This window comes from Vidua macroura, chromosome 8 (genome assembly GCF_024509145.1).
Source record: "Vidua macroura isolate BioBank_ID:100142 chromosome 8, ASM2450914v1, whole genome shotgun sequence".
Classification (NCBI taxonomy): domain Eukaryota; kingdom Metazoa; phylum Chordata; class Aves; order Passeriformes; family Viduidae; genus Vidua; species Vidua macroura.
The window spans coordinates 29,737,769-29,864,236 of NC_071578.1; the positions used below are offsets into that span (position 1 = coordinate 29,737,769).

Consider the following 126,468-nt stretch of genomic DNA (forward strand, 5'->3'; position numbering starts at 1 on the left):
TCTTCGCGGGGTGCGCAGCCACCTGTCCGCCGCCCCGCGCCCCTCTGCGCCCGCGGAGCCATCGCCCCGGGCCCCGCGGCGGCAGCACCGGCACGTGCCGCTGCGCGCCCGTGTCCGCGGGCGCAGAGAGAGCGCGCCCATCGCCGCCGCCGCGCTCCCCCTCCCCCTGCGCTGTCTGTTCCGGCCGAGCCGCGTCCCTCCGCGCAGCGCCATGAATATTGATGTGTTTATATAATCGATAACCCACTTTCCATCCCTTCCCGGGGAACAGCGATAAATAAATTAGGGACGCGCCGCCCGCCCTCCGCGGCCGCCGGGGGGGTGGGGGGGGGCGGCAGGGGGGCGCAGCCCCCGCCGTGCGCTCCGCGGCTGCCGGGGGTGGGAGCGGGATCGGGCGGTGGGAGCGGGCGGTCCCGCCGGGCGCGCGCGGACGAGCAGCGCCCCTCGCGCCGCAGGAAATGGTCTTTATATTAGACATATACGGGCAGGTCCTGTCAGATCCGCAGCGCGCCCGCCCGCCCTTTCGGCCCCCCAAAAATCGCCGAGCGCGGATAGCGGCCCCGCCGCCGCCCCTCCGCCTCCGCGCCTCCCCCCCGAGGCCCGCCGCCGCCCCGCGGCATTTTTGCCGGGCCCGGGCGGGCGTCGGGGGCCCGGCCGACGTCGGGTGGCGCCGGCGGCGGGACGCGGCGGGGCGGCGGCGGGGCGGTGGAGCGGGGGGCGGGCGGCGGGGGGGGGGCGTCGCCGCGCGCGGCGGGGCGGGAGGCGGCGGCGGCGGCGGGGCGGCGCGGGGGCGGCGGCGGCGGGGGGCGGCGGGCGGCGGGGCCGGCTTCGCCCTGCCAGGACCTGCCGGGCTCCATTCACGCCAACAAGTTTGGGAGAATGTTGAGTTCAATCGCGCCGGAGCCGCGATGGAGCGCAGCGCACTGCAGGTACCGCGCCGCCCCGCGCCCCCGCCCCGCCCCGCGCCCCCCGCCGCCGCGGAGCCCCCTCCCTCCCTCCCGCGCTCCCCTCCCGCCGCCCTCTTCCTCCTCCTGCCCCTGCGCGGCGCGGCGCGGCGCGGAGCCGGCGCTGATGCCGCTGCCGTGTTGTTGTTCCCCGCAGTGGGTCGGCGCCCCGTGCGGCTCGCACGGCCCCTACGTCTTCTACAGGGCGTTCCGCTTCCAGCGCCGCGGCGGCGGCCGGGCGCGGGTCCTCTCCCTCGGCGACTTCTTCTTCGTGCGGTGCCGCGCGGAGGAGCCCGCCTGCATCGCGGAGCTGCAGCTGCTCTGGGAGGAGCGCACCAGCCGGCAACTTCTCTCCAGCGCCAAACTTTATTTTCTCCCCGAGGACACCCCCCAGGGCAGGACCAGTGACCATGGCGAGGTGGTAAACGCGGCGCCGGCCCCCCTTCCCCCGCGCCCGTCCCCACCTGCATGCCCGGGCTCGGCTCCCCCCTCTCCTGGCTCCCCCCACCCGCGTCCCCCTCCCCGCCGTGCGTGGCGGGGCAACGCGGAGGGGCCGCGCCGTCGGGGCGCACCGGTGCGCGCTGACCGGGAACTTGTGCGGGCGGGGGGAAGGAGGGAGGGGGTCGGGGTGCGGGGCGGCCCCGGCCCGGCGGGCAGCGGAGTGTGTGCGGGGCTCGCCCTGTCCTTCTGCTTCCTTAACAAAAAAAAAAAAAAAAAAAAAAGAAAAAAAAAAAAAGAAAAAAAAAAAAAAAACACCAAAAGCAAAACACACGGAAAAGCGAAAAAAAAAAAAAAAAAAACCAACAACCACGCTGGGGGGATTTCTATATTGTTCGGGGCTTTTTTTTAAGTATTCGATATGTTTAAGAGGGCGGAAATTACGAAATGGAGGCAGAGGGAGATCAAACGCTCTCTTGCTGGCAGGGACGTGTTGAATAAAGTGATAAATGACAGGTACGGGAATAATACATTCAAATAACTTGCAGATATGCCTGGGCGTATTTCGGAGCCGCCGCGCTCCCGGCGCAAACGCGCTGCGCGCCGGCACCCTCCGCCGGCGGCCGCGCAGCCCGGGATGGGGCCGCGCAGCCCCGCACCGCCCCGCCCCAGCCCCGAGCCCTCCCGTTATCTGTTTTTCAAATTCATTGCTTTCAGTCTGTGGTCTGGGGCGGGGGACGGGTGAGGTACCCAGGCAGGGGACTGTGGGGAATGGCGAGGGTCCCCGAGAGGGGCTGGAGACCAGGCGGGAGAGGGACGAGATGTTTTGGGGGAACTTCTGTTGGAGATGCCGGGGGGGTGGGTCCAAGGGGGGGCTGTCCGCAGGGGCTGTTTTCGGAGGCACGCGTGGCTGTAGGTGCCGGCGTAGCCGTGTACCCGCACACACGCGTACGCAGCCGAAACGCGTCTCAGAGCCACCTTCGCCCGCTGCCACCTCTTCACTTTAATTTTCTGTGCGTGCCGCTGAGATAAGGGAGCCTTTTCCTAAGAATCAGGGAGATGACAGTGAGCAATGGATGCTCTGAAATTGCCCGTGGTGACTATTTAAAACTGTGCCTCTGCGTGTCTCGTGTGTGTGTAAAATGAAAGATATTTGGAAGGGAGGGGGGTGGGGAAAGGGACACAAATCATTTTAATACGCCTTAATGATCAGTTCATGTTACTGTGGTAGGAACATCAGAGAAAATTAATCCTACCATTACAAGTAAAACACTGCTCCGGTACGAGAGTTCTCAGCTGCATGTACCTTCTTAATAATACGCACGATTTTATTTATTTTTACATGCAAACACCGCTAGTAATTAGCCGTGTGATTATACTTGTGCATTTCATTGCGGCTTTAACTGATGTCATTCTGCATTATTCAACCATATGAAAACAATTTTCAATTAAGATAATGGCACGCCTTGAAATTATGCAAATGCCGGCCGTATTGTGTGGAATAATTATGACAAATGTAAAGCAGGTAAAAAGTTTCCTAATGCAGTTGTGTTTTACACCCCGGTGATGTCATTTCCCCTCTGGCCTAAGTTAGTCATTCATTAGCAGAGTAGCAGCAGCAGCAACAGCAACAGCTCTGAGTGATACTTCTCTGGCAGGGAGCCTACAGAAACCGGCGCTGAGAGCCAGGGCCTAGAGAGGGCAACATAACACTCCCATTAAGAAATGTACTTTGTTTTCACTTACTCCATTAACTTGTTTATAGACATAGGAATGATTTTTTATGATCGATTTTTAATAGTTTGGAACAATCCAAACAGTGCTTGGGGATGTGCAGGCAGCAGAGAGACAAAAGGCTGGGTGCTGGCTGGCTTGGGGTAACTGCTCTCATTGGGGGGGCAGGGGCAGCTGTTTCCCCTTGGCACCCCAAGGTCTCAATCCCTTCGGTAAATGACACTCATCTTGATCCCCAAAGGGGCAGCAAGGCCGCCTCTGGGGTCATGGGACTTCCTAACTCCTAGCTCCTTCTGCAGGAGGAGATGTGGCTCTCGAGTCAGATGCAGCTTATAGCCATCAGAGGGGACCTTATTTGTGGTGTGGGATTCTGATGGGATGAAATACCTCGTTGTGCATTCAGGGAGTAGGGGTGGAGTGAGCCAGTGCTTAAGCATGTACTGCAAACCTGCGGTGTCCGAGGCAAAGGGTGATGGGGCGCTCGCTGTCACTGAAATTGTTGGGGAGAGGAGCAAGTGGCTGAATTGCAGGCTTGTGATCGAGCCCACCAGAGATTTAGGCACGGTCTCCAGCAGCTACCTGCGCTAGCGGCATGATTAATAGAAGCAGCTGGCTGCCTGTTTTCTGTAATAGCAGCACTGACACTGTGACAATATTCAGCTAGTGGCTGTAAGGAGGGAGGAGAAGCAAGGAGGGATGTAATGCTTCTGTTACTCAGAAATTTCTGATGGCGTATTTTATCTGATTGCCAAATGTTTGAGCTAATCAGCAATAAGTGTAAATATAAGTCTTTTTATAGCTAGCTGAATTCATCATCCAGATTTAAATATAACCCCAACTGCTGCTAAAACCGGATGTTTCCATGCACTGCCCAGATCCAGGGAAGGTTCAAGCCCAGGTGTGCTTCTGCTTCAGTACCCTTTTTTCCACCTAAGGTTCAGCATCCCCATCACCACAGTGGAAAAACTCCCTTTCAATGCCAGAAGCTGACAGAGATTGTTTCCCAGGGAGTCTCAGTGGATGATGAATGTAGGATGGGGCTGCTCACATGCAGCAGGTATGGGTGCTTCTGACCCTGATGCTCATTGCATCCCAAGGAGATGTGCATGGAAAGACTGAGACCAGCTCTGGCATCACACTTAGACCAGGGGTCTTGCTGCTCAGGGACAGTAGAGACACTTTTGTAAGAGCAACAAGGCCTGTGAGGCCACTGCTAGGTGAACTAGAAGAGTTTTGTGCTACTTCACTGAAAACTTTGTTGCTGCTTTAAAAACACTGTGGCCTGGGCACGCTGCTTCCCACCTCACCATCAAGCCCAGACACTGCAGCAGGTGCAGCACTGGCCAGAGGGCAAGACCAGCCTTCTCTCTTTTCCCTCCAGCAGGGAAGAAGTGATTCTCCTCCATCCCTACAGGGCCATTGCCAAAAAAGTGTCTTTTGGTAGAGGAAGTCACCACCTTGCCTTGATTTTCTCATTCACTCTGGTCTGGTGCGGTTCCGTGTCACCTTCCGCATGGGCTGGGAAGATCTCCTTGATGGCAGGTGCCTCACGCAGGGGTCAGAACAGGATGCTTGGAGGCACATAGAGATCCAGAGGGAGCGCCTTTAAGGGCACCCCATTGTGTTTGAAACAGATTCATGGGGTACATGTGGAAAGCAGGCCCCCAGCTTTGCTGGCACCCGAGTGTGAGAAGCTGTGTGCTGTCAGAAAGCATCTGCCCAGTCCCCTCGTGCAGTGCTCTGGTCCGGTGGCATTCAGGTGGCACGAGGTGGGCTCACCCTCCAGCTCACAGGGTCTTGGCCAAGCCTTCCTCCAGCTCATTTACTGCTCTCTGCATTTACTGCTCCAAGGGGTGGTGTGGGGTTGTGAAATGACTGACCTTTGCAAAAGCAGTTGTAGAGCAAAATGCTTGTTAGTGCCTTGTGCTATCATGTTTTTAAAGGTGTTGGCATTAGTTAGACTAGGCTTAAAAATATATTTCAAAGTTGATACTCATTTAGTCCAGGGATGGTATTTGATGTGATGCATAGAATTCCTAAAAAACCCTAAACAAGCAACTAATTCATTTTGCATGGTATGATATTCCCTGCATTGCCCTGCATGGTGGTGAATGCTGCTTCCATTGAGACTGGACTGTCACTGGGGATCTGCCTTTGGTTCATTCATCAGCAGCAAAGTTTACTACGAACTCATGTTGATTTCATCTCTTCTCCCAAACTGGGGATCTGATGCAATGCTTTTCGCCTTGCAAATAATCCTTACTCATGCAAGTAATTTACATGAGTAAGCGTTGCTCATACAGAGGAGAGGAGAGAGCTAGTTTCCTGTAATTATTTCCCTAGAAGTATTTTGCATTTTCAGAATAATTGGGGTAAAGGAAAAAAAAAAAAGTCACTCCATAAATGTGTGTCATTTATAATTGCAGAAGAGATTCTTCCAGAAAGTTAAGGGAGTCGGTGGTTTTGTTCTCTGTTCATTTTGGGATAGATGCTGACAGCATCCCTCAAAAGCCTGGTTCATTTTGTAGGGTCTCTCCATTGCGGGGGTCCTACTCCAATGCCTAAAGGTAACATAGGCTGGCCCAGGCATGGTGTCTTATATCAACACTGCTTTATTGCCACCCCCTAGAAAAATGTGCTATTCCCTTTGCACAGTAATAGATTCTGTTTTTTTTTACAGATGTAGGAATCTGTGCACTCTTATTTGAAATGAGAATAGCCTTGTTTTAGTCTCCACGGTGTGTGCCTTTATGCTCGTATCTGTCAACACTGGTAATGGCAACACGTTTCAAACATGCAGATTATGATTATTAAAGGGTGCTTTAAAAATCATGCTAATAGCATCAATCTCCAATGTACACTTGCTCAAATTAATTCAGCTTTGGAAATCAGGCACACTGTAATAGCAGCGTTAGAGAAATGGCATTTGTCATAAAATATCGTGGGTTTGGTAATTGCATATCCACTCTGTATATTTTTATCTCTCTCGCCACCAGTAGCATATTGCTGGCAAAGGAAGGAGAGGGCAGTGATATTATTCAGAGAAGCCACATGTTGCTAGCCAGCAGTCTGGAATATCTGGTCATTTAAGGTAGATTCCTTAAAAAAAAAAAAAAAAACCCAACTTTTTATTTTATTTCCTTTCTTCTTTCCCTCCCCTTCCCTGTGCATTCAGACTGTAAAATACACCCACTGCTTTCCAGAGTTGCTGTTCCCAGTCTGATCAGTGGCACTAAACATTAAACTCTTGTCTTTGGAGAATAATAGGCCTCACATGGTACACCCTCAAGCATGTTGAGATACTGTGCAGGCTGGAAAATAAAAATGTTCTAATTGTGTCTTTTAAATAAGCATAGGAGTGAATTAATTAGACTATATTTTGTCTTTAGTTGCTTAGTTACACAATAGTATTCCTAAGCGCAAGTAAGATAAATTGGCTCTTTTTGTGCTGCTTGTCCCTTAATCATAATTACTGTATTGCTCAGGAGAGTAACGCATACATAGATTTTGCATTTTTAATAATATTCAAACAATATGCGAATGATATAGAAAGTATGTTCTGATTCAAGCTCTCGTATGCTTTTATTCGGAAAGAAGTTCTACTGCTATGGGAGCAATATTTGCATTAGTTGCTCAGAGATGTAGTTCTGGGAAATACATAATTGAAATATTCTTGCAATGCTTGTTCTGGCCCTTTCATTCGCATTCAAAATAACAATGCCTTAAGTCTCTGAACAGTCATCCATTCTTGATTTAAGAGCTTTTTTTCTTTGTGTGCGTGTGTGTGTTTGTGCGTGTGCAGTGTGGGTTCACACCCAGCGTTAACCCTGCACAGCCTAGACACTCGTGTGATTCATAGTGTTGTATCAAGTTGAGCTTTTTATTTGTAGCTAAAATGCAGTCAGAAGGTCAGATGAACATCAGCATTTTATGGCATTAATCCAATGACCTTAATGCTTGGCAAGCGTCCATGTTTCTATGCGAAGGTGCCAGGGTTATAGATAATAAAAGAGTTTGTTTTCATTTTCTGGATATTTTAATCTTTCTTTGCAAAGCATAGCCTCGGATTTGGGGAGCTTGGGGCTACACCCGGGGGCCAAAACTTTAATGTCTTACTGGGTTGTTGAACGTTAGCTGCTAATGATGGGCAGATTGATACAGATACTGAACAATGGAAGGTTCTGGCAAGAAACCCCCTAGACATGCTCAGTGGATGTATGTGAAAATTGGCTCCATTGTTCTGCTGTATGAAAAGCAAGTAAATTATTTACAGATATTTGCTAATTAAAGCACATATTGTTTTACCAGCACAATAGAACACAATATAACAAAAGACAAAAGAATAAGCTTGCATAATTTAAACCTGCTAATGCCATGTACTCCTTTTTAAGAAAAAATATAATTATGTAATCTATGAGGAAAGCTTCTCGTACTGTAACTGTAGTAGGCAAAATTAGGAATGAATTGCTTGTCAACTTGCCTAAACTAAAACAGCTCTTTGAGATCTGTGAGCTATCTGACGGCAAAACATTTTGACTGAAGCCTATTTTCTGTTTGGTCAGAACTTCTATCTGCAATGACAGATATAAATTCAATTTGAACCTCTGGCTGGGAGTGGGAGGAGGGAGAAAAAACCACCCCAGTCACAAAGGAGGAGGCTCACAGTAGAAATGTCATGTTGAACTGCTCACAGCCGTCCCTCTGTGCACCCCATCTCTACCCCACTTCTGGACACCGATGTACCAGGACCCCAAAAAGTATCCTGCAGAGGCATGGTGGTGTTCTGCCCCAGGTGGTTTTGCGTGTCTCGCTTTGGAATTACTGACTCATGTAGAAAATGCTGCTTGCTAATACAAGGGAAAGCAAAAGCTATAGGACTTCACATGCTTCAGCCATGTCCTTTAACTTGGTCTTTTCTCTTGGTTTTGGACCCTGGAAGAAGTGATGAACACATCAGTGTGACTTTCAGACAGCTCTGTGCAGCTGTGCTTAGGCTGGGGAAATACCTGTCACCTGAATTTAACAAGATCATTATAGCCCTTTAAAGTAATTAGGAAAGGATTAACAGATGAAAGGTTCTGCCTTAGCCTCTTTAAAATTCTCTAGTGTGCCAGGTAAATTCCTGATCTATACATTTCCCTTCTCAAGGCTCTCCCCATGGGTTCATGTGGAAAGCAGTGGTCTCTGTAGGTCCCTGTATGTAGGCACCTCCAGGGAGCAGGTCCAGACCCCAGCAGTCAGTTGTGCTCCACAAATCCTTTGGGACACCTCCGTCTGCCCTGGGCATGAGGAGATGGCACCAAATGAAGCACTCCAAGCAGGGTCAGGGGAAAGGAAGCTGCCCCTGCCAAGCTCTGGAGCCTCTTCTGAGGCTTCCCTGCCATTCAGTGGTCCCACCTGTGGAACAAGAGGAGCAATTCCCGCCTGGCAGAGCTGTGCCCTGGTCCCCAGGTCTGCAGCATGCTTACAAGGGCTCTGCTGGAAGAATAGGGGGGTGTATGGCAGGAGAGTCCTTCATGTGCCCTGTAAGGGAGGCTGAACAGGGCACATCTCAGAGGCAGGCCTTTTCCACAACACAGCCAGTTTTTTAGACAGTTTGTTGTCCTGCAGTCTTAAAAACTTTTGTGTATATTCCCAGCCCACCGCTGGCAGTAAGGAGACAGGACCTTTTTGCTCTAGAGAAGTCTCTGAGAGCAAATCAGCCCTGTACAAATGCTCTCTGCCTCTTCAGAGCTGGGTATGGTCCCTGAAAGAAGTGCTGCTTTTTGGTGATGCTTCTGGAGACCTGGGTTCAGGTTCTTGAGGGACTTTGAGTGAGTGAGTTGGGACTGAACTGAGATGACCTGGTTTGTGCTGCTATCCCAGAGCCCTAATAGTATCTGTATGGCAGAGAAGAGCTCTGGACTAAAGACTGTGATCAGGACCTTTTTGTTTTGACTGTGCTGTCAAATAAAGCTGATGGTACTTCCCTCAAACATCCAGGTAAATGCCTTCCTACAGGAGAGGTTCTAATTGGCAATAAGCCCCCTCCTTCCCTTCTGCATGTCTGCAGCGTGACCTCCTGCTCCTCAAAGGGGTCTAGAGCAAGGAACGGGATTCCTGAGTTGAGAACTGCTGTGTTAGATACACATGGTACAGGAAGGTCCTTTTCACTTAAATTGCAAAAACCCTAAAATACAGTGGTGGGTAAAACCAGACCAGAATAAGGGAGGCTTTTATGCCCAAATGAAATAACAGTTCAGTTATCCCTGGTGAATGCAGTCCGTAAGAGTCAGACTGTATTTTTTGCTCCTGTGGATGAATGTGTTTTCATCAGCAGTGTACTGGGCTGTAAAATATACATTCCCAGCTATCTACTTTGCTAAAGATTTCATGGAAAAGGCTTGAAGATGTTTTCTTATTCAAATCATACTGATCACATAAATGACATGCAGTGTCTCCTGTAATTATCAGCAAGAGTTTTTACAGTACATCTCCTGTTTCTCTCTAGGCCACATATTTGATGTTAGGAGACAGCCAAGCAGGTGTTTGACTCGCTCATGCCCTCCAGAATTCCTTAAATGACCTCTGGAAGTACTGGAGTGAAAACAGTCTCAGCATGTCAAAATTTTGAGATATCTCAGTTGCTGTAATTCTTTTAAGGCTGCCTCAATGTCTCTAAAATATAAATCTTTCCTAGTTATTGGTGATGAGTGAGGAGTTGTGACGTACTGTATGTGGGTGTGCAATCAAGATGTATGACCTCCCTGTGCTGCCCCGTGACTCCCTGCCTTGTAAGAGTTAATATTTCTTCTAAAAAATAATTATCTGCTTTAAGGTATTATAACTACCTGACCTGTTTCCCTGAATATAAGTATTTCAGCCATCTGCTGAGTCAGGCAATATAGCATTCTGTGCTTTCACAAGGCTGTGATGGTTGCTTAGACAACAGTGACATAATATTTAAACATAATGGCTCTCGAGAAGATGCTGTCCTCTTCTCCCTGGATGACTTCTCTGGAAATGCAAGTCCAGTATGCTCTTAAAAAAACAATAGATGGATGAGAAGGGTTTGTGTCACCATCTTTCTTAACCATCTCCCTGTTTTCCACTTGATAGGTGAAAGAATTGTACTCTGCTCAGAAGTCTTATAAGACATCCTAAAATTACAGGTTGACTAGATAACCATTTTTACAGAAGCAGCTAAAAAAGTGCCTCTTTCTATAGTCAGTACTTATTTAGAGATTTAGACAACATTGTGGCTGAGACCATTGGTTCATTGTACCACTGACCAATTGGTCAGGTCCACCAGATAAATCTCATTCCTGAGCAGAGTTGAAATCTCTGCCGGTTGTTTTCTCTTCTTGCTGTAGCAGGAAAAAATGGTAATTAAAGACTTAACTGTGCAGTGGAGACCTCATAAACATATCACTTCACAGCATAGCTAATACATGATGAGTTGATTTTGTATAGATATATATATGCACTGTTTGCAACATGCGTGGTTTTTCATGCTTACACAGAGATATAATTATGAATGACATGAAGGTTATACAGCAGATTTCTTTAATCTTCTAAAGATTTGTTAGTCATGTGTCACTGCATACCTGGTTTTTATTTTTTCAACATCTGTATTCCTTTGTCATCTAGTTGAAGGGGTTTCTCTAGAAGGGCTGTGGCAGTAGGTAATGGTTCATACCAAAGGGGTGCAGGAGCTCCTGTGGCTGACAGGTCCCAGAGCAACTTTTGTTGTGACACAGGGCTTTATCAAAAAGGAGAAGGACCCTTTTGTCACCTGCTACTCAAAAATAAAAAACCCAAACACCACAGCAGTTTGGGGCTGAGCGCTTGGAAAGGTTGCTGAAGAATGTGTGAAAGCGTGGCATGGCACACTGAAATTCCAGAGCTGGTGAGATAGTTGGGTGACCTCTGTTTGGGTGGTGTGGAAGAAGGGCAGATGACCTCTTGTGTCAGCAAACTGCCAAGATGTGGGCAAGACAGCCCCGCTGGAGCTGCCCGTGGCTCGGGCTCCTCCGAAAGCAGAGACTGGAGCCGCCTGTCATGCGCTGCTGGGGGACAGTGTTTGCAGGATGGGGCACCGGGCTAGAAGTGCCCATGGAGATGTAGTCCCACACTGGTGAGATCCGCACTGGCAGAGGAGGCCTGCAGTCTGATCTGCATATTTGAGGAGTATTTGAGGAGTTGGGAAGAATGTGGACAATTCTGTGTGAGCTGGGCCAAAAGTGAGTGGTGAGGGAGGGGAGCAGGTCTGTCCAGTCCTGCTGTGTGACAGGCAGGGTGACCCAAGGCCGGCTCTGAAGCTATTCAGGTCGTTTTTCCATTTCCTGCCTACAAATGAGCTAGGCCGCGTTTCCCCGATGCCGCTGTGGGGATCGCTGGCAGTACAAGGGGAGGACGGGGATTTGGGGGCCAGCCTGGCGCCCTTAGGGACAGGGATTTGGGGGCCAGCTGGCACTTTTAGGGACATAGCTGCTGCAGGGGTGACCAGCTGTCCTTGGGGACAAAGCTGGTGTGGAGGTGACTGGGTGGCCTTGACAAGGGGCCAGCAGCTCTGGAGGGAAGTTTAGCCCAGAGCCCTTGTCACAGCACAGGGACAGCGTGGACTCCTGTATTTTGTATTTGTGCTGGGCTGCTCCCTGGTGCCATCCTGGGCACCTCTTTGCAGTTTGTGGCTGTATTTGGTGGCTTGGTGGCACTTTGCAGAGGGCTGAGGGGTGGCAGAGAGTGGTGTTTTTGCTGTGTCTTTGTTTTCCTGGCCCCTCACATCAGTGTGGGGATGCTGAACACCCCAAATTCCCATGGCTGGATGTGCTGCTGCCACAGGAAACTCATGGCTGAGCTGTGCTTTCCCCAGCTCCCCAAAAGGCCCCCTGCTCCTGCCTCTGCAGTTCCCCCTCCGTGGCAGCCTGGACAGAGTGCACCAGTATCACTTCACCCTTGGTACAGTAGGGCTCTTTTTGGGGTTGTGTGCTTTTTTTTTTTGTTTGGTTTGGGTTTTTGTTGTTGGTTGTTTGTTTGTTGTTTTTTTTTTAATTTGTTTTTTTTTTCCTCCTATGTACACATCATGTGCATGTGTGCAAAGGTTGTATTCTCAAAAACAAGTTTATTCATTGATGATGTAATAGTGATTGTACTTTTCTTTTGGTTAATAAATTGTCTGCTGGGCTTACTTTGTATGCCAGCCAAAATTAGTCATACCAGTTCTTGGAAAGGATATGAAGAAACTAGTAATTGAAATCATAATCATTTGATCATGAGAGCTATTTGGAAAATAATATTTTAACCAGAAGCATGTCTGATCTCCATGTCAGGTTTTTTGTTAGTTTTTTGGGTTTGTTTGTTTGTTTTTTTTAACTGCTGCTAAGTAGATTTCTTCGGTATGGAATATTAGAAATTGTGTAGTAGCTGGTGAAGTTATTCAACATCCTAAGAGAGGACTTCATCCAGAAATTGCTGAGACTGTCAGAAGGCAGGCTGGTATTTATATATATGCATTATTTTTTTCCATTCTGACATTTAATAATCACCATGTAATAGCTATAAAATGCATAGCAACTACAGCTTTTTTATTTCAAATGAATGGTGTAATGAAATTGGGTGAAACCATCCATTGAAATTGTACTTTCTAGTACCCAGTGCTTGTTTACAAAGTATTGACGTTTGTCATAAACAGAGATTTAAAGCATCACTGTTATTGTTTGTTGTTTGGTGGAGGCTCTTATGCTGTGCAGCGATAAAGGAAAAGATTTTATTACAAGCTTGCTTAGCATATAAACATGCTGTTCACTTCTGACCAAATATTTGTTATTGCACTAAATGTAATGAAGGTGCCTGCTTATAAAACAGTTTTGTATTATATAAGGAAGAGTGGAATATCAGATCTGTTTTTTTACTAGAATGACTTCAGGTTTTGTATTGTATGCAACTTGTCACAATAAAGCTCTTTTTTTTTTTTTTTCCATTGAGCAGTATTTTATTTCCTGAGGAATGTGTTCAGTGGACAAAAAAAAAACACAGAGAGAATCAATCGTGCTTTTCCCTTTGTTTAATAACTCAAAGAATTTCTCTCCCTTTGCAAATACTTATGTTTATTTGAGAGAAAAATTGGATTCTGGTTTATTTATTTCAAGAACTGTAACCTTATTTAGTGTTAGAAATGTGTGGTGGGCAAGGTGTGGTGTACAGCCAGCTCTCATTACAACATAAATTATTTCTGCTGTTTTAACAAAAAAATCTGGAGTGTATCTTGCTGGATATGTATGTTTGTTTGTTTATTTTTTGAGGCTTTCTTGATCCCTTGCTCACTGGACTCAGCTGTAAAATATTCTGCTTATTCATCATGACTGAGAGGAGTTGATTGTTTCCTGGAAGGTTAAAATCCACCAATTAGGACTGTTTAATTTGAGTGTATGTTCTGGAGGCTAAACTAAGTTTAAGTGCTCTTCTTAGAATGTATGTTTTAGAAGGGGGAAAAAAAAATTGCACTTCTGATCTTGAAAAAGGTTTTAAGAAACATGAGAATGTGCAAGTTTCTTTTGGTGGGAAGCACATTTATGTAGTATTTCTTTTGGGATTACATCACAGTTTTATTTAATTTTAAGGACAAAAGTTAAATTCAATATTTGTGTATAAGCCAAGGGAAAATGTACCATAAACATAGGAATTTTCTGGTGAGTCAGAGTTCCAAGAATCTGAGATTTACTTAGTCCATTTATTTCAGGACTAACTATAACCATTAGTCATCCAGCCATGAATTTTTACATTTGCAGCTAATTGCACCTAAAAAGCAACTTTCCCTCAAGGCTTTGGGTTATGCAGAATGTGATTTGGCAACCTGTATTTCAAATGCCTTTTAGGATCATTGCCCTGGTCCTAGAAATTGTCTTTAGATGGTGTATATTTGCTTCAAGTAAACAACTAATATTTCCACTTAGGTGGCAAGAGGAATAAATTAAGCGCTAGCTATTCTGTGATACAGAAAAATGACTCAGCCTGCAGCAAGATAGGCTTTTGCAGGAGTCAGTGCAGGATGATATTACTGGTTTCTCAGTCATCAGGGAGCCTAGAGTGACATGTATTCTCATCTGATCACTTCTTGCAGGATGAAGTTATTGCTGTTTCAGAAAAAGTTACTGTGAAGCTTGAGGACTTGGCAAAATGGGCGCAGTCCGATTTCTCCAAATGGAAGTGTGGTTTCCGGGCTGAGCCAGTCCAGCCCATGGATGTGGGGAAGAATGGGCAGAAAGAGGCCTTGACAAGATACAGACAATCCACACTGAACAGTGGCTTGAACTTCAAAGATATTCTAAAGGAAAAGGCTGACCTTGGTGAGTATCCCTTACTTTCTCTTGTGGGAAGGGGCCTCTGGGAGAGTCTTTTGAAAACAGATGAGCCTGATCCTGCCATGCCATTGCAGATTCCCAAGGTATGTCTGAGCCTGGGGCAGAGGTGTGGCGATGAGGTACCTGTGTGGGATGAGTGGTGGTAGTGAGCTCATCTCAAGCTCCTTGCAAACTGGTGTGGGGTAACACTGTGATACCTGTCTGTATGGCCCCGAGCACTACGGCTCAAACCCTGCAGATGTGCATACAAATAATTGTCACAGGCTCTCCCTGGGGCTCTGCGGGCTGGGGGATCAGGTCAGAGCTGTACATGTGGGAGAGGAGGCTGACATGTCTTCCTGAGGCCTCCTGTGACAGGCAGGGATGAGCAGAGGCCTTTCACTTCTCATGTCCCATCTTCCAAAAGCTCAGTGGTGCTGCTGGTGCTTGCCCTAACTCTGTATGGTTGGCTCTGTGTCTCGTTCAGTAGGGATGTGTTCCTTCCATGGTGTTTCCTTGTCAGCTTTATGTTGCTACAGGGCTCTGCGAGCACCCCACTGTTGTCTCCACACACAGACCTGTGCTTTCTTCCCCTGTTTGTTTTCAGAAAGGGAGTTGGTAGCTCTGCTACTTTGGATGGTTGCAGACAGGCTTGCAGCTGTAGGACTGCTTTGTTGTACAGGCACTCACACCTATAATACCTGTGGTGGGTTCCCAGGTCCAAGGGAGATCAGTCTCCTGTTGGTAGACGTGCCTGTTTGTGGTATTAGGACCTTGGATGTGTAACAGCTGTCAGAGATGGCACTTTGAAGTGCATACCAAGGACATTTCCCTCTTCTGCTAAGTTTTTAATAAATGTTCCATGTTTGAAGAGCATCAAGTTTAGGCCATAATGTGTTAAAAGGTAAGAAATTAAAAGCTAAGCCTAATGCATTTGAAGACATGCTTCTGTATCTATGTGAACAGGAGTGCAGGGCCTAGTTCAGTTTTATAGTGTTGTGACTAGGTTGGCATCGAAGCCAAGTTACATGAAGCTGAAGATCTGTCTTGGAAGATTTATCTTCTGCATCTCATTTTTCTGATCTTATCAAATGGTGAAGTGATTTTTTCAGTCTCACATTTTACAATTAACTATGTAGGTTGGAAGATTAAATTACAATTGGAAGCTGATCTTGTTTTTCATTGCATGTCCAGGGAAAAAATAAGCCATGCAATTCTTTCTCTCTTTGCTTTTCTCTGTGGTTTCTTCTAGTTCATAATTACATGCAGTAATTTTCTCTGTTATTGCCCTGGTATCTTTACGCACTACATTTATTTGCATTTGTTTGTTGTGTCAGAAGAATCTTAATGTTTTTCAGACAGAACTTTTGTGTGCTAATGTTTTCTTGTTTTTGTTTTCAACAAACAAAAAACTCCTTGTGGTAAGTTATGAAATTGCTATTATCTACCCTAGGAGCCAGAGAAAATTATCTTTAAGCCCAAGGCTTATAGTTGCATGTTAAGCCTTTCAAAGTAGGGGTTATACTGAAAACGCTCATGGAATGCCAACTATATGGTATAATTTTGATACCCCCACATTCTGATGTTGCTCATTTTCAGTTGGTGGCTCTGGCTTTATTGTTGTGTTGGGGTTTTTTTTTTTTTCAGTAGAAAAGAGAATTTTGGCTGATGTTTGGTTATGACTGCCTTTATCTTCATAATGACTGGTTGACAGGAGTGAAACCAAAGGTTCACAAAGACCTATAGCTGACTGGATACACTGATATAGACAATTGATCCAGCCTATTAAGGGCATCAAAGAAATTTCTTAAATCTGGTATTGAGATTTTTTTTTTTACCATTTGAAAGAGCCAAGAATTTAATCCTATTTTGCTTCCTGGATCTGACACAAAAACTCAGAAGAGTGGTGATCTTTGAAGCTGGTGCAGCAGCCCTAGCTGGTGTCCTGTAGGCAGTCCATGAGCTCTGGTGTTTGTCTCATCTATGGCGTTCAGCGCCCACGAGACGAAGAGGATTTACTTCTCTCGTTCTGAGTGGTTGGTTGGGGTTGACATTGCTCTGGGAGTTGTCTTTTCCCTAGCTGGAGGCAAGGGCAGGAGCATGATGTGGGGTGTCTGAGTCTGTTGAGCTGCTGGTGTTGTCTCTTCTTGGCTGTCAAAGGGCATCTTTGCTGCCTGTTAGGACATGTGCCCACAGACCTTTTCCAATACTCAGTGTCTTGCTGACAGAGCAGTGCTCAGCTGCAGTGATCTAAAGATTTATTAGCAATAACTTCTGCAGCAGGTCTCCAGCACAATGGGATGGGGTTGTCTTTTCTCTTAAAATAAAGTTGTATAGTTTAAAAGGAGCATGGTGCACTGTCAGGCAAAGGTCCCTCACGTGATGCTGGTGTTTAACCCTGGCTGTAGATGAGGAAGTTGCTGAACCAGATGTTGAGAAGGCCTAGATAAACAACGTGATCCCCTGGACCCCTTTTTTCCTATGAAATGGCATGTTTCCATTACAGAAAAATCCCATAAAAGTGAGTAGATTCTGCAGCTTTTCCTACTAGATGTTTTTGAATTAAGCTCTGAAAGGTAATAAGAAATTATATCCCTACCAAAGAGCTCAAAAAAGCTTTACAGAAGAAACAAAATCAGTTTTCACACATTATCCAGGAGTGATGAGGAGTGAAATAACCCGGATGAAATGAAAACATGGCTGATACAGAACCAGAGATGTGTTGCTGTACAAACATACTTAATTAAACACGTTGCTACTGGGAGCAGGGCAGCTTCAAACACCAACCAGGCAAAGTAAGGCCTCGTGTGAGCAGTGTGCACCCTGTGCCATGTGTTCAGTGGCACTTGCTTAGCCAAAACTAAGGCAGCACCTGGTTAATACACAACCTATAAAACCCATGAACCTATAACTGAAAGTCAACCCTAATTCAAACAAGATAGTTCTGTCTCCTTTCTTGTTCTCTCTTTCTTCTCTTTTGTTGTCCTTCCCCTCTTTCCCCCTTTTCTCTTTTTTTTTTTTTCTTCTTTCTTTTCTCTTTGCCTTTCTTTTCTACAGAAACTGTTGGGTTGAGGTTTTGTTTTGTTTTGTTTTGTTTTTTTCTGTAAAATACTGTTGTTTTTATCACTAGCGAATTATGCAGAATTTTTCCTTAGGACTGTATTAAATAAAAGATTGTGCAATAGCATTTTTTTGTGTGAGCTTCAAGATTTCAGCCTGAAAAATGATTTTTAAGAATTACTTCTTTCTGCCTGTTGAGTTATTTATGTTATACATTCTGTCCCTTTCTACAAATATGTCAATACTGAATGCTAGCAGTTTATGTCTTAAGACTATTTATAGCTTTCTGAATATTTCTTTCAAATGTTGAGGAAAAATAAAGAGCAACAACAATGCAGCATATAAAAATAGAGTTGCTCAGGAATGTATTATTCATAATGAACATAAGAACCTGTTTTTCCAGAAGAATTGGTCTGATAAAATCATTCACTTCTGAGGTCGCTGGTTATTTATTTTTGTCTTTAGAGTTATTTAGGGAATTTTTCTTTGTAATAAATGGACTTGTATACCCATATTTGGTAAACCAGTGGGAAGTCACCAAATGAGGAATTATTTCATTTTACAAAATGTTTAACAACTAAGCAATGTAAACACTATCGGTTAAATATGGCAAAGTTGCATATTTGTATTCCTTGGGCTATAGTTCAAAAAAAATTCAAATTATTTTATATAACATTGCTTCTTACAGACTTCCTTTAAGTGAAGTATGAAAGCTGCAGTGTAAGCTTTATTGGCCTATAAATATGTCATTATAGTTGGACTACATTTATATGCTTTGGATTGTTGTTTAAGCCAAGAAAATATGTCTCTACAGGTTGACTTTTTATTGAAACCCTTTGAGGCATACAACAGAATGTATTTTAGGCCAAGGTTATTAAAACAGCATTTTCATTTTTGCAGCAGACTCATTGTCAATTATGCTGCCACAAACTGTCTGTGGATAGGCAGTTATGAATGGTTTCATCTCTAAATGTGTCTTTAGAAAAAGAAATAAAAGATAGAGGAGTCAGAGCTGAAATTGAGAGAAGAGACTGAGGGAAAAATGACTGAATTTAGTGCTCGCCAGCTCTGCTGGTTTGGGTTAGGCTGGGCTGCAAAGCTGCCTGGGCTTAGCCATGGAACAAATGGCCACTGTGCCTATGCCGGGCCAGGAAGGTGGGAGCTGCTGCCACAGCCAGGCAGTTTGCAACCCTCTGGTTCTGGCATGACAGAGGTCTGGGTTTGGTCCCCAAGCTGGCATTGCCAGTCTTTTTGTCCATCTTCTGTGAGTATCACGCCAAAATGGGCGGTTAAGGTTCCTGCACTGGCAGTGTTAGTAATGGGATGAGCAAGTTCTGGTGAACTGAAGGGGTTTTGCTGCGCTTACTTCTTGTTTGTTCAGGTCCAGCAAGGGGAAGCCCAAAGAAAATTTAGCAATCAGTCCTGTCCTGTCTTTCATTCCCCACAGTCAAGCATTTGAGGGTATAAGATCTGGATCTTTGTTCCCTGTGAAACCCAGAGAAATCAACTACTGCTCCTAGCTGTGGTGTATATTCTAGCAGTCACGCTTTTCTCGTGTGTAGGTGGTTTTCCAGGAGTTGTTTCCTACTTGTCATGAAGTAGCTTCTTTGAACTCTCCAGAGGAGCTTGCTGGGCAGAGCTGGGTGCTGCAGGATGGGGTCACCCTCTTGTTTTCTTGTCTTTACCAGTCTCATAATTTGCATATCTTCACTTGGAAGACTGCAGTTCCTTGCTGGACCTTGTGTTGCCACACAAATTGGTTGATCCTCAGCAGATTGCAGTGATTTTGGATAGGCAGATAGGGATGGATAGGCAGAGCAGGGATGAGCTGTCTTTCCAGAAGGTGCCAACTGCACAGTTACCAGCCCCAGTGGGCACTGGGCTGTTGTATGGCCCTTCCAATTTCTCTTGCCAGTGGCCTTCCAGCATGTGTAACTTCACCAGATGAAGATTATCAAATTATAATGTAGTCAAACGGTGGCATGATCAAAACTGATAATCTGCAGCTGTAGCATGTTCAGACACTTGTGGTGACTTCTGATCTGACGCTGATCTCCTATTTCATTGTTTGTCGTGTGCTGCTCAGTTCAGGCTCACCTGGCTTAATTTGGTGCAATAATTTTCTGACCAACTAATCGTTAGCTATTTAGAGTACAGCCACTTTGCATACTTTGTGCCTAAATCATGCCTCTCTTCCCCTCCCATTCTTCTCTGTCTGCACTCTTTGCCTCTTCTTGTGCCTTCCTGTCCCCATTGCCCTAGTTGAATGCCATTCTGATCTTGATAAAGCTCCTGTAAGTGTCCCATTATCCCATTTTCCCCTCTCTACCCTTGTGCATCGTATGTTGTTTTTTGTCTTGTGGGTCAGAGTGACCTCTCTAACTCATTTTACCCAGCCCAATTGATACAGTTCTTTTGCCATAGATGAGGCTATTACATGACTCGTCTGTTGTGTTTCATGGAGCCTGAATAGAGAAAGACAGCTCCCTTGGGAAAAAAGAGGCTGTGGCCTGCCTTTTTTTTCTGTGTTTGTGCAGCTTATAGCACATGCCAGCACTACTGCAGCAGGACAGGAGCACCAACAGGCTGTGGAGCAGGAAGCTCTGTTGGGATGACTGTTCAGAGAGGGTGTGAAGCAGGAAGGCTTCAGTTGCTTCAACACCTCCTTTTGGTTTAATTACTACTTACCTTTGGTGTTAACATGTTTGGGATCAGAGATAACCTGAGGTGCTGAGCAGACAGACAGAGATATATATTTGTTTTATTACTAGTCAACCAGTTAGTTTAACAAATACTTGTTGGCTTCAGTTGTTGACTGCCTTTTAAGTGCTGAAAGGTGATGCAGTTGTTAAGTCCAGTGTACTTCCAATAATTCAGTCCTGGAGATGACCATATCTTCAGTAGCATTTTGAGGCTCTCCGTCCTCAGTTCCCCCTCTCTCTTGAGCCACTGCTGCTCTCCTCTGCACCTTCCCCCACCTACCTGGAAGGAGGTTGTTGGGGTTGTTCCAAGGTTGTCTGTCCTTCTTTTGGCCACCTGTTTGCCTGAGTAGTGCTGGGATGTTTTAAGTGCTGTTACTGTTTTTGTTACCCTGCGGAGAGCCTACTTCATTGCAAAGGAAGCGTGTGAGGGTGAGGTTGAAAACATTTTAATCTGCAGGACTGGCTATGGAAGCCTTTCACTCACCACTGGATTGTGTTGAGCCTCATCTACTTGTGATTCTTGAAAGGAGTTTTAACACTGGGCACCTCAAACTTCAACCATGCCTTATCAAAGAGTTTTGGATTTCTTATCAAGCTTTGACCTACCTTTCAGCTTTTATAGAAAGGGGGTGAGAGCATCACCCCTGGAAACTGAGGATGCAAATATTTTGTTCTTTGAAATGTGGAAGGTATGCCAAGAAATGTAAACAAAATCCCAGGTAACTTCCCTCTTGGTAGCCCCTAACTCATAGTGGTTGTTCACTACCCACCCTGTTCCTGCAGCAGGAGCAAGCTAACATGATTATCAGAATTGTGCTGATAGTAGTTGTCACTGTGTCAGCATTTTCAATTATAGATTGGTATGACAGGGCACTTTGCCGTTCATGTAGAGCACGGCCATTTGCAATTGCAGTTCTGGTCTGTTCAGAAACATCAGAGAAGGAATCACTGCTGCAAACCAAGAGGAGGAAGAGTTAAATTTTACTTTCTAGCCTGTGGAGCTAGAGAACTGCCCTGAATTCTCTTAGAGTCAAAGTTTCAGCAGTTTGCACCATCAGTAAGAGTTTTGTTGCAGCCTCTAGCTGGAACAGGATAGCCTACATAATTACAAAATAAGTAGATAAAAAAAAATAAAGACCATTCACAGACAGTGTCAAAGCAGCCAGTGTGGGACAGTGTCCCTTTAAAAATGTTTGATGGCTTTTTTTATTTTTGTCTAGTTTTAGCACCGGGATTGACCTTGCCAGGCTGTGTAATAACCCACATGTGTCTGCTCTCCAGGATTTTTTCCCTTCTAGTCACTGTTGGATCTTGCATTTAATTCTTACTGACCATGGGTTTTTGTTCCAGTAACTGAAAACGTCTGTGTCCTGGTGCAGTGCTGCTGTGCTGTGAATCTGACTTTATGTCAGTGTATGCTTTTTTTTTTCCTTTTTTTTTTTTTTTTTTTTTTTTTTTATCATTGGTTTAGAGAGTGCTATTTTGCTCCCCAGCCTTCCCTCTATCTTCCACTCCTGCTCATATTGTGTCTGGGTCCCGCAGGGACGCAGTTTGGGACATCTGTTGTTTTGTATTGCTGCGCTTCCCTTGCCCAGCACCATGGAGGGAGGTGATCAGTGGTCTCTTCTGCGTGCCATGGTTGCTGGTTAGATGTGGTGATCCCTCATAGATCACTGATGTTTTTTTCCTGCATTATACCCTTTCCACACAGTCAGCCAAAAATTTGCTGAGTACTGAGATCTGTAAACCCAACACCTATGTAATGTTGTGGTGTAGTTGGGTGGGCCCCAAGGACATCCTCTTTTTCCTGCCTGGCTGCTATCCTGTGCTGTAATTCTGTGCTGCTGGAGCCCAGGATTAGAGTCCTGCAGACATCTTTGACTCCAAGTGCTCCGTTAATCAAGTCAGAGCTGTCTTCATACCAGCCCATGAGTCAGGCTGGCTTGTGACCTGTATGGCTGTGCTGAGATGCTTAGGCTCTTCTGTGGGTGCTGTTGACACCATGGGCAGATCTAGGTGTCATTTCCCATATAGGGATAAGGAGAAAAGCCAGAACAAATTTATTCACCATGCCTTCTTTATTCTTCCATGCCTTCTTGAGTTGCTCTTTGTGGCTCCCTTGCCCAGAAAGGCAACTGGCCCTTTGTTTATAGGCAGAGTATGATGTGTCTGGCTTCTCATTATCTAAGTATCCTAGTCTGGTTCTGACTGTTGTTGTAGAAAGGCCAATACTTTTTTCTCTGAGATACAATATTCATCTTCTTATAGATGAGAGGTTGTCAGAGAGAACATCCTTTGTGTCATATGAATTTGAAGGTGGAGATTTGCTCTCTATTCCTTTTCTCTTCTTTTTGAGAAATCCTTTGGTAGGACAGAGGCACACAGGAGCAAAAGCTGTCAGTGAATGGCCATGTCAGCATTTATGGAGATCTCAGCAACAGCAGGTGATGGCTCCTCAGCTTGCCAAGGTGGACCTTTGCTTGGGCAAGCAGGGGAAAGTGGGAGGTGGGAACGCTAGAAAGAAAAGGAAGATTTTGGACAAGATTGTGGGAAGGGGCTTGGCTACAGCAGCTGAGTGGGCAGTAGCAAATGTGCCTTCCCAGCCCAGGGATCTCCTCCAGCACTGTGTATCACCTTTGTGAACACCAAGAGGGGCTCTGTGGGTGTGCAGGAGAAGACTGTGATTCTGGCAGCTTTGCCTTTGTTGACTGAGTTTTAAGAGTCTTGGTATCAATTCTCACCGCTTCATCCCTTTTGGTTAATTTGGGTCCTGCTTATCTTTGCTGGCTTGGTGATCCTTGTGTGATGAGAGCATTGATAGATGAGGGTGTTTGGGAAGGGAATGGTTAAATGTAGTGTGTGTGTAAATTGGAGTGTGGTTTGTGGGAGTGGGTGATAAAGTATAGATTTAAAAATTGTAACAGCATGAATTTTAACTTACTGGGCAGGTTTTGTGTTAGAGAACCTTGTGGCATGAGCTTTATTTACTTCATTTAGTAAAATCTGTACCATGTAAAGTAAGTTCCTCCTTAATTTTACTGCTAATAATAATTTGCTTGTAACAATGAATCCTCAGCACTGTAAACCTTCGGATTGGGTCTGTCTTGCTCTGTAACATTGTGAAGGGCAAATAGTTAATGACAATAAAGAGGTTTTTGTTAGTTATAGGTAATGTGTAAGGTTTTAGCAGGAATATATTTTAGCAGCTTGTGAAAAATCAAGGTGAATTTTTACATCTGTGCACTACTGCATAGTTGATATATGTAGAAGCTGAAAATCAAAATAAGCTCCTAGGAGAGCCCAGATTTGATTTTCCTAAACATTTAAATATACGTATCACACCCTCATTTTAAGATGCCGGTTAATGACTTTATGAGCATTCTGGCAGCCAGAGCATTACATGTGGTTTGAGAAATGTGTCTGGATATGCTTGGTAAGCAGTATTGTTCTGACAGTGTACTAAAGGCCATCTTCAATTTGACTGTGCTCTACTTTGTTATGCTGTGAAAGAAAAAGATAATTCAGCAGAGCTGAATTGTGCTGTCGGTTGGAGACGCCACACTTCAGAATACAAATATTACTAGGGATAAATGAATCATTAAAAGAACAGTAGCATAAAATATCTGATGAATGAACTCCAGGAGTCTGTGCTGGAATAAATTTAGCATTCACGGACAGTACCATAATATGTGAAATAATAGTATCAGTTCTACATTCAGATGCCAAAAACATTTATGGACCCAGAATAATTGTGAATTACAAGGCTATAAATACATGGAGGGGATTTGGTGATATCATAATAAACCATGAAAAATTCACTAGGCTGGTTTCTAATGTTACCAGAACCTTGAGATATATTTACAACCTTGTTCACACTCCTGCAGTTTTAGGGGGCAATTCTCCTCTCACAACACGTTCGTCATTCCCATTAGTGCCAAGGGGAGTTATGCATGTGTGTCATGAGTGGAATAGATCCCCACACAATTCAAGGATCCTATAATGAATATCTCATTTAAGAAAAAGCTGGAAAACATTCACTCTTATTCTCCCTCAAGTTCCCCCACGTCCCGTTCTGCTCCTGTGATCGAAACTAGTGAATATAGTAGAGGATGACACAGTTGCTGCTGTGTTCCTGAGCATTTTATCCACAGCTGCTTCATTTCTTTCACTTTTTATTACCGAGAAACAAAACAACCAAAGCCCAGATGTTCTCATCCCCCCCAGTTTCTTTAAAGTGCAGGCCTAGTGCATTTTAAAAGCCCGTTGTAAATACCCGGGAGGCTGGCATCATCAGCCTGTCCTCCAAAAGGAGGCTTCATTGTTGTGATACCGGATCCATACCCGATAAGAACAGTTAATTAGGAACTCGGGCTGAACCTGACGTGATGTTCAAGAGCACGTTCAGCTTTCTGCATGTCCCACGTCACCTGTTTGTAATTAAGCCTGGTGTCCCCTGCCTTGCTGAGTTGGGGCAGTGACAGTCTCCACAGGTACTTAGTGTCGTTCACACATCCCAGTATTAGGTGGATTACAGCCCGGTGCTGCAGGACCCCTTCCCCTCCCAGCATGTCCCCCCAGCCAGCTGTGCCATGTTACCTCATCCTTCTCATAAGTCATTGGCAAGATACACACATTCAGTGTGGTGCAGAGCAAGTCTGCTCAGTAATTCCACATTCCTTAGTGTTGGAAGTCTCTTGACTGGCTGAGCTGCAATCTTTCTGCTCATCCCTCTCCTGGCTGTACATCCAGGCCTGCCAGGGGAGCATTTGTGGTATTCACAGTGGGAAGGGTCTGTAGCTTCATTTATGTCCTTCCATGTGGTTCCTGTTTTACTTTTTGGATCTTGGTAGACTCACCCTCTATCAGTAGATTAATTAAATCCCTGAGATATATCCTGGATCTTCCATCCTTGTCGGCTGATGAAACAAACAGAAGATAATTACAGAATCAGAAAAATAACAGCAGTGGTCACCAGCAAAAGGGGTGAACTTGTAGGTGGTTTGTAGGCTTTGGTGTATCAGTGATAGGTCCTCGACCAGTTAAGACACTGAACCTCATTTGGCTTTGTTCACTGCCAGTTTATTTCATTGTCTTTCTCTCTTGAATTCAACCATGTTTTTGCTATGGCAAGGTCATGGGATTATTGATTATTTGTTTTTGTTAGTTACTAATGACTTTAACTTGATATTCTTTGCAATATCTGTGTGAGCTCTCGTGGCAAACCCAGTTGACAGGGTACAATGCAATCTTAATGCATGTTTTTCTCTTTAATTATTGTGAAACCACAGTCTCCACTTTTCTTTCACACTGAATATTTCCAAATTAAAAGCTTTGTAGGATGAAAAATTAAATGAGAAAATACTATAAAAATCTATTTCAAGGATCTCAAATGCTTCAGCTCCATTTTTATTTTTAGTTTTCTTACTGTTTGAATGACCCTTTCTTGTGACAGTGTTTGTCACTATACACTTCCAGTCTTGTTGCACAGAGAAAATAGATTAAAAAGTCCTTTTACGCTTGTGATTTTAATCCTCTGTTAAGATACATAAAAATGTGGCCCTGTAAGTTCTGTGGTACAGTAAAAAAAAAAAAAATAAACTAACCCAAATAATTTTGGCAGTTCAAACGCAGAAACTAAAAATAATTTAATCTGCAGTGCGAACATAGTTTCATATTTATACTAGCATCTGGCCTCAGGAATTGAATACTCCATTCTTTAAATAGCTTTGCTCTGGCTCTTGAATGCTTTGTGACTAGAACATTACCCTACAGTCATACACCTTGTTTACATATTTCTGTTAAAAGGCAAAAGAACTTACAGTACTTCAAAACATTGGTACAAGCTCCCTCCTCCCATCTTGCCTTGGAAAAGAGAAGTTAAAAAGAAAAAAGTGCGAGTGGTCTGAAAGTGCATTTTAAATTTAGTTCTCTCAAATTGCTACTGGGTACATATTTTACTGTCATTTGTATGAAAAACTGGAAGAAAAATTTTCCAAAGAAAATGTGTGCCGTTCCAGATGCCCAGCAGTAGTCAAACACAAATTTATGTACACTTTGTCAGTTTGTTTTTAATCTGGCAAGTGTCTTTGTGTTTAGAAACACTTTGCCTGGAGACAGTGGGTGCTTTTTTGTTACCTCTGTGGTAGAAATAAGGATCCAGGTCCCTGCAAGGAAAAACAGATCAGAATAATGATCTATTCAGAAAAAAAAAAATCATAATAATGTAATAAAAAGGTCACCCAGAAGGCTAATGATTAGCTTCTTACAATCTTTAGGGACAAAGTATCTTTTTATAGTTTTATGATCCGTGCCCAGCCTGACTTTAGGAGGAATTGCATTTTCAGAATTACGTATTTGTAACTTCAGCTAGCTTTACAAATTTAGTAGATCCCTATTTAGTGTCTGTTGGTGAATGTAAGTCCAGCCTAATATTCTTACTGCTATTTTTTCATTCACATGTCTTGAGGTGAACCTAGGAGCAGAAGAGAAAATATCCCATTTTTAAACCTTAAACCAGAATCCATTCGTATGAGTCACTAAAACAAAATCATAGTGGTTTGGCTAAAAAAGGCTTCGTGTCCAAAGGGAACGTTCCTTAAAATGCTGGCGCATTTCCCACAGTGTTTCTTGAATGCATTTTATATGTTGCCTTTGTGCTATTGTAAAACATCAAAGGTTAGATGCTGCAGTTTGGTGTGTGGGAGGCTCCTGGTATTTCGGTGGACTGGTCAGTTTGAATGAAGGCAGTGGGCTTGTCCCTTGGGAGTGCTCAGCCCCCTCAGCTGCATGTGCAGGTCTTCCTGTGGAGGATGCTTCCAGCTCAGGTAGGGAGAGCATTTCTCTTTCTTGTGGTAACTCTTCCATGCTGCAGTACTGGCTTAGGCTTGCTGCTGTGGTGTTCAGAAACACCCTGCAGCAGCGTGAGAGACAGGAAAATCAGGGCCCGTCTGCCTTTCTGAAAAACTTTTTAGAGTAAGTTGCTTTGTTTTTCCTACCCAGCTATTAGACCCCTCAACAGAAAGGAACTTTTAGGATAATCATCCCACTTGGGTTTTGGAAGGTCAGTGCTGATTTCTGTAGGTTTCAGACCAGCCTGGGACACTGAGAACGTGAGTGCCGAGGCTGTACTCCACCATGACTTCCAGCTTTGATCCTCTCGTGATGGAGTGAGAAAGAGGTGGTGCAAAGCTGTATAGGAGCAGGGGTGAGGATGGTTGGAGACAGCAGTAAGGGCAGCTTCTCTACCTTGCCACTGGGATTTTTGTTAGCCTTCTCTGCAGGGAGGGTTTGTGCTTATATCTTGCTTTTTTTTTCAGACCTGGGTCTTCTGACTTGCATAGAGTGAATGCGAATGGTGCAGCATTTAGGCTTTGGTGACTTCAGATACCATGTGATTCTAAGGCACAAAACATTTGATTTATTGGGTAAAGCCTATTTAATATCTTAAAAGCATAGACTAGGAGATCAGATGTGAGCATAGCAGCCTTAAAATATATTCCCTGACAACATACTTAAGAATGTTTAGGTCTGTATGAAATATACAGGAAATGAGGCCAATTTTTTCCCTGCCGTTTTGATGGCGGGGTCTGCAGGGGAGACAGAGAGTGTGTGGACAGGAATTCATGTGTTTGATAATGTGAGCCCAGCACATTTGCACAAATGGAATAGAAGCATTTTTCACCCTCTGCAGAAGAAACTATTAGTAGTTTCTCTGCCTGTTTGAGAGACTATGACTGATCAGATATATCAGCAAATCCATGTAAGTAAACCTGAAAAGTGATTCCCTCATCTCTGGCCGGGTGTGTATGGTGTTTGCACAAAGCAGTACCTCTTCACCATTTCTGGTGGCTTAGGGAAGCACAGAGAGTTAATTCTTAACGACCAGAGGTGAAGAGAGGCTGCTGTCCTCTATCAGACCCTTTTTCCCTCATCATCTTGTAGATCAAGTCAGTCTACCAATAAGAAAAGGTTTATGTATGTTCACTCTGAGAATACTTGTTAAGTATTCTAAAACAGAGGACTTTCATGAACAGTGAAGCAGAAAAGCAATTGCTAGAAGGACTTGTAATGATTTCTGATCATGCTAATGTCTGACCATGGTCTTCTGCTACAAAACTAAATTCCCAAGAATATCAGACTGCTTAGTGTATAGCTGGTTTCCTTAAGGAAGCACTCAATTTTCTACTTTTTAGGAGCACAGTGCAATTAAAGTTCTTACATGGAGAGGAAGATTGTGCCAACAGTACTTGGAAATTATATTGTCCAGGCTGTAAAAACATACTGAAAGCATTGTTTATACCTTGCTGGGCATGTGGCAGATTTCCTACTTAGTCATGTAACATGTCTTGAGCAGCAGATATTCTTAGTTGGGCAGGTAACAGAAGTTTTGCAAATGTTTGTTTGGGTGGGTAGAAACTTGGAAAATAAACTGTGGTTCAGTTTTCTCTAGTTATTACAGTGGTTTTGTCACTTCTTCTTCTTACGGTTGTAGCACCTCCAGCTGCAGCACAAGCTCTCAGGAAACAAGACCTTGTTACAGGTGGTGCAAGGAGTGCCCTAAGCTCAGTGGGGCTGGCAGGGCACTTTGCCTTCGTCACTGAAAGTTTTCAAGACATGAAAGAATGGGATGGCAGTCAGAAAAAATGGAATTCCAGTTTCCATTGTGCTCCTTTTCCCTCAGAGCACGTCTGTATGGATTGCATGTGGGACAATTCTGTGTGTGCCTCCTTGAGATCTTTGTCCCAGCTATTCCTAAGAATTTCTCACCGTGTCCATTTCCAGATCACCAGCCAGGTTACCCAAATCAAAATAGGAAACAAGGCTCCTTGGAGGAGCATTCCCTTTCACCTGGTGAAGTGACTCCAGGTCCATGCCAGTGATTGCTGACTCCAAAGGGAGGAAACCCTCTTGAGTGTGATAGCCTGAACATGGAGACCAAATTTATACCAGAGTGGATCCTCAGTTTTTGTTGGTGCTAAAACTTCAGCCAGAATCTGTCTTCAGAATGGCTTTAAGCTTTTCTTTTCAATTAGTTTACCTACATAGCTGGTATCAGAAGCGCAGTTGCACATAATAGAGTTGATTTTTCCTTCCCAGGATCAAAATGTTGAAGTGACAGTCACTGCTAGACACTCTGAAGTTCAGGCCTTCCTGCCACAGTGTCTCAGAATTAGTGTCCTGGTTTATCATTCTGTGTTGCTGGCTAAGTGCTATGTAATTCCTGTTGAGCTCGGTGACCCAGTGCAGCAGAGCTCAGGTGATGTGCTCTTCCAGTGTCAGGAATCCACAGAGCAGCAAAAAGAGCAGCTTCTCCAGTGCTGTTGCTACACTTGACTGTAATGTTGGGAGTTTGGGAGAGCATTATTTCAGTTACTGTAAAACTGCCAGAGATAGTCACATTGAAGACCTTGCTGTGGCATGCTCTAGCTTTAGTAAGAAAGATTGGTTATTTGCCCTTTCCCTACTAATTGTGACTTTTCCAGATTTTGCTTTCTGGATACCATCCCTTCCTGTTGTCAAACCCTCTGATATTGTAGGTTTGAATTGCAAGGGACGTTTAGCATCCTCAGGCTTGTCCTCATGCTGGTGTATGGGCCAGGAACAAAATGCTTGGCATCTCTTAGAAATTCCCATCTCACTTGCATCTGGTAGAAATGCACCCTGCAGTTTTTTCAGTTGCTCATCATGAGCACTGTGGCTACTGTGCAGTAACTATTCTTTTGCATATTCTGTTCTTCTGGGTATTGTAGGAATTACTGCATCAGTTGAGTACTGATGAGAATGATTATATGAGAGTGAAATGTTATGGGTCATTAAACAAACAAACAGCCCCACCTCCATTTTATTGAAGGTACCTATAAATCTCATCAGTTTTCTGCTTTACAGCCAGTTGATCAAGGATCTGTGTGAAAGGGCGGGCTGTTAGCTTAAGGCAACTCAGACTGCTTTAAGTGGCTGTGAACTACTTTTATAGTGCTACCAGTCTATTTCGTTTCCAGAAAGTGAAAGTTCGAAGTAGGTCCTGAATCTGTTTTCTCACATGTGAGATCATTTTGCTACCCATGACCTAGAAACCAACAATGAATGTGTAAATTACAGGCAAGAAGAAAATTCAGAATTGACTGTAAGGTGAATGGAAGTTGAATAATTCCCTGAACTTCAACTGTGAAAAGAAGAAAAGATCACTGAATTCTAAAACAGATTTCAATATGGACAAAGAAAATGTTATTTTAGTATAGATTAAACTCATGACTAAGATGTAGACGGATTATTGTATCTGTTTCAGATGTAATTTCATGCCTGAGAATTTACATTGAAGGGAAACTGGTCTGGATCACGTTAGCAAAGGCCCTGTTTTGCTGTCAGTTTAATTAAATGGAAACTGCTGGCAAGGTGACCTGAGTAGGTTTATAGAAGCAATACTATTTTGTGTGTTGGAGCAGGAAACTGTTAGGTCTTCCAGTTTGAAAGGGACACAGAAATGAAATCTGTGATTCATTCTTGTTTACAAACTCCCAGATAGTATGTGCAATGACCTTAGTGATAAATTAGCTGCAATTACACATTATATGAGGTGGGCTTTACAATAGCTGCAGACTTCATGGTTATGAGAACCATGACCTTTGACAGGGAGGTTAGAACATGAAGTTTTTCCAAACAGTGCCTAGATCTTCAAAAGTATTTGCATTTCCTTCCCTGTTTCATGTGAGTAGATTGACAAGATGTGTGGTGGGTGTTCTGTTTGCTCGCCACAAGATTGTTGTCAGGCAGAAACCCCCCAAAACAAAAAAGCCCGCCCTTCAGGAACATTGATTTATCTGTTAACTGTGTCTGGCATGCTGCCTTTTGGCTTTGATTTCAGAGAGAAACATATTTGGTTACTTTAATAGGCAAAAGCACTGAACCTGACTTGTAGGGGAAAAAATTGTTTTCTTTCCCTTTTTCAGTTCTGTTTATCAGATCCTGACGTACTGTATCATAATTGTGCAACAGTTCCAAGTTGGAGTAAAGAAAAGTAGAACTGGATGTCAGGCTCTATCAGCCTCATTATTTGAGAGCCAGCTTTTCTGGGTGACTCAGTGGGACTAAAACTGCATGTTTATGCCAGTTAATAACCACCTTGTGACACCAACTTACATGATATCAAATGCTTTTTTGTTTTCAAGAATTGTTTACATCACCTATTTATATCTCCTCTTTTTATTTATGTTGGTTTTTTATCTTAGAAATTTTTGCTGAGCTGGAGTTGACTTGCCTTTTTCCCCTAGATCTGTTTGTTCACCCTTTTTTGCTTCTTTCAGATATTTTCCAGATATCTTTTCCAGTATTCTTTGACCAAGGAAATCTAGGTCTTATCTGTTTTTGGCTACTTCTCCAATTTGATGATACAGTGTGCAAGAGTAAAAGCTGAGAATTTGAGAAAGCAAGTTTTTTAATCATGTCACAATAATTGCATAATTTATTCTGTATGTATACTCAAACAGAAGGTGATTACACAGACATATGCTGATGGTTACATAGTCATCTCTCATATGTGAAACTGCACATATCTCTTTGTGTGTGTACATGCAACTGTATATGCTGCTGAGCTCCAGTACCCATAAAGCACTTGGCCAAAAGAGTGTGTTTTTGAAAGGCTTAACATTCTTCACATAAGTATCAGAAATAATGAAATGCATAGACCTACAAAGATCAAAAGAGAAAGAAGGAAGAAAAAGAGTTTTTAAAAACTGTAATAGCAGCAAGAAAAACAGAACAAGGACATTGTTGGGAGACCTCCATCCCTGTGAATGCAATGTTTTTGCAGGGAAGCTGTAGGAGGAATTCTTGTTTTAATACTGATTTCAGTCATGCTGTAGCCCAGTGCCTCCAGTAAGCATGAAGCTCTGCATGGCTGGAAGGTAGGTGGAGATGAGATTTGGAAAATGATTGCGTAACTGTAGGTGAGCAGAGGGAAGAAACTCTTCAGCCATGATCAGTGCTTTTGCCTCTTCCAGGTAACACAATGCAGTCCATCCCAAAGCATCTCCTGGTGTTTTCCTACATGGTGCTCACATCTACTTGGTCTTCTGCCTTAGCTGGGCAGTGATCTCTCAAGGCCCAGCTCCCAATGGCAGTTGCTTAGCAATAATTAAAAACTAACCAACCAGCAACAAACTCTCTTCCTATCCCAGGGCCGTCCATCAAAGCTGCTCCCCAGCTCTTGCTTATGTGTGCTAGGGGTAGAAAAAGAGAAGAAATGGTCAGTTAGTTTTGATTCTGACAGTGGTGAGGTAAGAAGTACAGAGAGGTTGGGGAGGAGTTAGTAAATTATTTTGTGTGCATAAGTAGCAAAATACCTGACACGGTGGGACAAAAAATGCTCAGTTTGCTTTGTTTGCACTGCAAGGAGGGACTTCAGCTGTCTCCCCCCGGAGCTTCTAGCAGGACAGACTGCCCTAGCAGTGATGGCCCCTGTCCCACCAGGCATTTGGCTGGCTGTAGAGAGCTCAGGTTGCTTTGTGTCTTTCAGCCTGGCTCCCTGTTACCCTGGTCCTGACGGCTGCATTGCAGGCACATCCTTCCTACTGTGGAATTGCGGGATTCCTCAGTGGAGCTCTGCCAGTTGTGTTGGAAAGCTGTAAGAAAGCACAATCTTTGTGGAGGAGGTGCCTTTCAAGGCAACTGGAAAGGAGAAAAGACTTTCCCAGTTGTAGCGGTGGTAAGACTCAAAGCTGGTAAAAAATTTCAGTCTCGAAAAAATAAAATGAAATTCTTTAGCAGCTAGTTTATTTTAGTTTTTCTTTTCCTGTTCTGCTTCGTGACAGAACTTCAAATAATTATGTTGATTTATGATTACAGGTAGTTTAAATCTGTAGTATGCTGAAACAAAGCAATGCCAGCTTATTGTTTCTGGCCCTATCCAATTATACAATTGAATTTAGGCATGTAATAATGTTACAACAGAAATATCCATCATGATGGATTGAATTTCATGAAGTACAACACAAGAATATTTATAGCTGCATTCTTAAAACCACTTTTGAGTCAAAATGTGCCTCCTTGGTATGGCCTTTATAAACAGGAGAAAATCTGAAACTTTTTTTAGCCTAGCCCCAAACATACCACAAACCATAGCCTACACAGGAAGGGGGTGTAGGTTGATGATAAGCAGAAAATGATAGAATAGAGTAATTATTTCCGCTAGAAAATGAGGATCCGGCATTATTTGTACAGTAACACAAAGTCATTTGGCTGTGCCACTGTAATGAAACAATAAAGATCATACTTAATTTAAGTATCAATTCTGAAGAGACTTCTTACTCTCCCTCTACCATTTTAACTATTAAAGCAAATTTGAATTGCTAGTCTAGTTTCCCACTGTTTTTTAGCAAGCGGAGTGGGCAAAACCTCCCCTCCTCCCGTCTCTGTTTAAATGTAGACCTTTGGCATTCCAGAAATCTGACCTTGTTTGTAGGGAATGGCTCATTTTTCTATAATGTAATATGAAGCACTCTTGTGTTTTGATTCCATGAACTAGAGAGTTTAATGTTCCAGCTTGCCATGATAAGGATATGATCTGGTTAGAGATAGAAACACTAAAGGAAATTAGCTATTGTACTATTCTTTAACATATTGTTTGCCTAGCAGTTTCATTTAGAATCATTTGGAATAATCTTGGAGTACCTTTTTAGAGGATTGGGGTTTTTTTTCTTTTTATTTTTCTTTTTTTTTGGGGGGGAGGGGTTGTGGGGGTTTTTTTTGTTTTGTTTTGTTTTTGGGTTTTTTTTTTTTGTTTTTTTTTTGGTTTTTTTTTTTTTTTTTTTTTTTTTTTTTTTTTTTTGGTTTTTGGTTTTTTTTTGTTGTTGGCCAAGATAAAAAGTAGGGCTTTAAGATATTTCTCCTAAAATAAATGTGAGGCCGCCTCATTTATAGTCAGCATGCCTTGATTACTTGCAGACATGCTGGAAATTTACATGCGCTTTTCTCCATTATAAAACACTGATCTGTTCAGATCATTAGCTCCCTCATGACTAGAGTTTGGCAGCAAGCCAAGGCAGGCTAAATCTGTAGCTGTAAATCGTGAGTTGAAATAGCAGAAAGTGGATTTGTAACTTAAAAAGTGTAAACAGTTTGGAAAATGAAGTAATTTTAGAGTATGATTGATTGCCTTAAGATTGCACTTTAAATTAGCCCAGGGTCTCCACTGCAGATGTATGTTGTAACTGCTCATTATATATTTTCACTTTTCTTTGGAACAATAGCATTGTTGGTAGGCTTCGAAACAATGTATGTTTCTCCTGGAGTGACCTTTGAGGAAATGAATAGTTTTATTGTGTGTCCATTAGTTTGCCTGGAACAACATTTTTGAGTTATTAATTTGCTGTGGTCTATAAATAAAGGAATCAAAATGCAAAGCAGCTGTATTATGCTGCATATAGTTCATCAAACTTGTGTTTAAACATCACCATTTGAGATTTGTAATGCACTGTATAAATAATTTTTTTTTTCTCCTCTGAAAAAGAAGTAATGTTTTGCCTAGCCTGGAGATTGGTTGTGTAATCTCATAGAAGCAAAATTATTATTTTTAGCACAAACAATTGGTGAATGTTCTGAGTGTTCTGCTGCACTGCATTCCCTCTTTCAAGGACCCTGCTTCACTTCATTGTGTGTCTGTGGGCTATGGGGCTGTGGGCTGAAAGGGAAGGAGTCATTGAAAGGCACATTCAGGAATGTGGAAAAAGTTTGCTGGATTTGGAGTGTTAAAATTTTAGGCCATCGTCTGCCTAGCTCTGTCTGCGCTGGTCGAGGGCAGTTAAGTAGTGGGTGATGCAGGAGCCTGGTGATGGAAGAATGTAATGCCAAGATACCAATATCTGGTATCTTGTGAGCTCTGGCTGTTTGCAAATGGTGGCTGAACCATTTACTGCTCCTTCCCAAAGAGACACAAAACCTTATTTTGTGATTGTTGTGTTCCATTGATAATGTTCCTGTGTACCCAGGATGTCTGAAGTCACAAAGGTTTCCAGCGTGGCACAACATCTCAGTGTAACTTTGTGGGTGTGAGCACGTAATTTACATGTATGTGCTAAACACCTAGACTTGTGTGCAGCCAGCATTGTGGGCTTTGACCATTCGAGAAATTAGGAATGTAAAGCTAGAAAACTGGCGTTAGTGGTGGTTATGAACCACAGTAAATAGCTCTGACTGCTTGAATAGAATATATTATAAAAACTTATACAATTTTGTATCAGTGTGTTTTTCATCTCTTTCCTTGTTCTAGATTTGGTATCTAGCATTCAGTAGATACATAACTTTCTTTTGTTGTTCTCCTGGAAGCTCGTTTCCCAGAGAAAATTCTTTCCCAGTGTTATTACCCCTCCTTGATCTTTCCTTTCTCCCTCCACGTTTGAAAGGAAGATTTGCACTTGTGAAAGAGGTATGGCTGAGAGGTCTGAGCACAGGTCTGGGAGCCAGGACCTGCTGGGTGCTGAGCTCAGTGACTCATTCGGTGGCCTTAAGCAAGTCAGAACATCTCTGATGAGGTTATTTCATATGTAAAACAGGGGAAATAATACTTATCTGTCTACCTGCCTCATAGGAATACCCTGAGGACTAATTAGTGTTCATTAAGTGCTTTGAAATAGGCAGTGCTATCTATTATTAGAGCTGGTTTCAGACTAGCAGATAGTGTGTTAGGATTGTTTCTTACTTGGGAGCCTTCCTTTCTGCTGTGTGTGGGACCACAGCCCATGGGGAACAGCACAAGCCGCCTGGTGTTTCTGGAAGATTGGCAGGGTTCTGCCAAGCCCTTCCTAGGCAGGTTCACTGGAGACTTAACCCTCACACTGAAAACTTGGAAAGAGGGTTTGCCTAGAGAAAAGAGTGGGAGGATACTTGCTTGTTCTCCTCAGCTCATAGGCATAACTTGTCCTGAAATCCTTTCTCACCCTGCCTCCACCTGAGGCCTCTTCCGATAATTCAGGTAGCACGGCTTCGCCTCTTTTCCAGGGACGTTTTCCTGGTCCTGCAGAAGAGGAAGAGAAATCCTGTATTAGTTCACAGGAGGAGCGTGGGGCTGGGTTGGTATGTTCCCATCACAGGGAGCCCTTTCTTATTCAAAAAGCCATTCCTCTTTCTTGAAGAGCAAATACTTACATTCTTTCCCTTCACTGGATAACAGAGTTCTTTGCAAAGTCCTTAGAAGGCAAAATCTAATTTTGGGTATAGGATCCTAAACTCTGCAGGTGTGTGTCTGCTGAAGTCTGGGAGTCTTTTCATCATCATAACAAGGAGGGTTGTCATCTGACCGGCAGCTTCTTTTGTTCTCTGAGGCATCTTCTCTCACTGTATACTTTTGTACCTCTCTTAGAGATGCCATAATAATCTAGTTCAAAGAACCCAGCCCTGTTCTCACTGAAGCCCACATGCCTGGTCTTTCTACCGGTGAGACTAGGACTCAGTCCAAATTACCTGGAGAGAAGCTTTATTTCTCTCCATTTGCTACTCACGCGTCTCTCAGGCCATGAGTAATTTGCAATGAGACGGGAAAGCCTGTGTGAAATTTTCCAAGGGAATTTGCTTTATTTTAATAACGTTAATGAAATTGCTTAACACTTCATCCGTTTTTCAGCGTACGTTGCTGGGATTTTGGTGCTTTCTGATTTTTCTTTAGTACCAGAAGGCCCTTACCTTAAAAATGGGACTGAGGGCTCATATGAGCATTTGGACCCACTATTGAACCTCCGTCCTGCAGAAACATTTTTGCACAGGTATTGGTAGATACCATTTTGAGGAGGCTCTCAGCCACTCCTCTTGTGCCTGCAGGAAGGGGAAGCGATCAGGAGCAATTGTCCCACAAGCTCTCACATGCCTGCAACTAATTCTTTTTCCAAAGAAATAATCCCTTTTCCTTTTTTTTTGCCCCAGGAATACCTAATGATACGACCTTGGTCACATAGGAAGGCCCTGGCATTGCTAAATTTCAGCACAGTTGCTTTGTTCGTCTTATACTGCATATCACTCAGTTTTTGGTCCTTGTATCCTAGACAGGGGTGTAAGTTAGCTCCCTTTTCTTTTAGACCTTTTCCCTATTACTCCTTTTCAGCTCCAGTCTACTTTGTTGTGATGCAGAAAGGATTAAATGAGCAACCACAGTCTTATGAACAACCACAGACATACTCATATGCCTGTAACAGATTTTAAGACTGCATTAAAAGGCTACGTGAGCAACAGTTTGGGGGCTATTTTGTGCAACCTAAGTTCAGTTAGGAGGTGAGGGTTTCCAAGTAGCTGGGAAAGCGTGGTACAGGGCAGTTGGGTTAGTGGCTTGGAGTTTGGCAGTTCCTGTCTGGCCTTTCCTCATAGCCTTCATGTTGAGTTTGATCTCTTCACTGCAAAGGAGGGGAGCCCGAGTAAGGTTCTTTTGGGGAACAGGTATGTGCTCCATTGGGATGAGATAGAGGACAGCAAATTCTTGGAAAAGTAAATATGACACTAGCATATTTGTGATTGCTCTTTTTAAAAAAAAAAGAAATGGCACCATGTTTCTAATTCCAATTTTGTGCCACTCCTGGGTTTAAGCATTATTACACTGCAGATGATAACACGAGTTTATCTGTAAAATTCTTAAACTGTGGTTTTTGTTTCCCAGCTTGACTTCTTTTTCTCTTCTTGTCTTTGATTGGCTTCCAAAAAAGTTATTAACATGTTGCAAAACAAATATAAGGGGCCACTGAAGCTTATTAAAAATGGTTTCTTTTGTTCATATCTGGCAGTTGACAAATTGTGTTGTGCTCTATCTTATCTGCTCCCGTGTGAAAGGTTACATGAGAAAATGGCTGCAAATAAATTGCTATTGAATATTGTTGAAGACTAAGCATACAGCTTCTCTATTAAGGACCTCTTTTAAAGCTCGCTATTCAGACTCCCCCCTGCATGTCTCTCTAACACTTGTCTGTTATATTATGTTCGGCGCAGAAGGAAACATTAAACAGAAAAGCAACATCTGACTGTGGTGTTTCTAGACCCTATTATCCCTCTGTCAAATGTCCACATGAGCACGGTACAATTTTTGTCTATATTGATGATGATTTTCGAAGGCTTTACGAACTGTCTTCATAGTGAAATGCTAGAAACAAATGAAATTGAAAAGCATATTTTTACAGCTTTGGAAATCTTACTTAAATCAGTGTAATGAGACGCACTCAGTAAAATGTAATTATTCTCACTTCTCCATGTGTCAAAGAAATCAGCAGTATGGTTAGGGAGGGGAGGGTTACAGTGAGCTTGTTATTTTTATACAGAGCCAGATACTGCTTGTGTGTAGTAAATTGTAAATAGTAGATAATGCAGTTTTTATGTGTATTAAATACCCTGCCAGAATTAACAGGGTTGTTACTTCATTAAGGGTTTCAAAGAGGGCATAAACGTCAAAAGCAGGGCTTGACTGTTTCAATCACTGGACCATTTCCACCCTCCACCCCTCGTGTCGCAGCTCTGGGACCGGCGGCTTCTGCCGCTGCTATTTCAAGGAGGGCGCAGTTCCTCCGAATTTTCAGAATGATAATGAAAGAGCCCCGTGTGAGACACCAAAATAAGGCTTTTGACTCATACTTCTGGGTGCAGTGGAAAATGAAGGCGGTTGATTCTGCCGCAAGGAAGAGGTGATGAATCAGTCCCTTATAAGTAGGGCTTGCATTTCCTTGTCTGTCATTTATGTTTGAATGGTGTGCAGAGGTGAAAGAGAGAGGAGATGACAGAAGACCTGGTTAGTCTGATATTAAACGTAGTAACTCAGTTTAACTCTCAGCGACCTCCCACTTTTTTCAGTTTTTCATGCCACACAAGTATGGATTTGTTGTGGGCCTCTTCAGCACAGGAGACAAAAAACAGACCATGAGAATAAAATTCATCAGTCCAGAGAATATCTTGAGGTTCAGTCCTGAGCACTGGGTTGGGGAATCTGTTATATCTTTGAGCTCATTGTTCCAGTGGTTAATTACCACTGCTATAAAAATGTGTGCCCCTCTCTTGCCAGGGGCCCTAGTTGTATGTTTCTCCACCAGAGTAGGGCTTTGCATTCTCCAGTATTTTCGCTCTACAGTGCTACAAGTCAAAAAGGGGGACCAAGACACACGATCATAGAAATAGTAATAATAATACAGAGAATGAGAATGTGTTTTAGGGAAAGTTAGTGGATGTGAGATTGTAACCCCTCCTCCACAAAGGTGCTGTAGGGAATGTATGACTTCAACCTCAGCTGTAGTACTTGTGTTCATTGCATACACCCCATGCTCAAGTATTTGCAGGATCAGGCTTTATGTGTAAGTATTGAAGTGTAGTTCAGTGGTATGTTGGATGGTGTTCAGAGATTGCTGAAAACAGTGCATTAAATAGCACTTTGAATTGCAAAGTGCTGGTTCAGTTTTGTCTGTGCGAATGATAACACTTATTATCTGATTGTTCCCTGTGCAAATCTCACCTCAGGAAAAATTAAATTATGTTTGAATTCAGCTAAAGCAAAGTATATCATTATTTTCTTTCGTTATTAAAAGAGATTTTTACTGTTTGTTTGTTAAAACTGAAGCAGCTGCCATGTTAGAGTCTTAGATGATTTAAAAGCAAATACAGAGGTAGAGCCATTTACAGTACAATTGGCTTGTTTAATGTGATTTAATTCCTCTTGTTGGCTTCGTCATATTACCAAATTATGTTTTCAGCTCCCCTCCCCTTTTTAATTCTTTCTTCTTTTTGTTATCAGCAGAATTGAAGCTGCTTATCAGTAACCACGACAACCAGGATAAATACTTGTTTTAAAGCTGATGCACATTCAACCTGAATGGTCTGCATGACCCAGAACATTCAAGAGGACAGGCAGCATGTGCTCCCTTCTACAATCAATCTCCCCCTTCCCCCATCTCCATCTGCTTTAGAAAGCTAATAGGGCAGTTTAGAAACCTTTTATATCAGAGCGGTTTTCTGTAGCCGTCCATGGCTGTTTGGACACAGGCTGGCCCATGCTTGTGTACTGAGGAGTGAAGAGAGAAGGAAATTTAGGGAGGCAGCCATGTCCGCGGTGTTGGCTTGCTTTTCTGGGGTTCCTCCAGCTGTTGTCACGGCAGTCACCTGCCATGGGCAGGAGGGTGAACTGCTGCTCTGCAGACCTTCCCTGAATGGGAAGATAATCCTGGCTGGGCAGCAGCTGAATGGAATGAAGGAGTGACTGGAATTGTGCGGGACCGGGTTGTGGTTGTGGTGAGAGAGAAGCCTCAGCACAGAGCCACCTGATCCATGCCCCATCTCTGGTGGAGGCAGGCAGGCTGGCTGGGGTGACCAGAGACCGTCACTTCCCTTTTGAGGAAACGCGGGGATCTCCCACTTACTCAGAAATTTCCCAACAAGAATTTCTGCCTGGCCTCTTTGCTCTTTCCCTTGCACTCCAAATTGCTTAATGCTTTAGAATAAATCCTTTAAGCTCTCTTTGTCTCAGTTTCTCTCTCTGTGTAATGGGGATAATAATTTTTACTCATCTCCATAAAGCAGTTTGAGGCCTGTGGATGGAAGGGTTATATAAAAGCTGGAAATGATGAGTGTCAGTCATTCTTCTTTTGAGTCTAGAAACACCTCGTAAGGTTTATGAGGCACTTCCTAATGTGCAGGAGGATCCTGGGAGTGCAAGATTGGTGCTGCAGCTATGAGGAGCTGAATATAGGATTAGGGTCTGAAAAGGATGTGGAATACCTGGTTGGAAACTTTTTCATATTAAATTTCATTTGTCTTCTTCAAAAATTGGATTTAGGATTTGAATTTTGAGTGATTTAGTGAGATAAATATTATGGAATATATGATTATATAGACATACTGTCAGTCATCGATCAGCATACTTGGGTTTGTCCCCATTAAGTAGGAGTAGAACATCTCTGATCTAAATAGCCGAGTGTAAAATATTTTTCAACCATGTGCTTTAAATAAGTATTAGATGATGCTGTCCTTTTTTCTTTTTTTTAATGACTGTTTTTTAATGCTGTTCAGTTGAACAGTAGTTTCAATCTCCAGTAGATTTGTAAGTATTCTCTTTCTTTCAAATGTTAAACTAAGCTTAGGAATTCTTTGAAAGGCTGATGCTCTGCTGGCACTGTGACAGAAAACAGAGGGCTGGGGAAGTGGCATGAAATTCTGAGAAATAGCTGTCTCCTCCTTAAAAGGGGAGAAATATCTGACACATGTAGAAAGGCTGAACATTTTATTCTCACTATTGGCAGAAATGACTTTTGCCTTTTGATCAATTTAAAAGCAGAATCAGGCAGGCAAACGTCCATGTCAGAATTACAGGCAACTTGTTAACACCATCATTATCTGGTAAACATAAATGTAATCACTGTGTTCTATCCTGCAACACATTGCCTTTGTTCTTGATTGCATTAGCATTCAAATAGAGGGGGGTTCTCAAAGCAGGATGAGTAGCACGAGTCCTGCCGACAAAGAGGTATCCCTGTTGTGTCAGTAATTTACCCAAATTTATTTAAAACCAAAACCACAGATTTCCTGTCCCATCTCATGGGGCTAAATCATTACTGTTGAATTTATCTGTGAGAGAAATACGATTCTTAGATTAATATTTTTAGGTCTTGTGATTAATTAGACAGCTGGGGCACACCAAGTGTCTTTACTAGTGAGTAAAGACTATGGGAATGAAAAAGCAGAGTGGATTGGAAGAGCTGTGTTTGAGAAGTCTTTCCTAACCACTGGAGAGAGGGTGGATCAGTGTGCTAGAGCATGCCTTGTGATGATGATGCAGCTACCTGAACTCCTCAGCTGTTGCTCCTAGTCCACAGCCGATTCCTACGCTGGGGCACGAATTCCTGCTGTGGATCTTAGCCTTGTGTCTGTGCAAAGAATTCAGTGTGAGAAGTGGTCAGGGAGGAGCCAGGCGTAATCCTCCCATGTTATTTCACTGGGAGAGCTATCCTTGCCCGCACAGGAGTCCCCAGAGGTGCAGGTGATGACTGTCATTGCTGCTTGGCCACCTGCAGTTATCTTGGAAGTTTGGCAGGATATAGCTGGACTATGATATGGAAAGGTGTTCTCATTGCATCACTCCTCTTAAAGATTCCTCTTAAAGATTTTATTCCTCTTTGTGGTTATTCCTTCGTTGTTCTGCTGTTTCTGTTGCTTTTGGACCTTTTGAGGGATTCGGGGTTTTTAGGTAGTTGTGTGGTAAGTTAATTTCCATCTGCTGAAAACTGTGCTCTCTTTCTTTGGGTTTTTATTAGAACAGGCAGCTCTGAGCTGTGTAGAGCCTGTCTGACCTGCAGATTCTGGTTTTGAAGGGTGAGCTACACATCTTTGCTTCATCTACACCCGTGTTCTCATGCCTGTACTGCAGAAGTCATTGCCAGAGGAGTAGAACAAGAGAAGGAGAACTAGATCTTAACAGCTGGAGGGTCTTGGAAGGTCAGTGAACACACTGCCCTGCAATAGTCAGGAGACCTCCCATCACAGGGGTCAGAGCTGTGCTCATTCAGCACCACACCAGTCCCTCAGACACCCAGATGCATCCTCCATTACCTCTGTATTGCCTGCATATTGATGATAATGGTCAAAGCCATGCATACAAGCAATGATAAGCTAATTGTGATATGTGAATCCTCTGGGAGACCCCCTTAGTAACAGAGGGTTATGAAAGAAGGCAGAGGAGCGAGGGCACCATGTGGGAGAGGAGCCTGATGGACAGAACCCTGCAACTTCCTTCATTTTCTCTCTGTATTCCAGACAGCTCCCTTGCTCAATTTGCTACCCACACACCAAAGCATTGTCCCATTTTATCTGGTTCCCTTGGTGCTTCCATTGCTTATCTTACGAAGATCTGTGTCAACATTTATCAAAACAAATGGCAAACCTGGGACCTTTTAAGTAGTTTTTTTAGTTAATAAAACCAATCTTCTACTTCTGTTATGTTAAAAGTACATTATCTTTTTATTGCAAACTCTCTACAGCTCTGTCTGTTTTCCTTCTTGGCAATTTCATGACTGCTCCAGTTGATTGCTGTATGGAGAATTACAAAATCATTAAGGGTGGGGTTTTACCAGCTGACTTACAGTACAAGCCATTTCTCAAAATAACCACAACAGTGCAATACCGATGTGTAATTTACGTCACAGTATGTTTTTATGAAATAGTTTGTGGCTTATTCATTTAGATCTAGAACTGAATATCTCTTCTTTTGCTTTTTAATCAAGCCTGCTGCTTTTTTTTTTTTTTTTTAACTTTTTAATATTTTCCACTCCGAGGCTTGGCTTGCTTCCAACTTACCAGCTACATGTAGAAGGAAAAAAATTGATTTTTTTTTCCTTTGCCTGCAGTTTAACTGCAAGTGTGCTTCCCCTTTGATGTATACATTAGTGTTAACTGCCTCAGAAGAAATGGTAGATGTGTGGTATAATATATTGCACAAAGGTAGAGCAGAGGATTGATAAGAGATGTAAAAGTTTGCAATTTCAAACCATACCAAACAAGTGCTTCTGTTTAGCCTCCTGTGCTGGTACATTTCCTTTTTAAAGATTACTTTCTGTATAATGTCTTGTAATTAGAACAGGAAATCACTGAGTAACTGTAAGAAGAAAAAGAGCACTTAAACTGAAAAGAAATTTACCTTCTGAGAAATTATATTCAGCTTTTTTCCCCCTTTTTTTTTTCTTCCCTTCACATTACTGAGTTGTTAATGATAGTAACAGATGTAGAGACCTTTATCTGTATCATTGTTCTGCTTGTGTTTTCACGGAGGGGAGGGGGGTATTGGGCCAAAAAAGTCATTTTTAGTAATACAAAAAATGAATGGACAGAAAATGGGAAAAGCCTAATTACAAAAAATATTCTGTGTCACAACAGAGTAGCAATTAAATTGAAACTTCAATATAATTATCAATAACAGTCGAGCCTGGAAGGGTGCCAGGCGCGTAAAGTTGGTGCTCAGCCTTTATGTGGTTGCTAGGAGGACGGCAAAAAGTGTAAAGCTTAGAGAAAGGAATGTCTAATGTAATAAAGTAACAGAAGGTAGCATAAATCATTGTGAGAGCAGTTCATATTGACATTATTTTACTTAAATTGGGTCGAAACTAGACATTTAGTCTTACAAGAGGCACAAATTCATATTTCTTCTGCAAGAATAACTCTGTGCTTTCTGGGAAGAAGTGGAGTGTGCTTTCATAGCACCAGCCTCATACATATTTGGAATCTTTTAAGCAAAAATCTTAAAATGTTTGTTTCTGTTGGCATCCAAATGCATTTGCACTAATACGATTAAAAGAACTAAAGGGCAAAATACTTGGCAGCTTTTTCAGTTGAGGTAATTAGGTACAGGAAGGAACATGCATAGTTTTTCCATCAAGCTCTATAAAATCCTGGTGTGAAGGTCTTTTTAAAGAGAAATAATGCTTACTGATGTTGAGGGTAGATTATGGCAGTTAGCAATAACATGATAGGCTGATGTTTCTGAAACAAGCAAACAAAAAGCATGTTACAGGGTTTTTTTTCTCTGCTCTCTCTGTAAATAGTTCTGGCTCTAGATGGATTTGTTAGGAATTCTTCCTTTTAACAGGCTTTATTTTTTTTCTTTTGGGGCTTTTAATTGTCTTGCCTTACATATTAAAAATGGTTGTGCTGATTTGAAAAGTCAGTTCTTGCATAGATTCATTGTGTTTGGCATTTCATGCGTCTCTTACTTACAAAGACAACTTGAAGAACATGTAATCCAACATAAATGCCAGGCTGTGCCAAATCCCAGCTCTCTTTACCCCTTGACAAAGGGAACTGTTGGATTATATCTCTGCAGATATAGGCAGTGCTTGGAAGGCAGGGGTGGAACTTTGCTTCCTAATTACAGTTTCTCTGTTTTCAGCCCTGAAATATAAAAATAAATGAAAAGTTGATGTTGGATGGGGTTATTAAACCACACAATTATGATATAAGCATAGGATTAGAGTAATTTCAGTTGAGCCTCACAACTGAAGCAGAATACTGTAGGTATTATCTTTTACCATGTTATGTCTGTTGAATCTAAAATGAAACTCGGAAATACAGCATCTTGGTTTCCTGATATCTCAGTTGTATGTTTATGGAAGTCATATTGTTTTTCTTAATTTTAATGGAATGTGATCCACATTTTGAGCTTCGCTTCTCCTAAGAGTAAACTCTTTCTGATTATATTTCTGAAAAATACTTGCAATATTCACTGAGTCCACCGTTAAATGGCACGTGTGAGATTTTGATAAAAGCAAATAATAGTTCGTCTTCAGGCTTGCATTTTTTAGGGATTGGTCTGCTTTGATTTCTTTTTTCTCATGTGGGCGTGGTTGAGGAAAAAATCTTTGTTCCAGGAACACTGTGTTTGTCTTTCACTAAGCAAATTTTCAGTTTATTCAGCCTTTGTTCATTCTTCGATGTATCTATTGAACCTGGAGTAAAAAAGGAAAGGAAACAAATGCCTCACAAAGTACAATTGGAATTACACAAGCATGTATGAAAGTGATCCTGTAAAAATTACTTGGTTTTTCTTTATGCCAGGGGGTTTGAGTTAAGTCGTCAGTTGTCAGGGGTACAAAGTTTGTGTAATTCTGCGCAGGGACTTGCAGCACATTTGTCTAGAAGCTAATGGTTTACTACAAAGGCACATGGGACATACATTTATATACACCCTGTTTAAAAAGCTGACCACATCCTGGAATAAGAAAGGTGCTGTCAGATCGACAGATTCAGCTCACCGCTATCTACACAAAGGTATAAAGTAGTAATAACTGTCAAGCAGGCATACATGAAACTCTCGAAGGAGTTAAAGGACAGATCATGTGCTTGTTAATTCCTAGAACAGTTTTCCTGATCTGATTTTTAGAGTTTCCTAATAAAGAAGAGAGAGTCTTATTCCCAGGAGTAATTGGCTCAATCGTGCTGTTGTGTAGGCTTATGGGATACTTGTTGGAACAAAGAAAAGCATGACCACATCCTTATTGGCCAAAAGAGGTTTTAGGGCCATCAATTCTATTTTCTTAGGAAAGTAATGCCAGTGCTGTTTACCAAAATATATTAACTTTACTTTGGTTTTTTTCTTTTGGTTTTTTTTCTTTTTTTTTTTAAACAAACAGTGTTATCTCCTCACCTATGTCAGGATAGTGGTGAGAGTTCTGAGTTTTTAAAAGTGATGACTTTCAGGAGCTGTGCTAGTAAAGGCAGTGCTTTCTAAGTCCGTCTGTCGTGTTGATTTTTTTTTTACAGCATTGCATTCCTCTGCAATGATGACATTCTAGGTGATATATCTGCTTCCAGAGACTTCTTAAAATTTAGCCTTTTATGTGTCAACATTTTCATTGCCTCACTTGAATCTAGATGAGTTGTGCTATCATATTTAGTTGGGGAGAACTGATTTGAATTTTTTTTCAATGTCTGAAGAGATTTTTACTTTAGGAGTAAGAATGATGATTTCAGTATTGGTAATGGGATTAAACAGTAGACCTTCTGTCTCTGGCAGAAGAAATAGCTGAGTTATTCAGTAATCAGGGTAGAACAAAAAACAGTAAAGTGAATGCTGTTGCTTTGTCTTCATTGGCATGCCTGGAAAGCCATGTTCAGTTACATACCTGAGGAGATAAATGAGCATAAAAAGAAGTGATGTTGAGTATTGGCTGCATACCTGCAAATGAGTAATTTCTCATGTTTGTATCCCCAGTTGAGTTTTCTTCCTCTTAGGTTTCCTTCTGGTTATATGACGACACTTGATTGTGATATTTCAAAATCTGCCACCTTCATATGTGATATCATCTAAACCATGAAGGAATGGAAAGCTCTGAGGTCTAGATTGCTTTATATTTTGAGCCCAGCAGCACAAGCTGTTCGAAAATTCATTTGCTTGTTGTGCTCTGTAGGAGTTAATAATTATTGAGTCCTGCTGCATTTGCAGTTAATGTGAAGAAAGTTGCTTCCACCTCTCGGGGTTTAGCAACAATGACCAGGTTGGATCAGCCCACCTCCCTGGCCCAGAGGTCCTTCAGTAGTTGCCAGTATCAGAGACATGAAAGGAGACATAATAGCTGTGTGCTCTGAGGCTTGTATATTATTATTTTTAAAAGATGTTAACTGATGTAAACATGAGTGTAGTAAAGCTATATGGGGAACTGAGTAAAAATTACAGATAATATTTCTACTGAAGCAGCCAAATTGGCAAAGCATGGCGAACACTTTGATTCAGGCCCTTGGCCAACTTCAGCAGAGCAGTGTTTTCTTGCTCATCCAGGTAGTCCTTTTGAGTAAGTATGGGAAAACAGAACAGAAAGGCAGAAAATAACCTATTTTAATAAACTTTATTTAAATTACTGGTTTTTAACCTTTCTTTCCAGACCCACTGTGCTATAAAAGTTGTGTCTTGAGAAAAGATGAACTTACTTCAGAAAAATTAATTTTTCTGAAATACTTGAGTTATAGCTCTTGTTTTGTGTTTTTTTCTGATCTGCTAAGAGTCTTTTTTTTTTTTTTTCTTTTCTTCAAGGTGAGGATGATGAAGATTCAAACCTTTTAATTCTCAGCTACCCACAGTACTGTCGATACCGTTCCATGTTAAAGCGCATTCAGGACAAGCCCTCGTCAATACTAACAGACCAGTTCGTTTTAGCCCTGGGAGGCATTGCAGTAACAAGCAAGAACCCCCAAATCTTCTATTGTCGGGATACATTTGATCATCCTACCCTAATAGAAAATGAAAGTATATGTGATGAGTTTGGTAAGTCCCATTACAGCTATTTTCTTTTTCTCGCATAGCATTTTTCTTCTTTTAAGTATCCACTGATTTACAAAGGGAAGATGTGATTCCTTTGAAGTGAACCTATGCTATTTATGATTGAAATGATCAGTACCAAATATGCTCTTTCTTCTCTAAGTCTGAAGGCTTCTGGCCACTGGTGATCTCTGTATTGCAACTTGAGTTCACAATCAAAATAATGGTGGAGTGTAGCACAGTGACTGGGTCTGAGTGAAACAATTCCTTGCCTGGAAGTTCATCTACCTTAACCATTTGCCTGTAGCCTGTCTTCCAGAAGCTCGACAGTGTGTGTTAGTTTTTTGAAGTCGTTGTTGGTGCGGTATGCTAAAAGATGCAAAATAGGAGAGAGTCTTGGCACACCCCATTGCTGTTGCAGAGCACTCGTCAGCTGTGCTCCCAAGGTCCTCTAAGAGTGTCAGCTGTAGCTGGTGTGTTTCTGGTCATCTTGGAACATGGGCTTGTTCAACATGGGTTTTGCCATTGCTAGGAGCTTGATTTTATGAGTGCAGAGATACTTCTGGGAGGTGACCTCTTAATTCAAGAGGCATAGAGAATACTCTGCAGCTCTAAAGGACTATGCAGCCCCTTACAGCTGGGGGAAAGGGCTCCAAAATTTGACACCTGATAGCAACCAGGTGATTTCACACAGGGTTTTTTTGGTGTCAGATCATCCCAACAACAGCAGGTGTGCTTTGAATATGTGGCAGAATGCATGTTGTGACACCCGGTAATGGGTCCAGTGTCGTTTCTTCAGCAGTGTACAGAATTAAGTATTATGCTCCATATCACCAGATAGATGAGTTCTGTGGCTAATGCTTGCAAAGTCTGCATGGTGGTGAGTACACCTTGGCTTGCAAGACCCCCACATCTCTGCAAGGAAGCTCCTGTAGTCTCTTAGAGAAAAAAATTCTGCTGATGCCCTTAAACATTTACTAATGAGAGTAAGAGGGGATGTTTCTGATGGGAGAGTCATCTACCTGTTTTTCTGAACTCGAGCACACTGGCTTTGAGCTTGGTGCCCAGCTCAAGCATTGTTGTGTCGGCAGAGAAACCCTGACTCATCTGGTGGCATTGGGACATTTTGTAAGGTAGTGCTGCTCTGCCACTCCATTCCCAAAAGGCAGACAAGATCCTTCCTCACATGGTGTTGTCACTGGAGCACATGACTGCTGAGAGTACTTTTAGTTTTGTGCTGTCAAGATTGTTCAGAATCTGGCCCAAACTGTCAAGTCTGCTCACACTCACACAAAACACTACAGGTTTTGAATGAACTATGAATAAAATGTTGGTTGCTCTTAGGGGCTGGGGGTGGGGAAAAAAATGAATTAAATGCCCTGGAAGTTTGGTCCAATGACACAATAGTATCATGTTGGTTTTTATTTACTCTGAGCTCAAGCTCAGAATATAAAGTTCACTTGTAATTGACTCTCCTTTTTATGTGGGAAAGGTTATTTTAGGCTTGAAGGCGTTTGATGAGCCTACCATCTGCTTTCTGTGGAGGATTTTATTCAGGGTCATTCCTTGATTGCAGGTTTGTTGAAATAGTTGGATCCATAATGCAAGTGTATCATGGAATATTAGTAATAGATGAATAAAAGAGATGTGGAATGATGCAGAAACTACGCTTAGTGAACCATAGCAAGCGCTTTGTTCAGCCTCTGAAAGCAAACTATGCCATTCTCTTGACCTTTGCGAGGCAATTATCTCATTATCAACCAGAGCCACAGAATTCTTAGCCATAGAAATTAGTAATGTGTATTTAAAATTTTGTTTGGTTTAAGAAGCAGATTTTTTAAAATCTGTATTAAAAAAAAAAAAGCCACAAAAAATCCCCCAAAAAACACTGTTTAAAAGTATTTATTATGAAAATAATGATGTAGAACTTGCAAGCCCTGATGTTTTAAGAAGGAAAAAGTGGCCAGTGTGTGGTTTCATATCTGCATTGTAAAATGTATGGTGTCAATTATGCTACCTTTGTTGAAGACAGCAGGCAAAGTACTAGTTTATCCTTTTCTTTGCTGGCAGGACAATAAAATGTACAACGCTTCATTTTACAAACAGTTTACATTGATACCATGTAGATTGATGTCACATGTGGAAAGTGATGACTGCTAAGGCTAAACAGAGGCCGGGTGGTACAGTAGATAAATAGATTACTCTAAGGCACTGGTATTTATCAGTCATATCTGAGGGGATACCAGATTACAAAAATGGTGACTAAAATTCTGAAAAGGTGTCTATAAGGAGATCCAGACACATGTAATTTGAAGGTTTTGTCTCTCTCTTACTTGCAAATGAAATAAGTGTTCAGAAGGAACAAGATAGGAGTGTGTATTTCACCATTTTTACCTGATATTCCCCCAACTCTAAAGCAGATACAATATTTGGGAAATACATTCTGCTGATGTCTTTATGTGGGAAACACTGGAGCACTGGTTTCTGAGATGGATGCCAAGTCTTCTTCAGAAGCATTGCTTTTGAGGCAAGTTTTACACATTCTCTGTATGTTGGAGTATTTTGCAACAGATACAGCATGTCACAAATGAGACACCAGAAGCACCTTTACAAAGAACCCCCAATATGTAAGCTGTTGTCCTTGTTAGGCAGTTTTAATAGACCAAAATGTTTTTCCTGGAAATATTCTCTCTACTTTCATTATAAATTTATAACAAAAAAAAAAAAAAATGTTGAGCTCTGACTTGTTCTCATACTCTTTGCCTATTTTCCCCTCTTCTGTAGGGTTTAACAAAAATAAACAAAGCAGGAAATGAGAAAGAAGAATCACATTTTGTTGACAATAAATGCTGTTTTGGTGTAGGACTTTTTAAAGCAGATGTATGTAGATGCTATCTGTGAGCTCCCACAGGTATGGCTGGGAGGGATGCAGCAAGGCTTTGGGCAGCCCTGTGTGCATGTTCTGTGTTTCCATGGAACCTCTGTGAGGCTCACGCTGTGCTAAGCCTCCCCTGCAGCTCCAGCTTGGGCTGCCACAGGTGTTCCCAACACCACGGCTACCTGTGCTCGCCTCCGCCCTGCGTGCCCACTGCTCTGTGGCATGTGCCCAAGTGCTTTGGACAGGAATATTTGGGACCAGTTTTTCTTGCATGGTCCTCTTCTGATTCCCCTCTGGTTTGGTTCAGTGTGCCACAACATCTCATCTAAGGGGCTGCTGGAGGAGCAGGATGCTGAGGAATGGGCTCAGCAGCTGGAAGGCTCAAACATTTGTGTGTGTTTCTTAGCAGCCTGCCACAGAAGGACTTGCTCTACGTCTACATGTGAGTGGGAAGCCTCCTGCTCCCATTCTTGTTGATATAACCACTGATTAGTTAATCCAACTGCCTTGGAGGGTTCTCCTCCAGAATGCAAATAGGCTCAAGAGCTTGCTTCTGTTCAGAAAGCAGAAGACATAAACCATGCTTGGATATCTTGATAGCCCAAGTTCCTGGCTATGACTGCAGTCAAACTGCACATATATCCCTCTCCTGAAATAAGAGCAATTAGAGGTCCTTACCAGTGTGAAGCAGTCCAGGTGGATAATGAAATGAGCATGAGCAATGAAAATGAACAGTTCATTTCTCTTCAACTCAAGACATTTTTCAAAATCTTTTTCATTTATCAGCCTCTGGGGTTACTGTTACTGAATAACTTTTGTAAATGCATATCATTTACTGGCATCTGTGGTCATACGTGCTGCAAGAGAGAAGGAATGAAAAAATTAGGTTTCTAATAATTTTCATTATAGACCAAAGTGATCTAGCTGGAGGCAAAGCTGCCTGTGAGTGTTCAGAAGGTGTATCTGAAGGTCACTACGCATAAATCAGTGTGCACTTGTTGCTAGAGCAGCACATGTCCTCTGTGTTTGCTCGTCCAAAAAAGGTGACTTCAGTTGCCAGGCTTGTGCCAGCTTCATGGCATGGAGTGGCTTCCAGGGCGCATCAATGAGCCAGGATCTTTCTGTGATCCAGCTGTGGTCTGAGTGATGCTGAGTTTCAGCTCCATCAGCTTCACCAGGTGAAAATCTCACACAGAAGGATTTGTCATGGTGCTTTGCTAGATAAATGTTATAAATCCTGTCTGCTAAAGATGAATCCAAAGGCTGTCTTTCATTCTGTGAGGATGGGCTTGCTTTTTCTATAAACAGGAGTATGAGAGAAAACTGAATACCTTATTTTTTCCCAATTTTCGAAATCTGTTTGGTAAATTTTAAATCATTCTGGATTTTTTTTTACAGCATGCTGGGTCCAATATGCCGTTAAACAATATGTTTGATCCCTGGAGTACTGTAAACACATGTTCAAGCGCAAAAGAAGGTTTTGGGTTTGCATGTAAAACCCATTTTTTTAATGAAACATTTCATACCAAAAAGTGAGAGAACTACAACCTACTGTGATATAAATACATTTTTTTTCTCTGAAAAATTAACCATCTTCTTCAAATTAACCATTTGGCCATAACATGAGCAATGCAGAGGGAAACTGCTCATTGAAAAAAAACATGTGCAAAAGGGCATTGCAGGTCCCTCTTATCTCCTCCCCATCCCCCAAACCAAACTTAACGATATATTGCTTGCTAGGGGAAAAGTTATCTACATCCAAATGCAAACCTCAAAACCTTCAGCAGCTCATCTCTCCCTGTAAAACAATGAAGAAGACAGTGTTTCTCACTTCCAGGGCTGGCAGGGAGTGGTTGGGAATGAGGGGTGATTTACCAGTCCTCCAGCTGCTGGAGTTTCTGAGCCAGCAATTTCAGAAAGACTTACCCTCCTTCTTGTCATTGGCCAGGGAAGCCATGGAAGAGCAGCATTATGAAGGAGAAAGGACTTTTTAGGAATGGGTCATGTGCCAGAAAAATTCTGTGGCATGAAAGCTGGTGACTCCAGGGTATAGAGTGGTACCATTACTCCTGGTGTAGCTGAAATTTGGTCTTTGCTCTCATTATGCATCTTAGTTTACAGAAGTTTGGGACTCACAGATAAAATCAGTTGTTTGGGGGAAAAACATAACAAAATAAAACCTTGGCAGGGAATGAGTCTTTAAAACAAACAAAAAAAAAGGACTGAAGAATGTTTTCAGTCTAAATGAAATACAGTTTTCCTGTTGATGACTTATTTTATTTGTGTGAGTCAAAGTTGGCTTTTCTTTTTAAACTAGCACCAGTACAAAAATTGTACTTGGGCTAACTGGGTGTTTTTTTAAAGTTTTTCAGCTTGATGTAATGTATCAGCATTATTGCTGTTGTCTGTTTTGGCTACCTGCAGGATAATTTATGTGACATTCAGTGACATTCAGAAAAACCTGAAATTTCAATATGGATGCTTCGGGCTTCTTTGTTTTAATACAGATGTGATACTAGAGTGGGATTGGTGTTAGTGCTCCTCTGCAAAGATTGTAATGTTTAAAACATTTAGAACAGCAATAGGAGGAGTATGGAGACTTTTTATTAACATGGATACTGGGAGCTCCTTAGATGGAGCTTTATGGTGGCATCTCCAACAGTCTGAAAAATATGCAAATTTTTTCCAAGGTCTTGGGCAGAGTGGCTTAGCTAAATATTTCAAATTTTAGGTCTCTCGAAACAAAAACAGGACATAGCTGGAGGGGAAGTAGTGATTAATGCATAATAGTGCTATATACAATACAGATAAATGTACATTTCCTCTTCCCTCCCACCCCACCTCTGCAAACACAAGCTTTTAGCTTGAGAAAGTGAATCTGGAAATGTTCTGGATTCTGGTCAGATTTCTTTCTTATTTTGTTAATTCAACTGTGGGGCAAGATATTAATGATCCCCAGATGTTGTTTATAATGATTGATTTTTCAGTTGTGAAAAAATATTTGGAGGGTTTTTTTTAAACAATTGATATTTTCTAGTGCGCTCTGCAGCATTTGAATAAAATGTCTGAAGGCAGAGCTGTTTATGTGCCCAGCATAATTGCTTCTGTTAAGTGATTTCTTCATTCTTAACATTTTTAGCTCTAATTGCTTTTTCCCCATACAGCTAAAAATAAATATTTGCAAGTTTTGCATTCTGTCACTCATTGAAATGCATAAAATATTTGTATACTCAAAGCAAAAAGGCACTGATAAGGGGTCACATTCTGCCTTCCTTAGTGGCGTAAATCCAGCATAACTCAATGCACTTCTGTGGCTGTTACTCAAGATTTTCACCAGTTAACCAAAGACAGAATCTCACCCAATGTTAACAGCAAACTGTTAAGTGAACATAAGTAATATGTAGTAAAGTAAGATAAAATACCTTCCTGTCTGCAAGAACTTCAATGGAAACAAATGCTGTTAGCTTCTACTCATTTCTGGTTTTTTATGCTAGTGCATTTGCACTAGCAACTGTAGTTGTAACCAGGATAAATAGTAAGATAGATTATTTTTTCACTTTATATTCAAAACTCCTTGATGGAGAACACTGATTTTATTTGGGCTGTGTGTTCCCGCTGCCCTCAAGAAGGCAGCAGATGCCGAGTGGAAGGGCAGGTACTGCTTGAAAAGCTTCTGCCCATTGCCCCAGTGTCCCTTCTCCGCCGGGGCTGGTTGTGGCTGTCAGCCCTGCATAGCAGAGCAGGGGAGCTGCAGCATCCACCGGTGTCACTGCCAGAGAGCTGCTCCCATGGGAGGGCACTTGGCAGTTTGGTGTGGCTCCTTCCCTCTTCAGGTGCCCTTGGGCAGCAGTCTTGGAGACAGGGGAGACAGGGGGCTTACACCACGTGCCTGCAGTGACTGCGTGGGGCCGTGACCCAGCTGCTTGAGAAACACCAGGGCTGTGAGCCATGGGGTGCCCAGTATGGCCTGGCCTGGATAGCTCTGGACTTGGGGCTCTCACTGGACAGGAGGTGAGAGATCCCCTCTCGAGAGTGCCTGTGGCAGAGGCAAGGGCCTGGCTGTGCTCAGAACTTCTTTTTATTTTTGAGCTTAGTGACTATGTAATGGTATTATGGGGTTTACATGTTTTACCAGACAGAGTTCAGCAGAGAATTAATGTGTAGTTCCAGCAAATGAGAGTTTGCAAGTGAGCTGTTCTTCTGTGCCTGATAAATGGAATGCTATGGGTTACATAGCATGCATTTTGTCATCTATTACACAAGCATCCTCTTTATTGGTGTCCATTCAATAAATTATTGTAGATGTACATTACTAATTCCTTCCGTATGAGATTTCCCCTTGATGGCTGGTTTTGCAATTCAGCTATCAAAATCACGTTTTGTCATCATAGCAAAAAGTAAGATGGGCTGTGTTCATCATATTTGTGAGCCATGTCCATCAGTGGTCTCATTTCTGGGGCAGTCTCTTTTGCCTCATACGCCTTCATTAGCACATCCTTGTTTGACTGTTCCCCTGGTTTCTGTGCCTCCCTTGGACCACCAGGCCTGCTCAGAGTCTGGAGCTGTGTCTCAGAACTCTGGGCCCACTGGCAACCCAAGCCTCGTGAGCAGCATCCCTGAGGTGTTGGGGCTGAGCAGTGGCAGCGAGCAAGGGAAACCTTTATGGCCGGGGAAGGGCCCCTATTCCCATACAATGGAAATGTGGAGTGGTTTGTGTCAGAATATGGTCACATTCTTCTGATTAAACCCACTCAAAAAAGACAACATTGTAATATTTTCCAATGACTGTTTATCATGAATTACGTCAGCCTTAGTTTAAATTGCTATTATTTCTCCTTAATGCTTCTTGGTGCCTGCATAATTTACAGCATTGGCAGCTGCGGGACTATGAAATAACCTTTCACAACCACCATACAACAGTAAAGGACATGAAGTTTTTGTTGTTAATTATTATGGGACTCCTTTAACTTTTTTACAAAGTGACATAAAATATTGTTGAGGTATTTATGGTTAAAGCTACTTTTACGTGGATCTATTTTGTTTCTGGCTAGTTCTTAACTAAAGCAGTCATTTGTGGTTATTATGCCTAGGGAAATATTATGTCAGAACTGGTTTAACAGTATTATTATGTATCCCATGTCATATATTACATGTCAGCACTTGAGGCTGTCTTTCAATAAAAACAAATGTAATTTTAGCTAATGGTCTTTTAGGTATAGGCCGTTTGTAAATTTACCTGAGTTCATTTGAAGGTATACTAAAAAGCTTTGTTCTCCGAGAGTGCACTCGGGTAATTTCATTTTGGCTTGAGATGGAATTTCCAAAATATTTATCATTATTTCAATCAGAGGGTACTGCCTCTAAAAAGCAAATAGTTTCCCAATACCGAGGTTAATGTACACATTTTAAGGAGCTGTAACTGTTACTCATGACTTTGTTTACTTTTCCCCCCTTTGGAGCTCACGCTTCCCGGGTTCCCTACTGGTCAGGCTGATAGGAGTATCCCAGGCAACTAAGCCACCTAATGATGATACTTCACTGTGCCGCTTAAATGAATAGCTTACACCTTCTGCATAATCCGTGGGTGAAGGGGGAGAGAAATCAGAGGTTGAAGGTGAGTTTTAGGTTTCCTTGAAGTTGCATTTCAAATTTGGAAAACACAAACTTACACAAAGTAAACTTTCGAATTAATGTGTCATTCCCCTTGGTTCCAAATACTATGCATATTTTCCAGTACTTACTTATTTAAAGCAAGAAATGAAGCATATAGGGTGTGCCAGAAAGTTTACACAAAGAATGAAAACACACAAATGACTCATGAGAACTTTTTCTGTGGTTCTTTTTTTCCTCTTGTTGTTGTTCTTAATGTGTAATTATTTAATTACTGGTAGGCAAAAAAAAAAAAGAAAAAAAAAATCATGACTTCTCTCTCTCTTTCCTTCTCCCCTAAATCTATGCTTGAGCACCATAAAAATGATCAAAGCCTCTATTTTTCTCCTGCATTTTCCTCCATGGGATTGCTGGTTTTGGTGACTCTATTTTAAGAAACTGAAACTGCTGGACAAAAAAATTCAGTTTCTGTCCCCCCTTAAATGCTTGGACTAAAGAAGTAAAGATGCAAACATGAAACTGAAAAAGCAAGCAAAGAGCAGGGTGAGGATTTTGTGTGTTGCTAAGGTGAAATTTAATAAGGGGAACATAAAACGGAGCTAAACTTGCCTGGATGCCATGAGATTTTTTAATATTAGGCAGCATGCTTGATTTCCCTGGAAGTGAGTGAGCATTCTGAATTTAGAGTTGTTTGGCAGGGGGAGGGGGTGTTTCGTTCTCTTTTTCAATCAAAGGCATTTCACAAGCCGATTGACTGTGAAAGGGAAATCTATCATTAGGTAAGAATGTAACAAACTTTTCCGTTTAATGAATGAATATTAGGTATTTCAGGAGCCCATAAAAGATGGTAAAAGAGAGAGACAGAGCTGACAGTCTGAGAGATTTTAATAAAGATTGAAGTTAGTAGTGAAAAGGTCAAAGTGCCATTTGTTGAGCCCTTGCTTCTGGCATGGTTTCAAAGCTCGCAGTGCTGACCGGGGGGCTGTGATGTGTGTTAATGAACAGTTGTGGCACTTAACTGAGATCATGGGTTGGTCACATGAATATATAAAAGATATGAGTGAACATTTTCCCCCTTTTTGCAGCAGTTTGGCTCTTGGAAGGACTAAACAATTAAAAGAAATGTTTGAAATGCTTGAACACCACATTAAATCCCCTAGTCTGTAAGGAAAATGAGCTATGAATAATAGAATACTGCTCTAGTTAAATATAGTTATTCAGAATTGTTTTTAGCCACAGATGTTATGCCATTTTAGAAACTTAGACTAAATAATGTCAGATCTTGTTTGCTTTTTTAGTATGTTATTCATTTATTGGGAAATTCAAAATTTAAAACAGCTGGGAAAGGGTTTGGTGTTCACTAAGTAATCTTTAAAATGTGTACATTTCAGACTTACTCTTACAGGGCTGTTTAGAAATGACTGAATTGTATATTATAGTTATAAAGTTCTGTAAACATGCTCTACCATGTAGATGATAGGGAAACATGAAATGGGAAAATGAGATCATTTTGAAGCCATTTTTTTTCTATTACAGACTTGATAAAACAGCAAATGGCTTTCTCAATTTAAATAATTTGTAACTTTCCAGGAACGTTCATGGATGTTATGAAGAGTAGGTCTAAAATAGCAGCAGAAAATAATGTTCGTTCTCCTTTAATTCTCCCTTTGATGTTTATGTCAAAACGAAGGAGTTAATTTATCTAAGAGTTTCACTGCATGAGTTGGACTGTACAAAACCAATCATGTAGAAATAATAGACTACCATTGGAAGTGCTGTACTATTGCAGTTTTAATAGCTCTTCAGTTCTGCTCAACAATTAGTCCATACATTTTATAGCTGTGTATTTAAGAAACTGGCATACTCAGCAAAATCATAGTAATTTGGAGATGATGCAATGTGGAGAGAAATCAGAGTAAGAAAATTAATTGAAAAATAATGTTTTGTTCAGGTTTGGGTTTGTTTTCTTTTAAAATTTTAAACACTGCAGTAGTAATTGCTGGTGAGTGAGACTTCTGCAGAATGTAAATTTCACGTGGCTGGGATTTTGTGAATTTGCTTTTAAATCAAATTGCAAAAGAGGCAAAATAGGTCATTAAAATTCTTGCTATAGTTTTCTCTCTGTGAAATCAAATGAGGGCATTTAGGGGGATCCAGAGTAGGGCTTTTTCTCTCTATTGACAATAGTGCTGTTTAAGTTCTCAATATCTGTCAGCATCTTTGTAAACCTGATCAAACAGATCACGGGCAGTTAAGCTACTTGTGTAAATGATAAACTAAGAGACCTCGGCAATCCCTTCTTGCATGTGTTCATAGCCACTGGATGCTGGTAGTTTCTTCCTAGGTCCTGAAAGTGAAGGCAGATTTTAATAAAAGAAGTAGTGTGGATTTTTTGTGTGGGTTTATCATTGGCAATTACCACTTTTTAGTGATTTTTTTTTTTTTTAGTTGATATATTGTCCATGATGGGCCAAAGGTGAGTGAAGTGATGATAGTTTACATTTCAAATAAAGTTTGGGCCTCAGTATTAGACACATAGATATGTCTTGGTCTTTAAGTGATCTGGCAGCATTTCCATGTGGTTCAGGGTTGTTGTGTTGGTCATAATGGCATAAATTACTTGGAGTAATGATAGATAACCAATTGACTAGAATAGGAGAGCAGACCTGCTTCTTGGATTAATAAACAGGGAGTAGAGAGGTGTGACTATTCCTGCCTCTAATGCTAGAGGAAATCATTATCAAGACACTAAGAGCTGACATTTTTGGTTAGTCAAATGATGATGGCTTGCTGCAAAAAGGGTGGTACAATTTCATGGGATAACTGCACTACTAATACTCAAATGCATTATTCTGAACTATGGGCTTGTAGAGGAACATGGAAGAGCAGGAAGTGTTTTCAAAGAGAGGTTTTGCCCTAATTTTTTCTTTGTACCTGATTCTGATGCCTGTCCTTTGCATATTCAGATACTGGACAGGGTTAAGGAAGGGCCCAAAAAGCCATCCATGGGACAGAAAACTTGTTTCTAAGTGAAAGACTAAACAATGTTGCTCCAGTTAGTGCACAGAGGAGAAGACTAAGAAGGGGCCCAGTCATTCTCTTAGTACTTTCATAAAGAGGAGACCTGTGGCAGTAGAGGTCTCTGTAATTTGGCAAACAGACACATAGCAAGACCCCATGCTTCAAAGTGGAAGCAGGTAAATTAATGCTGAAGCTAAGGCACAATTTCATAGCAGCGAGGGTAATTAACCGTGGTAACAACTTAGCTAGGAGTAGCGTAGATGCTTTATTACTTGAATCCTTTAAATCAAGACTGCTTTGTAAAAGACAGGACCCTTACTCAAAGAAGAGATACTGTAGTCCAGTACTCTTCATCCAGTAGTCACTCAGCTGTGTAGGCAGTATCTGCAGAAGGTAAACAAGGTGCTAATAGCCTCCTAATTCCTTCTGACCTTAAAAACTCTAACTTTATTAATACATGTAGTTTATAGCATCTGGGCCAGTAAAGTCTAGTCTGTGCTGGATCTTGTGTCCATTATACAATAAAACAAACCTTCAAAAAAAATTGCTTGCACTCTTAATTAGACAAGGCAGTGCTTTGCCTCTGTTCTGTGGACAGGAGAATGAGGAAGAGGATTATGGAGGAAATATAGGAGCTAGACATCAGTGTCTTCACTGATCCACGCAGGTGGTTGTTGGTAGCCTATGTCCTCTTTGTTCTCCTTCCCTGTCTCCATCCACTATGAGCAGTTGTCTGCCTCAGAGCACTGACTGGGCAGTGTGCTCCTCTGCTCTCGTCTCTGGGGTCTGATCAATCCTTGGCCTGTTCTCTTTTCAGGAGATCAGCTTAGGGAGAATTTTAGGTCCATTTTAGGCAACTTTTAGTAACTTCTGCAAAGGGCTGTCTCCTCAGGTGAAGAATGGAAAACATAATTCAGCATGTCATTTAAATGTGTGGCAACACAGTGCAAGATCATCAGCAGACTTAAGAGTATCTGTTTCATGAGCCTTCCCCGATGGGTCTTTCACAAACATCTCTGGTCACCTTAACTTTGCAATAGCTTTAGAGAGATGTTAATTAAAAAGAAGGTGTTAGAAACAATTGGGTAGTAGAAGAGAATGAATTTATTTGAAATCAGCAGTTTCAGGTCACTGAAAGTGTAAGAGAATATGTGAAAATGCTACTGGTGATCATCCTGCTGACATAAGTGATATCCATAGACACTGCTGCTGCTTCAACAGAGAGGTGTGCTGCTATCTTCCACCTCTGTCATCACCCGGCTGTGTTTCCCTCTGGATTTGCAACTGTAGAGGAAGTTGAACTCCCAGTGAAAAACAGCTGTTTGTTGTGGGGTGGCTTGTTTAAGTAGGTGTTGATGATTCTACTTCTCACTTCCCTGATTAAATAAGTCCCTTCCCCTTCAAGTCTTACAAACCTTAGCTGAACTGTGATGAGCTGAGCCTGTGTCCCATTACAAACTTTCACAGAGGTAGAGCACAATTTTGAAAAATGGAAAAGGTTGTTCCCAGGGTCTTGAGCAGCACTTAGCTCAGTATACCATGTTTAAAATTAGCAGTATAGTTGCCCTAATTCTTTTCTAGCATCCCGATTTTGCAGTGAACCATAATAGTGGTACTAATTTGCCAAAAAAGATGGTTCTTCAGGGGGTTTTTGGTGCTGGTTATTTTGAAAGGCAGCCTGTAATTAAGATGAATATGTGTACATTGTGGATGTCTAGTTATGGTAGAGATGGTTTTTTTATAAAACACCCCCCCCTAAAAATTACCTAGCTGCAAATCCTTGCAGTTACTTAGTTTAGAAGTTTAAGTCAATTTATGGAAGTCTGTGTTTACTGTCTTTGGAGTTTGGTCATGACATTGGAATGTATTTTGGAAAAAAAGACCCTATAAAATGAAATCCACATTTATGGATAAGAAGCACAGAGCACTTAGGATCAGCAGTGAGACTACAGCATCTCTTTGAAGTGTAGCAAAGAGAAGTACTTGCTGGTGCCATGTTTGGTTTGGAAGGTACTGAATTGATACACTCCCTACGTTGTAACACTGTAACAGCAGCTGGACCCAATGCAATTAATTTCATTAAAATGTGGACTGTGATATCCCAATGACAGCAGTCAGAAGATAAAACTAGATCTGAAGCACTTAATTTAAAATAAAATTTTATTATAAAGTCAGGTCTGCTAAGATGCTGCTTTTGTGCTGCACTGCATGTGAGTAATCTGAGTGACTCATCTGGCCTCTGACATACTGGAGCCTTCAACATTCCTAGCCACGAGTGTTGCCCTTCATAAAAGAAATACCCTATTTTTGGTATGGCAGTGTCCTCAGTTTTAAAGAATTTTCCTCTTTTAAAGTGCTCATACAATTAATGCCTCATGCATGTATTCAACAATAGTTGCCTAGCAACCATCAGAAATATTCGGGAGAGCAAAGGCAGGCAAGATGAATGAGCAGTAACATCAGCTCCCATTTCAGGTGAGCTGGAGAAGGCATCAGGGCTGTCCTCACTGGGTCTAAGCATGCAGATCCATGAAAATCGGACGGTCCCAAAGCAGCAAATACAAGCTCCAATTGGCACATCAGCCAAAGTCAGAGATGAGGTGGGTCATGCAGCCAGAAGCAGTTGCACGAGGCTGCAGTTGGATGGACTTTTGCAGTTTCAGAAGCCTAGACCAAAGCAAGGTAACAATAGTTAAATAGGTTACAGGAAGTCAAAAAACACTCCTTAGTGGATGAAGAGAGTTTTGCCACCTTGTCTTGCATTTCTGCAGCTAGGGAATGGGTGAGGTTCCTGCTTCCTTTGGCAGGAGCATTTGGCCATGGGTCTGAGCTCCAGGCAAAACCCCATGGTAGGGTTTGGCTCCACCCCTTCACTGCCCCTGGTTTTCACTTCTTGCTGCATTTTAGTTCTGGAATAACTTTTGCCTCACACAAAGTTGTCTCATTCTACTGAGTCAAGTCCTTCATGCCTTTTTTTAGCCCTTGAAGTTGCCATTTAAATGAAATGGAAATCTTTTCCACAGTAACAGCCCACGACTACTATACGACTGTTTAGATTTTGGTCTTTTTTCCCTTTTTTTTTTTTTAATCAGAAAGGTTGTAATTAAATGCTTGGTCTCAGATTGGAAGGATTAGGTTTTATCATGGGTTGACATATTCAGTGCTGTCACAGCTGGTGCTAGTGTGCCATGTCCTGTACCCATCCCTTTCTCTGGATGAGTTTTGGTGCTATTCTACAGTGGTTGTACCATTGCAGCAGCTCAGGAAACTCAATGTTCGCTGTTCAAGCACAAGGCTTTGAGCCCACATTCAGTAGAATACACTATCTTGTCAAAACCATTTGAGATGAGAGTTTTAATCTGTATAAGTATTTCCAGTTGTTTTCTTTTCATTAGACACGTTAAAATTAAAAAGCCTATTAGTGTTGCTCAGAACATTTTTGACTGCCTGCCCAATTTGAAGAAAGTTATGAAATTCTGACATATTCCTGTTGGATAGGAAAACCTGACTTATGATCATCTCTACTTCAAATATAAAGGTTAAGAACAAGATTAGGATCCCCTTTCCACTCATGTAAATCCACAGGAGTCAATTACTTTGAATTCACAGTGCTGTGATTTAGATCAGAATCTGGCATTAGAGCTTTTTGGGGTTTGCTCTTACACCCACCGGCTTCAGTGCCACTTGAGTGCCGACTCTTTGCTTTTGGTATGTGGTGGTGGTATTTGCATGTGGAAGTGCCTCAGGGGCCCCACATAAAACATTGCTTCACTAGCTTTAATGGGATTTTTTTTAGATTAAATGGTAAGATGTTGAAATCAAAATATGTAAAGGGTGGTCGGGAAGTATTAGGCACACAATGGTAATCAGAATGTGATTTTTGAGTTGGGATATCTCATGACTTAGCTGAAAAGCTCATGTATCTTGGAGCTCTGAGGCTTTTAATCTTTCTGATTATAACAGGCATTTTATTTCTGGCATTGACAGTTGATGAGATATCAAACTTAAAATATGCCATGATTCTATAGTCTAGTAGTGCTTTCTGGCACTGGTCAGTGACTAAATATAGCCAGTTTTGAACTGCTGTGATAAACCTGGAAATAATGTTGAGCAGAAAATTCTCAGACAATTCCATAGACAAATGTGGAATATGAATTTACTTTTCTGGATTGCATCTTGTTTGTAGTATATATGTTTTTGTGTCCTGTGGCTCTCATCCCCAAGTTTTCCAACTGCTATCCTACAAATGTTTTGTGGTACAGCTAAATCTTAACTAAGGCATCTCAGTGGTTCATATTGGTTCATGCTAAAGCAAAAAAATAACATGGTTTTTAAACCCCAGCTATTTAATGCATTCTTTTTGGCTTTATAAACCATTTTGCTTTGTTTTTACAAAAATAAAGTGTATTTTAAAAAACCCGTGCATTTCCAAAAATCACTGATTATCTTCCAGTGAGCATAGTCCAGAAACATGCAGATTCTTGCATTGTAATATGGGATATATTACAATGCAAGAATGAGTGGTATTCATCTGTCATGCATAATGTGGAGGTGATAGAGGAGGAAAGGAGCCTTTTAGAAAGGATTTTTTTGTTTGTTTGGGGTTTTAAAATTACTTGTTTGCATACATTTCTTTCCTTTTCCTTTAATTTGTCTTTTCTTTTTGGTTATTGTTGTTGTTCTTCAGGGTTGTTTTTTTGGGGTTTTTTGGGTTGGTTGGGTTTTTTTTTGTGTTTTTTTGTTTGTTTTGGCTAGGGTGTTTTTTTTTTTTTAATTTTAAACTTCTACCAGGCTATGCTTAATTTCAAGATGGTGTCTTTACTAGAAACATAATCAAATGTAATATCTTCCACAACCTCTTCATATGCATGACTGCATAAAGCTTGTATAACAGTTTATTATTATAAAATTAGTATAGAATAGCATAGAGCAAATGGGGCCCCTGGCCAGATGAACTAGACAATGAATAGTTATATAAGGTTTTGAGGCACATGTATTAGAACACAAGCGCCCTGTATTTTCTTCTCAATTGTCTGCTGTTTGTTAATGTTTCCCTTTCAACGTGATTGCATCTCAATTTAATAGCACTTGCCATTTCAGGGTTTACTGTGCCAGCACTTGCATAGTTACATCCCCTGTGTGCTGCAAAGCCTGCATGTATATTAAAACTGAACTAGGCATGGTTGGCTAATGGGTACTTCAAGGGATATGCACTTATAGAATTAAGTGATGTATGTAATTGTTAATTCTGTGTTAACAAGTTTGAAAAATGTGTTTCACCAATAATTGTAATGCTCCATTCTGTGCAAAGTGTGACATTTTAATTCTTGTTGAACAGTTTCCTACCTCTGCTCTGTGTTTTCATGGCAGGGTATTATTTTGCAATCAAGATAAAAGCATTATTTATTAAAGTTCTAAAATATTACATTACTGGAAGTTATAAGCTGCAGATCAATCTTCTCCTTCATGAAAGCATTTCATTGATTTTATTTTTTTAATTGGCCTTTGAATTTTAACTTAAGTTCCATATTATGGATTGCATATGATTCCAGAAGCAGAGAAATGTTTTAGTGGAGACTTGATGCTGTTTTAAAGGCAGCAATGTACCTGTCACAGAACTGTGGGAAAGGCTTGCATTTGGCTTACGCAGCTTTGGGACTGTCAGATCCCAGCCTGCTGCATTTTTTGGCACAGGGAGCCCATTGACTTGGGCTGTGGGAAACCTACATTCAGCACTATCGGTCCTTGTGTCTTTCTTTGCGCCTCCAAAGGAATTTCTGTTAGAGACTTCACTTGGGAGTCAATTAACAGCTCCTTCATGCTTTCAGTGAGCCTTTCCATGGTGAGAGGGTGCTCCATAGCATCTGGCTGCAATAGCCCAGGTGTCTCTTGGTGGTGCTTTCACCTGCCTTGGGAGTGCTGGATTTAACTGCTTTCTGTACGTAATCCAAACAGTCCAGAAGTGCAGATCCCCCTAATACATATTGCTTCAGTCCTCCTATTCTTCAGTTCCTCACCTTTGCCCCCCTTGCCACAGTGTCCCATCCCCATCCTGCTTCCTTTGCCATGCTAGGGCTGTTTCTCCCATGCCAGCCAGCCCTTGGTTCATTTGTGTCATTGCACATGTGAGACCAAACCCTGCCTATTTACTCCCTTTTGCGGTGAGTATATTAATTCTTCCAACCCTAGTAGGCCTAACTATGAAGCTGCAGAAAGCAAGGCTTACATTTTTCTTCCAGTTATTTACTTCATTTGGCTCTTCTGGGTCATCTCATCAGTGTAGTCTGACCTTGTGCAGACACACTGGTTGGCAGCAGTGAGGAAAGGCAGTTGAGAAGGGGAGACCATTGCTGTCCACCATGAAGTTCAGAAGCGGCTGTCTAGGATCTGCCTTCCCAGTGAAGCCAGTTTTTCTTACTTGCCAGTAAGATAAGGAAAGGGCAGGGTGGGATGAGCATAATAGGCTCAAAATACAATAAAAATAGCAAAGGAAACAAACAGTTTGTGCCTAATTTGAAACCAACAGATCTCCATGGTGATTGCAACAAATCTGCTAAGTTTGACTGTTTAGTGAAGACAAAAGGTTAGAAATAGGAGTTCACCAGCTGTGCTGGACTGTTTGAATGAGCATAGGAGTAGGAGTGTTAAAACTTTCCCAGTGACTGACTGACTGTGTGAAGGTGCTAAGGGGAATTCTGGGAATAACTCAATTGAAAACTCAGAGAATGCAAGTGTCTTCCTTCATAATGCATCTTCAGAAAAATCAGCTTCTACAAATTTCCTGGAATTTTTGCTTTCAACAGTGCTGTTGTGTGGAAAAGGGTTCATAGCACTGTGGCTTCAGAGAAAAATAACATGGTAGAAAACCTTCAGAAAGCAGGCAGTAAGCTTGAAACCCTAGATAAATAATAGCACTAATACATTTGCCACAGTGAATAATACTCCAAAACTCTTGTTTAGCATTGTACCAAGGTAAATTTTTATGTGAACTAGAAGCCAGAGATAAAATTGCAGTCCTAATTTACAGATACTTGAGATAGAGGAAGAAGGGACTGCATTAGTCCTCACCAAAGGAGAAATTCTGTTCATGGTAGCCTGAAATATTGCCATGCAATGCGTCAGAAAGTTGTTGTTGTTCACATCTTCAGAGTTCAGGGCTACTGAGTTTTGGCATGCAGACTGGGCAGATAGCACTTGCAAAATCAACACGTCCTTTTGCTGAGGCCATTGGCACAGAAAGCTTCCTATTTGCAGTTGTTGTTGTGTTTGAGTTTCTGAGATTTTTAAAATATGAATTTTGGAGAGAAGATTTAGTATTTAGTCATAAATGAAAAGATCTTCAGAGACAGCTGATGAAGACATTCAGAGTGTATGTTACACTGCATCATGATTTAGAGTTTCTTGAATAAATATTGACCAATTTGACCTTTGCTTTTCCTCAGTCAATATTTATCTCTTGGGACAATGAATCTTCATATTCACCTTAGCTGAAGTCCGAGTCTTACTTAATAGTGTACTTGGAAATCCAGAAGAGGTGATGATTTGTCTTGGTGCTAGTTTTATCTGTTTAAAATCAGATATGTAGGTTTGGCCACTTGTGTAACTTTGTCAGATTTCCTAAACAAAGTAGCTTCAGGTCACGGCTGGTGGGGAGGCTTCTAGGAAAAACTTAAATCCAAGAGATTTAAGAGACCAAGAGACCAGTCTGTAGACGAAGGGGGCAGTAGCTTTCCAGGGGTCCCACTCTGTCCCTGAGAGATGGGTCTGGGAGCAGGTGATCCCTGACACGGCCAGGTGGTGCTAAGACTGTTCTACCCCCTTTATTATTTTAGCGGCAGTTTCAGTATTTTGGGACTCTGGCTTAAGTTGAAGCTGAGACACAGCCTTCCTCTGAAAAGTGGGGGTGCTGCAGCAGCACGTATGGCTGGAACCACCGGGCCAGGGTCCCTGCACAGGTCCTGCCACCTCCTTGCCTGGATGCACAATGTCACCTCTTCAGAGTCCCACAGCATCACTGGCTGCTGTTGGAAAAAAACTCCTCTTACCAATTGGGGCAACACTTTGGAGTGGAACGTGAAATTATTGTGCTTGTGAACTGTGCTGTGAAAGTGAGAGCAAGAGCAATGGAAAGTGCTATTCAGGCAGTAGAGAAAGGCGGAGCCTTACAAATATCTGCTTATGCAAATGAAATCATTTGTCTTCTGAAATGTTCATTTCGCCTTTTCCCTGGTTATATTTTCTGAATTGCCATATGTACTTCTTGTGATATTTCAGTCTTGTCAAATAAAGAAGAGAAGGCCTTATAATTAACTTAGGATATATACCAAATAAAGTAATGTTTGTCATTTTTACTGTGTAATCAATCAATAATATCACAGGTGGCCTGTAAGTTAAAAAAAAAAAAAAAAGTCTAAACTGGTTTTGTAACCTTATAACTATCAAAGGTATTTGTTTGGGGAGAAGGCATTGAGAAAGAAGAGAATTTTAAAATTGCACAATTACAGTTAAAAAAACAGAGCAAGCAACGTCATGTGTTTCTGAAGAGCACACTGTTTAATTTTATAGTAACAGTATTTTAAGAATGCTGACAGTACACAGGAAGGCAGTGAATAATTCTTGTTGCAAAACCCTGATGGTTTGCTGTTTTCAAAATGTTAAGACTTAGTCAGCCCTGGATTTCTCTAAGGAAGAACAGGACATTTGGGGGAAAAAAAAGCCAGTAGTAATGTATCAAAGCAGCATTCAAATAAAATAGAGGTTTGGTATCCTTACTTAGAATAGACTGGAAAATGCATTTGTTTTCATGTACTTTTTTTTTTTTTTTTTGTGATGTGCCTGATTGACGTGTTTTAATACCAGTGTTATTTGCATTTCAGGGATGGGCTTCTATTATGCAGGAAATTGTCCAAACCCCTCAGCTGTATTTTAAATTGAAACTATTTATTTTATGAAGTGATTGTGCAGACTTAATTTAGTAATCTATTATTAAATCTATAGTTTCAGGCTGTATAAAGTCTTTATATAGCATGAAAACGGGCACATATGAAGATCTAGGCTATATATACACCTGGTTCTGTATATTAAATCTTTGACATATGTTGTCCATTTTCAGAAACAAATAAACTGCTGCTTTTGAAAACTCAGCTTCTCTTCCATATTAGGGAATTCTGCAGACTCCCTATGTTCCTTAGCTTCAGTATAATGCTAAATCAGCTTGTACATTAGTCTATTTTTAGTTATGAATGAACTTTATGGAGTGCAGCACACAGAGTGATTTCAGAGATTCTCACTCATAAAACCCGTGTGTCATGCGCCTCAGTTACAGCTGTAAACATTATGCAAGCTCTGGCGTCCTGGGTCGGAGCCCTGAAATTTTCAGGGGGAAAAATCATCCCCCCCCTCGCCCTTTTGTGCAAAATATTAGGCAAATAGTAAATCTGCCGTCGTGAAATCAGGTTAAATTGTGTGACCTTGGCTGTGGCGGGCGGGCTGCCTGGCGTGGCAGCAGGGGGACACTAGAGGGCAACTGAGAGTTTTCTTTAAACCAGCCGAGCTGGAGATGGTTTTAATATCAATTGTTTAATTCCGTGAGGATTTATTTTCTTGTCTGCAGATTTCACATAAGTAACCTCGGAGTTTCCATTGACAGCAGATAATAATCCAACTGAAGTTCTTCTGGGGGAAAATGCAGCAGGAGCGGGTCTGAAGCCTGCTCTTGCCCAAATAAGGCTTTTTTTGCAGACCCCATGTGTTAGATAATGATCAACTGACAGTCGGTCATGAGTTAATAATGCTGGATGCTGAAATATGCATACCATGTGGTATACAACAGTTCTGCGGGGAGAGACAAACACAGCTATAATTAGACATCTGAAACACAAGGAAGTGTGTAAATTGTTTAATAGTCTTCCACTTAATTCACTCAGATAATTTCCTAAGAACCAGTATTGACTACGGAAGAATATTGCACAACTGACTGCATATTTAGTTTAAACCCTGCCCTGCTCAGATAAATTTATGGATACAGCTCAGTTTTATTTGGATTTTTCTGAGTGCTAGAGATTTGCTGGGGCCGAAATGAAGAGATGGGTTCAGTTTTGTTTGTGTTGATGTTTAGGATGATTGCACCAATTCCATGGGGTTTGCATTCATTTAAACTGGGCACGTTGTCTTACAATCAGGACTTTAAAACCACCATTTTTGGGGTGTTTTGGGACTTGTACGGATTCCCTAGCTGCCTATACAGAACCTGACAAAATTGCCAGAGTTCCACTTCTGTGTTTAATTGGTGAAAAAGTGCAGATCCCTTCCTGTACTCAGCAGTGCTGGGCAGCGTCCCCTCTGCACCTCAGCAATAACACCCCATGTCAGGTGTATGCAGATCTCCCGGGGTGCCAAGGCTTTGTTCTGCTCTCTGCAGAAGTGGAGTTGTCTCTGAACCCTTTGCTGACTCTGTGCACTGTGGTGGGGGGGCCTGGCGAGCCAAGTGCTGCAAGTGAAGTTGGTGATGACCCAGAGATGTGAAAGGGCGCAGGGCTTAGGCTGTGGCTGCTGCTCCTGCCTCCACCTAATGCCTTGTGTTGTTGTTGTGGTGGCAGCTGAATGTAGGCATCAAAGGGGAGAGCTTACTCTGTAGTTTTTGCTTGTCACTTTATTAATATCTTCATGCAGGTTGATTATGCCTAACAAATTTTGATTACTTTGCAGTACAATGATCAAGTGCAAAGGGAAAAAAAAAAGGATAGGAAATTATAATATTCTTACACACAAAAAAAGAATCTTATATAATCAGTTACAAATCAGATATGCAAGAGATTGTTTAAATAATATATTTGTCACTTTCACATTGTGCACAACTTGATGATCATTGCTTCCTACCTGGCGTTGTCATTCCCAAAAGCAGGGTCTTGGAAACTGTCCATTTTATCCTTCTGGCATGAATTTCTGCCTGTTTATATTCGTGCACAATGTCCATCAGTCAATTAGCCCATCTCATCCATCTATCTACATGGATACGACTGGTTACGTTCCTGTTGTGTTTCTGAGGTATGTAGGTCATGTCTCCATTGGGTACTGCTGACTCTGCTAGACAGCAATTACACAAACGCTGGCTTTTACTGGAGAGAAGAAGAAACGTTGTTAGGAAAGCTGCCCTAAGATTTGCCTTTTATTTTCTACAGCCCTCTAATGGAAGGTCATCCTTGAGTGTTCTGATGATTTTTGATCAGACTGGCTGACTTACATGGGTTTGCTGTATGTTTTCACTTCTTGCTGCCATGTTTGCATTGCTTTTGTCTTGGCTATTACATAATCTGTTAGGACCTGCTCATCTGCTTGGCTTGATTTTTTTTTTTTTTTTTTTAAATTAACCCAAACTATTTTGAGACGCCAGACCTACACTTCTTGAGTGTTGCTCTGACCCTCCAACAGAAACTGAAGCCCCTGTCTGCTGTGTGCAGCCTCCCAGGAGGTGACCTTTGGGGATGGAGGGCTTTGGGGCTGGAGATTGCAGATTTCTGAGAGGAAGGGAAATTTGATGAACCCATGTCTGATCCTGTGTTGCTGCCCAAGCACAGGGTTTTTCATGAGATAGGACGATTTCTTTGTTCAGGGCTTGAATGCTTCTTTCCCGTTAGTGACAGAGAGAGCCATGCTGGCTTGGTTGTGTTCAAAGCTTAACACAGCCTCAAAGATGTGAATAGCCCCAGTTGGGTCATCAGACGTCCTTGCGTGCTCCGGGTCTTTACGAGCTAGGCATGTACTTTGCTGAATGAAGTCTGCAGCTCTTCATGTTCCTTGTCCTGCATTGCTCAGTACTTCACTGTGTTTGATCCTATATTCATGCAATTTCTCACCAGAAGAGCTACTGAGTCATCTAATCTGGTACGAACCCCAAGTAGTGGCTCATCAGCCAAAATTGCTGGCAAACTGTTTCATCCAGTTCACCACCTTTTTTCTGAAGGAGAAGGGAAACAGCTGTTTGAGCAAGGACCAGAGCCAGACAGCTGGACGCCTCGTCGTGCAGCCAACCAGGCTGCTGCAGCCGCCCGCAGCGGCCAGGCTCTCCTGGCAGCAGCGTGGAGAGCCCTCACCATGCCTGAGGCAGGACGCCCAGCTCCAGTCTGATACCTCAGCACTCCAGACCCTCATGTATTACTTCCTGCAGCGTGCACACCAGCTTGTGTCTGGCTCAGGCTTTTCCCAAAGGCCTTGAGAAGGCTGGTTATGCACATGACTCCATATTCTGGCACTGGATCAGGAATGAGGACTGCAGTGCCTGGGCATGCCTGATTATGCCTCCTCACTCCTGTGTACCAGCTTTTTCTCACCTTTGAGGCATTCCTGTTGCCTGGTAAAGTGACTTCTCTGTCATTTTTGCTCAAACCCAGCACAGCTTGAGTTATTCAGACCTCCCTGAAGGCAGATATCCCGTTGGCCACAGCATCTTCCTATCAGTGTATGTTGAATTTCCAGTGGGGAGTGGCCTATGAACAGTCACCCTTGGCTTGGTCAATAGGACCTGTAATCCCTGTTCACAGGTTTCATCCTGGAGCTGTATTGAGGAGCATTGTGTTTTCCTGGTCTGTTTTCCTTCTGATTACTCATTTGTATGACTCAGTCTTAGCACTGTGCCAGTCCTTGTGTCAGTGTGAATGTAACTGTCAGGGGCTTTATATTTATTTCACTGATGAAAATTTGTAACAATTCCTGAACTTACAAGGTTAGGAGCAACCCCTGTGGAATCCCACCAGAAATCTTTTCATTTGGTAGAAATTCCCCACTGATGCCTACATTTAGCCACTTCTTAATCCATTCAATATATGCTTGAATAAAATTATGTAGTGCTGTTTTTTAATCAAAGTATTATCTAATATTAAATCAGCTGTCTTACTGAATGCAGGTAAGTTCTATGTGTGCAGCTAGTTTCTCTAACCAAGCTTATAGTTTCAAAGTGTAAAATAAGGTACTTTGTTTGTTTTTCTTTTCTGTTGTTTTAAGATCTGGTTTCTGTAAAACCAAGTCAATTGACTGGCTTTAATTATATTCTTTTGCAAGCATATCATCTGGCTTCTTTGCAAGTATGGAACAAATATTTACCAAACACCTCTGCCTCTTTTTGAATCATTAGTAATAGTCCTGTCATCTGTAGCCAGTAATAGGCCTATATTGAATTTTTTTGTTACTTTTATTTTTATTTGCTCTAAGGTCTATTTGAATGTCATGTATTTTTCAAGCATATATTTTTCTCTGAAGTCTTCAGCTTTCCATTTCAATTTACTGCACTTCATAAGTTCCAGCACATATATAGATTTTGTCCAGGAAAAAAAAAAAAAAAGAAAACTACTTTTCCCCATTTTTTTTAAATCCACATTAGTCAGCAGGACATAAAGAAGTCCAGATCAAGGAAAAGTCTTAATATCCAACCATGCTGAAATGAAGAAAAAGAGACTCCAGGCCTCATCCGAAACCTTCTCTTCGTCTTCCATGGAAAAAGAGAAAAATTCATTTTTTGGCAAAATTCACCAACCTGGTGTTTAGAGTGCCTCTAAATTTTCTGTTAAAAGCAATGCTAGTCTGAACTGTAATTCATGAAAAATACTAGCATTTTGCTTTCTTCAGAGATTGTCTGGTTAGGAGGAGGGTCAAAACAACAGTCTGCAGCAAGTCATATGTCTCCACATTAATCCACACAAGGAAGTGTCTGTTTCACTTATTTCCAAATGGGGAATGTTTTCTTTAGAGAGGTAGCAAATTGATTTTCCCCACATGGAGCACGGGATATCTCATTTCCAAAACAAAACTCTTAGAAATGGCTACACAAGTCCACTTTTTCTCCATGTGGGTTAGAAAGCAGCATGATTCCTTAATGTTTCCTGCAAGGTTGTTCACTGCTGTGCTCTGGAGTTTCCAGATCAGGCCTGGCATGTTCAGTTATAAAGAAAGGAATAAACAAGTGTTTTCATTTAGAAAAAGCCTAGTAGAAATAATTTTGATCTTCAAGTTGTTTCATGTCAGCTTGAGCAAGCATGAGGGATGTGTGTGTGTGACCTCCACAGCTTGGTGAGGGCTTGAGTTGTTGGTAGGTGCTCATCATTGACTTCCATAGGTGTACTTAGGATCCTGTTGAGATCTTCCCCAAATTGAATTGATACTATTGTTTCCTAAACACGGGTCTGGGGTTTTTTTAGCACAGACTGATATTTTGCTTTTTTTTCCAGGCACTTTAATTTCTACCCTTTCAATGCAATATTAGGTTACTTACAGCTTGCTGCTTCTCTTCATCAGCTCAGCGTGCCTGGGCAATAAATGCTCCAAGCCCTCATTTTTGGACCCTGTTTCCTGGAGGCAAAAGCTTTTAAATAAACTTTCAGGGGTGAAAGGAAAATAAATTAAATGTGAAGGCCCGAAGTCAAAATGCAGAAAAGGGCATGAGGGGAAGGAGATAAAATAAGGAGATGGTGGTGACGGGTAAATCAAGGAAGCAGCTGGGACTCCACAAAATATGCAAGATTAACTAAGCTTTGAACAGCTTTTGAGACCATTCTTAAATACAGCAATATGCTTTTCTTAACTTCCAGATATTGCAGAATGCCGGAAGCCCCCTAGAGGGGTAAGTGTTAAAGCCATTAAACCTGTTAACTTTCTATTCATTACATTTTAAAAGGTGCAACATGTAACCATGCTTTTCAGCCAAGAGCTAACTTTTGCCAGGCTGCATTAGGGATGTTCTTAGCAAGCAGCTGTTTGCCACCTGCTACCGGGCATGGTCAGTTCATGGATTTTGTGGAGATCTGAGGCCATTCTTCTCACCTTGACTTCAATGGCCAGGCACCTCCATATGCCACTTCCAGCTTCTATTTGGCACCTGAATCATGAATAGCTCTGGGATCTGACACATCCTGCCATATCCACCTGCCTTGGAGGGAAGATCTCTTAATCTGTTCTGTATGTACTGATGGTTTTGCAGCTTAGGGCCAAGGGTTCTGGTATCACAGTTTTTGTGCATGTGTGTGAAAACAGTTTTTGTGCATGAGAAGGACTGGCACAGTGCAGAAGGATTCTGTGAGGGGACACTGTGCAAAGTGTCCTTCAGGGAACAGTGGCTGTGGATGCATTTGGCAGCTGTGCTGCCACTGCCTTATGTCTCTTCTGAATCCAGCACCACTGTTCATCCCTGTTTATTCACTTCTTGCAATTTGCACTGCTCCACCTACATCCTGCTTTGTGATTAGCTCCCTCTGGTACACTCTCAGCTCTACATTTAGAGCTCACCTGACTCTGTGAGCCCACCCTAAATGTAGACCCAGATCTTCTGCTGGCCCTTCTTTGTTGATGGCCATGGAGATTTTTAGAAGCTCAGCTGATTTTTTTAAATTGATTTTTGCAGTTGGCAAATATGCTGTTGTTCTTCCTTCATCTTTCCACAAAACATGGTCACAGAAAACAGCAGGCAGCCAGAAGAATCTGGTTGGCAGTGTAAGTCCATTAGCTGAGTACATTCCTCAGCAAAATATGGCAATGGCCTTATTTTCTTTTTTTTTTTTTTCTTTTTTCTTTTTTTCCTTTTTTTCTTTTTTTCTCTTACTTTTGAAGTGTGTCTGAGAAGCTGGAGTATCAGCAGGCCAGAATCAAAAGTTGTATCAGGAAATAGTTACGCAGGTCAGAGAGGCCTGGAAAGGCAAGAGCTTTGATCATGGGCATTACAATTGCTTAGATGTGCTCTAGAGTAAGAAATGTGGGGCAAGCAATTAAAAGATACATGTTTTAGGCATGAGTACAGTACTTGTTTACTTACATGGTTTGCTGAGCAGCCAGCAAGGTCCAAGGTTATTTTGGGCTCAATGTGAGTAAGTGATCCAGGTATGAAAAATGAGGTAATGCATTCCAGGCTCATTAAAAACTCTTGGCTACACCACTGATTTTGACAAAGTGCCAACATAGCTTGACCTCAGCTCTGTGAAGGCCACTATTTTTCTTAACACCCTCCTTTATAACAATAATCTTTTGCATCAGCCAAAATATATGAATGTAGGGAACAGTGTAATTGGGAGGGTTGAACTCACTGGCCTTCCAGTGATAATCAAACTCATAAAAAAGAGGTAATTTTACAGTAAGTGACCTGCTAAATTCAGGTACCCCAAAACAACAACCATTATTTCTTGACCTTTTCATGCCCTTATTGGCATGGATGTAGCTCAGGTGAGGCTGACCTGATAACAGGGAGATGGTAAGCCCTGTGATCACTTCCCCATCCTGGACACATACGAAAAGAAGGTGGCAGGTGGATGTGCTGTCTTGTTGTGGCAGCCTGTGTTTTTCCATTGTAAGTAGTGTTAATGGTCATGGTTGACTTTGGCAGCTCCCATTTTGGGGTATTTCTCTTTCCCCTGCATAGAACTTGCCTTTCTTGGGGTAAAACCAGAGGTGGGAGTTCATCTAGTGAAGCTTGGAAATTCTCCTTTGTCTTGTGTCCTGCTGAGCAGGCAGTGTCTGTGGAAGTTGAACATTTGAGGGTGGTAGTGACTGGAGAACAGTAGCCACAACCTTATGAATTTTGTGTGTAGGTGAGCAGGGTAGCTGCCTTCTCCCTTTCCTTCTGGCCTATCCCAATCACCTACAATATCCTGATGTTTGCACAGACTGGTGAGAGTGCTGGAGGGGAAGATGTAATTTTTGAGCAGTGATGCTATTTTTTGGCTTCATGAACAGAAAAAATTTCTGGCTTGGAGGAAACAGCTAGCTAGTGAGCAGCATTAGCCTTGAGCTCCTCTCTTTTCTGTGTGGTTCTCTTGGTGGGTCAGAGCCTACAACTGAGCTTATCAGTCTTTATTTCTCTGCACAGATGCCTCTGAATTGTCCTTGTTTGATTAGGCAGCTTGTGCTGAACAAAGAACAGGCTTTGGAAGCATCTTCTTACTGGGATATGTTTAGACAGCAAAGATTTGCCAGTCTACATCTACAGATAATCTAACTCATGCTGTGCATGGCACAGGCTTTGCATTTAACCTCTCAGGTGTAACAGTGTGCAGTAAAAACATGTAGGGCATTGCTGGTGTTTTGGCAGTACAGAGCACAGCCCCAGTTTGGGGACTCCTCCGGGCTCACGGAGTGTTCACTCGTACTTGTGTGCATTTTGCTGCTGGCTGTGTTTTACCTGGCCGTACCTGAAAAGTTTGCCAGGACTCAGCAGGTAAAAGGAGTGGGAAAACGCCACACAGTGGCAAAAGGCAATCACGTTGTCAATTACACAGGAAAGAAAGTTTTTTTAACTGGTACTGTGTTGTGTTGTCTCTCTCATACTCCTGTTATAAGCACTCACACCGAAGAGGTGGCAAATAATGCAAACTTTTTTCTGTACTTATTTATTCATTTTTTACTTCAATTTTCTTTGCTTATGCTCTCACCTTCTGGGAATGTGCAAATTATCAGGCCTCACTGCCACAAATCTTTCAGAAAATGAATTTGAAAGCCATGTGCACAAACACATGAAGAAAGTGAAAAATTTTGGATATTCTTAGGTAGTCATGCCAGAAGTCCTTCTCCATTAGACAACAGAAGAAAACCCATAAGATACTCAGTTGTCCAGTACCTACTGAACATCCAACATCATCAGGAAAACTGAATGTGACTAAGCCACAAAATATGTAAAATTGCTTTAAAATAATTATGAATAACAAATTCAAGACATTTGCAGCATGCTCATGAATATGTCAAAAATTAAACAAAAGATGACAAAATTGAAACATGAATGTGACTTGTAAATTCTTTCTTCAGTCCTAGTCATATTTCCTCACTCACACGAACAAAACGAATGTCACTGAAATGCAATAATCTTCAAATAATGTATTTATTTTTAGTGGCTTAGGGAGCAAATATTAATGGCTTTGTTGCAAATGTGACTTGGGACTACATCAAATGTTTTCTTTTACAGAGTAGATATTAGATGCTAGGACCTTCTCTTCTGATAATAATTCCTATTGCTGCTTTCTTGTTAATTGTGTGTCAGATCTGGAGTGGCTTTAGGTGATTTAAAATCATACCATGGGGCATGTGGGATGGTCCTTGTGTGTGCTGCAGATAGCCCCTCCCTGCTGCAGCTCCTGAGCCACAGGGAGAATGCAAATACCCCATTTCATAGTGGGTTTGTGCCAGTTCTGCTGTGGAAAGCTCCAATTTAAACAGTGTTTATATGCAAGCTCAATATACCTGGAATTTAGGAACAAATGCCTTCTTGCTTTTAAAGCTTTTAGCAAAACATTAGCAGTGCTTTATAGTGTGGTGCAAAGTACAGTGCCAAAACTCAGGATAACAAGTGTGTTTGAAAAACATTGAGCCTTGAACTAGTTTCTTTATTTGTTAAAAAGTAAGAATGGAATGAAGGACTGAAAGAAAGGACGAATAACTCGCCTGCAAGTATATTTGATGGTAGCTCAGCCACATCCCTCTTTGGCCATTGGTTGGGCCAGGCCTGGGGATCCTTTCATTCAAAGGTTAATCTTTTAATATGTATGCCAAAGTGTAGTAAATTGAGGGAACATTTCTGTCTCCTTCAGTACCTTTTTAAAGAACTCAGCGACTGCTGAGGCAGACCGTGGCTAAGGATCTGTCCATCCCATCCAGGTCGTGTGCCAAAAAATCCCTGTAGGCATCAGGAAGACATCAAAGGTTGAGCGGGGTTTATAAATAAGGCAGGGCGGCGTGGCCAGAGCTGGCAGCCGGCGCTGGAGCCCTCGGAGCTCATCCCACGCTCCCGCCGAGCCGCTCATCTCTGTTTATATGAGTAATGGAGCGGCTGGGGGAGGGGATTTGTAAGCACGGAGCAAACACTCTTAGTGTTCATTTTGTGTAAGACTGACATCCACACCACGTTGAGACTCCCAGCGACGTGGTGTGCAGTCACATGCTGTAGCATTCATGAGTACAGATATAAATCAGGCAGATGTTTGTCGACGGGAATGGGTAATAATTTCTTTCTCTCTTTGTTTGATTTTGCATGTTAGCCTCAGATGACAATTTCAGAATTGCTTTCTGCAGTACTTTTCAATAAGCAGAATGTGCTTCACTGGAGATAGATGGAGATATTTCTGTAGGGAGATAAATGTATTTTTAGATAGGCACAAATATGGACTTACTCCCATATGCACATGCATATATATACTCATATACATAGAGATTTTTTTTTTTTTTTTACCTTACACCAATGTTGGGGGAAGAAAAAGGATCTGACTTTTTATTTATTTTAAACCCAAAGCTTTTCTTTTTCTCTGAACAGACCAAATATGACAGTGCTACTCAAACTATAAAATCAAATTAGCACCCTTTATTGTGTTTGCAAACTAATTAAAATGTAAAATGTCCTGAAACCACTGGCTTACTGTGTAACAAATGTAAGATTAGAATCAATTAGAAGACACTCAAGAGGTTTGTGATGTTTAGATTTCTGACATTGTTCTAATCATCGCTTTAAGTAATGGAAACCATGGTTACCTAAAAATTAAAGGTTTAAAGGAAATGATCTTATTCGGTACAGTCATTAGTTAATGATTGTTTATCATTTTAAATGTTGCCATAGTAGTCGGAGGCTGATTTTTAAATCTGAAAGCAGAGGGGACATGTAGTAATGAGCAAACATCTGCTTCATCTATTATTTCTCTATATGATCATAATTTATGTTGTAATAGCACTATTGAAAGATGAGTGTGATATTTTTTATGATGATCCATATCCCATTCCTCGTATGGCTCAGCACAGCGAGGATTTAGTCACTGTGTTATTTCAGAGCTGTTTTATCTTAAAAATTGGACAAAACTGAAAGTGATTCACGTTAATTTGTATGTGTGGTATGTAACCCGTATGAAACAATCAATCACTTATTTCAGTACTTGTCAACTTCCAGAACTAGTTGTTAAGGTTTTTTTTTTTTATCCCTTTCAGGACTCAGGGGTAGTTTTTTTATTTTTTCTTAAACTTTTTTAGAAAAACTTTGACAAGACTGACAGGATATATAAACATTTCTTGGAGCTGTAAGGAATTTCAATATTTCAGAGCATTTACAATGCCAGATGTTTCCCAAAGTTGGAAATAGCAGTTAGTTCTCTTGCTTCAAGATTAGAAATAAAGGCAGCAGGATGATTAATGCAAAGTTGCCTATTAATATTAAATTTTGAGGGTTTTTTGTACCAGGGAGAAATATTTGTGCTTTCTCACTGAGTCCTTGGGAGACCAGTGTTTGACTTTATATTAATTAGTTATGTGAAAGGAGAATAGATTAGCCTTGGGGGATATTCTATAGAAATGTATAGTGTGTCAAGACATAACCCATAGAGGACAGGAATCTCATAATAAGCGTTTACTGTAGACAGATGTGTACATTTCTGTGAGTGATTGCAGTAGAATTATTTATTATGCTTTCGGCTGTTAAGAATCCAGTATAAGACAATGTGCTCAAAGTGTTCTCCATTAATTTTCAGCGCCAAATCTTAAAGGCAGACCACGCAAAAAGAAGCCATGCCCACAGAGAAGAGATTCATTAAATGGCATTAAGGATTCCAACAATAATTCTGAAAGCAAAGCTGTTGCCAAGGTAAATCACTTAATAATTCTCTTTTCAGCACTCTCTTCTTTTTTAGGTACAACCCTGCCTTTGTTTCCCAGCATGCGGTTTCACATTTAGAGTGTAACTTATTTTCTTGGGGAGGTAAACGTAAATTTTTTCAATAGTTTTATTTTTCACTTTAAATCATGCCTGTGTTCAAAGTTACCAGCAATTATAATCACCTAACAACCTAATGCTATCAGCTTGTTGGTAACTGGTAGTGCTTAAGCTTTCTTGGCATCTAGTGTTAGTTTTCACATTCTGTGACACACAAACATAGTGTATGACAGTATCTACGAATTAAAAATAAACCTGGGAGCAGCTCACCCTGTTACAATGTACTTCTAAATATAAGTTTGAAGATAAACAGACTATGAAACAAGAGCTGCCTCAGTAATGGTTTCTAAGAAGCAAACACAAATGACATTACCCTGATGTTAAGATCTCGACATTTTTAAATTGGAAAAAAAAATAAAAGATAAAAGCACAAACTCAGTATGAAAGATTAAAAAAAAATCTGGGCTGTTTCTTTAATACTTACTGCTGAGCTGCATGTTCCACGGTTTGCTGAATAGTGCACACTTTTACAGAGTCTTCTGTATGTGCTGCAGTGCTTAGCCCATGCTGCAACTAAAAATTGGATCACTGATTAGTGTTTATAGATTTAATCTCTAAGATATTTGTGGGTTTGTGTCTTTTCCTTAAAATATTTTAAAATGGAGTTTCTGTAGTATAAATTGCATCCTATTTTCTATGTTTTCTGAGTGGTTTTAGACAGGAATTTAGTTTTCTCTTAAAAAAAGAGCAGCACAAATGGCTCCTTTCAAGATGATTTAATTAGAAACTCTAAGGTGCAAGGATGGAAAATTACTTAAAGCAATAGTTGATTTTTATCTGAGACAGAACTTTGTCACTTATACTTCTAAGCTAAACAGCTAAAGAGATTTGCATATACTGAATTTTTACACCAACTCTTCCCAAATCTATTGTTTCAATAAATTAGATGGATATGTATCTGAAGAACACTTCCATTGTTGTGACCATGTCTTTAGGAAATACAGTGAATCTATAGATCCATTTGCGTTGGTATTGTTGTACACAGTGAATGTCCTGGGAGATTAGGAGGTTAAAGAGGTCAAGTAGGAGTGTTCTGCTCTCAGTTTCTCACAGGAAGGCAAATTAAATTCCACCTCCTCCTCCTCCTCCCTAGGAGTTCAGTTAAAATTGTGCCTTCTGTTGATGACGATAAAAGAGGCTGAAGTTCATGATGAAACTCTGCCCTTAAGTCATTGTTTTCTTCTTTTTGTGCCCTATTGTGCTCAGTTGGAGTCTGTACTATTGTATTAGACAGGCATGGTAAGAGGCGATGGAGCCTGGTGTGTAGAGTTGCGGGGTCCTGCCAGATACTATAGAGTTTGTCTGAATGTTTTCTCTGTGAAAGAATGTGCAAAATCAGTTGTGTGAAAATGTCTCAATTTGCCTCAATTCCCCCTTCCCCCAAGCCATTTTTCATGTCAAAATATTGCCCATGCACTGTGGCATGGACCATATTGTCAAGGCACCCCAGACTGTAGCACAAGTAGTTCTGCTTCTTCAGCACCTGATATATAGGTATTAGATAATTAAAAACAACAGTAACACTTCATACCAAATTGTTTATCCTCTCTGTTTATCTTTGGGTTCACACTACTAGTCAGATGGGAGGATATTTCAGATAAGAAGTAATTCCACCTATTTATCTAGTCATACTGTGCTCATCATTGTGCAGATATTAATAGCATTAATTATCCTGGCCAGCTTAATTTCATTATAAATAATAGACATGCTGATGATATAATGTCCATGCATGTAGTCACACTGACTTCACTGTGGCTCTTCACATCAATCTGTGTCTCAGGGCTGTGGATGCACTTCCCTGAGAGCAGGATAGTGAATCAAACCCTCCGTAGCAGATGTACTGCACTTTGTGCAGACCCTGCCTGTGTGTTACTGGGGAGGGAGGAGAAGGGTATTTGGGGAAGGGAAGAAATAGAGATCCACCTACCATCTTCTCATTGCTGGGAACTGTTGGGATGTGGTCATCTGAAGCTCCATGTTGGAGTTCACCATTGGTTATCCTCCTCTGTGAATGCTCCATGTCTGACTAATGCTGACAGTGGGTCCATGGAGAGCAGGATTGAACACTGCTCATGTAAATGGGATTAATCCACTTGAGTCAGATGATGAAGCGTTTAGCAGTCCTGGCCATATTCTTGTCGCAGATAAAATCCCTTCTGACCAGAAGCTGTGCTGCTTGCATTCTCAGCTCATGTCACTCAGTGTGTGGCAGCTGCCTTAGTTCTCAGTGGTGGGGTGACTGCTCTGGTGGATTTGCAGTGGCTGTATGGTTTGGGTTGGGAAACGGCAGAAGGAGCGTTCCAAAGGCTGTGGTTTTGAGCCTGTCAAGACCAATGCAAGCTGCATAGTTGTCATGACTTGCTGAATTTCATGTTCTCAACTGCCAGTGACTAGAAAGCTTAATTCTTAAAACCTAGTTCTCATCAGGCATGTTTGTCTTGAGCTATCAGCAGATCGTTTTGAGGGTTTCACAGTTAACCTGACAAGGAAAAGTATCTGGTTGGGTAGGAGCATTTCTGGGTCTATTCTAGTATAGGTGACTTGTTAGAGTGATGGCATCACAGACAGTGTGGTCCTGGACCTGCAGGTGCTGCCAGGGAGAATGGGTCTTTTGTGTGCCACTTCTTGCTTTTGCTGTCTTCATCTCTTTGGTGGTCACTGCATCTATTTTACTGCCTCCTGGGGAAGATGCCAGAGGAGTTCCCTCTACAGCTGGGAAATGAATACAAGGTCATCTACTCCAGCAGGATCAGCTCTCCTGGAGAGGGATATATCAAGATCTTCCCTCGAAACACTCCTAAGGACTCTGGGGGCTTGATGTGTCATCAGTATTGGACAGGCTTTTGGAACTTGTGGGCTCCAGCAGATGACCCTCATTGTACCTGCTTCATCTTCCCAGAAAGTGTTCACAATTCAAAGTGTGTTCTAATGCTTTTTAAAACTGGCTGATCTGACCATTTTGAGGGACTGAAAGGATTAACTTGTTAAACATGGAAATTGTTCCCAAATGAATCTGTTAATTACATCTCCTAGTGCAATTGCTGAAGTAAACCTCTCACTTCATTTGTACGGCAGGATCTGGGAAATTAGTTTAAAAGTTGCCAGGATATGCTTTTCCTGTGGCCACAGGTGGCCTGGCATGCTCTCAGTTTTGGAGATTTATTCCGAGTACCTCGACCATTATCTGATGGAAACTGTAAAATGCAGATCTGTTATGGTCTGTGTTGTGTGTGACCTCTGTCAGGATAAGACAAACACACAGTTGTACCCGTGAACGTTCACTAGCCATGGATCATGCACCGCTGATGGAGCACACAGCAGATGGTCAGATGTTCCAGACCCCATCTCAGTACACCCCCATTTTATCCAGCTTAACCCAGCTGTGGCACACGGTTTGTGTTTTGAAAGAGAAGGGCAGTTTGTGGTGCTTGGAGCAAATCTGGCAGCATTCTCACTGATTTTGATATGTTTATGCTGGATTTACACTGGTGTTACCCAGAATGGCATTTGGCCCTTTTTGTTCTCATTAATCATTGGTCATGGCATTCATCCATATTGCCTGTCAGATGGTGGGAAGGTTCCAGAAGTGAGGCTTGGGCCTCAAATGCTGAGCAGATGAAGCATTGTAGCCTTCACCAAAGCTTTGTTGAACCTGATACTGCTTGAAGTCTGCCCATCGCATTTTGACACCTCTGAGTTCCACAGAGGCTTTGACCCTGCTTCTGTGTAGACAAAGAGAGGAAGGTTGTACGTAGCACAGGTTTTTCCCACTCCTGGTGGCTTTCTTAATATTACTTTGCCTTTGTCTCCTTTAGGGTAGTATCCCTTGTCATTAGTTTGCTTGCACAGCTGTGAGCTTTGATTTCACATAGAGTTCATGCCCAGGTTGTCTTTGTAAATGTAGTTCTGAATTGTCCAGTTTGAAAAAGAGAATCCAAGCAAGTGGGTGACAAAACTGAAAAGTTGTTCCCAGGTCCAGTGAATTTGTTCCAAATTTGCAGCTCCAGTTAAAAGTCCTAGAATTATTGAAGTCATGCATTCCTTTTGGGAGTGTTAACCCAGTCTTTGGTGCAGCATTGAAACCAATGACAATGTAATCTAAACTTCGGAAGCTGCTAAATAATTTTTGTGAGGTGCCAAAGTAAAAAAAGTCAAGGAATTACAGCTCTGACCTGAAAAGTGGATAAGGATGTCCAAAGTTCATTTAACAGGAAAAAAAAAAACAAACCTGTTAGCTCCTCTGAGTTTTGGATGAAACCCGTGATCTTTACGAAAGTTTAATCAAGAGGCGTATCTATTACTAAAACGCAAAGGATGCTGTCTTGTGCTACAGGAAGACAACATCTCTTTGAACTGTGCAATTGGAGAATATCAAGCAGTACACTGGACATATTTCAGCAGCAAGTGATCAAGAAAAATCTTGCAGAAAGTCCATTTCCCAGTCCCTGCTGCACTGCCTGGGAGGAGTGAGCCTATACCCTCCAGTGGCCAATATTGGAGGTTTTTCAGCAGCATCATTTGCCTTGGAAAATCGTGACCACTTGTCCACTCTGCTTAGAAGCTACCATTGCTTTGTCCAGCATCTGTGGGAAACTGTGGAGCAGATCACCTGAACTCAATACTCTCTTTAAAGTTAATACCCAGAGCAGTACAAATATTTTGCTTTCCCTGAGCCTGAAATGCCAGAGTATCTTTTATTAAGATAAAAAAATACATATTGTGGTTGTGGTCTTTCCAGTGATGTGTTTGTTGTTTGTTTACGAGCACGTATGTAATGCTCTTCATAGCAGTTGCTTCCAAATTGTCAAGAATCCAGAAAGCACCTGGTTTAGAAGTGACAGTTCTGAAGGAGGGTCCTTGGGTTGCTTGACAAAGAGCTCCTGCCATCCTGCACAGCAGAATACCCTGCTCACCTCTGGTATCCTCCTAAAATACCAAGTACTGGCTCTTAGAGTCCCTGCTTCCTCTGGGACCACAAAGGACATGTCTTGGATGGGGTATGGAACTACTAGAAGGCTCCTGACAGCACTCAGAAGCATTGAAGGGACAGTGCAAATCCAAAATACATGTAACCATCTCCATTACCTTGTATTAGAGAACTTCCAGTATTTCACTGGAAATCTATTGTTCCCATGGTCTCAATGTCATGAACACTCGATTTGTAATTTGCTTGATTCAGTGACAGGATTATCTTCAAGAGGGGCTGCAGGATTAAGCCAGTCTCACTGGGTATTTTTCCTCATGTGTGAATACTGAGGAGAAGTAAAGTGGTTCCAATTTATTGATTTCCTGACTGGCAGACTTCTGCTGGGCAGTCCAGCAGGAGACCTGGAGGTCTGGGACTTCTGTGCATTGGGGATGCCAGTGTCTACCAGGAGAGTCTCCAGCTACCAGCCTCTCCCTTCTGCTACATGCTTAGGGCTGTGCTCAAGTTTAAGCAGATGCTCTAATACACTTGACTTGAGTCCATGCTACAGCAGGACCTCCACTCGTGTGCTGAGAGTTCTGCCTGGATAAAGCTTGCCAAAATTTGCATCTATTTTGGTGGGCCAAAGGAGAAAAATGTGTCATTTCAGAGCTGGCTGCTGAGCATTCCTGGAAGGGGCTGAGCACCCTCAGCTCCAAGGGTTGTCTATGGGAGTTGACAATGCTCAGTGTCAATCCTGGAACAAGGGTTATTATTAGACCTGCTAATGGCAAGTGTATGTGAGAGATAGAAGCTGTGACATAGCAATGTATAGTCATAAAAATGCAGATCTGGAGAGCATTACCAGTGAGTTATAATGATTTAAAGATGTGGCTGTTTAAAAATGTTGTGACTAAGATTCAGAACAAGACATTTAGCTCTATAAATAGTTTCCTTTGTTTCCCCTCAAACACAGTCGCATGGTTTGGCCTTCATTTTTTTCAACAATCCATTCTGCTAGGAGAGGGTATTTATTCCTTAAGTAAAAATTAAAGGTTACCCAGATCTGATATGACATCTTTTCTTTTCCCAGGTAAAATGTGAGGCTAAGTCAGCTTTGCCCAAACCCAAGAGTAACAACAGCAACTGTAAGAAAGGCTCAAGTGAGGATAAATCAAAGATTGCCATAGGTGAAGAATGCAGAGCTGATGAGCAGGCTTTCCTTGTGGCTCTTTATAAATATATGAAAGAAAGGAAAACACCAATTGAACGAATACCCTATTTAGGTTTTAAGCAGAGTAAGTATCATTTTTCTCACTTTCTTGTTGACATTTTAGAATGGTTTGGCTTCTCTGGAGAAAGCAATTGCGCACAAAACCTATTTTAAAGCCTTATGGAAGGGGAGGGACCATGTTTATCTCTACACATTTTCCAGTCCAGGCATTTCACTGTCTTATGCCTAGATTTGCATCTCTTCCTTCTGGAGTAGTTGCTGCCGGATATTTATAGGTTTAAATCCACTGATTATGACTAGAAATAGGCATGTTGAAAACTCTCTAGTTTTCTGTTTTCTAAATCTGCAGCATCTGTAATGCCTTTCTTCTGAGTTAATAATATGACGTGTCTTTATTGTGCCCAGATGTTCTTTATGAAAGGACAAATATTAAAGGAAGACATTTAAAGGTGGTCAAGAAAGGCAGAAGAGGGACCATATTTTTAAGCCCCAAAAAGTGTTTATAGTTAATAAATTACTGACTTTGGAGAATAAAACCAGACTGTATCTGCTTAATACAAAATGTAGTCTTGAGAATTGCTTTGGCATGTACAGTTTGTAGTGCCACAATCTGTAAATTAATTGTATGTGGAGAAGATACAGTTGAAACTGAATTTTGCATAAATATTGCAGCACAATGTAGATCTTTCACCGTTTCCAACAAAAGCTGTAAATGGTGGCATTTCTCCTCCTTATCTATAGATTGAATGATACTTTATTTCCTTAAAGGGAAAACGCCATGGATTGAAATATTATTTACTCTAATTTATCTCCTAGATTAAAACCATGTGTTATTTTGATGAAGAATGTCAAACCTGTATGTTTTACATAACAATTTACATACCTAATAGCAATTGGCACTGATTGCAACAGGCCTCCAGCAGCCATTATAAACTTATATAACTCAGAATGATTACAGTGTTTGTCTGAAAACTGGCTGCTTGAAATGGGAGTAAAATTAATGTACTATGAACAGCTTCATTGCATTATGCATTGATTCAGATTAAATCAAGGCCTAAGCAAAGCTCTTGATAGCTTTGAAGCAGTACAAGGTTCAATGAGGCTTTCAGAACATTCTGTGTTGAAGAAATTTTTTTTTCTCTCCCACCCCCCCCATATTATTCTGCATTCCATCAAGCATGGAGACAGGGTGGGCTTAAAAGACAAGCTAAAGTATTATTTCTAAAGTTGCTCACTGGGGGTAGGGCCTGCTGCTAACATTTAGCTGAAATACATTGAAACTTGCCTGACATTCATTATGAAGTAGGGGCCTGATCCGGCAATTACTTAAATACCAAAAGCATGCTGAGAAGAGCAGAAATGTTTGCAGGATGAGGCTCTGTATATGTCCAGAAAGGCTTGTGCAAACATTGCCAATATAAATAGGCTGTTGGGAAGAGGCAGTACGTACAGTACAGCAGAGCATCCCCCCATGGAGAAGGAGATTCCGTTCTCCATGGTCCACAGCGTTACTGCTGACCTCAAGTATTTGTAGTGTGTCTGTGGGGAATCACTGTTGGTGGGATTGTGTATACACCCTTGATAGGACTAACATGGATTTTTCTTCTAACAATTAAATGAGATAAAATAAAATAAAATAAAATAAAATAAAATAAAATAAAATAAAATAAAATAAAATAAAATAAAATAAAATAAAATAAAATAAAATAAAAACCAGCAAGCAGTGACCCCATGGGATAAGGGGGGCCAGGATGAAAAGCACGAGAAAGGAGAGAAGTTGTGCAGGAAATAACAACTCTCTCCCAACACATCTTTTGAATTGAGTTGTCTCTGTGCTCTGACCCCACAGCCATGGGCAAAGCACAACCAGCCACAGCACAATTATTCCAGTAATACTCATTCGTGCTCCATCTGGGTTCATTCACGCAGGGCCCGTTAGGACGCAGCTTATTGTTCATTGATTATGGAGCCCATTATCTGAGCTGCAGTAAATATTGGATATTGTCTAATCAATAGGCCTGCTTTGTGAGCCAGTGTGTGGGTCTTGCTTGCTTGCTAATGAAACTGGTATTAAACAAATAATTAAAAGTAACATTCTTCCCAGTGAGTAATTTTTATTATCTAAGTTATGGAAACATGCTACAGTCATTATACCCTGTCTCTTATCAGCAAAGTCAAATGAGCCTATTACCTTTGTCTCAGTGTATTTTTCCAGTCCTGTTAAGGAATCTGTAAGTGTGTTCTCTTATATGTAATTAAAAATATATATAGTATGGGCTAATATTTACTCTTCAGATTATGTAAATACCTCTTTTGAAAATGTTTCGCAGGAGCTTTTTCAGGGGCTGTGAGCTTTTTTTTTCTCTATTTTTCTTTTTTTAAAACTGTGTAATTTACATTTCTTTGAAATATGTTGGCTAATGCAATGCTTATCTAAATACTTATTGTCCCTCTAACAGTTAACCTTTGGACTATGTTTCAAGCTGCTCAAAAACTGGGAGGATATGAAACAGTAAGTGTTTAAGTAACTTAAATGAAATAATTGTGCAATCTAACTTTTCCCTGTTAGAAAAAAAAAAAAAAACGTAAAAGCAAACAATCATTTGCTGCATTTTAGGCTAGCTGTACTCATTGTGGGTTTATTGGGCCATTTTTGGAAATGGTCCCAATTAGTTCCAGATCTGGCAAAATTGTAAACTTGTCGTAAAAACTCCAAGTGGAAAACATATGTAACTCTTCTCTGTCAAGGAAATTAGTTAGGTCTGTAATTTTTTCCCATGTTGAGAAAGGGCTATTATTGTACAACAAGCCAAGATTGCATAAAAGAAATTTCACTTGGCAACATCCCTGACATCTGTTCATGTCTAATATGGGAAATGTATTAAAGGCTTTCAAAAGTAATCAGCATTGTCCATTAAAAAATAGTATGCTGCAGAATCTTCTCTTATTCCAAGTGTAAAAGATCTTTATTAGACAAGGGTCAGTACCACATAAACAGGAAGTTATCAAAGTAATTCAGAAAAGTCTCTGACACTTTTTATCAGCTAACCATATCTGACGAGAGCAGTTTATTTTTAGCTCACAGGAAAATTTGATGGCCACGGATTTTACAGCATGTATTTTGAACCAATAAAATATTAGAGCAACAAACTCAGATTAAAATCTTGAAATGAGAAGAAAGAGCTGCATTAATATGGCACATCGAGATGACATCTGTAATAAAAAAACAATTGACATAGGAAGATGCCGTCACTGGAAATATTTTCTTCGCACACAATGATCAGATTAAGTTGTTCAGTTCCTGCCACAGTTAGATGAAAGAAATTATTTTTGCTTTGCTTATGAAGTAGTCTGGGACATATCTGTTCTGTAGAGAAATGACAAGAAGAAATGCACTATCAAGAAACTGAAAGTCATTTGAACCAAAATGAAAAACTCACTGTTTTCCTTCCATGCAGTAAAGCACATTGCTCTGTACATCAGCATCCCTGGGTGTGCCTGGGATTTTGTGAAATGTGAAATATAACATTCTTTTAAAAAGTATATGCTTGATTTGGCTTTTACTGTTGCTCTATCTTTCATTAATCAGCACATACCATGCTTATGTACAGGGGTGTGTGTAGGCGTGCTCGTGGGTATGTATGAATGAATAGCTACCATAGATAGATCGTTACAGCAATTATGAGCAGTAATTGCTTGAGTTGTAAAGTGCAACGAAAATGAGGGCTAAAATCTTGAACTTGATCCAGAGCACCAGGGAAGGCCAGGAGGGAGATTGAAGGGAGAGTGGCTTGTTCAGAGTGCTCAGGAAGGCGAGCAATTTTCACAGCAATGTATCAGGTTTGCTTGAGGGGACTGAGTACAGAAGCAGGGATGCCAAAGTGGTGGCTTGCTGGAGAGACCTGAGTTTTAGTGCCAGAGGGAGAGGGATGGATTTAGACGAGCTGGAGCAGGCAAGCCTCTATACCTGAGGGAGAGCAAGAAAAGGATTATGAATTTCTGACCACAAGGCCACAGAGAAACGTGACAGGATCAGAGGAGAAGGATCACATACATGAGGATGTCAGCCAGAGTAGCTTCAGTCCACACTTGTCTCAAAGCTCCTGTCCTTTTCTTGGTGACACGTTCTCTGTTTTTTAGGGTAATTTGTCACCTTGAATGAAAGTGTACCAGAAATGCTTATTCTTCATAGAGAGTAAACTAAGCAATTGCTTCCTATTCAGTAAATGGCAAGGCAAGCACAGCTTACACCCTCTGACATAGCCGTGAGCCCAGCTTCCAGTGGAGAGTGTCTGAAATGATGGGCCTGATCCTGTTTCTGTGATGTGAATGGCATCTGTGCTCTTTGCAGGCAAGCTGAAGTTGGGAGGACTGTTGTGATGCAATTTAAGTTGTATATGCAGCATGAGGTTTCCTTACCTCATTCTCTTCTGTTAACAGTCTCTTCCTCGATAAGGATCTGCCTTTGCTTTAAATTCCCTGAGAATTATATTGATAGCTGTTGCAATACTTTGCCCTGTGCACACCCTGGGTTTTATTATTTTATGGCCAGTTGATATGCATTGAGTTTGCCAACTGCATTCGTTTGTATATATTTTATAATGGCAAACACTGCTGTGTTTTATTTGTTTCATTTTTCACAAGTCAGTGGATGGTAGGGGTGACACTGACCTCAGTTATCAGTTCTAGGATCTTTAGCTGGTCTACTTAGATGCAGAAATTTCAAGTGAGTGCTTTCATTCAATGTTGAGCAGAATCCACCACTCTCATACAGTGCCACCGTCTACTGATGAGGAGAAGTTGTGGAGTGCAATGACTGTGTCAAACCTGCCCTGTTTAATATGCATTTATCTCTATGGCCCCTTCCATCTGACTTGAGCAAACCATTACAAGGGCTTAATCATCTTTAATTGGTTTTAAAATTTCACAAGTTCCTGATTTGTGCATTGAGATAGAAATAGGTGTTTTCTCTTGGAAGTATTGTAAAGAAAATTATATTTAAAAGTAGATATTTGACTTCAGCATATGAAAGCCATTTTATGAACAGGAAATAGATAAAAGATTGCTTAAAATTACATATGGAAATTTAAAGTAGTAAAATGACAATTTTTTTACAAGCATAGAAACCTTCCCAGTTAAAGCAGTTGCAAACTTTACATCCTTTTATTTGGCAGAACAATTATAGTCTGCCCATTTTTAATTTTATCCACTGCCTTGTCCACTTTGTTCATATATAGGTGTTTTGATGTGGTCTAAAAAACATTATTGAGAAACTAGCATGGATCATGTGTGGTGTTTTTCAGCTTCTGCACAGATTCACAGAAGATTTTTGCGATATTTTTGAGTCCTGTCCTGTCAGTTAAGGATCTAAAAGTGACTGAGAACAGACAGGAATTGGATTTGAGATGCAGAGAACAACTTTCTTAGCCATCTGACTTTCCCCCTGGGGGAATGGATCCAGTGAGGCTTGACAGAGAGTATTACCTTTGTATATGGGATATACATACAGGATATCTAATAGTGTCAAGTCATGATCGTGTGTCATATTTAAGTGCTCTCCATTTCGAGTACTTAAGAGAGTCATTTCTCCTCCATCTGATTACTAATTCTTAGTTAGTTGTCATCTATAACTGTGTAATACCATACTCCCTTGTACTTGTGGTTGAACAAGGCTTAATAAAAATAGCAATCCATACAAACTGGTTTAAGCCTTTAACAGATGAAGCTGTCTCTTTGTAGTTGGTGGAATCATATTTCTCTTAAACAAAGATATGTGAGATGAGCATCTTTGTTACTAATAATAGGAGAGTGCATTGGAAAGCACTCTCTATAGCAGACCTTCGCAGTATGAATGATTTAGAATGTCCCCAGATCACTGGATGAAATATGAAACAATGCCATGTTGTAGGGGGCTCAGCTGCAGTGGCATTTAAGAGCTGTTGCCTGGAATTTTCTCAGTCACCCTAAGGCAAGTGAGTAAAAGGTGCAGAAGTTCACAGATGGGAAACTTCCAGGACTTTCCTAAAGAGTTGTCCTTGGCAAATTATAAAGTAGCATTTTTCCTTCTGAGCCAACATAAAAGGAGTGCCTTGGCATGTTTGCAGGAGGCTGTGCTGCTGAATGGACTCTACCTGAAGATGACTTAGAAAGATAAAGGATAAAAAGAAAATTAGGTGGCGCTTAACCTTCAGTATGTAGCAGCTTAGATTTTGCCAAAGGTCAGTGGGATCCCATTTAGCTGCTGCCTCCTGGAAGCAACAATGAAGTGCTTTAGTTTTTAAAAATTAGTGATTGACGCATTCATCAGTCCTGTGTCTGGGCAGGCCTGATGAAACTGGTATATCAGTGGAATGCAAAGCTAACTGGGTTTGTTTCATACAGAACTAATTCCCAGAGCTCTGAAGAGAGCTGTGAACATCATGTACCATGACCAGAAAATCCCCCATTATGTTTGCAGCAGGAAATAAGCAAGAAGCCTTTCACAAGGAAGGGAGCTGGGAGGTAGGATTGCAGTGCAGAAGACCTTAAGATTTCTCAAAGCAGAAGACACCATTAAAAGCATGTTTGTAAACAGTCTTCTGCTTTAATAGATAATAAGATCATTGTTTTTATTTCGTTTTTCTTGACTACCAGTCACTGCATAATACTGTGCTTATAGGAACCAGTTCAGATCTGCTCTTACGTCCCTAGACAGGACAGTCTTGTTGCTTAACTCAGATTTCTCTTGGTTGGGGAAGATTTCACAGAGGTTTTCAAAAGTGCTGGCTTCCAATGGGCCCAGCACAAGGATTTTGAAGCTGTAGGTTGGAGCAAATTGCAGGAAGGTTCTACAACCCAGAAGGCCACTTTAAAACTAAAGCCAGCATTGGAATGTGAATCTGTCAGGGATGATACTGGCCTGTGAAATCCCCTCAATTATTGGTTGAGCCTGGACCATCCTGCACTTCCAGAAACATGGCAGGCACTGGGAGTGATGTATATGCTATTAGGATTAAGGAAAAACAAATCAGAAAACTAAAGCAGCAGAGGCAAACATTTTTGGTAGCAACGCAACCATAAGCATAGCATTGCCAAGCATTATCTTTTCCTGACTCCTTAGGAAGTTTGGCCACTGAGGTGGCTGGGAAGAACTTGTATGAGAAAGGTCCTCAGTTTTCATATGGTCAGCAGGGACATCCAGCTTCAGCAGTCCTGCCCTGCATGACAAGAATGCACTTTCCTCAGTGAAACATTTTGTTCAGATTGTTTAAGGATGTAATTAATCAGTTCCTTTAGTCCTTTGAAGTTTATTAAGCATAAAAAATAAACTTTCCAGAGCAGGGGAAAACTCAACTCCAGGCTTTGTTAGAATAACAATTGTTTCAGGGAATGTCAAATTTAAACTCCCTCTGTGGGAGGGCACAACTCAATTAATTGCCAAGGAGCTCTGGTCCATTGCAGATGTAGAATTGGATAGAACTGGGCAAATGCTTGTGAAAATACTATTATTCTAAGCATCTTAGAAGAAAGAGACACAAAAAATGATCCATGGACTTCAAAGGGATTTGCTTTTCCCCTTAGTTATGTTTACTAGTGTTCCAGCTTGAATATCAACTCTTGAGTCTGCTCATGGTAAATGAGACTAAGGCTCTAAAGTTCTCCTTTTGAAAATGGAGACCATGCTTCTTAGTCACATCAGGATGTTTATAAGGGGGACTTACAGTAGTCCTCCTGCTAACTAATCCTTGGCTTTCATTTAAAGTTTCTGCTCAGCATCACTGTTCCTAGCCAAGGCCTCAGGCTCTGGACAGCCTTGCAAGCCCAGCCAGGTTGTGCTTGTCAGAGAGCCAGAGCCCATACCCCAGCTCAGCTTCGTGCACCTTCATTCCCCCATCCGTGAGCCTGCCAGAGGTTTGATTGCGGCAGTCCTCAAGGGATCTATGATTTTTTGGGAGCTCCAAGAAGGTGAGGGCTATCTGGCCACACCTCTGTCCTGTCTGTCCTGAGGACTGGTGGAATGTAGGAGGCAGGACCAGAAGTAGCTTCCCATCCAGGCATTCCTCCACAATAGGATACTTGGTCCAACTCTCATTTGACTTTTTGGGTTGCATAAGGAGCATCCATTCATATTCTCAGGATGTGATGTTCATTATGGCTCACTAGGACTCTGGTTCTTCAAACACTTTAGTAGTAATAATAAGAAGTGTGGGTAGCCTGGGGAAGAGACAGCATAAGAACTGAAACAAAACAGACTTAGTATGAACCTTATCATCAGATAAGTGTTTGATTTGTATTTAAATAATTTGCTTGTGCATAATTTATCCTTGAATTGCTTGAATCCTTGTGCTGGTAGTCTTTGGGTTTATTATAAAAGACAGAAAATAAAATAAGTGAATGAAGTCAGTTCATTTAGTTTTATATAAGGTTTAAGATAGAACCTTTTTTTTTTTTTTTTTTTTTTTTTTTTTTTTTTTCCCCAAAGTATCTATAGGTGCAAACTGTGGTCAAGTGCTAATAGTGAGTTAAAGCTGCTGCTGTTTTCTGGAGAACTCTGCAAACAATAAATTTGAAGACATTGTGACATTATCAAGTGATAAGACTCCAGCCATGCTTTTGGCTTTGGAGAATAATTTCTGCAAAGGAAGGATTTTCCCTTTATATTGAGTAAAACAGAAACACCTCTTACCCTGTAATGTTTAATGATGGTAGCTATCTCCTCTTGTTTAGATTAAAATTACAGGCCTCAGATTGCAAGTTGTAATGTTTGTTCTCTTCTGATTGCTGCCTTTAGCTCCTCAGTAAATGCCATTGACTGCTCTGTGGGTAACTCCAAAGAAGCCTCCAGGGCTGAATATATTAAATTCCACAGCATTCCACAGCAAATGACAAAATTCTCCCCAAATTGCCCCCACCAGTTTTCTACCGGCCTTCTTTATGAGCTGCAGGCAAACAAGGGTGATCTGTTGTGCTTGTCCTATTTCTGTTTCTCTTCCTGTTTTAAATATAGCAGAATATATAAAATAATGAAGTGGTATTCAGAAAGAATCCTTTTGCCAGGTCTTCCATCTGTTATTCTGTATAATCCTAATTTCTGTACAAAAAAAAAAAAACCAAAAACCCAGAACCATGGTATGCAACTCAATATGTTACAAAATGTTTATTTTCATCAGCATGGTCGAATAAAGTACACAGCTCAAATATTAACATTGGAGTACGTTAAGATTTCAGTACTATTTGATCTGTATATTTTACAGATATAAATGGATAAAAATAAACAGTTTGTAACATATATAGTTACGGACTATGGTTTTGTGGATTTACAGAATTCTGTGGTGGATTTGGGTTTTGCAGCAGATTTATTTTCTCTAATTCAGTTAAAATAACTATGTAATCATTATTTGTGCTGAGTATGGTTTGAGCTTCATTTTCATAATTCACCGTGGGATTTGTCTGCATAACTTTTGATAGTTAATGACCCTATATTGATTGAGATTCTTTTGTGAGTCTGTATTGCCTGTGACTTGATAATGAATCAGTCAGATCACTCCATTTTAGAGAGAAAGAAAATAGACATAGTGTTAACTTAACAAAAAAAAATACACCAAAGCTCTGTGTACTCTATATATTCTGTAGGGGCTTTTATAGTGCTTGTAGTACATGCTGTTCTGAAAGTGTCATATGTGCATTTGTTGTTGTGAAGTCAAATGCTGTAGAATCTGTAAAGATGCAAGATTAAATTTTCTATTGCCATTTTTACAGATAACAGCCCGTCGACAATGGAAACATATTTATGATGAATTAGGTGGTAACCCTGGAAGCACAAGTGCTGCTACATGTACTCGCAGACATTATGAAAGGTAAGATAACAAATCTGAAATGCTTGTTTAATAATGCAAAAATTAATTTGGAAAGCCTTCAAAGCATTTTATAAGGAATTAGAGAAAAAGAGAGAGAGTCTTCTTAAAGATTTAGTAAATAGTTCCCCAACAGTTTAGTCAGATAATCCATTGTGATTTAAACCAGAGTGTCTATCTCCAGTGACTAAGTAAATAAAAAAAAGCATCTGATTTTCCTTTGGTATAGATCTTAATTTTTGCAACAGCTTTTCAGTTAAAGCTGAAAAATTGAGGAAAACATACTCAAGAAAAAATAAGAAACAGCAGCTAATTGATGCAAACACTTGTCTTCTCTCATTTTTTAGGAATACCAATTAGGCAGATTGTGGTTTTGATCAAAATAATGGGGTGGCCCGTAATGCAGGGTGCTGTTAGTGTTGTAGGTCATGCCGAGCGTTGCATTCCTCTTCTACATGGCATTCCTTCCCTCCTCCCTGCCTGCTAGCTGCTGCCAAACACTCTTTCTCTGCAGCCATTGTTGCTGGTCAGAACTGTTGAATTCTTATTCTTCCCATGTAGATAATAACTTCCAGGGCTTGTGAAGCCAGCACACATTGAATAAAATACCGGAGCTGGAATGTTGTTTTGATTTGGTTTTTAGAAACAACTGTTGGGGCTTTTTCTTTTCTTTTTTATCTTTTTTTTACTTCTGTTTTGGTTTTTTTTTGTTTTTTTTTTTCTTTGGACAAGCAAATGTGAATAAAAGCTCAGCAATTTTCAGCTCAGATAAGTAAAATTCAGTCTCTTGTTCCTGGGCATAAACAAGTCATTTTGCTGGGCTCAGGAAGAGATTGTACTTGCCCGTGCAGGAGGTGGCATGGCAGAGCTGTGTTCAGTGGGCAGTTTCTCTCCTTATCTTAGAGCCTGATGTGTCAGCCTCTCAAAGAGAGATACTGCCATCCTAATAGAGGGTGGGGGATTTGATCATGTCCATTTACAGGGGACATCTCCAGCAGAAGGGCTTGGGTGCACAGAGGAGTTGCTTGTAATGAATGCCATTAGAAATGTTAGAAACTTTCTGGAGATTGAGCCAAGCAGCAGAGTGAAGTGAGTGAGTTGCTGTGCATGTCAGATGGGGCTTTTCCCTGCCTTCATGTTGCAGACAAATGTTATAGATTGTTTTTTTGACTCATCAGATTGTGGGTATTCAGCTCTTCCACCCCCATCATTATAGCCCTGAGTGTCTCAGAGCTTCCTCTTGCGCCCAAGCCAGCTGATGGGTTTCCAACTGGCAGTGTGGCTTTTCCCTTGCCAGATGTTCTGTGGGGGATGTTATTTGACAGAGGGGACACGGGCACACATAAGCATTAGGTCTCTGTGGGATTGGGTTGCAGAGGGAGCCTTGCTGAAACCCTAGAGTCACTGAGAGAGTACATCTCTAGTAGTTGTGGAAAACTAAACGAGCCATTCACAAATACTCCATGAACCCCTGTCTCTCTCTTCTGCTTTCCTGACAATGTTCAATGCTAGTGGTTTCATTGGTTTTTTATATGTAAAAGTCTTGCATAGCACTCCCATGCATAGAGACTTGTATGTGACTGACTCAGCAGTTACTTGGGTATGCTCTGAAGTGCCACAAACCCACTGTGCTGTCTGGAAAACCTGAAGAGCCCTGATGCCTTCCAGATTGAAAAGCCTTTCAAGGCTACCCAAAAGCAGTTCTGCTTGACTTGACCTGGTCTGAGAAAAGTGTCTTCTAGTTTATGATTAGATTGGTCTTAATACACTGAAGAACTCAAATCTGAGTTCATGGATGCCAGTCTATCATGTAGTTCTGTATAAGGTCTGATATGAGGCAGCACCTAATTTTCCACATCCCTGGCAAGTTATCAAAAGATGGCATTTGGAAAAAAAAAATCTTGCAGGACTTTTAGGTTAGCCCTGAGCTTACCTAAAATGTTCTTCACTAAATCTGGTCTGAAAAACCAAAACACGTGTACAAAAAAACCTCAGTAACTCATCCAGTCTCTACTTTTCTAGTGTTAGATGCTCTTTTTTCCACTACAGGAAAGCTGTATGAAGCCTTAGACTTGAAAAAAGTAAATGAAATTGTCATGGTTTGTTTCAGCTGGTAATTCTGACTACAGCACCTGTGAATGTCATGCTCATTTATAGGCAAAGTGCTCAGATGACATTTACTCTAAAACCAGAACTGTAGTGCAGGAATACACATGCTCATGATTCAGGACACACTTACATTTTCAAACTTGAAACTGTACAGCTGTACAGCTAAACTGGAAATTTAAGTATCTGGAAATCAAATGCTGAGTAAATCTCCTGATTTTTCGTTTCTGAATCCCACTGGCCCTTCCTTGCCTACTGGAGACAGAACAGGCAGTTCCCATCTCTACAACTGGATCTCAAGAGCATCCATATTGTGTTAGCCAAGAGGAGCTACTGACTGTTTGCAGCAGCTGTAACATATCAAGGCTGTCCAGGTGGCAGCCACCTTTCAGTGACATCCTTAGGATGCTGTGGAGTGGAATGGTACATATGTCCCAGTTCAGACATTGCCATCCCTCCTTCCTGCCCCCTCCTGTTCCTGTTCTGCAAGGTGGAGTTTTACACACAATTTCAAAGGCTGAAAAGAGAGAGAGGGGAAAAAACCCATTAACAACAACCTACCAACCAACCAAAAAAACCCAAACACAAAATACAAGCATTGGAGAAGGCAAAATTGTCTCTCTGTCTACCAAATCCAATGAAGAAATACTGCTTTCTCTAAAGGTGTTTATAACCCCTGCAAAGCTACCATGTGGCTGCAGATTCATGGTACAGTGGATGGCAAAAGCTGGAATAAAGCCAGATTTAAAGGTTTTGGAGAATGTGTTGCTCTGCACCCTGCTGTTTGGAGCAGGGTTTGTGCTGGTAGCTGCTGGTGTGCTATAGGTAGGTAGAGTGCTTCAGTTGGGGCGGTGTTTTCTTTGTTTCTCTGGTGAAAGGGAAAGAAAGGTTTCGTGTGCATTTTCAGCTGATTCATTTATCATTAATACAGTTTGTGTTTCCAGTAACTGTTTTCATTTTAAAATAAGGCAAGGCTGCCAGTGTTTCAGTAAGTGTTATATTATACATTAGTTAGACAACTTCTGTTCTATTAATGAGTATAATAATGAAAGTGCAGGTTTCTGAGTAGAAGCAATGGGTGCTTTTATTTAAAGCATAGTAGGCATCATATAATGCCAATGAATGCGTTATTGTCACTGTAGGCATGGCTGGTCTGGACCTGCCTCTGATTGGGTTATTTCAAATAGGCCCAAGCACTTCATAAAAATGTCTTTGTCAGCCTAGTTTTCCTTCCAAACCTATTCATCTCTGTCAGTTTTTAATATTAGTACCAGGCTCTTGGCTATAGTCCATTAGTACTGTACTTAATTGCTCATGTTACAGATGATTACCAATATAAAAAGCATTAATGTTTTCCCATCATGGGACTGACTGTTGCTCTGTGCACAACTTGGACCATATAGAGCTTATAAGGTGGTGTTGTTTTGGTCGTTACTTTCTTCATTAATGTTCCTCTAATGATCTTTCACGATCACAGAAAGCCAGAGGTGTGTGTGGTTGGTATGAGCTGATGGAGCCTACAGCGTTCCCTTGAAACTCTTACAGCCCTTGTCAGTACCCTACATCTCTCTCTCTCGCTTATCAAGAAACCCTCAGAAACGGCTACTTTTCTGCGAAGCACTCTGCCCCATGCTGCCTTCCCCTAATAATGCAGATGTGGTTTTCACATGCAGGGTTTGAGGTTTCTTTTTGCTTTTACACGTGATCAGCAGCTTTAACTTTCTGGCATGAGCAGTAGGCTGTGTGTCGGCAGTGCTGATGACGTTGTTGATAGGGGTTTTTTGTAAATACTACACCACTGCTCCCCCCTTCCCCCCCCAAAAAAAAAAAAATTTAAAAAAATTAAAAAAAAAAAAAAAAAAAAAAAAATATCCAGCCTGCTAGTTGGCAAGGTATGAAAAGTGCCCAATAAAATACATTGAACAAAACAGAAATACTAATAATTACCTGTTGGGGCCTTTTTCTGTCTACAAGTCTGGCTGTGATTCATCTTGGTTTCCTCCAGAGCAAGTCCTGTGCATAAGCTGTGCACAAACACACATGGGCTGGGGAACTGTGCTGTGCAATGGCATGCAGTAGCTCTCCTTGCCTTCTCTGGTGGACAGACATGTTACTGTTAGGAGGTGTTGTGGCAGGCAGTGGATGTACCATAGACCTGTAGCTTCCCGGCTTCTTTGGGTGCTGCAAGAGGCTGGGCTCCCTTGGGTCTCCAGCAAGGATGAACCCAGAGAATTCCGTGGCCCAAGTCCTGCTCTTCAGCAGCATGTCTCCTGTGCTGGCCCTCACAAGTTACTAGCATTTCGAAAACCAGTCTGTCCTGGGCAGACACAGCTGGAGAGGGATTTATTAGGCCTTGTGCTCTCACTAAATTAAGACAGCTGAGTGGGAAAGTATTCTGCAGAGACACAGCCACCTGGAACTTGAGGAGGAGCAGATAGGTGAGATGCGTTGTATTTCTTCACAATGGGGTGACAGGTGGCTGTGCCCACACTTTGGACACTGGCCTGCAGAGGGTTTTATTCTGGCAGTGAGTGTGGCTCCTGGACACTTGCAGAGAACTCTGCCCATCTACCAGGGGACTAAACTTCAGGAAATGCAGTGCCTTGTACAGTTTGAGCCCATTCTGCCATTTTTCTTTCTAAATCTCTCACACAAAAATTGTATATGATCACAAACACAAGGCAGGTCAAAATAGGTCCCTTACACAGTTTCCCTTTAACAGCCATAAAGTCTGTCTACCCTGAGGATATTGTGCAGTAATTCAATATGCAGGAGAGCCCTGTGTTCCATGCAAATGCTGTTTGGTTTTCTAAAGCATTTGGATAACTTTCATAACGTGTAAGCATTTCAGTGGAATTTTGCAGGAAATAACAGCCAGTCGTTAGAGGGAACAAAAAGTAGGGGGCTAGTATAGCATCTGCATGAAATTGCTTATGGTTATCTTTTTATACACATTGTAATTAATAGAAGGTTTTGATTTACACTGTTAAGTGTGAAAACATCCCCAGGCAAAAATTAATCAAATGTTATGTCATGCTGTAAACTACAACTAGCTCTTTGTTTGACTCAAAAAAAACTTGTCAAGCAACAGTTTTCTCTCCTTGCTTTATTTTTGTCTTCACCCCACTTCCCTGCCCCCCTCACACTTCAGCTGGTCCCAGACTCACAGAAAACTTCGCAAGTTACAAATTGTCTCCATAGTTTTCTATCAAGCACAAATTTAAGCCTGAAGATAGATGAGGTGTTTCAGTTCTCTCTTTATTTTCCTAGGTTTTTGGTTTGGGGTGGTTTTGTTTTTTTTTTTTGTCTTTTTGATAAATAACAAGAGGTTTCTACTTATGATTTTCTGCCCTCAGGGCTTTATCATTAAGATTAAATAACTGTACTCTCAAGCATACCACTGAACAAACATCTTTTCAATTATGTGAGTAACAGATGCTTTAACAAAGGAACTATTGAAAATTCAGAAAGCTTCCCCCCTCCCCAAAATTTAAAAAGTATCAGATGACAGAGGAATGTAATTGTTTACCATTAAAACAGATCCCTTGCTGTCCTTTTAAAACATCTGAGAACATGCATTTTTTTTCAAAATTTCTGGGGTTTCAGCCTCAGCAACTTACTGGCCAGTGCTAGAGTCAGCAGGAATCCTTGAGTGCAAAGTGCTGGACAGTCGGGCCGTGCCTTTAAGCGCCTGCAAGCAGATGATCTCCCTCCTGGTGAGGAATTGTTTTCCCACCTACATCCTTCCTTTCACCCAGGAGTCTGTCCCAGCAGAACTGGGGCATGCTGTGTGCTGCCCAGTGCTGCTAGGTGCATTGTCACCCAAGCAGTGAAGCCCTTGCCAGGCATGCCCACCATGCACGTGTGCCTTGGCGTTTACTGGGTGCTGGGGCCCTGCAGTGCCCAGAGCTTTGGGCATCATGGCAATGTCATTCCTTGACCTCCAGGAGTAGGGACAGACTCGACACAAGAGGACAAGCCCCTTTTCCTTGCTGGGAGCTGAGTAGCCCCAGCAGAGTGCTGCACAGTGAGAGGTGTGCCATTCTCTTTTGCAGGAGCAGCACCAATGAGTAAGTGCCAAGGAAGATCTTTTCCCTCAGACTGCCCAGGGATGCTGGGAATCCCCACCTTGTACTTTAGGATTTTATTAACATGAAAGAGATTGCCCATGGTTTGTTCAGCTTTCTGCAGTGTAGTTCAGAGCTGTAGTTCAGAGCTCCAAAGAGGGTCAGCAGGATTTTGGAGTCCTGCCAGGAGACCTGCACCCCACAGGCACATCTGTAAGCTTGTTCTGAGCATAGTGACCTACCAAACAAAATGCATGTCTGCCTTTAGATGCAGAAATGGTGACTATGGCCAAAACAGAGTCTTGTAGTGGTTTTGGTAGAGTGATCTGGGGAAGTTACTTTGTGCTCACCACCCTTCCTTTAACTCTTTTCCATGCAGTAAATCTGCGCCAGAGGCAGAAGACTAGAGTTGTTCATCTCCCCCTGCTGAGCCCTAGGATCAGGAGTGCCTGAGCTTGCCTTGCTGAGCTGTGCAGTTAAATCAACAGCTGTGTTTGTAATGTCACTAATTTCCAGTTTACTTAAAACGAAGTGTCTTTGAATTCTCTTAGAGCAGCGCTGTTCCCACCTTTCAGCAGTAAGCCATTCTCATTACCCACCAGCACTCCCAGTGGGCTGTGAGGAAAGTTGTTGTTGAAAGGATGAAAGAGCCATTTCTTTAAGGAAGGAAAGTTCTTTGGAAAGAAAATTGAACTCCAGCATATTTTGTCTTTGCTGATATAATACGTGCCCGTTTTGTACTTCAGACAAATGCAAATAAAGCCATTGCTATTGTGTTCTGCATAAAAGCACGTGAGGCTTGCTTTCATAACCCCTGCATTGTACAATGCAATCCGGGGAAATCAGACTTCAGCAGCACACTGCTTCATTTCCTCAATGTATTTTATATTCCCATTTTGGAAAACAAGCTGAGACCTTAAAGTTTGGGTTATTCCTCTCCCCTCTTTGCTGGGAATGTGTTGCTGGTGCCCAGGAGAGCTGCCTCCTGCTCCTGGCTATCCCCACCAACTGATTGTTGAAGGTTTCCCTTCTTGTTTCCCTTGCCTACACTGGACCAGTGCTCTAAGATTTATCCTTTTGAAAAACAACAATGTAAAAAAGATAAGACTTCTCTTGAGATCAGAGCTCGGGCATTCCTGCTGGTCCCTTAAAACAGCTGAATGTTTTACCACTGACTTTCTAAGGGAAAAGAATCAGGTTTCTCTCACCGAGGTTACTGATAGGGGCCCATTTTCACCACAGGGGCTGTCCCAGCCCTGCACTCAGACCCTCTGGCTGCAGGGGCTGCGGGCAGCTCTGCCTGGCTGCTGTGAGGACATCCTGGAGCAGATGGGTGCCCCCTTGGACTGAAAAAATGGATTGTCTTGCCCCTCAGCTCTGGTAGTGCCTTCAGAGGAAGGAGTTGGAGTCACTGTGGCCTTATGTGTTCAGGAGCAAGGCGTTTTCCAAATTCCTACCACTAGAGACCTATTGCCTGTCCCTTTTCAGCATTTTTGAAGCTCTAACAGCTTAATGTTCTCATGATTTACATTAGCATCTAATCCTTGCATAATCTCACTAATCCCTTGGCCCCAAGATATCCATTGGCAGTGAGTTCCACGAGTTAACTGGTTGCCGTATTCATTTGGTGGAGCAAATTTAAATAATTTTCCATTTCTGTTGCAATTAGCCTCCTTAACCTGGCTAAGCATGCGAATGGGGCAACATCTCCCAAGGAGTGGACTTTGGTATTTTAAGGCCTTCCAAGATTATTCTTGTGGCTGAGAGGCTCCAATGCATCCTATTTTGTGTTGGGCTTGGATCCCTGGAGAAAGTACAATGATGTCAATGGGAGACATGCTGAAATATTTTATTCTGCCAGAAAGAAAACAAGAATAAACACTAGAACAGCGATGCAGAAAAAATATTGTAGGGGTTGTGCTGAGTTGCCTCCTTCCCTCCATCACCCTGAGTGTCCTGGGCATATGGTTCCTCCCCAGCCCAGAGCCCCGTCATATCCATACACAGTAGGGAGAATTAAAGAGGAAACTGGCAGCCTTAACATTTAATTTCCTTCCTCTTTCTGGGCTGGTCAGATCCTTTGCATTTTTGTAACTATTTTTTTATCATGCCTATAAATAGATGTGCTCTTATGTGTCCTGTGAAGCAGAGTCAGGCCAAAAAAGTCATTCATTCTGCATAATCAATACATGTAGTGGTTACTGGCTCAGATGAGAACTTGTACTGTTAGTTCTGTAGCTGGGAAAAAATGTTGACTAATAAAGATTAAGGGCTTTTTTTTCTCTTTATGAAATGCTAATGATGAAGACATGTTTGATATACTGTGAAATACATTTCTCTAATGTGAAGTTTCTGCTTTTTGTTGGGAAAGAGACTTAGTCCCTGGAGGATTTTAGAATTTGTAAATATAAAATTATCTGCTTCAGTGTTTTTTAAAAAAAGGTTGGCAGAAAGCCAGCTTACTTACATTACTGTAATAGATTTGCTGACCTCTGACATCTGCTGCAGAGAAGTACATTGAATTTTTCATAATATCAGATGATGCAGATCTAAAAACTCGGTACACTGCACCATTATTTAATTCAGGACTTACTAAAGGAAAATCTTTTTTAAATAGCAGTTTATACATGATTAAACTTAATATTGACGATTGTAATAAATCAGGATTAGTATAGTACTGATTTGTTAATCTAACTTGTATTGATTTTAAGTTGTCTTTATTTAAAAAAAAAGAAAAAGCAAAAAAGGAAAAAGACTGGCTTTTCACAGTGACTGAATTTAATAAGAAGCCCTGTGATAGCAAAGACTCCCCTACTGTTTCTGCTCTTGGCTGGAAAATGTTATTCTTGTATTATTCCAGGAAAAAAAAAAAAAAAAAAAAAAACCTCATGCTGCTAAAAATCTGCTGCCTGTGGAAAGATTTTTTAATACACTAGTGCTTACATATTCTATTTATGTTAATTGACTTATAAATAATACATTTTATTAATGTTAATATTGGAATCTTGATCATGATAAAGACCCTTTTATTTGGTCTTCTCGCAGGCTTTACAAGTAAATATTCTTTAGACCACAAAATACTCCCCCTCTTTTCCTTTTTTATGAATACTTTTATACTTCCTCCCCTGTCGGGAAGTACAGCCACAGTTCAAAGCGACTGAAAACATGATTGTTGTTTCCAACATATGATACATTTGAGGTATCTGGATCCAGTTTTTTGGACGTTGTCTTTACCTCTCCTTGCAGAAGGATTGATTAAATCTTACCTGCACTGCAAATATTTGACCAAGAAAAAAATATCTTGTGCTGGTTTCAGAACATGTCACATTCTGCTAAACTATTTGGCTAACAGCAGATCGCATTCTTCCGGTGTTGGGCAATATTGACCTTAAATTGGCTAAGCCGGCTGCTTTCATGGCATGTGAGCCGGCTGCTTACACGTTGAGAGAGCTGTATTAGCTTTATTACTCCTGCGCTATAAAAACTTCTAATAATCAAATGATAAGATCATATCCTGTGGGTAATTGTGTTGTACCATGACAGGATAACTGAAAAAACATTCAGTGAAAATTGCAACCGACGGAAATCTCTACGTGAAGAGGCAATTGCTGGTGTTGCTCGGCTCGGTGCTGCTCCCTGGGGTCTCGCAGCCCGTGTTCCTGCCCGGCTCCTCGCCTGCCGCCCCCAAAAGCCACCTCGGTCGGCACTCCTTTGAAACGAGGAGGGGAAAATCCTAGAACAAGCCATCCTTTTGTTTTGACTCAGTTTTACCTTAGTCATGCCGCCTCCCCAGTACACGAAACATTTAATTCCAGATTTCCTGCCACTGGCTCCAGGCCACTGACCGGCTATGTGAAATGTATTTTTACTGCTGTCGGCCTGCCAACTGCTGAGCTCAGTGAAAAATAACTAAAATGAAAACCTTGTACTCCCACATGAACCCTTAAGATCAGAAAAGGAAATTTAAGCCACAGTTACTAATTAGCACCCAAGCTAATGAGTTCTGGTGAGGTGCAGAGGCAGGAGGAGGAGGAGGAGTTTGGGTCCCGCGTTACCCTACAAGGCTCAGCGGAGAGCATGCGAACAGTGATTAATCATGTTGGCCCAGGCCTTGCTCCTGGCCCGGCCGTAGCCACTGGGTTAATCCCTCAGCATCTTCCAGGGAAAGGCTGGTTCCTGGGGCTGGGAGCATCTCTGTCCCCCTTGAGGCACCGGACAGCGTCTGAAACCTTTACAGATGGAATATGTAGATTTTAATGGGCGATGCGTTCCCATGGAAACAAAACAAAGTCAAACACTCCCCTCGCAGTGCTAACAATTACTGTAATAAAATGTGTTTTTATTAAAAGCGACTTTAAATACTTAACACATGGCAGAGCAGCCTCGGCACTGCCCTGTGCAAAACCCAACCTTGCCTGTAAGTGAAGTCCAAAGTGCTTTGTGCAGCGCAGGGAGGAATTTGGTGTTTTCACCAATATTTGTACTTTGCAAATGAAATGTAGCAGCCTCAAGTATGAACAGGATTATTTTTTTCTTCTTCTGCTTAGTTATGCTTTTTTTTATATAAACATTACCTGTAATATTACAGTGGGAAGCAGGTATTTGGCAACTATGTATTATTTTGCTAAGTTTGCATAGAGGGAGCAGTTTCCAGTTTTAGCAGCTGTAACATGTTTAAACTCAGTTTGTAATGGGATCTGAAGATGAATATTCCCTGTGGGCTCTGCTTAGCTTCATTACTGGAGCCCTGCCAAATTCAGGGCTAGAAAGTATTATTCACGCCTCTTTGCACATACCATGTCAGAGCATGCTCAGTTAATGAATTTTGTTTCTAATATAGCATAAATTAGGTTTATATTTTAACATAATTTATGTTGTATTTTATTAAAATGTAAAATATTATGATCACGAGCAATCTAATTCTGCTCTCTTAGGCCCAAACTGTGTTTGAACATATAAATATGTAAGTCAAAATTGCATGCTTAGAAACTGATTCTAGGATAACAAACGAATATCTGAACCAAAGAGGTTTCTGCCTTGGAGTCTTAGATTAAAGATAATTAAGGATTCCTGGTATTTGAGTAGATCTATGTTGTTTATAAGCAAAGTACATTTTCTTCACAGAGTCAACTTGTCTTTTTTTTTTTTTAACAGATTATGTTTGCTGTATTAATGTTCATATTTTTAAACTCTGGGTCTTACATTAATCCCACAGTGAGTCATTAATCATACTAAAATGCATTATAAAAACTTTAATCACTGAAGTTGAAACTGAGATTGTAATGCAATCCATCCTTTTTAATTATATCAGTTATTTTTCCTTTCAGATCAAGAATTGCAAAGGGAAAACAGAGAGATTAAAACTCAGTTTCTTTGATGCTTTCAGGGGAGGATATTTTTTGTTTGTGTTTCTTCCTTGTGTTTTTAAAGCAATTTGGTGCACTTTGTGGCAGACAGCTGCACAGTGAAGAATTCCTTCATATTTAACTCTTCTCCTCTCCCTTTCTTCCATAAAAAGGCTCTGGTGACTGTCGCTGCATGGGTGCCTTGCACAGATGAGGCTGGGCTGCTGCTGGTGATGGCCGGGCGGGTGCTGTGCCCACCTCGTAGGGTTTCTGCAGCCCAGCTCTGCTGGCTCTGCCACGATCCTGGCACTCGCCCTTGCAGTCAAAGGAACCAGCAGCCTGGAAATGGTGTAGCTGTTACCAAGTTGGCTATGGCTTTGTAGGTGTTTTCCTGGGGCTTGCTGCACGCTGTTGAAGTCGGGGAGGGAAAATAAAAATAAACGGTGGATTTTTTTTTTTTTTTTTTTAAATGAGTCTAAAACATAATGGCTGATATTCTCATCTGGTACAAATTGGCGTAGCCACACAAACCACTGTGAAGTTACTGACAACTAATCCACACAAAATCTAACTCCACTGAATTTATTCCATGTTATAATCTTGCCAAATAAATTGATTTCTTATACTTGGATTTATAGATGTAGAGTTTAAACTGTTGCTTTTATGGCACGGAAGAAAATGGATTTATTAAGTAAACTGCTCACAGTAGATACATTTTTTTCTTTGCTAGAACAGCAAAACCTGATCAATTATTTGTTCCTTAATCCCCTAGATTAATCCTGCCATATGAAAGATTTATTAAAGGAGAGGAAGATAAGCCACTGCCTCCAGTGAAACCTCGAAAACAAGATAACAGTTCCCAGGAGAGTGAAGCAAAAACAAAAGTGTCTGCAACAAAACGCATCAAAAATGAAAACCAAAAGAGCAAGAAGGAAAAAGATAATTCACAGAAACCCCAAGATGCATCTGAGGTCTGTTGCTTCCCTGCTTTTCATTTTTTCAATTAAAAATGCACAGTTTTAATCACATAAAATCCAGTGATAAAATAAATCATTTAAACTGGAGAAGTCCAACCAGTTGGCCTTTTAGTTTGCTCAGCAATGGAAATTCAGCTGTTGTGATACTGTCTGTGCTGGGATTTTGCTGGGCTGCGAATGGCAGCCGATTTGCTCCATATTGCACAGCAGGGATGGCAGAGGACCAAGCTCTGGATCTGACTAGTACCAGTTCTGCTCATTGTATTATACAGTGGTCACCATTAACAGATCAGCAGCTGCCAAAGGGAAACCACACAACTACCACAGTTATTTCCTAATCTAAGTATAGGGTGCGGGAACCTCTAATATTGTTGATAATACTGTGGTAACTGTTGGACACAGCTGATTTTTATAATGGTAGCCTCTGGATCAGTCCTTCTGTGCTCACAGATGTATGCATGACTGAGAAAACATATTGCTCCCGAGGATTTTTGTTATATTATACTAAGTTTCTTTTTGAACTGAAAGGTCACATTTTGAGGGAACCCCCTTCCAAGCCCTGAGATCGATTTCCCTCTCTGGAGCAGTAGACGGTTTTTAGCTGAGGTTCCTATTCAGACACAGTAGGTTCCTACTGTGTCACTGCTGCACATGGGCAGGCCCCAGTTTCCACATACAGCCACGTTGCTTGCAGGCATAGGACAGCCCTGTAGAAGAGAGTTTGTGTTCACAGCATAGGATAAGATTGATGGTAGAACTCATATTTGTCTGCAAATAAGAGTAAATTTCAAGCGTTGTTAAGTGATGCAAAATCAATGGAGTTTTTGCTCCAGTGTTATTTAAGCACCTTCCTTTGCACATCTGCCCACTCTCTCCTGTGCCCTGCTTGCACCGCATGTGAAGGAGGTGGTGAAGCTCCTCACACACAACCCCTGCAAAACATGTTGCTTTTCCTGTCTCAGTCTGCCAGATCACAGCAGCCTTCAAGGCGTTGCAGTGAAAGTAAGTATTTAAAGAATGTCGAAACACATGACGTGCCCGGGAGACTATGGCTGCTCCTTTGACTTCATTGTGTCTGGCAGGTACAGAAGTCTTGTTTCTAAACTTGTTTGGAAATTGTATTGAGTCAGCTATCAACAATCCTCCTCTTCATTGTTTCCAAAAAACAATGCAGGTCCTGTAAATACAGATGCCTCTGAGACTCCATGTACCCAGTTTTGAGAACAGAAAATTTGGAGTTTCATATCCCACTATCTCTTTAAGTTGTGCTTACAAGGACAATTTAATCTCCCATCCAAGGAAGAAATTGTGTTTTAAATAACAGTGCCATTAATTTCTAATTTAGGAGCAATCCCCAGAAAGACTTTTTCTTTTTTCTGACATTGTAATTTTAAAACCCCACATCAAGAGGAGAGTGTGCACAAACGTGCTTCAGTCACTGGAAGGTTGCAAGACAAGTTGTCCAAAGCAAGGAGAAGTGAAGTGAAAGCTTGTGCTCCCTTCCCTTGTCATTCAGTCATCCCTGATTATTTATTGAGGGTCTTGGATCAGGAGGACACATTACATACTATCAGTACCACTGCTGCTATGCCCAGCATAACAAGTCAGCAACAGAGCAACAGCCTTCAGCAACATTTCCTTGCTTTTGTTGTTCCCTATCTCAAACTTCCTGCTGTTTAAACTGAAGTTATTTTTGTGTGGATTGCAGGAAGAGTTCCTAAGCTGCGCTTATCGGAAATGTAGAGAGCCTAGACAAGACAATAAAAATGTACAATTATGGCAGTACCCTATTGTAAAATGATACCTTTTATAGCAAAATTAATGTCTCCTCCCTGACTGGGGTGGAAGACATGTCCTGCCCCTATTTGATCAGGGTGGGCTACTAAGGACCTTGACCTCCATGTCAGTCACCATACAGGTCAGTGATCACACAAAGCCCAAGCAGTGAAGGGCCTGCAGGGTGATGTTTCACCCCTGGTTGGGTGTAGGGCTCCAGAACTTGTCTGTGCTTTGCCATATGGAGGGCTCCATGCCCAGGATGTGGCACTTAATGGGGGTAGCAGGCTGGAGACGTTCAGCTCCTTTGGGTGGAGCAAAATCCAGGTGTGCTGGAGCCAGGCAGAAGGTTGCTTGTCGCTTGCATTGCAGCCATGCCCTGGCAGTGGAGCCCCATTTCTGGGCCTTCATTCAGGCACAGCAGTGATGGGGTATTGCTCTGAGGGAGAGCCTTATAGCCACCACGTAAATGTGTAGGCACGTCCCCAACCAAGCCACAGCTTAAGCCATTTCTGCATGTGGCCTGGAAACTGTGAGCTGGAAAAGCATAATCCAGTTACAAATGTGTGGTCGTCTCAATTGCATGTTCAACTCATGCACCATTAGAAGTATGCAGGGAGAGAATATAACTTTAATTTATTAGGATTGCATTTGCCTTTGTGCTCTTCACTGTTTTTCCTGCCATCACAATGACATTGTCAGTGTAACAAGACACCAGACAAAATGCTATTAGCCTTAGACTGCACATTTCCTCACAATAGCTGAAACTTCAATCAAAGTATTGCTTAACAGAAACAAAGAGCAGAATGTACAGTTATTAAGTATGATTCTCTTTTTTTTTCTCCTCCTTGCTTTGCTCATCTGTCTGGTATTTGCCTGTAATTTTATAAGCTCGAGAGACAGCGATGGTACTTTGTAAAGAACCTAATGATGGTATTTGGCTGCAAAAGTCAGCTACGAGTTTAAAAAGAAGAAGTTAGGATGACTAACAGACACTGTAACTAATAGGCCAACCAAACAGACAGGAATATTTAAAAGCAGCTGTGAAGAAATAAATCTCTCAGAGGGTTAGATTCGTTAGGACCGTCTCCAATTCCCTGCTTCTGCGAGAGACCATAAAGCAGCATTTAGATGATAACTTTCTCCGTGCGTCTTATCTATACAATGAAGGAAGAAAGAAAACAATAATAATAAAGGAGTCAGCACAATGCTGCTGTTTTATGACTGTCTTCTACCATGACATGTCAGAGGAGAGTGACAGCAGTTTTGAAAAGGGCTGTCAGTCAGCTGGATCGCAGATGGGATGCTCTGGTGACCTCTACGGGTCACAGTTCAGCCGGCTACATAATGGGATGAATAGTGTGAATTGTGCACACACGCTGTATTAATGGGGGAGCAGAACAAGCCACGGTCCCATTGACGAGAACGTATAAAAGCCATGTTTGTAATAGCAGGCACACACACACTTACTGAATGTTGACAACTTCATTTTAATCCGTTAATAAAAAAATGTGTGTCCTAGTTAAGCTGTGGCAGTGATTTGCTGCCTACAATAGGGATTTCTAGTATGCCATTTCTATCATTTTCACACTTTAATGCAGAACTGGGTGTGAATGATCTCCTGTGTGATCACTGAATTTTAAGATAGCTATGCTGGAGAGACTTGAGGGAAGGAAAAGCGTAGGAATAGTGTGGTTTTCTTGGGTGAAGTTGGCTAGTAGGAGAAATTTCTATAGCCTTATTGTTTGTGTCTTGAAATCTGCTCTTCTGCATTTGCCTAATTACTTTTAAAAGAGTATATAACCTCAAAATTTAGCTATCTGATCAAGCCACCAGTGCCCCTCATCAGGTTACAACCATCTGCTGTTTGGAAATGCTTTATTGTGATTCTGACAGGGATGGTGTGTTTTTTAATATTTCCTGGAGATACATCTCTTTCTTTGAGTTCAGTACCTGATGTTAGAGCCTTCACATGCCAGCAAGGTGGTTGGCAAGTCCTCTAAAACTGTGCATAACCTTACAAACAGGCTGCCAGAACGTACTGCATTCTTACTGTTGTCTATTGAATCATTTCTTTAGGTTTCATCAGAACAAGAGAAGGATCAAGAATCAGCAGACCAGAAGAACTTCCCTGAACACCCTACAGTGGGAGAGATGAAACAACCTGTGCAAGGCCCTCCATCTCTTTTACCAGAGACAGCTCGGACACTACCTCTGGAGAAGACAGACATGACAGAAAACAGCACTAACAGTGAGAAAGCCAAGGAGGATGTTCAGCACTCGTCTTCTTTCTCGAGTGTATCCGTGCCTGCAGAAGAAGATACTGTGCTGGATGCCACTGTCACAAAACGATTACACCCCTCAGCAGATGCCCTGGAAGATACAAAGCCTGAACAAAGACTACACAAAGCTTTTACTGACAGCCTAGAAAGTGAACCTCCAGAAATTCCCTTCACAGCTTTCCCAGTCCATCTGCCCACTCAGAGCGACATGGAAGATGAGAAACTGCCAGGGATGGCTGATTACATTGCAAACTGCACGGTGAAAGTGGACCAGCTGGGCAACGAAGATATCCACAATGCATTAAAGCAAACACCCAAAGTACTGGTGGTGCAGAACTTCGACATGTTTAAGGAAAAGGAGCTGCCCGGGTCCGTGAACGATGACTCCACTTTCAGTTACACACCGCTGCTGTACTCAAAAGGTAATCCAGGCATCATGTCACCCCTGGCAAAGAAGAAGCTGCTGTCACAGGTCAGCGGGGCCACGCTTTCATGTAACTATCCTTATGGTTCTCCTCCACCTTTGATCAGCAAAAAGAAACTCAATAGCAGAGATGAACTGTCCTCAGGCATATCACAAGGTCCCCATGCCCCTAATTCTGATCCTGTAGCAATTAACAGGCCCTCAGTCATACAACATGTACAGAGTTTTAAAACCAAGGAAGAAAGGAAGTCAATTAATAATGTTTTTAAACATGACATGCTAAGTAAACCGGATCCTCAACGCTGTGATTTTTCAAAACATCACCTCAGTTCTCTTGCCGAGTCATACCTACCGAAGTTGGATATCCAGGACTGCAAAGATAAAATGAGTGAGAAAAGGGCACTGCAGCACTCCCATGTGCCAACTTTCTTGGCAGATTTCTATTCATCACCTCATCTGCACAGCCTTTATAGGCACACAGAACATCACCTTAATAATGAACAGACATCAAAGTACCTCCCCCGGGACATGTTCAGAGAGTCTGAAAATATTTCTACTTTTACTCAACACAAACACCAAGAAAAACTAAATTTAAATTATCGGCCGTCTTTGCATCAGCAAGAAAAAAAGGCAACAGTGGAGGCTTCTTCAGATGATCAGCCAACAGATTTGAGTCTTCCAAAGAGCATACACAAACAGACTGCAAAGGTTCCAGGCTCCAGTCTCCCTCACTCATCCACAGCCCAGCAAGAATGCAAAGGGATCTCCCCGTTCCAGGCTGGAGGCAGCCAGGTGGTGAGCCTAGACTGTAACCCCAAAGCTTGCCGCGTGTCCCCTATGGCATTGACAGCCCCAAAAAAACACAGTGAGTTGCTCCACAGGTCTGGGAAGCAGCAGGCCCAGAGGCTGGAGAACCTGAGGAAGATGGAGGGGATGGTGCATCCTATCATCAGCCGTAGAACAAGCCCTCAAAATGTGGGGGCTGCCCGGCCTCTGAAACGGAGCCTGGAGGATTTGGACAAAGTTATTTCTGAAAAAAAAATCCGAGCTGTCTCTCCTATTCACTTACCAAAGGAGACCCCAGCGAAAGACAAGGCTCCCGACCAAGAGGGGGAAGGTAGCAAGTCAGTGCATGGCCTCCATTCTGGCAGCATGCTAGAAAGCCACAAATTTCCCCTGTCAGCCCCCATCTTCCCAGGCTTGTATCCTGGAAGCCTGTGCACAGGGCTGAACAATCGCCTCCCACCTGGGTATTCTCATCCCCTGCAGTACTTGAAAAATCAGACCGTGCTATCCCCACTAATGCAGCCTTTGGCTCTTCACTCCTTCATGGTGCAGAGACAATTCCTTACATCCCCTGCAAACTCCCAGCAACTGTACAGACACTTAGCTGCAGCAACACCTGTAGGAAGTTCCTATGGTGACCTTTTGCATAACAGCATTTATCCTTTAGCTGCTATAAACCCTCAAGCTGCATTCCCACCTTCCCAGCTATCCTCTGTACATCCCAGCACAAAACTGTAAACCCCCTCTGTCACAAAGAAAGGTCTGAGGAGAAAGTTCAGTTAGCGACATTCCTCCCCGTGACGATGTCTTGCAGATTTAGCGATCTGTATTTTTGTCAACCAGGATGCAGCCGTGTCCCGCCTAGAGGAGCGTCTTGGAGTTTGATGGAGACAGGACTGCTTCTTTAATTCTGGTTCCCACATCAGCCCCCTCACCCCTTATCCCTGCCCTTGTGAAAAAGAAAACCAAACAAAAAAAAAAAAAACAAAAAAAAACAAAACAAAACAAAAAAAAACAACAAAACAAAAAAAAAACCAAACCACACACAAAAAAAAAAAAAAAAGAGCGAGAAACAAAAACACAGAAAGAAAAGAATTTTTTTAGATTTTGCATATGTGTTTTCTGAAAGGACTTGAACATGGTAAGAGCAGATGTTAAAGGGAGCCGTGGAAACGCAGGTCCAGTCCTGAGCTCACTGAAACCCCAGTGAGGGCTGTGTTTGCCTTTCACTGAGCCAAGGACCGGAGGCTGTGCATTGTTGCAAATGAGTCAAGGACTTCAGATGAACCTGGAAAGGAGAAGTGGGCCGAGAATCCGTACAATCAGTGGATGTGCTTTTTTGGGTAACTTTTCCTGACTTTTAAAGATTCAATCAATGCAATGTATAGTAAAACGGCAATAGATTTTTTCATTTTAACACTATTAGAACAGAATGGTAAACACTGTTTAATTTGACTGTACATATCCACTTCATAAACTACCAATGTCACATTTGGTCACAATAATTTATATAGTTTCGTTTGTCCAGTATATTCTGTGCTCTTTATGTTTGTTTTTTTGTTTTGGGTTCTTATTTTTTTTTTTTTTTTAAATTAAACAGTATCATTTTATCTGCAACTTTTTTAAAGGCTGTGGCTGTCCTAAGTTTTTTTATTACGTGTTTGTAATTTTTCCAGTTTCTTTATACTTTTGAGCAGCGTTTTTGTTTTGTTTTTGTCGTAACGTTTACTGTTTACAAACTGAAGCAACTGGTTCAGACTCAGATTAATCTTAATGGTTATAAGCATACTGTAGGTGATGTTATGGTGCAAGGATGCGAACAAGGTTCCTTTCCCCACGGCCCAACCCTGTGAGGTGCTGAGCACCTCTCACCCTCTTCCTGTTGTTTCGATGGCTCCTACGCTGCTTCTCCCCTCCCACCGAGCTTTGCTTTCCTGTATCGTGGTCTGTGAATTTGTCGAGCGTTGTACTTAATCTTACCTAGGCTGTGAAACCCTCCTGCCTACCAGAGAAACGGTCTAGAAAACAAAATCTCCCTGGCTCAAGCTGCTGAATGACAAAGGAGTGCAGAAAACAGATTTGTGGTTTGTGAGAATGTTGAGAATTTCAGAAGTTGTGAGAGGAGCCAGTGTGGATTTGAATCAGAGGCTTACAGGTTGTTTCTGTGCCTCACAATGGGTAAGGGGGTTCTGTGCAGTGGTCGGGATGGTCCTTCTGCGCTCCCACGGGGATCTCGGCCTCTCCCTGCACATCCTTTTGCAGGGGGAAAGCCCAGGCATGGAGAGGCTGGATTTTCCTGATGAAAGAGCTTCCCTGTGGATGTATACTCACTTTGCAGGACATCACCACTACGTAGCTGAGCACAGACATTGATAAAGCAAAGTGTCACTTGGAGGCTTTATACAGTGTGAAAATTGGTTGTGGTTCAAACCATCTCAGTTACTGTTCAAAGACAGTGTACTTGATATGAAAAGATAAAACAAACTACTAAGAAACACTTTGCATGCTAGGCATGTCATTAAATTTTCCCGTGATATGAAGCCAAATACAATATATAATGTATCATACTTAATATCCAAAGGTGGAAACCAGAATAATATACTCGTCTACTGTTACAAATCCAGCTTCTTCAATTAAATACTTTATATTCCTGTGGTAAAACTATTTAATTGATTGATAAACAGACTAGTAGAACTTGGAACATTGATGTGCCAGTGCAGGGTATCCTGCTGCTCCACAAGTCATACAGGAAACAGAACCGCAGGCTCATCCAGGCAGAGGTCACAGCGTGGAGGACACCTCTAGTAAAGTTGCACTAGATCTGAATCACGTAAGAGTCAGGGGTTTGGGGACGGGGGGGAGGAGGACGGGGGGAAAGGGAGTAGAGAACATAAAAACCTACAGCAAACGCGAACAGAAGCCTGTTGTGTGTTTGGCAAAGCAAATGCTTCTCCTTGTTTTGGTTAAGTTGTGTGTTCTGGAGTTGTGCATTTGTTTACACAAAGTGTCCAACGTCCCTTTTGGTTACGTCCTGTTGGAGTTTGCTGGTAGGCTTTTTGGAGCCATGCTGAGGCAGCACAGGGCTAGGGGACAGGGAGTGGGGAAGAAAGCTCCTCGCTGGTCCCTTGAGGAGACTGGCCACTGCTAGCTGGGGAAGCTCATACTGGGCAAAACGTCAGGGCTAAGGAAAAGAAATGGTGGCATAGACCCCCAACAGAAGCAGTGCATTATTTGTTTAAGAACTCTTAACAGAAACCTTGGAAATCTTTCAACAGACTATTCAATTCTTCATTGGCAGAAAAGTCTTTTTTTTTCCCTCAATGTCTTAAATGGGGCTTTGTTTGCATTGTTTGAGTTCAAGGGGCCTTATTATTGGATGAAATTGCACAAGCCTTTCTTTGTGCAATCAGACCATTGTTATTGGTAGGTTTGTAAAGGAAACTGCAGAATCTAATTGGCAATAGAGTCATAAATCTATTTACTAGGAGCCAGTTCCAAGAAATGTTGCAATTCAAACACACTATGTCGAGGATGCATTAGGGATGCTAAAGGTTGTGAGATCCAAAGGAGGAGGCCCAGCAGCAAACGGCTCGTGTGTAGCTTCTGGCCACACTCTGAGCCAGGCTTCGTGAAGCACATGGGAAGTAGGGCCTGATTCCCAGTGTGATTGTGCCCCTGGCCAGGCAGGGTGGGAGCAGGCCAGCAGTTTGTGGCAGGTCTTTTGTGGCTGTGAGCTGGCCTGGTGTGAAGAGCTTGCCCAGTGGGTTCAAGCCTGTTGAAGTAGTTTGTCCTAGCAGCAGACAAGTTGGCTTGGCAGCAGCTAGAGCTCGAGCAGGGCACAAGTGCTGTGCTGCCTCTGCCAGCAGCTCTGCCCCATCTGGGGAGACATGGGGCTGCCGCCTCCAGAGACTACCATGGGGGTCCCTCGCACCCTCCGCTTGCTCGTTTCCTTTGTGGTGATCAGTGAGGTCACATCTGGGCCAGTTTTGCAATCGTGCTGATTTTGATGAGCAGTGGGACTTCCTGCACTGGTGTGAGGCAGGTGGCATTGGCAGTGCTGCCATGAGTGCTGTTTGCTGTACATGTGGTTGATATTTCGCTCGTTCTCTTCCTCTTCCTCCCCTCTCTCCGCCCAGCCCCGCAGTTTTAAATATGTTCTAATAATGGCAGCATAATCTACTAGCTGTTTATACTTTTTTAACTTTCTTTTGTTGTAAATATTGTATACTTTTTGTGATTCAAGTTATGTAGCCTATATGCTCTGTAAGGTGATGATTTGTATATATAAAAATGGCCCAGTAATATTATATAGTTTCCCATTTAAAAGGTTATTGAGTAACCTTTGCATTAGTTTAAACACTACCAGAAATAAAGCTGAGCCAACTATAAACACTCAATTTTTGTATGTTTTCCAAATTGTACTTATTAATGCTTTTGATACTGTATTATGTGCCAATAGTTTCCCAATCACATAGCAGGCGAAAGATATTTTGTACTTTTTGATCCACTGTAATATTTAATAAAAAATGTTACTATCTGTTCCCTTTTGTGTTTGATTAATAATTCTGTAAACAGCCCTTATCGCATTGGATTACATATTATCCCATCCGACCTTTCAGCCCTCTTATATTGGCTTTTCTAGAGAAAGTATCTCCTCCTGCAAATGATTAGATTAAAGAAATGGAAGTTTGCAATTTCCTCAAGGAGGGAGAGACAAGATCTTCAGTCAGTGCCCCACTATTTTTGCAGTGTACTTGCTTTAAAGTGTGGCTGGGATCACGCTGACTATAGGAACAGCTTTTGAGAGGATAACTTCCATGCTTAGCCAGTGGCTCCAGTACCAAATTTGCTCCATTTGAATCTCGGAGTAGAACTTTTTTCTACCAGTACTGCAGGCTTGAGCTGGGATCTGAAAATTGCCCCCTCTTCTTCCCAGCTCAAACATGGTAAGGTTCTGGAGTCTTCGAGTCAGATGCTAACTACTAATTTTGCTGATGATGCTGAACAACCAACAAGCAAAATTAATTTTTACTATGTTCTGTGGTGCGTCTGAAAAGCCCCCATAAACTTAGGGCCCCTTTGAGAGCCCGTAAACACAGCAAATGCTGTTAGGCTCCTGCTCTCCATAGGTGGGAAAATCATTTCAGTGTGTGTAGGTCAGGCCTGGGTACTGCCCTTGTCCAGCACAGCTCAGCAGCAGGACAGGAATGCCCAGTAGCCACCTGCTAATTCCACATCATTGCTTAACTCCATGGTTCTGGGGCAGGTATGCAACAGGGAGGTTTCCCTCCCCCATCCCTGGGCTGTCCAGGAGTTGAGGCCATGAGTGATCCTGGAGGCTGCTACTGCTTCATGCGTTCTCCCAGTGCTGGGTGTGTGGCCAGGCGAGCACAGACCAGTTTCACAGCACTGTTAGATGAGGCTTCCAAATACATGCTGCAGTCTCAAAAACAACCATTTCCTCCTCTGTGTGCTGGGAAATACCAGCTTGGGGAGGAGAGCCAGCCACTGGGCATGTGTAAAGGATGCAGCGCTGTTGAATCATAGGATATGCCGAGTTGGAAGGGACCCATCAGGATCTTCGAGTCCAGCTCCTAGCCCTGTGCAGGGCGCCCCAGGAGTCACACCCTGTGCCTGCCACTGTTGTCCAGACACTTCTTGAACTCAGCCTTGGTGCTGTGATCACTTCCTGTATGTGAAGCTATGGGAGAAGATGGGGCCTTATAGCAAACCTTTTCCCCTATCCACTTCTGTCTTTGCCAAGCTGAGGCATTTTCTTCCTTTTATGTTGAAAATGCAGCCAACCTGTGAAAGAGGTGGAGGAAATGTGGACATGTGGATGCTGGCCCTTGCAGGAGATGCAGAGATGGCCAAGGCAACTTGGTTTCCAGCACCATCTTGCTTGCTTTTTTTAGCCCTTCCTAGTTTGTGGATTAATGTAAGACAGCACTGCCTGTTCTTGCAGTGCTGGGGGTGCCTGTTGGGCTGCCTTACCCACTCTTCAGAGTGTGGCTGGGAAGAAGACCCCAGAGCAGCACCCTGGAACTCTTCATAGCTAGACCAGCCTTGCTCGTGAGCGGCACTGAGGCAGAGCATCCTCCCTTGGCTGGGCTGGCCACTTCCCAGTGGGTTTGCTGGGGGTCATCTGGGGGTCAGTGCACCCACACCTGGGCAAGCAGCGGAGCAAAGTAATCTGTGCTGGCAGCACCCAAAGTATTTGCAGGGAGACAGGGCCACCTCTGCAGGGCTCAGTGTACCCCACCAGTGGCTGGTGGGTTCTGCAAGAGAGCAGAACTCCACCCAGGAAGAATTTGTCACCCTATTAGGGATTCCAGAGTGCTTCTGTGTTTGAGTGCACTGTCCAGTGATTTGAGAGAGGACAAGGGATGTAGTACCACTGGCTCGCTGAAGACAAAGCGTTTGTCACCTTCTCACACCAGTTTTTCAATTCAGCTGCCTGCAGCAGGAAATAAACAGTTTTGAGGGTCTGAAGAAAAGTGGAGATGCACAGTCTGGTGTTGCTGGCTGCTGTTTAGTTCCCCTGGCTGAGTTCTTGGTCCTCTGCTTTGCTGCCTCACTTCTCCACAATTACATGGCAGTACCCCGTGCCGGGCTCCTTTCAGAAGAAAGAATGTCATTGAATCTGGTTTCCTGATTTCTGGGCCATGGCATACACCCCTTGAGGACCTCGCAGAACTTTTGCAAGCCTTGCACCCCAGCAGGTAAGGAGCAGAGGGCACAGAGAGCTGAAAGCTAGTGGGGGTCCTCGGGCAGGATTCCCCTTCCCTGGATGGATCACAGGGAAATTGGCCCAGCAGCAGCTGCATTGCCTGTCAGCCTTTTGGGGCCAATGATAATCACGTGGTAATGTCAACCTGTTGGGAATGGGGCCCTTCCTTTGTCTCTGCCTCACCAGCAGTGTGTCTGCTCCAGAATATTTCAGGACCATTTTTTCCAAAGTTTCTGCTGCTGAGAGGAGCTGATCACACACAGACATCACTGCTAATCCTCACTGGCACCCTAATTGCTCTCAGAAATTCAGCTCTCACCCACAGGCTTTCCAGGAATATCAGACACCTTTTGCTCTTCCTGAAGCAAAAACAATAGATTCTGTATGTTTGCCTTCCCAAATTTGGGCACGCTCACAACTGAAGTGCTATAGGTATGTATTGCCTCAGCAACTGAAGAGAAACATGGGAGGATTGGATGGTCTTGAGGAAAGCAAAAGGAGTGGCCCCCAAAGCATCCCCAGTCTGCCTGGAGCCAGGGCTGCTAAGGGTTTGTATTCCTGCAGGAGAAAGCCATGGCTGTGGCCAGGCAGCATCCCCTGCTGCCTCCTATGCAGGCGCTGCGTGGCCAGCAAGCAGGCAGGGATACAGCTTAATCTGTGCTTTCATTTAAGCTTTTTAGTTTGTCCTTTATGGGATTAAAATGAGTCATTCGCGATGTCAGATGCTCCATCTAGTGCTCACCTTTGGAACGAGCCCCCCAGGTCACAGGCCAAGCCTGCGGCCAGAGGTGCCCTGTCCTGGTGGTTGGGGCAGCAGGGACAGGACCCTCCATGAGAACCAGCAGTCTGGGGACAAATATGCCCAAATCTGGGTTAAACAAATTCATGAAGACTTTCCTGGCTGCTGAAAGAGCAGTGATTTGGGTAAAAGTGCCACATTCAGGAGACCCAAAAGTTCTGAATGGTGGCAGCTGTGAAGACCTCCCCGTGCTCACAAGGTGAGGGTTGCCTGTGGGGCCAGCCCTGTCCTTGGGTACTGCACCATAACACGGGCACAAAAGTCTTGGTAGCTCCCTTCTCCTCCTCCTGGGGCTGCTCCTGGGGCTCAACAGCTGCTTGGTTTTGGTGACGAGCATCAAAGCACTTAACAAATTATCTTGGGTGTGGGGGCTGCTCTCCTGGGAAATTAGGGTGCTGAGGATGCCGGGTCCATGAGGGACTTCTCTAATAAAGGAAGAAAGGGGAGAAACCTGCTGAACTTGCAAGCGTTGTTCAGTTTGTTCTGCACTTTAGTCAGGAAAGGAAAAAAAAGGCACCCCTATCCCCTCCTCTGCACGGGCCATGCCCCAGGGCATGCAGTGAGAGGTCATCCCGTGAGGGGCTGCCATGCCGTGAGGGGCTGCTGTGCCAAGAGGGGATCCTGTGAGGGGCTGCCAAGTTTTGAGAGGGTTGCTGTGAGGAGGTGCCATTCTGTGAGGTGATCCATGAGCGGCTGCCATGCTGTAAGGGGCTGCCATGTTCTGAGGGGGTTGCTGTGAGGGGTTGTCATGCTGTGAGAAACTGCAGTGTCATGAGATGATCCTGTGGAGGGCTGCCATGTTGTGAGGGGCTGCCATGTTTTGAGGGGCTGCTGTGAGGGGTTGCCGTGCTGTGAGGAACTGCAGTGTCATGAGGTGATCTCATGGGGGGCTGCCATGCCATGAGGGGCTGCTGTGATGTGATGCCATTCTGCGAGGTTATCTATGAGGGGCTGCCATGCTGTAAGGGGCTGCCACGAGGGGCTGCCATGGGTGACTGCCATGCTTTGAGAGGATGTAATTCTGTGAGGTCATCCATGAGGGGCTGCCATGCTGTGAGGGGCTGCTGTGAGGGGCTACCATTCCATGAGGGGCTGCTGTGAGGTACTGCTGTGCCATGGGGGTATGCTAGGCTGTGATGCAATGCAGCAAAACTTCCCATTTGCACAAGTCAGTGAGAGTTGCTCTTTAGCCATTTTGATGGCAAAATTGTTTGTTTATTGAAATAGGTGTCTCACAACCTCCAGGGGCTTGGGCAAACTGCAAATGCCCTCTCATGCTGAGAGACACCAGAGGGGTGAACAATGGCCCCACTTTATTTCAGGGCCACCACACAGAGGTGTGGTAACTGCAGTGCCATTGGGCAATGCCATGTCCCTTCCATGAGGCAGGTGCCATGACAAGGCTAAGCTGTGGAAGTGCCAGGATGGGGAGCAGGAGGCAAAGATGAGGGGCAGCCATGCTGCACTCCCAGCAAACATTCTAAGTTCTAAAGGATACACAATGGACACAGTGGTATCCCACGCCATGAGGATGAAACCACTGCACCTCTGTCATTCTGTGGATAGCTCATGGATACACCTAAATAGAGGTAAGTTGAATTTGCAGGCAGCCCAGGTGTGTGTAAGCAGGGGAGCAGTGGATATCTGCAGTGAGAGGTGCTGGCTGGTGTTGTTCAGAGCAGAATTCAGTTCCTGTAACCTAAACACTATGTGTGCACCCAGTTGGGGTTCAGCCACTGCTAGTCTGGGGAGGGAAGCCCAGGGAGTGCTAAACCCCTCGAGTGCTCTGCAGGTGGGTGTCTACTCCCCACTCAGGTCCCATTGGGGTGGCTGGGACCTTGACATGATCAGCTTGTGTGGTTACATGGACAGGTGATGGCCATGTGGCTCCCCTGGGCTGGTACCCTGCTCCAGCCCCTCCAGTGTCCAGTACCAATGGGAGGAATTACCAAGCTGCTGGCACAGGAGGCACACACAGGGGCCTCATCCTCTCCTGGCACTGCCTCCTACACCTCTGCCCAAACCCTCCGTCCTCTGCAGGGCTCTCACATGTATTTTGGCAGTGGTTTTGTCTGCAAGCTCCCCAAAAAACAGACAGGCAAACCAAGCTCTCTCCCTCTGCCCCCTGCCAGTGTCTGTGGAGCTCTCAAATGAAGAATAAAGCCATTTGTTTCTAATTATATTTGGCAGCGACTCAGAGAATTTAGGATTAAAGCACGCAATTTTTTTTGCTCCTGATTAAAGTACTTGACCTCATAAGCAAAAAGCAAAGATTTCAACACACCCCCACAAGTAGGCTAGGAACAAACTGCAGAGAAAAGACCAAAAAAGAAAACTCCCTTTGCTCTAGATACACAGAATAATTCATTATGAAACAAAAGGCAGAATATTTAGTGCATCACCCGAGCTCGCCTAGGGCACAGCTAACCGCCCAATTACTGCTTTTAGAGTTCTTACACCAAGCAAAGGCACACACAGTGAAGGCCCATATGCCCCACTGAGCCCATGGCATGCACATGGCCAAGTCCCATTTGCTGCCTGCAGGAAGAAAGTGCCTTTCACAGGACCATGCCAGCTTGCCTGGCCCCTATGCCCAGCTGGCAGGACACTAGGGTAGGGAATAGTGACAGCGGGCACGTGTGTTGTCATCGACTTTTTTCCCCCATATTGCCAGGCTGAAATAATTTTTACCCATCAGGTGCATCATACTTGGTGCCTAATTTCAAGTAGAGGCTGCCGTGGGGTGGCCGGGGGTGGCAGACCCTTCTTCCTGCCTTCCACACAGCAGCATCCAGCTCCCATGTTTGCTATTTTCCCCATCTTTAATACAGCACAAGGATGTGTCACAACTGCAGAAGAGTCGGTTGGCTCCCAGCCAAGAGAAATAGCAGTGATCTTGATGGCATCCTTTAAAATAGCAAAGAAACCAGCTCAGACAGAAATTAACTACTCTGTGAGATTCCGTGGTCCATAAAATACTTCCCTCGGCTCCATGGTTTTAAAATAACATGAAAGAAATGCTTTCCATAAAAAGTAGTTAACTAGCATACAGATTTTTTTTAAGTCGTAATTCTGAGAGTCATACCCAAACAAAATAGCTATACAAGCATTAAATTATACATTAAAGAAGGCTGATAAAGACAGTGAATTACAGAGCTACCATATAATATTTCAGATATACAGATAACAGCATTATTAACATTTCTATTAAAGGTGACCTACAAAAAAGGGACTAAAATAATCTGTGATGCTTCTGATTTCTCATGATGCAGGAGAAATGGCTCCAGCCCAACTGCCACCTAGTCTCTGCTATCATCCCTGCTTTCCCTGCCATCATCCCTGCTTCCCCTCCCCATCCTCTCCTCCAAAAATTAATGGAAAATAGAGGGTTGCTTTCTGCTTTCTGCAAATAGCTAGGCTCATGTTTCACCTGCAGAACTTCCTTGGAGGACATAAAATGGATGTTTTCCTCAGCGCTTATCCAAAACAGTGAGATAATGAATTTTTAGGGGAGAGATATTTTTTTCTCTCTGTTTGACAGGTACCAGGGTTTGACCATGGCAAACAAAGGCAACAATGGGTACGGGTGGCTGCAGTGGAGCTGGGCCATAGAGAGCTTATTCTGCATCACCCTCCAGTAGTTCTTCCCCTGGGGGTTTCCCAGCGCCTGTGAGGTTGATCCTGTGCTTCAGCTCTCCCTGGGGTGGGGGTACTGCCTGCCTTGCCCCTCCAGCCACCTGCAGGATTTCATAATGCCTGTGGGCAATATAAAAGATATAATTAGAAAGATATATAATGAAGTGCTAGATCTATGTTTATATAGGTAGTTATATAAATACAAAAGTATAAATGTTAAAATAATTTCTATGTTTTTACAAATATTTTTCTCTGTAGGTTTATATGCTTATATTTACATAGATAAACTATATACATTTTCATTATATAAATATGTAGTCTAAATATATAATTACCTCTGAGCCTGCTGTTCCTCTGTCCCTGGTGGCTGGGATTGTTTATCAGGTTATTTGGTTGCTCTTAGTTTCAAAATTTATGTGTACGTAATTGATGAACAAATTGCCATACACAGGTACACTCAGAAACACGCCAGCCCTGCACAAGCAGCACATCAGTAGGTGGTCAGGCTTGCAAAATGGCGATGCCCAATGTATTTGCTTTTTCCTGCCACTGCTGGGCTCAGCTCTTGGGGCATTGCCACTGCCCTGTCATGGTCCTCCTCAGCCACCCCTGCCATGTGAGCCACTTTGGCTAGATGGGAGCTGAATTGCTGGTGGAGAAAAACAGTTATTAAGGACTAGAAAATACTGATTTATATAAAATACCAATATACAGAGAAGGGGAGAGAGAGATCATGTTTTCATGTCCTGAAGTACTGAGAACTCAGCATTTGCCATGAGAGCAGTGGGGTTAACAGGACCACTGGCAGTTTTGCAACAGAGTGGCTTTCCACAAGGAGCTGGTGATGGTTTATTGTGGCAATACCATCCAGAAATTAAGAATTTGGCTCTATTTTTCCTGATCTTTCAGTACAGTTTTGGCAGGCTTGACAGAAAGCAGGTGAGGAGGATTGGGAAGAGGCGGTTAGTGTGTAAGGGCAGCTGTCAACAGAGCCCACCCAGCTGCTGCTCTTGCCATGCCCTAGGATTGAACACCAGCATTTTGGAGTGACACATGAGTGGTGTCCACCCTGCTCTGTTGCTGCAAACTGAACACCTCTTCCAGCTTGAAGCTGGAATCCCATTCTGGTGCTTGGTCAGTGATGATCCTGCTGCCATAGCCCATCCATAACCAGGTTAGGGGGGCTTGCAGAAGTGTGAGGGCTGGGTGATTTTGTAGAAGCTTCTCTGTGCATTTGGGCTTTAAGTTGTTAATATACAATGACTCCTGTAGGTACACAGTTTGTGGTAATGCAGTGGGGCTGCAGCGGAGCCTCATCCCTAATGGGCTACAGCTGTGAGAAGCAGGTGACCAGCACTGAAAGCAATGAGCCATGGAGTGCGAGGTGCAGTGACCAACCAGATATCC

At 42.1% G+C, this 126,468-nt stretch overlaps 1 protein-coding gene across 4 annotated transcripts; it reads left to right on the top strand.

The window, feature by feature from the left end:
- The first annotated feature begins 828 nt into the window (after window positions 1-828).
- Window positions 829-114,890, top strand: ARID5B (AT-rich interaction domain 5B). 4 transcript variants are annotated; one of them, XM_053984219.1, is made up of 10 exons: window positions 829-929; window positions 1,102-1,362; window positions 14,218-14,443; window positions 47,714-47,944; window positions 79,919-80,031; window positions 86,160-86,364; window positions 88,760-88,812; window positions 96,039-96,136; window positions 108,424-108,622; window positions 112,484-114,890. In XM_053984219.1, the coding sequence occupies exons 1-10, from the start codon at window positions 909-911 to the stop codon at window positions 114,632-114,634; spliced, it is 3,558 nt and encodes a 1,185-aa protein (XP_053840194.1). In that variant the 5' UTR covers window positions 829-908; the 3' UTR covers window positions 114,635-114,890. The 4 variants fall into 4 exon arrangements, with proteins under 4 accessions (XP_053840194.1, XP_053840193.1, XP_053840195.1 ...); XM_053984218.1 differs by lacking the exon at window positions 829-929 and having other exon boundaries at window positions 950-1,362; XM_053984220.1 differs by lacking the exon at window positions 829-929 and having other exon boundaries at window positions 950-1,362; window positions 88,784-88,812.
- Window positions 114,891-126,468: the final 11,578 nt, after the last annotated feature.

What these genes read in the sequence shown, in the direction of transcription:
- ARID5B (XM_053984218.1), top strand. Translation starts at nt 1,072, where the DNA reads ATGCCGCTGCCGTGTTGTTGTTCCCCGCAGTGGGTCGGCGCCCCGTGC. An exon ending in GGACCAGTGACCATGGCGAG is followed by an intron (nt 1,363 to 14,217) that starts GTGGTAAACGCG and finishes CACTTCTTGCAG; the next exon opens with GATGAAGTTATTGCTGTTTC. An exon ending in AACCCCAAGATGCATCTGAG is followed by an intron (nt 108,623 to 112,483) that starts GTCTGTTGCTTC and finishes TCATTTCTTTAG; the next exon opens with GTTTCATCAGAACAAGAGAA.